Source organism: Eumetopias jubatus, unplaced genomic scaffold (genome assembly GCF_037043125.1).
Source record: "Eumetopias jubatus isolate StellerSeaLion01/CBP00866 unplaced genomic scaffold, mEumJub1_p1.0 scaffold_4, whole genome shotgun sequence".
Taxonomy (NCBI): Eukaryota; Metazoa; Chordata; class Mammalia; order Carnivora; family Otariidae; genus Eumetopias; species Eumetopias jubatus.
In genome coordinates, this window is record NW_028274810.1 from 49,363,663 (window position 1) to 49,488,916 (window position 125,254).

Genomic DNA, 125,254 nt, shown 5'->3' on the forward strand with positions numbered 1-125,254 from the left:
CCCTGTCCTTGGAATGTGGGTTCCACTTGTCTTTCCCACTTCCAGAGGTTGCTCCAAGGGTATAGCCTTGAGATAGTGATGTGGTATTGAGAACACCTACACAGTATATGTGACTAAACCCAGTTAAGTCTTCTATAAACTTTTAAGATTTGGTGGGTGTGTGCAGGGATCCAATCATCTTGCTGCCACCCAAGATAAGCCTCATATGTAAGTTCCCTTTGCTTATTAAAACTGCTACTACTAACCTATAGTGGTCTGCCTCTTTCTTCTGGTCTCTCCCTGTCCTCTGAGAATAGGGGCCAGTTTCAGATTACACCAGGGAAGCTTCCAAGAGGATTACAAACCAACACATCCCTACCCCTCTCCAGCCATACCAACTACATCTAGTTCCTTGAATATGCCAATGTCCTTTCATGATTATGGGTCTTTATACATATTGTTAACCTGGGACTTTCTTCCCCCTTCCTCACCAGATGAGCTAATTCATATAAATATCTCAGGTCAAACTTTTCCTCTTCTGGCAAAATCTATCTGAAGTTACTATCCCGAGTTAATTTCCTTCCCACAGACATGGGTTCCATACCAGTTCTTATTGATTTTAATTTAAATTGCTTGTTTATGGGGCACCTGGGTGGCTCAGACGTTAAGCGTCTGCCTTCGGCTCAGGTCATGATCCCGGGGTCCTGGGATCCAGCCCCGCGTTGGGCTCCCTGCTCAGCGGGAAGCCTGCTTCTCCCTCTCCCACTTCCCCTGCTTGTGTTCCTTCTCTCACTGTGTCTTTCTCTGTCAAATAAATAAAATCTTTTAAAAAAAAATAAAATAAATTGCTTGTTTATTTATTTTTTTAAAGATTTTATTTATTTATTTATCTACTTATTTATTTATTTGACAGAGAGAGAGAGAGCACAAGTGGGCAGAGTGGCAGGCAGAGGGAGAGGGAGTAGCAGGCTCCCGGCTGAGCAGGGAGCCCAATGCAGGGCTCGACTCCAGGACCCTGGGTTCATGACCTGAGCCAAAGGCAGATGCTTAACCAACTGAGCCACCCAGGCACCCTGAAATTGCTTGTTTAAATGTCTTTTGCTAAATTATATGTTCCTGGAAGGAAGGGAGCAATATTTTATCTTAGTATCACCAGCACCTATCTCTGTTTCTGGGATACAGAAATGCTTAATAAATATTTGTTAAATAACTAAATAAATACTAGGCAGTCGAGGGAATAGCAGCACTCAGTCTTTGTCCACAAAAAGTCTAAAAAGTAAATAGTGGAAGCACACCAGTATTGCCACACTACTTGCTATGTTTACTTGTTTTAAGTGAAGCTAACTTCTTTATAAAGGAACTTTGTTCCCAAATGAATTGTAAACAGCTGATTATAAGAAATCTTTAGATATATCCATAGATCTTTTGTTGTCTGTTGGAGTGATTTTTCTGAAGTACAAATATGGCCATAGAAAGAAATGAATATGGGTGAGGGACACAAGATGGCAGAAGAGTAGGGGACCTCATTTCATCTGGTCTCTTGAATTTAGCTAGGTAACTATCAAATCATCCTGAACACCCATGAATTCAACCTGAGATGTAAGAAAAGAATATCTGAAACTCTACAAGTAGAAAAGTGATCACTTTCTGCAAGGGAGGAGGTGCGGAGAAGTGAATCTGAGGGGAGCTATCAGAAGACAAAAGCCGGTGGTGGGGGGGTGGGCGAAGAGACTCCGCAAGCTGGCTACGGGAAAGTGATATAGCCCCGGATGACAAAATCAGAACCCTTAGAAATCTGCTCCAGTGAGAGACATCCCTGCCTGAAAGGTGCTCATGTGGTGAAAAGGTGCAAAATTCTAGGTGGGGCAGTGTGGTGTCTGGATCCCCAGAGTCACAGAAATAACGAGGGTAGAGTTCCCAAGCATTGGAACAGGGAAACTGGTTACAGTCAGTGAGCCTGGGAGGGGCCTCTCAGCTTGGTTCACCATAACTGCAAACCACAGCTCGATCCAGTGACCACTCTCCACATAGGGACCATACAAAGGACAGGAACATGGGCCCCTCTGCCTTCCCCTGGGAGGGGTAGAGCAGGTGCATGCACAACCATGGCAGCAACTGTCAGGGCAGGAGCTCCTAAAGGACAGTAATAGAGTGACCCAAAATCAATAAAAATAGATCAACACCCCAACATATAATAATGAAGCTTGGAAATTTCAGAGGTAAAGAGGAAATCCTGAAAGCAGCTTGAGACAAGAGGTTCCTAACCTACAGAGGTAGGAATATTAGACTTTTAGTCTAATATTAGACCTAACAATAGACATATCCACAGAGACTGGGCAGGCCAGAAAGGGCTGGCATCATATATTCATGGTACTAAATGAGAAAAACATGCAGCAAGAATACTTTATACAGTAAGGCTGTCATTCAGAATGAAAGGAGAGATAAAGAGCTTCCAGGACAGACAGAAACTGAAAGAATATGTGACCATCAAGCCAGCCCTGGAAGAAATATTAAGGGGGATCTTGTAAGCAAAGAGAGAGCCCAAGAGTAACATAAACCAGAAAGAAATAGAGACAATCTACAAAAACAGGGACTTTACAGGTAATACAATGGCACTTAATTCATATCTTTCAGTAGTTACTCTGAATGTAAATGGGCTAAATGCTTCAATCAAAAGACACAGGGTATCAGATTGGATAAAAAAGCAAGACCCATTCATCTGCTGTCTACAAGAGACTGACTTTCGACCTAAAGACACCTCCAGACTGAAAGTGAGGGGGTAGAGAAACATTTATCATGTTAATGGACCTCAAAAGAAAGTTGGAGTAGTAATCCTCATATCAGACAAATTAGATTTTAAACCAAAGATGTAGTAAGAGATGAAGAGGGACACTAAATCATTCTTAAAGGGTTTACCAAACAAGAGGATCTAACAATTATAAGTATTTATGCCCCTAATTTGAGAGCAGCCAATTATATCAACCAATTAATAACCAAATTAAAGAAACACATAATAACACAACAATAGTAGGGGACTTTAACACCCCACCCACAGCAATGGACAGATCATCTAAGCAGAAGATCAACAAGGAAACAAGGGCTATGAATGACACATTGGACCAGATGGACTTCACAGATATATACAGAGCATTCCATCCTAAAGCAACAGAATATACATTCTTCTCAACTGCATATGGAACTTTCTCCAGAATAGATCACATACTGGGTCACAAATCAGTTCTCAACTGATACCAAAAGACGGATTATTCCCTGCATATTTTCAGACCACAAGGCTGAATTGAACTCAATCACAAGAGGAAATTTGAAGGAACTCAAACACTTGGAAGTTAAAGAGCACCCTACTAAAGAATGAATACAAAAATTTCCTGATCGACCAGGAAATTAAAGAAGAATTTTAAAAATTCTTGGAAACTAATGAAAATGGAAACACAACTGTTCAAAACCTTTAGGCTACAGCAAAGGTCGTCCTAAGAGGGAAGTATATTGCAATACAAGCCTGTCCCCCCAAATTAGAAAAATCTCAAATACACTAGCTAACATCTAAAGGAGCTGGAGAAAAAACAGCAAATAAAGCTTAAACCAAGCAGAAGAAGAGAAATAATAAAGATTAGAGCAGAAATCAATGACATAGAAACCAAAAGAACAGTAGAACAGGTCAATAAAACTAGGAACTCGGGCGCCTGGGTGGCTCAGTCGTTAAGCGTCTGCCTTCGGCTCAGGTCATGATCCCAGGACCCTGGGATCGAGTCCCACATTGGGCTCCCTGCTCAGCGGGAAGCCTGCTTCTCCCTCTCCCACTCCCCCTGCTTGTGTTCCTGCTCTCGCTGTCTCTCTCTGTCAAATAAATAAATAAAATCTTTAATAAATAAATAAATTAATAAATAAATAAATAAAACTAGGAACTAGTTCTTTAAAAGAATTAATAAGATTGATAAACCCCTAGCCAGACTTATCAAAAAGAAGAGAGAAGACCCAAATTAATAAAATCACAAATGAAAGAGGAGAAATCATGACCAAAACCAAGGAAATACAAACAATTTTAAGAACATATTATGAACAACTATATGCCAACAAATTGGGCAATTTAGAAGAAATGGATGCATTCCTAGAAATTTGCAACTACCAAAACTGAAACAGGAAGAAATAGAAAATCTGAACAGACCCATAACCAGCAAGGAAATTGAAGCAGTAATCAAAAACCTCCCAAAAAACAGGTGTCCAGGAATGGATGGCTTCCCAGGGGAATTCTACCAAACAGTTAAAGAAGAAATAATACCTATTCTACTGAAGCTATTTCAAAAAATAGAAATGGAAGTAAAACTTCCAAACTCGTTCTGTGAGGCCATCATTACCTTGATCCCAAAACCAGACAAAGACCCCATCAAAAAGGAGAATTACACACCAATATCCCTGATGACCATGGATGCCAAAATTCTCGCCAAGACACTAGCCAATAGGATCCAACAGTACATTAAAAGGATTCTTCACCACAACCAAGTGGGATTTATCCCTGGGCTGCAAGGGTGGTTCAACAAAACAATCAATGTGATACATCACATTAATAGAAGAAAAGACAAAAATTATATGATCCTCTCGACTGATGTAGAAAAAGCATTTGACAAAATACAACATCCTTTCTTCAATGTGTAGGGATAGAGGGAACATACCACAATATCATAGAAGCCATCTAAGAAAAGCCCACAGCAAATATCATTCTCAGTGGGGAAAAACTGAGAGATTTTCCCCTAAGGTCAGGAACATGACAGGGATGTCCACTTTCACCACTGTTGTTCAACATCGTACTACAAGTCCTAGCCTCAGCAATCAGACAACAAAAAGAAATAAAAGGCATTCAAATTGGCAAAGAACAAGTCAAACTCTCACAAGTCAAACTCACAAATTCTTTGCAGATGACATGATACTTTATGTGGAAAACCCAAAAGACTCCACCCCAAAATTTCTAGAACTCATACAGCAATTCAGCAATGTGGCAGGATACAAAGTCAATGCACAGAAATCAGTTGCATTTCTACACAATGAGACTGAAGAAAGAGAATTAAGGAATTGATCCCATTTACAATTGCACCAAAAACCATGACACCTAGGAATAAATCTAACCAAAGAGGTAAAAGATCTGTACTCTAAAAACTACAGAAAACTTATGAAAGAAACTGAGGAAGACACAAAGAGATGGAAAAACATTCCATGCTCATGGATTAGAAGAATAAATACTGTTAAAATGTCTATGCTACCCAGAGAAATCTATACATTCAATGCAATCCCTATCAAAATACCACTGACATTTTTCACAGAGCTGGAACAAACAATCCTAAAATTTGCATCAAACCAGAGAAGACCCCGAATAGCCAGAGGAATGTTGAAAAAGAAAGCCAATGTTGGCAGCATCACAATGCCTGACTTCAAGCTACATTACAAAACTGTGATCATCAAGACAGCATGGTACTGGCACAGAAATAGACACATAGATCAATAGAATAGAAGAGAACCCAGATATGGACCCTCAACTCTATGGTCAACTAATCTTTGACAAAGTAGGAAAGAATATCCAATGGAAAAAGAACAATCCCTTCAATAAATGGTGCTGGGAAAATTGGACAGCCACATGCAGAAGAATGAAACTGGACCATTCTCTTACACCATACACAGATAAACTCAAAATGGATGAAAGACCTAAATGTGAGACAGGAGTCCATCAAAATCCTAGAGAAGAACACAGGCAGCAACCTTTTCATCAGAGTAGCTAAGTTTTGGAGATGCTCATAGGATGCAGAGATTTTCAGCTCATAATAATTGTGCTCATTGTAGATGGCTCTTTGTGGGCGGTAGTAGGAATCTTGCTCTTAAGGAGGCTGGATGTATAAAATAGTGGTTGAGTTACTGAGGTCTAGAATTAACATGTTTGGATTAAAATTCTAGTTCTACACCTTGATAGTTCTGTGAGGTTGGGGATATTACTGAATATCTCCAATTATAAAACACAAGCACTATTATTACTTATCTTGACACAATAGATGTTATAACAAAAGATTCTTACACATCGATTTAAAATAAAGAACCTGTCAAAGCCATAGGTTTTGCACAAAAGGAAACGGATAAATCCTAAACTCTTCTGTCTAAAAAACCAAGAGGATCAGTGTGTATTCTTTTCGAAATCAGAGATGTTCATCTGAATACTATTACTGGAAACAACCAGTTAACAAGTGAAATAGGCAATTCAATAAGCAAAGCTCTTTAGAGAATACAGGATACATTTCACATGATAAAAATAATCTTTGAAGCTCAGGTATGTTATATAACCTATTTTCCTTCTAATACCAAAAGGAAATTTTTATTTTATTTGTTTTTTTGAGAGAGAGTATGTATGCATGCCTGTGAAGAAGGGAGGAGGGGCAGAGGGAGAGGACAGAGAGAGAATCTTTCTCTTGGCAGTCTCCATGCCCAGTGCTGAGCCCAAAGCAGGGATTGATCTCATGACCCTGAGATCATGACCCTGAGATCATGACCCTGAGCTGAGATGAAGAAACAGCTGATTAACCAACTGAGCCACCCAGGCACCCCTCAAAAGGATATTTTTAAAGTACCCGAAAAGTGAAAGGACAGTTTTAAGTATAAATTCACAATTGCATCTATATATTAGGCAAAGAGAGGTATTCTTGAAAATGTTATCAACTTGCTGCCTTATTAGAATAGGCAGCTTAAACTAACTTCATTGTTCAGAATTCTGTCTAATCTCTGCAGCTTCTAAAAGAACAATTATCTCTTCTTTATCTCTATAAATTCCTTTCACTTATGGTTGTTCGTTAGGATGTCTTGCAATTTTAAAGGCCAAGTATAGGGATTATTTTTGTCGGCATTGAGTGAAAAGTATTAAAAAAAATCCCTAAAGCCCCTCTTTAAAATCGCAAAATGTACGCATTTTTAACAATTGGAATATGTGGCATGTAATACTCTGCTTCTACATCTAGTTGTTGTGAATATTAAATGAATTCATACAAGTAAAGTTTTTAGAACAGGAACTGGCACATAGTAAATGCTCAACAAATGTTATCTATTATAATCATGCATAATCTGTTTGCCAAAAAATGCACTACCTAAGAGGTAGAAAAATGCTAACAAGCCCATTCAAAGTGCTGTGAAGAAATCTCATGTGTTGATTCACTCTGATTTTTAAAACCAAATCAAAACAAAAATATTTATTGAGCACCTACTATATGCAGGCCCTATGCTTTGTCCTGTGTTTATGAATTATTAGTTTCATATTCTATCCCTGATTTCTCCACAGATCCTTAGGGAGATGTCCTAGAAAGATGTCCAAGAAATCATGCATTTTTTTTTTTAAATTAGCTTCTCAAAATTAACAACACAAGAAACAACAGGTGTCAGTGAGGATGCAGAGAAAGGGGAACCCTTTGCACTGTTGGGAATACAAACTGGGGCAGCCACTGTGGAGAACAGTTTGGAGGTTCCTCAAAAAGTTAAAAATAGGGGTGCCTGGGTGGCTCAGTCGTTAAGCGTCTGCCTTCAGCTCGGGTCATGATCCCAGGGTCCTGGGATAGAGCCCCACATTGGGCTCCCTGCTCAGCAGGAAGCCTGCTTCTCCCTCTCCCACTCCCTCTGCTTGTGTCCCCTCTCTTGCTGTGTCTCTGTCAAATAAATAAATAAAATCTTTAAAAAAAAGTTAAAAATAGAACTGCCCTACAATACAGTAGTGCACTACTAATTTTTTACCCAAAGGACAGAAAAATACAGATTCAAAGGGGTACATGCACCCCGATGTTTACAGCAGCATTATCAATAATAGCCAAACTATAGAGAGAGCCCAAATATCCATTGACTGATGAATGAATGAATGAAGAAGATATGGTGTATTTACACACACACACACACACACACACACACACACACACACACACACGGAATATTACTCAGCCATCAAAAAGAATGACATCTTGCCATTTGCAACGATTATGTGTATTATGCTAAGTGTATTATGTATTATGCTGAGTGTATTATGCTAAGTGAAATAAGTAAGTCAGAGAAAGACAAATACCATATGATCTCACTCATATGTGGAATTTAAGAAAGAAAACAGATGAACATATGGAAAGGGGAAAAAGAAAAAAGAGAGAGAGGGAAACAAGCCATAAGAGATTCTTAACGATAGAGAACAAACTGAGAGTTGATGAAGGGAGGTGGGTGGGGGGATGGGCTAGATGGGTGATGGGTATTAAAGAGGGCACTTGTGATGAGCACTGGGTGTTGTATGTAAGTGATAAGTCACTGAATTCTACTTCAGAAACCAATATTGCATGGTATGTTAACTTGCTAAAATTTAAATGGAAACACACCCACACACAAATAAAAAATTTAAAAAATTACCTCCTCAAATGCTTATCTCACCTTCCCCTCTTGCTATGCATCTTTTGCCTTTCTCTTTTGAATTTCAGTGAACTTCTATAAGAAAAATTGATAATAAAATTAAAAGATATAATTTAATTAAAATACATGACATCTGAAAATTTCTGATTTCTTTTGTTGAAAGGATTTAAAAAATTAAAAGAGTAGGGGCACCTGGCTGGTCCAATTAGTAGAGCATGCGACTCTTGATCTTGGGGTTGTGAGTTCAAGCCCCACATTGGTAGAGTTGACTTTAAAATAAAATAAAAGTAAAAAATGAAAAGAATAGGGTCCTGTCAATCTGATGCCCTGAATGACGTTTCTTGACTACCACTCCTAATTTCCATCCTTCTTTGCCAAATGGTGCCATACGACCTATAGGAAGCTAGAAGCAAGACAAGAGTCAACATCAGCCCCCATTGGGAGTGCCTGGTCCACCCGACCTTCAAATCCTGTGGCTGGGAGAGTATGGGGAGATAAGAAAACATAGAGGCAGGAATACCTCACCAAGGACTGGCAGATTACCACCAGTCCATGGAGAGAAAGATAGAATTGCCCTTGCCCACCTGCAGTACTCTATATCTCAGGCCACCATTACAACCAAACTTAAAACTCAAAGCTGACAAAGGAAAATGCAATTCATTCAAGGAACCGTGTGTGGTATGTCAGGTTCCCCTAGATTGCAGTTTCCCTGCAACTGTAAGATTTGTGTGCAGGGGATTTATTAGGGAGTGTTCTTGGGAACAACAGTTGTGATGGGTGAAGTAAAGAGAATTAGGCAGAAGGAAAAGATGAACTGCCATGCTGTTGCAACAGAGGCTCCAGGAGTAACTATGGGGCACTCAGCACCTGGAATGGCCTCTCAGCATTGTTCTGCCTTGAGGCAAGGGGGATGGACTTGCCCTCCCATGCACCAGTCACTGGATATGGGCTATCCTCCGGGAGGGGGTACATTGCTGGGTGAGGTGGCTCTCTTCAGCTAAGGGCAATTCCTAGAGAGAGTAGTGAGTCATCAGTCATCAATGTTCAAAGCAGCTGGGAGAATGAATGTGTCCTCTAGGGGGATCTGAATGGCATGCTACGGCATCCACCCAAGGCCTAGAGCTAAAGAAAGTGAGATCAATCTGGTCGAATAGGATAAACACTCAGTCAAAGAGGAACTAGACATCACCTTAAGTGATGGAGATATAACCATAAATGTAAGAGAGGCTAAAATAATTATAAGAGAATACTACTAGTAGCTATGGCAATAGATTTGACAAGTCAGAAGTGGATACTATCCTAGCAAAATAAGCATTACCAAAATTGACTTAAGAAAGAGGGAAATTTGAATAGATCATAGAACAGAGATGAGAAAAGTGAGGAAATTGCAACCATTGAAAAGTGATTACATGCAGCTCAGAGAATTTCATTTTTAAAAATTTTTTAAAGATTTATTTATTTATTTATTTATTTATTTATTTATTTGAGAGGGGAGAGGGGTAGAGGGAGAGACAGAACCTTAAGCAGACTCCCCACTGAGAGTGGAGGGAGCCAGTGGGCTCAATGCCGGGCTTGATCCCAGGACCCTGAGATCATGACCTGAGCCGCAATCAAGAGCTGGACATTCAACCAAGTGAGCCACGCAGGTGCCCCAATAGCTCAGAGAATTTCAACGTTAATGTTCATAGGAAACTCCTGAGGATCTAGTTAGTGTTAAATGTGGTCATTAATAAAGTAAATATAATGTTATGCCTATGATTATAAATTTCCAACAAGCTTCCTGTGATGCTAATACCGCTGGTCCATACCCCACACTTTGAGTAGCAAGGATTTTAACTAATGCAATCATAGCAAACAGTGGAAGTTTCTTTGGTTCATTTTAAATTATGCTAATGTAATTTTAATATGAAAACATGACAATGATAATATAAAAAGAAGGAAGGAAAGAAGGGAGAGAGGGAAAAAAATAAGGGGAAGGAAGGAGAAATAAAGCTACAAAACAATGTCACTTAATTGAAAATAGGCTCCAGCAACATATCTAAAGAAAGATATAATGACCAAGGGACGAGTGTGGTTTAAGATTAGGAAATCTAGCAACCTAATCCATTAAAACAGCAAATCAGAGGGAGAAAAATTCATATGATTATAACAACATGTGATAAAAATGCATTTGATAAAATACAGTCATTATTTTTAATAAAACCTCTAAGTAAAATTATAATACAAGGAAACCACTTAAATGTAATAAAAATTATACCCAAAACTATATTCAATTATCTTAAATGATTAAACCTTAAAATTGTCTTATTAAAATTTATCTTATTATCCTACACGGTTAATACCCTTAAAATCATTTTATTAAAATTTGTTTTGGTAGTTTTCATGAAATCAAGATAAGGAAACAAACAAAAAAAGAAAATTAAATAACTAACATAAACATCAAAAGAAAAAAAGCTAATGGTTTGATGGTATTCCTAAAAACACCTAAGACTGGTTAAAAACAAAAACAATCTTTTGGAATTAATAAGGTAATTTAACAAGATGGCCAAATAGAAGAAAATACACAAAAACCAATACCTTATTACTTACATAAGTACCTACTTTTGCAAATATTTTCTCTCAGTCTGCAGCTTGTCTTCTCATTGACATTGTGCTTCACAGAACAAAAGTTTTAAATTTCAGTGAAATCTAGCTTATCAATTATTTCTTTCATGGATCATGCCTTTGGTGTAGTATTTAAAAAGTCATTGCCATACCCAAGGTCATCTAAATTTTTTCTTATGTTATCTTCTAGGAGTTTTAAGATTTTGTGTTTTATGTTTAGGTCTATGATTTATTTTGAGTTAGTTTTTATAAAGATCTAGACTAATTTTTTTTTTTTGGCATGTGGATATTGGGTTGCCCCAGCACTATTTGTTGAAAAGATTGTCTTTGCTCCATTGCATTGTCTTCGTTCTTTTGTCAAAAATCAGTTGGCTACATTGATGGGGGTCTATTTATGGGCTCTCTATTCTGTTCCATTGATCTATTTGTTTATTCTTTTGTCAATACCACACTGACTTGATTATTGTAGCATTGTTGTAAGTCTTGAGGTCCAGCAGTGTCAGTACTCCAACTTTACTCTTCTCCTTTAATAATGTGTTATATGTTCTGGGTTTTTTGCCTCTGTATATAAAATTTAAAATCAATTCATCCATATCCACAAAATAACTTGCTGGAAGTTTGATTGGGATTGTATTAAATCTATAGATCAAATTGAAAGGAACCTATATCTTAACAATATTGAATCTTCCTATCCATTAACATGGACTATCTCTCCATTTATCTCATTCTTCCTTGATATCTTTCATCACAGTTTTATAGTTTTCCTTATACAGATCTTGTACATATTTTGTTAAATTATACCTAAGTATTTCATTTTGGGGAATGCTAACGTAAATGATGTTGTGTTTTCAATTTAAAATTCCATTTGTTCATTACTGGTATATAAGAAAGTGATTAGCTTTTATATGTGCACATACTTTTTAATAATTTGATGGTTTTTTTTCAAGGACCATGTCATCCTTAAATCTGTTTCTTAAAATTTTCTTTCTCAAATTAAAAAATTAAAGCTTATTAAACATTGAGTTTCATATAAATTCCAAATGTTCATCAATTTCTAGTCTAAAAAAGTCACAGTAGAGGTGGACTGCAGTTAGAAGGCAAGTTCAATTAGGGGTGCCTGGGTGGTGCAATTGGCTGGGTGGCTGACTCTTGGTTTCGGCTCAGGTGGTGATCTCAGAGTCCTGAAATCGAGCCCCCATTGAGCCCCACAACAAGCTCAGAGCTCTGCATGGAGTCTCCTTGGGATTCTCTCTCCTTCTCCCCCTGCCCCTCCCCCCAGTAGTCTCTCTCTCCCTCTAATAGGTAAATAATTAATTAATTAATTAATTAACTCAATTGTTCATCCTTGCTATCTCTAGCCCATGGACCTCAATGGCAAAAAAAAAGAAAAGGATAAATTTATCCTTCTTGAAACTTACTAGCATGAAAACATAGTGGGGAATTTCATATTTTTCAATGGAGAAATAATTTAGCCCATTGAAGAACATATTGTTCTTGCTAAATGAATCAGCAGAGATGAGTAGTTAATTTATTTGAGAAAAATGTGTGTTATCAATCTGGAAAAAGATGATGCTGGTGTTCTACTGAAATAGGTATAGTTTTTAAAAATACTGATAACAATAATAATAATTTTTAAAACCTATCCATTTGTATAGTATTTTCAATTTCCAAAAATATTCTCATACACAATATGTTATGTAATCCTTACACTTATCTTTTGAGGTTGGTATTATTTTGATCCCATTTTATAGATGGGATAGCTAAGGTTCAGAGCATTTAAAAAACTTGCTTGAATTTATACAACCAATATATAAATCAATGTGCCTAGACTCAAGCTTGGGTCTTCTCATTTTAAATTCTGATGTTTACCCACACCTGATTACCTACTACCTGTAAATATATATACCACATCATCTTTATCCACTCATCAGTGGATGGACACTTGAGCTGTTTCCATTATTTGGCTACTATAGATAAGGCTGCTATAAATACACCAGATTTATCTATGAAAATTATAGAAAAAAAAGAAAGGCTGAAGAAAAAAACATTGTAACTTGATATATAGGTGGAAAGTAGATATTTCCATCTTTTTTCTACCCTAGAAGAAGACATCAGAAGAGAATGGATGGGAGGAAGGAGCAAGAAAGTGATGGCTTAAAATATGTCTACAAATTATTTTATACTCCTGTCCTCAAGAGTTGGAGCCTAATTCTCATCTCCTTGAGTGTGGGCTAGATTTAATAACTCTCTTCTAATGAATAGAATGATGGTGTATTACTTCAGAAACTAAGTCATAGGAGTATTAAGTCTTCCTACTTGCTCTTCCTCTTGGATCTATCACTCTGAGAGAAACCAGCTACCACACTATGAGAATACTTTGGGATTCTAGGTAGAAGTCCACATGGTAAGGAACTTAGGTCCACAGCCAATAACTAACACTAATTTGCCAGAATCTTGGAAGGAAATCCTCCAGCCCAGTCAAGGCTTCAGATGATTCCAGACCCAGCCAACATCTTGACTGCTATGACATGAAAAACCCTGACCCAGAATGTCTTAGCTAAACTGCTCCCCAATTCTTGACCCACATAGTTTAAGCCACGAAGTTCAGGGACAATTTATTACACAATAGTAGATAATTAATACAAGAACTTTGGCATAAAAAATGTAAGTATAAACCAGGATGCCAAAGAATATTTAGAAAATCAGAGGGACCAGGGTAGGGTCTAGAGGCTGTGTATTAAGAAACTGATTCCTTAGTGTTTATCTCCTACTTGTTTGTACTAGGAGTTAGTAGGAAATTATACATGTTGAAAATCACATGTGAGTCAGTTTCATTAGTTACTGGAATAGCTGTTTACCTCATTCCTTTTTAGGTATATGTTGAGTGATTGCCCAACAGAAGCTGGCCTCTCTCCAGTCTGGAAACAGAGCTACAGACCAATGCTCCCTTTTTACTTTCTCATTTTCTCCAGCACTTTAGTCAGTAATCAGTGGTTGGCATAATACCTTTGACCCGTTTCCATCTTTATCCAAAGCATACTAGAATAAAGGACCACACTTTCAAAAAAGTGGCAGATCCTTGGACTAAACTGAACGAATGGTAAGACTTTCAGAGGTCCTTTGTGGTTATCTAGCGTAATTCATCAGGGGATTAGAATATAAAGAGGAATGATTGCTAATGGGTACAGGGTTTCTTTTTGGGGTGATAAAATATTCTAAAATTGATTTTGGTGATGGTAGCACATTTCTGTAAATATGCTAAAAAACATTGTGTGAACTGTATGGTATATGAATTATATCTCAATAAAGATGTTATTTTATTTTTTTGAAAGATTTTATTTATTTATTTGACAGAGAGAGACACAGCAAGAGAGGGAACACAAGCAGGGGGAGTGGGAGAGGGAGAGGCAGGCCTCCCGCTGAGCGGGGAGCCCTATGCGGGGCTCGATCCTAGGACCCTGGGATCACGACCCAAGACGAAGGCAGACGCTTAACGATTGAGCCACCCAGGTGTCCCTAAAGGTGTTATTTTAAAAAGAAGGGTGGAAAAAAAATAAAAAGAAGAATGGGACAGAGTTAAGAAGATACAACCTTGGCTTCCCAGTGATCAAAATCCAACTCTGACTTTGCAGTGACTTCAGTGTTGATCCTCCTTCAGTTATTAGGAGGCAGTTTTGAAAATATGATCTTAATTACTATAAAATAATGATCCAGCAAAATTTATTTATAGCCTTTAGAAACAAATGCTTAGAAATCTGAATCTTTATGCACTGTTTGAGCAAAGAAAGAAATTAACATTCATTCAGTGTCAGGTATTTTTCAGGCACTTCGACATATATTATTTGTTTAATTTTTGTAGAATTCTGTAGAATTATTCCTGCTTTAAAGTAACAAAGCAAGTGATAGAGTCTAGATTTAAACCTAAGTTGTCCAATTATAGGTCTAGTGTCCCTTCTATACTATCATAAAGGTACCATACAATTTGCTTAGCTGTCATATTTGGGTACCTTAAACAACCTTGTTAATTGTCTTTTTAATGTATATATTATCCATCCCTTAGTGTTTTAAGCACCTTATTGGCAGAAATAATTTTTTTTGATAGCTTTCATATCACCTTTTATTCCAAACATCTGGTCTAGTGCTGTGACCACATAAATGTTTATGATGATGAAAATGCTAGACCTGGGATGATAACAGTAATTTTGGAGTGATGATTAATTCAGGATATTTGGATTAATGCTATAACCTTATGTTTTGTATATGCCACTACAACCCTCACAATCTGCAATATTATGAAATAAAAATAACAACATTGGATTGAGGCAGACCACTCAAAACCTGTGCAATTCTATGGCCAAAATGATATTAAGAAAATAATTGGTACTTCAGAAGAAACTTTGGACAGCCTAGTCAGGCAGCTCAATATGTCTAGAAGCTACTTTAGGTAATAATAAATATGCCAAAAAGCAATAGAGTAGAAATGTCGGTGTGAAGACAATGAAAATGAAGAATTGCTTTGAACTAATAGGGTTGCTATTTCTCCAAGATGGAGAAAGACCCCCTAAAGGGGAAAACTTTGAAGGGCATCTCAATGGCTTTAAAAATGACACTTATCCTCAGTTGATAATTAGTATCGGAATTAGGGGTGGCGGTTTGCTATCCACTGAGTCAAAACTGGAATTTATTCCATAAGGTGTTGTCTTTGCTTACCAAATACTATCTAAGGTTGCAATAACCTTACCACATTCCTCCTTCCTTCCTGCACTGCCAAACTCCCTTCCCTCAAAAACCTACCAGTTGAGGTCACATGATTTGGGTTGTTGACGAATTGATTCTTGGTCAGGATATGGAATTTCATTGTATAGCTCAAGGGAACTCATACCTAATACTTGATTATTAGGCTGAAGCCCTTTTAAAAACAAATTTCCACATGTCACCATAATGGAACTTGCACGTATACATCTTTCATGCCAATTTTAGTTTTTTGCAAAATGTTTTTTTTTTTAGAAATTACAATAATTAACACTTACTGAGTAATGATTATGTTTAAGGCACTGTTCTAAGTGTTTCACATGTATTCACTCTTTAATCCTCATAATGACTATTGAGATGGAAACTGTTATAACTCTCATTTTATTTTTATTTTATTTTTTTAAAGATTTTATTTATTTATTTGACAGAGAGAGACACAGCGAGAGAGGGAACACAGCAGGGGGAGTGGGAGAGGGAGAAGCAGGCTTCCCGCGGAGCAGGGAGCCCGATGTGGGGCTCGATCCCAGGACCCTGGGATCATGACCTGAGCCGAAGGCAGATGCTTAACGACTGAGCCACCCAGGCGCCCCATAACTCTCATTTTATAGATAAGGAAATTGAGGCACAGAAAGATCAAATAACTTGCCTAAAGTAACTTATCTTGAGCCCAAGCAGACTGGCTCCAGGGTTCCTATTCATAATCAACAAACCACCTACTATCTGAGATGATGCCATGTGATATTACTGGATCTGATCTGATGCAAATATTGGTCACTTTGTAAGTCATATCAGAATCTTATTTATAATTCACTGAGTAGGGTCATCTAAAGTACTTCTAAAGGTTTTATTTATCAGAAGATGAGAGATTAACTTTTTAGTTAATTCTTATATTTGGGATAGTTGGTTATTTTATTATTGTGGAACACATTGTTGAATCCTTTTTGAAGTGCTTATTATATATGACCTCTGGTGCTAATCAACTACTGGATGCACTTTCTGTTGGCTAACCTGTATTACCAAAGGGATTGATTAGCCCATTCAATTCTGGCTCAGTACCTATTTTTTTCTGGAAGCATTTGGCTCACTTTGAGTTCTCTCTCTCTATATATATATATCTTGCTTATACAGAAAAAAGTACCTATTTATAGTTTTAGAAATATAGAAATTTAGAAATATTATAGAAAAAATTACCTATTTGTATTTTTACAGACACACACTTATGGAATTAACAAAATGCACCTATATATTAATGTCCCCTATTTATATTTAAATCACTAAAACTTGTACATCTATTACATTCATTCTTTTATATTGAAAATACCATTTTGCACATAGTATATTAACCTTTCTTTTTTCAATATCATAACCAAATTCATGGGCTTTTTATACTCAACTTGTTTTAGTTAGCAAAATAAAGATTCTGATGCTCCAATTGTTACAACCTGGTGGCTGGAAATCCCCTAATGATGGCACTTTGTCCTTAAATACTACCCCTGACATTCTTAAAATTCTCTTTTCTGTCTAATAATAATAGACAAATAAAAAACAGATTTTAAAACAATTTCTTTCAATATCCTACAGATGGGGGATGTTGACAATGGGGGAGGCTGTGCATGTGTGAGGCAGGAGTATATGGGAAATTTTTGTATCTTCCTCTTATTTTTGTGGTGAACCTAAAATTTCTCTTAAAAAAAAGTCCTTAAAAAAAAGAAAAAGAAATGATATAAAATTTCTGACTTTATGTAGAAAACAAAGATTGTTAGCCTTTGTTATATTTAGGACTTATACGGTTATTTGGTAATAGTGTTTAAAAACTACTGGGTCTTACTGCAATGGTGTATATTGCATAAGAATATAATTTATACTATGATAAGAAAGTAAGACAGGATTTATTACCAGGAACCACAAAGACCAATATTTGTTATTTTTTTACTGTGTTTTTTTTTTTGTTTTTAGTTTTTGTTTTTGTTCTAGATTTTATTTATTTATTTGACAGAGAGAGAGCATGAGAGAGCACAAGCAGGGGGAGCTGCAAAGGGAGAGGGAGAAGCAGGCTCCCCGCTGAGAACCCCGGAACCCCGGGATCATGACCTAAGCCTAAGGCAGCCGCTTAACTGACGGAGCCACCCAGGAGCACTTTTTTACTGTGTATGCAGCTATTTTATGTTGAAAAGACTGAAAGTTTAAACATCACAGCAAATAATCAATATGTATTTTTAAAGTTTTTATTTAAATTTCAGTTAGTTAACAACAGTGTAATCTTAGTTTCAAGTGTATAATATAGTGATACAACACTTCCGTACAATATCCAGTGCTCGTCATAGGTGCCCTCCTTATTACCCATCACCTATTTAACCCATCCCCCCACCCACCTCCCATCTAATAACCATCAGTTTGTTCTCTATGGTTAAGAATCCGTTTCTTGGTTTGCCTCTTTCTCTCTCTTTTATTTTTCCCCTTGCTCATTTGTTTTGTTTCTTATATTCCACATGATTGAAATCATATGGTATTTTTCTTTCTCTGACAGATATGTTTTGCTTAGCATAATACTCTCTAGCTCCACCCACATCCTAGCAAATGGAAAGATTTCATTCTTTTTGATGGCTGAGTAATATTCCATTAAAATTATATGTGTGTGTGTGTGTGTGTGTATAGAGGTTACATAAAGGATATATAAAGGAGATATATATATATACCTCTTCTTTATCCATTCATCAATGGGCATTTGGGTTCTTACCATAATTTGGCTATTGTTGATAACGCTGCTATAAACATCAGGGTGCATGTATCCTTTGAATTGGTGTTTTTGTATCCTTTGGGTAAATACCTAGTAGTTCAGTTGCTGGATCATAGGGTAGTTCTATTTTTAAGTTTTTGAGGAACATCCATACTGTTTTCCAGAGTGGCTGTACCAGTTTGCATCCCCACCAACAGTGTAAGAGGGTTCTTTTTCTCTACATCCTCACCTATACCAGTTGTTTTTTTCCTGTATTGTTAATTTTAGCCATTCTGACAGATGTGAGGCAATATCTCATTGTAGTTTTGATTTGTATTTTCCTGATGATGAGTGATGCTGAGCATCTTTTCATGTGTCTGTTGGCCATCTGGATGTTTTCTTTGGAAAAATGTCTATTCATGTCTTCTGTCCATTTGTTAACTGGATTATTTGTTTTTTGGGTGTCCAGTTTTATATGTTCTTTATATATTTTGGATACTAACCCTTTATCAGATATGTCATTTGAAAATATCTTCTCCCATTCCATAGGTTGCCTTTTAGTTCTGTTGATTATTTCCTTTGCTGTGCAGAAGCTTTTTATTTTGATGAAGTAAAAAATAAGTTCATTTTTGCTTTTGTTTCCTTTGCCTCAGGAGACATATCTAGAAAGAAGTTGCCAGCCAATGTCAAAGAGGTTGCTGCCTGTGTTCTCTTCTAGGATTTTGATGGTTTCAGGTCTCACATTTAGGTCTTTCATCCATTTTGAATTTATTTTTTATTTTTGTATATGGTGTAAGAAGGTGGTCCAGTCTCATTCTTCTGCATGTTGCTGTCCAGTTTTCCCGACACCATTTGTTAAATGTCTTTTTTTCCATTGGATATTCTTTCCTGCTTTGTTGAAGATTAGTTGACCATATAGTTGTGTGTTCATTTCTGGGTTTTATATTCTGTTCCATTGATCTATATGTCTGTTTTTGTGCCAGTACCTTACTGTTTTGATCACTGCAGCTTTGTAATATAACTTAAGGTCCAAAATTGTGATGCCTCCAGCTTTGCTTTCCTTTCTCAATGTTGTTTTGGCTATTTGTAGCCCTTTGTGATTCCACCCAGACCTTAGGATTGTTTGTTCTAGCTCTGTAAAAAATGCCGTTGATATTTTGATAAGGATTGCATTAAGTATGTAGATCACTTTAAGTAGTATAGACATTTTAATAATATTTGTTTTTCCAATCTAAGAGCATGGAATGTCTTTCCATTTCTTTGTGTCATCTTCAATTTCCTTCATTAGTGTATTATAGTTTTTAGAGTAGAGGTCTTTCACCTCTTTGGTTAGGTTTATTCCTAGCTATCTTCTGATTTTGAGTACAATTGTAAATGGGATTGATTCCTTGATTTCTCTTTCTGCTACTTCATTATTGGTGTATAGACATGCAACAGATTTCTATACATTGAATTTGTATCCTGAGACTTTACTTAGTTCATGTATCAGTTCTAGCGATTTTTTTTTTTAAAGATTTTATTTATTTATTTGACAGAGAGAGACAGTGAGAGCAGGAATACAAGCAGGGGGAGTGGGAGAGGGAGACGCAGGCTTCCCGCTGAGCAGGGAGCCCGATGTGGGACTCGATCCCAGGACCCTGGGATCATAACCTGAGCCAAAGGCAGATGCTTAACAACTAACTGAGCCACCCAGGCGTCCAGTTCTAGCGATTTTTTTGGTGAACTCTTTTGGGTTTTCTATGTAGAGTATCATGTCATCTGCAAATCGTGAAGGTTTGACTTCTTCCTTGCTGATTTTGGATGCCTTTTATTTCTTTTTGTTGTCTGATTGCTGAGGCTAAGACTTCCAATACTATATTAAATAACAGTGATGAGAGTGGACATCCCTGTTTTGTTTCTGACAGTAGAGGGAAAACTCTCAGTTTTTCCCCACTGAGGATGATATTAGCTGTTTTTTTTTCATACATGGGCTTTATTGTTATTATTATTATGGGTTTTATATCTAAACCCACTTTGTTGAGGGTCTTTATCATGAATGGATGTTGTGTTTTGTCAAATGTCTTTTCTCTATCCATTGAGAGGATCATATGGTTCTTATCCTTTCGTTTATTAATGTGGTGTTATCACATTGATTGACTCACCCTTGCAACCCAGGAATAAATCCCACTTGATCATGGTGAATGATTTTTTCAATGTATTTTTGGATTTAGTTTGCTAGTATTGTATTGAGAATTTTTGCATACATGTTCATCAAGGATATTGACCCATAAAGTTCTCTTTTTTAGTGGAGTCTTTATCTGGTTTTGGTAACACGGTAATGCTGGCCTCATTGAATGAATTTGGAATTTTTCCTTCCATTTCTATTTTTTGGAATAGCTTGAAAAGAATAGGTATATACTTAAATTTTTTGCCAACATTGAGATACTGTGTATATGGAATGACTCAGTTTTTAATAAGCAAATTTGTTATACCAATAAAAAAGATTATCGTAATTGTAGGACTGAACTATACCCAATCAAAAGATTTTAATTACAAAGTGGTGACTCAGAGAACATATGTACTTGATAAAATCTGCGAGTAAAGGATCTTGGAAAATAAAGAGATGCTTCAGTGAAGTAACTTATGTTACATAAGTAAATTATGTTATGAAATAACATAAATTGGACATTAAAAATATAGGTATAGAAAACAACATGTATGATAAATAACCATGGCATCAAACTGAAATTATATTCAAAATGAAATAATCTTTGTACAATGAACAGTAGAGCATTGAAAGGAACAAAAGCATATATCTAGGACTCGTTGAAAATACAGGAAACAGAATAATAGGAAATGCCTGCAGTATGAAAGGGCACTTGGAAAGATGATGTTTAAAAATTACATACTGATTTGTCAAAATGAAGCTGTGAATGTCATAATAAGTTTTGCTTAAAATTAATCTGAATGTGATTAATTCAGGCATTTTTATGGCAATAAAAATTAAAGGCATATAGAAATTAAAAAAGGCAAAGGGAGGGAGAGATTTTCAAGCAGACCCTGAACTGAGCTTGGAGCCCAACAGGGTGGTTGATCTTATGACCCTGGGATCATGACCTGAGCTGAAATCCAGAGGTCAGTGCTTGACCAACTGAGCCACTGAGGCACCCCTAACAAATACTTCAATTGGTTAATCACATTTGTTAGTAATTTTTCTAATTCCTACTTCCTGAGATGAAACATTACAAATATTTTGCTTTTTGGGGCGCCTGGGTGGTTCAGTCCGTTAAGCATCTGCCTTCAGCTCAGGTCATGATCCCAGGGTCCTGGGATCAAGCCCCACACCGGAATCCCTCCTCAGCCAGAAGCCTGCTTCTCCCTTGCCCTCTGCCTGCTGCTCTGCCTACTTGTCCTCTCTCTCTCTCTCTGTGTGTCAAATAAATAATCTTTAAAAAAAAATTTTTTTTGCTTTTTATTTTATATGTTATCAGTATATACACATGACAGTGAAAAGCCTCCCCAAAACATAAAAATAAGGGAAATAGTTATTTGATTTAAAATTAGAAATGATCACAGCATAATGTATAGACTTGTTGAATCACTTTGTTGTACAAGTAAACTAGTGCAACACTGTGTCAACTGTATTTCAATAAAAATAAGCAAACAAATAAATAATATATCATTAAAAGATATAATGAAATATAATTATATAAAGTAAAAAAAGTTGAAATCATCACATAAAATATTTGAGTGAAGATATGCAAAGTCATCTAGAGAAATATAATGGCTTCCTGGATCAGACTTGGTAATAATCACAGGGAATGTTTTTGTTTGTTTGTTTGTGTGTTTGTTTCTCTATTATAGTATAGTTCACACACAATGTTATATTAGTTTCAGGTGTACAACATAGTGATTTGACAACTCTAAACCTTATGTTATGCTACTGGTGTAGCTACCATCTATCACTATACAACGCTATTACAATACCATTGACTATATTCCCTGTGCTATACCTTTCATCCTGGTGATTTATTCATTCCATAATTAGAAACGTGTGTCTCCCACTCCCCTTCACCCATTTTGCTTATACCCTTGCCCCATCCCCTCTGACAACCACCAGTTTGTTCTCTGGTATTATGGGTCTGTTTCTGCTTTTTTTTGTTTGTTTGTTCATTTGTTTTGTTTTTTAGGTTCCATATATAAATGAAATCATATGGTATTTGTCTTTCTCTGACTTATTACACTTAATACCCTCTAGGTCCATTCATGTTGTTGCAAATGGCAAGATCTCACTCTTTTTTATGGCTGAATAATATCCCAGTATGTGTGTGTGTGTGTGTGTGTGTGTGTGTGTGTGTGTGTATCACATCTTTATCCATTCATTTATTGATGGACACAGGTTACTTCTATATCTTAGCTAATTAATGTTGTTTTCTTTGGATAAACAGTAGTGGAATTACTGGATTGTATGGTATTTCCTTTTTTAATTTTTTGAGGGATTTCCATCCTAGTCTCGACATGGCTGCACCAATTTATATCCCCTCAAATACTACACATGGATTTCTTTCTCTCCACATCCTCACCAAAGCTTATTTCTGATCTTTTTGACTCTCGCCATCCTGACAGGTGTAAGACGGTATCTCATTGTGGCTTTGATTTACATTTTCCTGATGATTAGTAATGTTTAGCATGTTTTCATGTATCTGTTGGCCATCTGTATGTCTTCTTTGGAAATATGTCTAATGTAGTTCTCTGCCCATTTTTTAGTCAGATTTTTTTTTTTTTTTTGGTTTTGAGTTGTATAAATTCTTAATTATTTTGGACATTAACCCTTTATTGGATATATCATTTGCAAATATCTTCTCCCATTTAGTAGGTTGCCTTTTGTTTTGTCAATGGTTTCCTTCACTGTACAAAAGCTTTTTATTTTGGTGTAGTCCCAATAGTTTAATTTTGCTTTTGTTTCCCTTGCCTTAGGAGATACAGCTAGAAATATGTTGCTAAGGCCGTGTCCAAGAGATTACTCCCTGTGTTTTCTTCTAGGAGTTTTATGGTTTGAGGTCTCATGGAATGTTTTAATATATCTAAAGAGTTTTTTAAAAGGAACAAGTAGATGCACATGAGATTAAGGGATGGAAGTGTTAGTCATCCAGGAATGCAAAGAAAAATGAGTCACAGAAGCACAAGTTGGCCCTGACCATCAGAAAGCGTCATGTGCTGGTGAGGAGTGGATTATTACTCCTCCAGTCTTGTGAGTCTCCATCTGCCTCACAGACAGAATTTCATTCTTGTGGAAGAGTGCACATCAGCCTCTCAAAATGCAATGCCATTAAACATTAGAATCAAATACCTGACTCCTCTTATTCTGATTCCATGCTCACCAAACAGCCTTCTGCTTATTAGGCTTTGTATGCAGTTTGTCTATAGCGGGATGTGCTGATGGATAATTCTAGTACACTCAATCATTAATTTTAGATTGGAATTCTGATATATTAGTCTTTTATCCTTGACTCTCTCAAATCATTCCTTGGAAAATGGACTCACTCTCAGGGAGCTGACAAAATTAGATTTCTTTACTTGTCATACTGATGACAAGCTCACAGACTATGGTGAATCCATCATAGTAAGTGCTACTAAAGAAAGCTCTTGACCGTCAGCCAACATTCTGCAAACAATAGCTCTTTGCATTCCCTGGGCCAAGTGTTCCTAACAGTCAAGGAACCAAAGTAGATTTAAATTTTAGCAATATGGGTCCTCAATAATTATATGATCGCTTGACTTATTTTTCTTATTTTTCTACTCTTGAAGAGTAGAGTCTAGAGGCAATACATAGGAGAAGTACCTATGTAGAGGAAGTACATAGGAGAAGTACCTAACCCAGATATAAACAATACTATTTTGGAAGTTGCAAAGGTAGAATGTGAGAATAAGAGTTACCTGAGTGCTGGAATTAGAGAGTTTGAGAAATGGAAATAAATAAAGAGGGTGCAGTTGGAGTAATGATGGCATCCTTATAATATCATACTTATGATACCAGTTTCACATACTTTCTACCATGTTCAACATGTTCTAGACTCAACTCTTCACTGGTATCCGTCTTTTCTTCTGTTAATGAAAATGAGGAAATGCTGAGGAGCAAACACTCTAAGAAACATCTTGAAATCAGGTAAATTTCTTTCTGCTATTTGGAGGAAGAGTGTTGTAAAATTAATAATGGTATCTAGAAAACTGATAAACAGGGGAGAAAAAGCTCAAGGAAGCAAACCCAAAGAAGTAAAGGAAAGTTTTATTCTTTTATTAAGGTAGAAATGCATTGATGTTTACTTATGGGGTTCAGAGTTGTTAGCAAATCACGATCTTTAGTTAGCAGCACATGGACTTTAAGGAAAATGAAGGAAAAGAATATACTGAGAAGAAAATACAGGTAACAATGAAATTTTCATTAGATTCCATAAATGCAAGTGCTAAGTACCAATGCATAATACCTACCATATAATGTCATAATGCCTACTATATTTATCAAATTTGAATTTATTGATATACAAAGCAATTTTGTGAAACTTAACATGTAAGGTTAAGTGTGGTTTGTGCAAGCTGAGGAACACTTGCTATGTATTTATTCTAAATAACAAAAGCAAGACCTAATTTAGGTGACAGGTGATGTTGAAACCAAACTTGCAGTATGAATGACAGAAGAGAACTTTATTCCAGGTAATGATTTCTAGTTTACACACTATGAGGTGGTAAGATTTATGATTTCACCTAGATATTGATTATAAAATAGGGTTCATGTTAAAAGTAAAATTATAAAATACTTCAAGAATGTTAAATAAACCAGCCCATCATTCATTAATCAATTCCCACAACAAATATTTATTGAGGGTCCATTGGTGTCAGGCACTGGGTGGGTGCCATAGATGTTACAGTGAATACAACTTAGTCTCTATACTTTTAGATTTTGTATTCTAATGGGAGACACAGACAAGTAAGTCAGCAATTACACTTGGTGAAAATAAATGTAAAGTGCTGAATTCCCTGGCAGTACATAGGAGAAATACCTAACCCAGATATAGATAAGGTGCCAGTGAAGTACTGACAGCTAATTTGAGATTTAAGGACAAGAGGGAAGAGTATGGATGACCTTTTGAGGAAGATTTTCAGGACAAACAGACTGTTGTGTACAAACTGAAAGTGCCAAGGTAAGAGAGGTGAATAGAGTCAATGAACCCATGATGATGTTTGTAATCCACGTTCAGCTCTTTGGACTTTATCTAGAGCTATTAAACATTTTAAAAATATTTATTATAAATATTTGACACACACAAAAAGCATAGTAATATAAAAATCTGTATGTACACCAATAAGCTTAAGAAAGGAAACATAAATACCCTTCAAAAGGGGGGGAAATAAAAGCAAAAATTAAAAATACATGTTTAATACAAATACAACTACGATGGAATTTCCTTATGGATACTTAACTGAAGGGACTTTCTTCCTTCATGCTCCATAGATACCACTATCCTGAATTTGGTGTTATTATTCTGATTCTTTTGGATTTGTACTTTAACTACATATACAACTCTAAATAACACAAACAAATGAGAGGTAAGTTTGCCAGATAAAATACAAGACAACCAGTTAAATTTGAGTTTCAGATAAAAATAAATAACCTTTTAGTATAAGTACGTTTCAAATATTATGGATATTTGCAATATTTCCCATGCAATATTTGGGACATACTTAAATCAAAAATCCCAACTTTGGCCAGTGGGATTGCTGATGGAAATAAGGTCTACATTGGACATGGTGAGTTGGATTTTCTCTTGAGGAATATTTAGGTTAATTGATACAGTATGTAGTTGGATGTATTCTAGGCAATAAAACAGAACCAGGAAGCCATAGACACAAACTTTATCCATCTATTCCATTTAATCTTTTACATACCTACTTATTTTATCTGAATCTCTTTCACTGAAAAACCCGCTCCTATCTCTATTCTCTTGTTACAAGCCTTTGTTGGTGATCTAAAAATAACTTCACTTATAAATGTTGCAATGTATCTTTTCACGTTCAGCTCATATTGACTTGTTTTCTCATTATGCTCTTGGCATCTTTCCTCTCTCCCCTGCATAAGTCTGTGTGTTTAATCTGTCTCGGAGGAATTCTTTCCTTCCTTCTGGAACTTCCACAGCTATTGGCTCTGGTTTCCTTGGCAACCTCTCCCTCTCTGATTTTTTTTTCCTGATTATTTAAGAGAAATATGACTAAATCACTAATAGTCGCTAGTCAGAAAGAGTAGAAAAAAAAGGAAAGTGCCCAACATTGCCTTGGAGAAAGGAAGTGGGAAGATTTAGAGGAAACAGGAAAATACTGAGACTTAGACAGATGTAAAATGTGTGAAGAAGGTATTGATCTACATGGTTCGTTATTTTCATTTTCAGTGCACTGTTAGGAATGTTGTTAGGGGATGCTCAAGACGATAACCTCATTAACCAGGCAGCTGTATCATCCACCCAACCAAAATTCTCCCAGAACTAGCTCAACCAATATGGAGTGTAGGAAATTATATTTTAGATTATTGTAAGAATATGAAATACAAGCCTTCAGGAAGGAGGGAAAAAAGATGTGGACGAAACTTGCTTTAATGTTTACATTAGAAATATATTAGTATACAGAGTAAGGAGGATTGAGTAAGATTAGTTAGCTACCAATTTTAGTTGTAGGTCTGTTGACGCCTTTATAAAATACAACCAGTGAGATTTTATTATTGTGTACAGGGCATTCTGTATTTCACACTGTGATATGATTGCTTTTATTAAATGAAGACGCCATGATGGGGATTAGGTGCTTTGTCTAAAGCTAATACAGATACATCCATTTCTGCTAAAATTCAGAAATATTCATTCTGAGAATAAGGCTTAATCCTCTAGTCATTGTTGGGTGTCAGTGAATTGACCAATATTCGGATTCTTAGCCACACCAGGAGGGAAATTAAGAAGAGGTAGTCTGTAGGACCAGAGTATTATCTAGTAAACTGGATAGTTGAGTTACAAATTCGAATTGTTGGATTGAATTCTATCTTGGTAACATTTGAACAAAAAGTAAATTTGTTGTTGAAGTTACTCATTACCTATTGATATTATTGATAATCACAACATATTTCATCATATTTTGTCCATGACACTGTGACAAGAGGCAAGTATTTTTTTTTTTTCCCGAGTAAAATCTCACTTTAAGTCTGAGTGTGGCACTTTTGCTGACTACTCTTCTTTGTCTCCTTATCATCTTTCCCACCTATTTCCCATTATGAAATAGTTTTTGCAGTTTGAGAGGGTTTATCCCCAACTTGCTGGGTTCAGAGATGAGTACTGATTGGGCAAAACTAATTAGGGTAACCATCTCCCCCAGAGGAATTTGTTTAGGTAACCCAGGCCTGAGCCAATCAACACTCTTCTGGATACAGGGATTAGCAAGGGTCCTTTTTTGAATGTCAAGGGCCAGATGTCTGTGGTTGTGGGCCCTCCCTCCAGACCTGAAGGAGGGAGCATGTGGCCCTTGTTACTGCGGGCAGGCATCTTGTCCTTGGGGGAAGCTGGCCTTTGGAGGACACTCCAAACAGGAAGAGGCACACTGAAAGTCACCTAAAAACTGACATGTGGTTTAGACTGGGCCACTCTTGAAGACATATCTCTGCCCCTTTCCGTTATGTAAGTCAATAAACCCATTTAGTTTAAGCCAGTTTCAAGTGAATTTACTGTTATTTGTAAATGAAAAAAAAAATCCAAAATGAAATATTTACTCTTGGGTCTTACATAAGAATTCAAGAGATTAGTAGTCAACTTCAGTGTTGTCAGATTGGGATTATTTATTTATTTAGCATCTCATCACTTAGTTTACAATTGTCGTGGTACATTGTAGATACTTTGCAGTTTTAGATTCTGACTGATTAATTCAACAGCTGTTTAATATTAATATTAACCATTCACTATTTAATTATCTGAAAGGCACTGTGCATACAACAGTGATAAACATAGTTTTAGTACTCAGAGAGCTCAGAGGACTGGTTGAGGAAGCAGACAAGATATATCCGAGAGGCATGCAAAAGTTAAAATGGGAAATCAGAAAGAAGGCAAAGGAGGGACTCCTAATTCAGAATGGTGGGGTATTGGATAGGAAAGGAGAGGGAAGGTGTCATTAAAGAGTCCTAAGAAGGAGTTACTTTTTAAAATTTTTTTTTATTATTGAAGTGTAGATGACATGCCATGTTATATTAACTTCAGGTATACAGCATAGTGATTCAACAGTTCTATACATTTACTGAGTGCTCACCATAATAAGTGTAGTAACCATTTGTCATACACTATTATAATGTTTTTGACTATATTCCCATGCTGTAATTTTCATCTCTGCGACTTATTTATTTTATAACTAGAAGTTTGCACTAACTTTTCTTTTTGTGCTATGGACCTCTTCATCAGTATGGTGAAGCATAGAGACCCATTTTCAGAATGATGTTTTTAAATGCATAAAATACTTCAGATTGCAAAAGAAATAGCTATTAAAATATTTTTAAAAACAGAAATTTGATATAGTAACTGTATGTGAATCTTTATTAACTCATTAAAGAATAAGATCCAGTAGTGGACATAATTATTAACATAAGTTTGAGGTAGCGATGAGTGCAAATGATATTTTGAGATATCTGTGGCAATTGTAATGTGATACAGAAATATCTGTTTTCTTGTAATTGCAAAGGCACAAGTACTGCTAATACTTTTGTGGTTTGTGACCTACATTCACAATAGAAAGGCATGCTAAATTTTATTTAGAGGTTTAGTTCGATGTAATTTCCTGGACCCCTGGATTCTATGCCAAGTTAAACAACAACAACAACAACAAAAACCTTGTGCTAAGAAGAGAGAAAATCTAACTTTTGACAGGCTGAAGGAGGTATCTAGGTGAATGAAATCGAAATGGGCTTGGGACATATGGAACATCGTGTGCACAGGCATGGAAACATGAGAGAGAATGAAGGACTGTCAGCAGATTGTTTTGGTTAGAATGAGGAATGAGTTTGGCAACGCGGTAGGAGGCAAAGCTGGAAAGTTTGGCAGAGTCTCCTATCTTTGGAATGTGGGTTGATTATACATTATGGTGATTAAATGTGATCCTGTATTTACTGTGTTTGAAATCCTTTACAAATTCATCACTGCCTAGTAAATATAGTCCAAATGTCTTACAATTGCTCTTTGTAATCCAGCCCCAGCTTTCCTTTCTAGTCTTATTTGCCACCATTCTTCTTGTCACATATTATGCTCCAGTGACTGTCAAATATAATGCTGCATTTATACATACTATTCTATTTACCTCTACTAATCAGCTGGATGATCATTTTCTGTGCCTCAGTTGCCTCATCTGTAAAATGGGGACAGTAAGTACCTCATAGAGTTGTTGTCAGATTAAATAAAATAGTTGTTGAAACTTGCTTGAAGAAATGCCTGACACATCATAAGCTCTCAGTAAATGATAGTTATTATTATTATAATTATTATTATTACCTCTCTTTTTCCCTGTGCCCAATTAGCCAACTTCATACATTCTTTCATTTCAGACAATTACTTCCTTCAGAAAGATTTCCTGATCACCTGACTTTCATTTCCTCCAGGGAGAATTAATAACTTCCTCTTCTGTGTCATGTCAGGATCTCATATAATTTCAATTCTTGTATTTTTCACGATGTGTTGTACTCTTATATTTCTATATCATTTTTCACTAATTATACTGTTGAACCCTTAAAAATAAGGGCTGAATATTATTTTTTGATGCAGTGTTTGATTTTACTAGGGGAACACTTAGAGCTTTCACATCTATCCACAGGTGGCAGCCACTAATAAGGTACTTTTAAATTCTGGATCCAGGGCGCCTGGGTGGCTCAGTTGGTTAAGCAACTGCCTTCGGCTCAGGTCATGATCCTGGAGTCCTGGGATCGAGTCCCACATTGGGCTCCCTGCTCAGCAGGAAGTCTGCTTTGCCCTCTGACCCTCTTCCCTCTTGTGCTCTCTATCTCTCATTCTCTCTCTCTCAAATAAATAAGTAAAATCTTTAAAAAAAAATTCTGGATCCAGTGATAAGACGCTTCTCAGATATAATGGTAGACTATTTGGTGTAGGTTTTAATAATAACAGGGTACTAGCCACTGTTTTTATACACATCCTTTATATGTTTGTGTTTTATTCTAAACTGGACCTTAATTTCTTACACTACACATTCTTCCTTGGGGAACTCAAAGACTTCTGTGGTATCCATTACTGTGTAATGATAATTCCTGAATTTTAACCCAGATATCTGCCTCCTAGGGTCATTTCAATATATTCAAAATGTATACCATCTAACTTCTTCTGGGTGAGCAACAAGAAGCTTCAATTCAATATGCCAAAACTGAACTAATTTTTTAAACTCTTACCTCCTCTAGCATCACTCTTACTAACTTGGTTCATGCTCTCCTAATTTCTCATCATCTGAATTACTGCATACTTCTTTAAAAAATAATTTTTTTCTGATTAATAAAAACAAATACTTCTCTGTAAAAAATTATTCAAGTAATGTAAGAAATATGTGATTTAGCAATCTCATCTTCCAAAGATAACCACTGTTCTCTCTGTGTGATGTATATATTCTGCCAGACTTTTACATGAATATACTAACACACTTATTTTTTGATTTATGCAGTGGTCTGTCAGTTTCCGTGCCTCCAGAATAGCCCCGCTGTAATTTATTCTTGATACATACTTTTTAAAGTATGGGAGAGTGAGTGACTTTTCTAAAAGGCAAATCTCATCATGCTATTTCCCTATTCAACATCGCCAAAAGGCTATCCATTTTTGTGCAATAAAGTCTAAATTTTTAAGAAGACATAAAAGTCCTGCATGACCTGGCCCTTTCCTACCTCTCTAGCTCTAGAATCAGGCTGGATTGTGCTACATACCAGTTTGAAGCATTGGGCTGGTTTTTCAACTGCCGAGGGAAGATTAAAAATAGTATCACATGGAGATAACAGCATATAAAGTGCCAAGCATACTGCTTGCCTTAGAGTTAATAAATATTGGCTGTTGTGGAAGAACAAAATGTTTTTGCATGTATGTGTTCAGTCTCTCTTGCTTTCTGAGTAGGATCCTTTGAGGTGCTGATTAGGTAATGCTTGAACATAATTGGAACAACCCTCACCCCCCCCACACACACACAAAAGAAAAAAGAAAAGAAAGAAGGGCAGAAATAGTTTGATTTGAATAGATTTGAGAGAAGATGGGAAGTGAAAATCTGAGTGGCAGGGAAGGATGAAGAGAGGCCAGTTGCCAGTTCCCACAAGTTTATTTATTTACTTGCGGGGGGGGGGGGTGGAGGTGGCAATAAAGTTTAAGAAAGAAGAGCTTTGACAGAAGCAACTGTCAGTGTAAGTAGGGCTTTGGAGAGAGAAATGGGTGAAAGAAGACCTTTAGGATATCTCGCTAACTCTCCTCCCTTCTAGTTCCCCACAGCTTTAGTTATTTGGTCCAGACTTTAGGGATGTTAGATTTAGGCTACTTTAGAATTTGACGATGGGTCCAGTTTGGCCAGGAACTAGCCCAGTGATATCCCAGTTACACAATTATTTGCCATCCTTTAATGTCCATACCCCTGCTTGAAACTCTGACACCTGCTTGAAATTCATTTATCTAACAAAACTTTGAGCGACCTCCCTTCTCCCCATTTGCTGAATAGCCTGTTTTCCACGGTCAGCCCCTAAACTACGGTGAGTTTTCTGACACCCCAACACTAAAATTTGTCCCTATTTTGTGTGTGTGTGTGTGTGTGTGCAGTCCAGCTCCCCACATTCGTCGCGCAGTTGAAATACTGTACACCCAATTGTCTTGCCTCCTCTGCTGAGCTCTTTGGAGCCAGGAGTGGCGTTCTATAAAATTCCTAGCTCAGTATATGGCACAGAGTAGATGCTTAGTAAAATGGTTAGTGAACGAGTGTCTTGTGCATCATCTCCCTGACATCATATCCTGTGTGCAGTGGCGTCAGTTTGCACTACTCTGCAGGAGGCCCAGAGGTCCGAAGGTTTAAGTCATCGTTTATAACGTGCATCGAGTATCTCAAACGCAGGTTAAAAGTTTCAGACTGCACAGAAAAAGCACGGCCACCGCGATTATCACGTCCTTAGCTTGGGGCGGAAACACGGTGCCTGGGAGGAGCCGGCTCTGGGTTGCTCTCTGTGAGTGGAAGGTGCAAGGGAGGGAGCAGGCAGCTCACTTATCGCGGTGTTTCCTCCGTCCTCCCGAGGCAGCTCTCGCGAGAGAAGTCAGGGTAAGATGGCTGTGCCCTGTTTTTCCGTGTGAGGCAGGCGGCTGCGGCAGCAGGGACAAGGATCCTGGTGTCGTGGGCACCTGAGCTCTAGCTCCCCCCAGCGAGCGCGCGTCCCTTAGTGCCTAGGCGAGAGCCGGCTCTTCTTTCTCCAGGAGATGCGTTTGTCCCGGCCTCGGGGGCGCTCTGAGAGTTCATGCTGCGCTGGAGGCGCCTGGCCACCGCTCTAATCGCCTTGCGCCGCTGCAGCGCCAGCTCCGTCGCGGGCGGTGACCCTCCCGGATCCCCTTTCTGCCCCTGGCGGCGATGACCGGGGAGAAGATCCGCTCACTGCGGAGAGACCACAAGCCCAGCAAAGAAGAGGGGGACCTGCTGGAGCCCGGGGATGAGGAAGCGGCGGCTACCCTCGGCGGCACCTTTACGGGAGGCAGGATTGGGACAGGCGGCAGCGGCAAGGGCGGCAAAGCCTGTCATAAGATCTTCAGTAACCATCACCACCGGCTGCAGCTGAAGACAGCTCCGGCCTCCTCCAATCCCCCTGGCGTCCCGGCCCTGCCGCTGCACAGTTCCTCCGTGACTACCACCTCCCAGTCCCCGGCTCTTCTAGCGGGCACCAACCCCATTGCTGTCGTCGCAGATGGAGGCAATTGCCCCGCACACTACCCAGTACACGAGTGCGTCTTCAAGGGGGATGTGAGGAGACTGTCTTCTCTCATCCGCACGCACAATATCGGACAGAAAGATAATCACGGTGAGGAGTGCTCGTCCCTCTCTCCACCTCTCCTTTCCCGAACCCAGCCTGTGCCTCCCCAGGCCAGTGGAATCCTAGGCTTCTCTCCAGCCGACCTTTCTTTCCTTTCCTTTGCCCATCATCCGGGCCAAATGCCTGTAAATCATGACCGTTTCAGTAATAGCATGCCAGTGGTCAGGGGATTGGTTCTTGTGGGTGCGAAGGAATGTTTCCTCCTTGCCCACTTCAGAGTTTCCTCTGAGAAGCTGTTTATCTTTGAGACAGGCCTTCAACGTTTTGATTTTTGACAAAGAAATTTTAAATTGCCTCTTATCCAACCTGGCCTTCTTCCTTTGTTTATGGAACTGTTTCTTTTCTTTCTTTCCCCCTCTCCCACCTTGGGATCTCGAATTTTGAACATATAAATGGCCCACCTCCCTTCATTACTCAGGTACAGATTCCAACTTGACTGCAACTGGTTGTGATTCCTACCTGCCATCGGGTTGTCTGTTTCTTTTTCTCTGCTTTCATGAAACTTAGTTTGATACAAAGTGTCTACACTATACTTTTGAGATGGAATATAGAATGCTTTGGTTTCTGAAAGCCACAAGGTAGAAATTTGTTGGCATTTGATACCTAGAGCAAGTAAGTGACTTGAGTAGCTAAAATTTTGTTGGAGTTTTGAGTGTTTTGCTTGTTTTACGTAATTGCTAATAATGTTTCATCTTGATGACTGACTAAAAATAGTACTATGATTTTTCATAGTAACTTCATCATAGCCTATATGACAAAATAGAGTATCATTTATTATTCAAGGACTGTATTTCTACTTTCTTCCTTGACTAATTAGCTGAATTTTTTGTTTCTTTAGTTTTAAAAACATAATGTGATTGAGTTGACATATAAGCAGCAGTACATTTATTAATGAAAACTAATGTAAACACATATTTTCAACATTTAATAAGCCATTTTAAATTGGGTAATTGACAGATATAGCTCTGCTTTTAACTGAACATGACTGTTGTATACATTCAATTAGAACACACTCAACTCTGTGTTCAAAATAATATATAACATTAATGAAATGCTCGCCTGAGGAATAAGCTCCCTTAATTCCATTGGACTCCAGGCTTCTTATCTAAAATTAGGGCAAAAATTGAGATAAAAAAATAAGATTTCTATTGGTTGTATAATTCTCTAACAGCTGCACTTGTATCTGAATTTACAATATTGTAATAATATCACTGGCATTTATCATAATTCAAATCCTCAAAAAAGTACCTGAAAGCTGCACCCAGTTTTTCATTCCTACACTTATTTAATCATTTTACTGTTGTTGCAACAAACATAATCTTGTTTGTTGATGGTAATTATATTCTAACCCTTTGGGAAACAGTTTGTATTAGGAGCTGTGTTGTAGTTTCAGGTTATTCGTTGTTTATTAGGAAGTTTTTCAGAGTTGGCCTTCATAGTGGGTGTATGTATATATGTAGGTATGTGTGTGTGTATATATATATATATATATATATATTTTCATAGGGTCATTACCTTTAAAATATTTACCTTGAAATATCCGTGAAAACAGATAAAAGTTTCTTTTTGAGAGTTAATTTCCTTTGAAAGAAGAGATAGATGAATATGACTGACAAGGTACAATAGGATAGTATTTTACAATTGATCCTCTTGGTTAATCACAGAAGGTACTGAATTATAGGATTATTGGGCTTCCATATTCTGTAATCCAACATTTTGGAGTTGGTTTATTAAAATACTCATTCTGTTCAAAGTAAATAGAATCCTAAATCTCTTCAACGCTTGTCCTTTATCCACTCAACTTCACTTTTTAAATTGCCTTGACATACCAAATGTTTGCATTTACTTAGCTGCCCTTGTACTGTTGATACCTCTGATGACTGTAACCAGTAGTTCACATACCTCTGGAAAGTGTCCTTGTTTTTTTCTCTGCCATATATTCTCACCTCATGCTGTGAAGTCCCCCAGCAAGAGTAGGTTGTATTTAATGTGCTACTTCTTTAGTCCCTTTTTTTCTGTAGCTGCATAATTTCCCCATTACGTTCCTTTATTTCCTGATATTTTCCTAACCTGGGTACTTTATTTAGATTTTACGAATATTTTTTCCTTCACATTACAAAAGATAAATGCCTTTTAAGTCACCAAACAAATTAAAGCTGTGTACTTGGATTGTTATGACAGGATAAGTGCATAGCAGATTCATACACTCATACAGGTGCATCGCAAGGCCATACAGTCATACCACATCATACCACATAGTTAGTTTTATATTCACCAGAGGGCGTACTTCTAGAACATGATGATGATGATGATGATACGATTTACTGAGTGTGTCAGCACCGTGTTAAATGTTACTTACATTATTACATTTAATTCTCACAATAACCTTGCAAAGCAGATTGTTTTATCCTTATTTTAAAGGTGAGGAAAGTGAAACCTAGAGATGTAAGGAAACTTTGCTAAAGTTGCATACTTGGTATAAATTGCAAAGCTGGAAACTGAACTAATAGCTGGGACTCAAGTCAGTGGTCAACCTCTGTAAATATTTCTATTGATTAGGACCCACTATACTGCACAGAAGTAAATTCTAATGTGTACTGTGGTAACTTACAACAAAGTTTTTTAATATATATTTTCCCATTTAGTCCTTATAGTAGCTTTTTTTTAAAGAGTTTATTTATTTATTTGACAGAGAGCAGAAGCAGGGAGAGCAGCAGGCAGATGGAGAGGGAGACCCATGCGGGGCTTGATCCCAAGACCCTGTAATCATGACCTGAGCCAAAGGCAGATGCTTAACTGACTGAGCCACCCAGGCGGCCCCTTGTAGTAGCCTTATGGAGAGATTTTGCCATTTACAACTTTTCAGAATTTTTCTGTAGAGTCCAAATCTCTGACTCTTCTTTGTTCTTTGGCAGTTTCTTTTTTTATGTAATGGCACAAATAAATGGGCTACCTCATCCACATGATAGCTCTTTAGATATTTGACAAGAGTTATCATGTACTTAACTTTAGGTTAAACATTCCTAACTTCTGTATCCATTCGTTGTACGACTTGGTTTATAAACTGCTTAGATGGCCCCTGAAATAGTAAAGACTATATAATTATGTTAAATAAGTAAATGAAAATTTTAATCATCTTCTTTCAATGAAACTCAGTTTGTTAATTCTTCCCTTTGAGGATGGTGCTCAAGACTAACCTTATAAGTAAAGACAAAAAGGAGACTCTATTGCTCTAAGCAATATACGTTTAGTAATTTATATTACTAAAAAGCACACACTAAATAATACAGTGCGAGAATATGTTAATTTTTTAATACTGCTTTTTCTCAAGTGATTGGCTATCTCTCCATTTTCTCTCTTCTTGCAGTTATTTTTTTAACCTAAAACAGGACTTTACATTTATTAAATTTTATCTTGTTAGTTTTGATCCTTTATTCTACCTAGCTGGAAAGCTTATTGAACCTTAATTTGGTCACTGTTTAGCTCACTATTCATTAGCTCTTTGAGTTTGCAGTGATCTCTGATTCGATAAACTTTTTTTGGAGTGCGTATGTAATGTATATTTACAAATTACTGACTTGAATAGGAGCAAGGATCAAGCTTTTTCTTTTGTGGTAAAATGTTGGTTGAGTATGATTTGCCTTTTCTGAGTCATCAGTTATTTTGAGGAATACTGTATTTGGATCCAAATGTATCTTTGAAATGTAAGTTAAATACAGTAATAGGTATAACGTCATGAATATACTATGTTCAGATATGCCAAATGATTATGACTCATTGTATATTTAGTAAAAGCATTTTTTTTGGGGGGGTGGGGGAAAAGATACATTAAATGTACACAAATTTTATTAAACTTTATATCTTTAGTGTATTTTTAGTTCTATATTATTTTTTTCTTTAGTATAGAATTAAAGTTTAAGTCTAAGCCTCTCTTCACATTGTAAAAATTTTTCTGAATCACTTTTTGCCATTGGTAGTTAAAGTATCATGGTGACATGCTGGGTTTTTTTTTTTTTTTTTAATAATTCCCATGGTAATGAGTTTTACTTCTTTAGCACCTTTAAAATTGAGAGTGCTTATGAAGCATATAGAACACTTTCTTGGTTTTGACTGCAATTCCTATTTGTTAAACTTGTAATTTTGTTTTTTCCCTTGAGTTAAATATCCTTAGACGTAAAGTACTTTGCCTTGGACATTCGTCAGAAACTTTTAGATACCAGAGTGATGAAAGTCCTTGATACATGAGTTGCTTAAACCAGCCTTTCCTAGATGTGAGAAATTTCTGATGTGTTCTGAGAGATTTGGCAGTTTCTACAGCCTTTAATTACATTGCCTGGCATGTGACAAGCCATCTTCTCCATACAGTTAATTTTTATTTTTACTGAGTTGTAGCATAATCTTTGTGTAGCTAATTTTTATTTTTACTGAGTTGTAGCATAATCTTTGTATAGCTATTTCACAAGGTGATTACAAATTTCAAATGTGAGTTAAATTTCAGTTGAGAATATTGCTGCCAATGTTGGTAACTCAAGGGAATGGTAATGAAATGGTTAATACGTATAGCCTCTCTGCCTGGTGGCTGGCAGATTTCTTCAGACAGGGATTTTAAAACATCTTAATTTCAGAATGATTAAAAATATATGTTTGAGAATTGAGGCATTAGGATAATCTGTTTGGTGCCTATGTGGTAGGTTTATTTTGGCTTATTCTATATACATCTTTAAATTTCCTTTTGATATTATTTTCTCTGCTTTGTGTTTGTTACTAAAATCTTTATGATGGGTGGTGCAAGAAAATAATGCATCTTACGTCTGTTTGAGAAGTGACTATAAAGTTAGACTTTACATGGCAAAAAAAAAAAAAAAAAAAAATTCTTGAATTAAGCCTTAGGTGAACAGTTTTGGCCAGGGAGGTTAAAATGATGGCACATCTTTTAAAAGAACAGTAATAGTTTTGTATTTTTCTCCTCTTTTTTTTTTTTTTTTTTTTTTGGTCTTTTCTGGACTTTGTTTTTGAAAGGCAGACCTCAGTTTGTCTTAGAAAAAAAGTGAAGTAGTTTCTGGAGGCTTAAGATAATCCATTAAAGTGTCCTGCACCTTCACTTAGTATGAGGGTGTTTTGGCAGTGAAATCTGTCACTTCACTGATCTATCAGGGTTGATTCAGTTGATCTTTATGACAATGTGAATATGACCTTCCTCTCATCTTTTCCTCCATGTGCCTCTCCTAACAGAGTAGGGCTGTCCTTGCGTTAAGTGGATATGTTTCCTGATGGCATTACTATAAGTATTAGAATGTTTCTTCACACTTAGAATTGTGATGTGAACACATCTGCAGAGCTACCTCAGAAGAGGGTGGGGGGGGAATCCTCTTCTCTCCTTTCTGTACTGAGCTATAATAGGAGCAGGAATTCTGACCTTTTAACTTTGGCAAAAAAGGAAGCAGAAATGAACAGTTATTGACCATGTTCTGTTTTTTGCATCCTCAATAAGGTAGGAGAATTCTGGAGAACTTGAATAACAGAATTCTAGGCAGTCTGTCCCAAGTTAATGTCATTCTTGAGTCATAGAGATCTAATGCATAGTACAGTGTAATAGGATGCTTTGGGTTCTAGAAAATGAGCATAGTTCCTCAAAACTTGAGTGGGGGCTGGGCAGACCAAACAGTGGGTTCCTGTTCACATACTATTTATTTCATTGGGGGATAGATGGAAGATCAGTTTTAGAGCAATACTGAAGCATGTAAAATGGGGTAGGGAAAAGAGAAAAGGTCTTTTTCCTGTCTGAAAATTATGAATGGTGTTTATCATCAGGATGTATGAGGTTTAACTGTGTGGCTTGGTTGAACTTCATCTATTCTTGAGCCTGTTACTCTTGTTGAAATTCCAAAGATTATCTGCCAAACTAGAAGGCTGTCTCTGTATTTGGACTTAGATCTAACTTTGAGACCATGCTTCTATACAAACTGGTTTTTATGAAATTATACTGTTTACTTAACTACTGAAATAAGTAGATATAATAATATCTACTTTGTGGGGCATTATAGTCTCAATTGGGAGACTGCAATTGAAACTATTTTAACTCCAAAGGCTAATATAATAGTAATATCCACAGATACCAGTATCGTACTCTCACTTGTGCTGTTAAGTACCTTTCAGCAGAAGACATTCTTGTTCTTGAGGTTTAGATAGTACTTCAGTTGCGGTTTTATCTGATACTTTAATTTATACTGCCTGTCAGTGTGCTAAAGGGTTAGGTTTATTTGACTCTCCTACAAGTCATCTTTAATCTACTGGTTTGACTTGGTTTAGAGTATTTGGATTCTTGGCTGTAGATATTTATCAGGCATGTTAATGCATGTGCTGTCTTACTCAGCACTATACTGAATTCTATAAAAGCACCTATGCTGTGTTGAATATCCTCTTAAGCATATATATCCTTTGGTTGGCTTTCATAGAGAATCATGTGGAGACCTGCCTTGGTCCGGGCTGGAATGCTTTTTGGAGAGTATAAACAGATTTTAACACTATTCTAATGGTTCTTTATAGTTATTTTTTTCTTTTCTTTGCTCATTCATTCCTTCATTTAACCGATACATACTGAACTAATATGTGACAAGTGTTTAGGATGCTGGGGTTACAGCAATGAACAAAGTGGCCAAAGTCCCTGCTCTCATGGAGCTTACATTCTAATGGGGGAAGATAAACTAATAAATAATGTGGTATGACTGATAATGATAAATATCATGGAGTGAAATAAAGCAGGGTAAGGAGAATAGAGAGGTCTGGGTGTACAGGGGGGGAGGAAGTAGTAAGTATTTCATTGAGGCCAGGGTCAGGGAAGACATCAGGGATAAGAGAAATTTAAAGTCACCTAAAGAAAATTAAGGAACAGCTATCTGGCAGAACAGAGTTTCAGACAGAGAATAACAAATGTAATGGTACCATGTTCAAGGGGTAGAAGGAAGGCCAAGTGTGGCTGGTCCAAGAGGAAGAGTGGTAGGAGATAGGAGATTTGAGAGGTAGCTGTGGGTATAAGGTTGTAGAACTTTTATAGACCGTTGTTGAGAATTTTGGCTTTTACTCTGAGCAAAATAGGAAGTGAGGATTTTGAGCAGAGGAGTAACACGATCTGATTTTAAAAGACTCAGTCTGGCTGCTATATGAAGCAGAAACTTGGATGGGCAAAGGTCAGTTTAACATGCTATTAAAAGTGGGGGTAGCTTTGAAAATAATGAGAAGATGGAGCTGGTTAGGAGTCTATGATGGATGTAATATTATATGTGTATGTGGGTTTTAGTAGTATAGTACTGTTTATGAGAGAAAATACAAAAATTCTCCCTTTTTTACCTCTTGCTTGGATGGGGCTTGAAGGTGTCTGTAGAAGCTGGAGCTATGTTGGTTCTAATACTTAGAATTTCCTGTTTTCTCCCTAGTTAGGGCACAGGTGAAATCAAAACTATTTCTATAATAATATAAAGTCATTGCTTGCCTTTTTCACTATGCTGACATTTTTGCCGATGGCACAAAAGCAGTGGTGGGTAAAGTTTTTGGAACCTGAGTACAAATCAAGGCACCGAAACTGCTAGTATTTATTGCGTATTCACTGCCACATACTTGTAGTTAAAAGAAAAAAAAAAGCCAATTTCACTTAATGTCTTTGATGAGGCTATAGAAATGATTAATTTTATTAAGTCTTAATCTCGAGTACTTATCTTTTTGATACTTTTTGTGACATAATGTAGATTTTGCATGATGTTCTTCTGCATAATGAAGGGAAAATAAGGGAAAACATTTGTATAGTTGTTTGAGTGGTAAGCCAAACTAGCAGCTTTTGTCATGGAACACCGTTTTTACTTGAAAGAAAGGCTTACAGACAAACTATGGTTATTCCAATTTGGATACTTGGCAGAAATTTTCTGGAAAAAGGAATGAAGTGAGCCTGTGACTTCACAGAAAATAATTGGTAGCATTTGTTGCCAATTGAAAAATTCAAGCTTTGAATCAAAAATTAGAATTTGGGAAATTCGTCTTTGTCACACTAAGGTTGATAGTTTCTCTCACTAAGTTTGACAGCTTCCCAGTATTTAAAGACTTCTCTGGTCAGATTGGTGATATTACCAAATGTGTTTTTTTTTTTTTTTGTATAAAGAAATGTGTTGACATTTGGAAGATCTGTATAACTCAGTCAACTTGCATTTTTCAGATGATCAGTGCATGATGTTTCAAAATCATGCATCAGTAAAAGATCCATTTAAAGTGCAAGAGAAACGAATGGATTTCAGTGTAACTCAATAGAAAAAGTTTATTGATATGGTTTTGGATTTAATATTGCAGCTAACCTTTAAGAAATCACCACTTACTGAGTTTTGGTGTAGTTGCAAAGAACATCTACAATTATTTAAAAAGGCTATTAAAATACTTTTTTTTTTTCAACTGTGTATCTTCTGAATCTAGATTTTCTTCATATACTTCAAACCAAAGCAAATTTCCACGATTCAGTGCAGAAATAATTATAAAAATCTAGCTGTGTATTAAGCCAGACATTAAAGAAATTTATTTTAATTTTTAAAGAGTTTAAAATAGCACACTCCTGTCATTTATTTTTGTTTTAGAGAAGTTTTTTTTTCATAAAAAAATTATATTGATATGTAATGGAGTTATTGTAAATGTAAAATTAATAAAGTTTTACAACATTTAATTACTAATATAGTAAATATCAACAGATTTGTCCATATAAATAATTAATCCATATAAAAGATCTTTAATAATTCTTAAGAGTATAAAAGGGGTGTTGAGACCAAAAAGTTTGAAAACTATTGGTCCAATAAAGATTTTAGAGTCATGACACACATTTCTAGATATATAATTTTAGGAAGTTACCTAGCTATTATTAGCTTTATTTTTCTTACCTGTGAAATAGGAATAGAATTTGTCTCACAGGGTGTCAGGGTAAGATAAGGTTTATAAAGTATATAGCATAGTGTAGGGCACATATGATAGATGTCCTGTAAATCTAGGCTTTTGGTTGATTTGCATACTTTAGCATTGCAGTGGTCTTAATGTTACTGGAATATTTTTTTATTCATTTGACAGAACAGAATTCAGTTTATTTACCAAATTAGAACCAAGGCATCTGATTTCAGATTTGTGGAAAGTTGGCAGAAGGTTATTTTAAGTTTTTAGTATCTTTTATGTAACAAATTAGCTGAAGCAGCAGGTTGAGGTCTTAGAAAATTGAGGGAATAGTAGAAGAGGATTAACTGGGACATTTGAGCACTTAGTTTCATGGTATTCTTGGCCAGTAAAGAAAATCCAGTGTTGGCTAGAGTGGGAGGGGGGTGAGGATGAAGAAAATAATGATGATTTGCATTTAAAATATTGAAATCAAAGCATGATATTTGGTATCCTTAATTATAATATGTATTTCTGATTATGTACTTACCTGTAAAATGAGAGGGATTGGATAGTTGAACACAAAATCATTTCTAGTTCATAAATCTTTTGAAAATGTGATTAATTTTGACTGGTTATAGTAATTTTAATTTGTTACTTCAGTAGGTACCGATGATTTTACCCTTTTTCCCCCCCAATTTTATTTTTTTAGAAGGGGGGAGGGGCAAAAAGAAGGAGAGAGAGAATCTGAAGCAGACTCCATGCTGAGCACAGAGCCTGACTTGGGGCTCGATCTCACAACTGTGAGGTCATGACCTGAGCTGAAATCAAGAGTTAGACAGTTAACTGACTGAGCCACCCAGGCACCCCACCCTTCCATCTATGTATTCCTTGAGGGTTTAAGAAAACAGTAATAATCTAGGTGTATAAAGGCCTGCTTTCTTTACCTAGGTGCTCTGTCTAGACTTTGGTGGATTCTCCTTAATTTGTGTAATTTTTTGAAAAGTTACTATATTCACATGCTACAAAGTTATAAAAAGATATGAAACATACATTATAAAAATAGTTTCCTTCCTGGGGTGCCTGGGTGGCTCAGTTGGTTAAGCTTCCCACTGTTGATCTCAGCTCAGGTCTTGATCTTAAGGTCCTGAGTTCTGGCCCCCGGTTGGGTTCCACGCTGGGTATGGACCCTACTTAAAAAAAAAAAAAAAAAAAAAGATTCCCTCCCATTCATCTTTACCCACTCAGTTATCCTTCTTGACAGCAACTGGTGTTATCAGTTCCTTGTTTTCTTCTTGTCACCGTTGTCAGCATTCAGAATATGGTCCTTTTTTCTTTTCTCCTGGAAAATAGAGAAGTGAAGAAAGGTAACTATTACTACCTTTTCTACTTTAGAGAAAAAAATGGGTATTCACAAATTTATGTGTTTGATTTAAATGTCTTTTTCTTTTTTTAAAAGATTTTATTTATTTATTTGACAAAGAGAGACACAGCGGGAGAGAGGGCACACAAGCAGGGGGAGTGGGAGAGGGAGAAGCAGGCTTCCCGCGGAGCAGGGAGCCCAATGTGGGGCTCAATCCCAGGACCCTGGGGCCATGACCTGAGCCAAAGGCAGAAGCTTAACGACTGAGCCACTCAGGTGCCCCAGATGTCTTTTTTTTTTTAAATGTCAGATTTATATCTCTAATCTAGACTTCTCCCTGAAGTTCGCAGATTCTGTAATCATCTCTGCTTGGGAATCTCAGATATTTCAAAATTTACTTGTTTAAAATGTTATTATTTTCTACCTTATCCCCTCCCATCTGTCCACCCAGTCATTTATTAAATCACATCATTAATTATCTGGTTGCTCAAGCCTCAGTCATTGGGGTCATTTTTCTCACCTCCTCCTCCTGGCATACATATCTAACAGGTTATTTTGAATCATCCTACTTTCCGTCTCCACTGATTGGGCTCCATCGCCACTTTGAGACCAATTTTTATTTTTTCTGTGGAATACTGCACCAACTCATATCTAATCTCTTAATGTCCCCTTCCATTCCATTCTCTATATGGTAACAAGGGTGATCTTGAAATGTAATTTGTATCACGTCATGTCCCTGTTCAAGATCCTTTAATGCCTCTCCACTTAAAAGTAAGTTCATATTTCTTTTTAAAAAAAAATATTTATTTGACAGACAGAGAGAGACAGCACAAGCAGGGGGAGCAGCAGGCAGAGGGAGAAGCTGGCTTCCTGCTGAGTAAGGAGCCTGATGCGGGGCTCCATCCCAGGACCCTGGGATCATGACCTGAGCTGAAGGCAGATGCTTTACCTACTGAGCTACCCAGGCATCCCTAAGTTCGTATTTCTTACCATAGTTATAGAGCACCGCATGATCTGGCCCCTGCCTGCTTCTCTGATATAATCTTGTACAAATCTCTTTTTTTTCTATGTTCTGGCCATACTTGTTTTCTTCCAGTTCCTTGAATCTGTTGGGTTATTTCTGGTCTCTGACTGTAATGCTTTTTTTCTCATTCTTTGAGTTCTTAGTTCCTACTCCTTTAAGAGCTCATTTTAAACATTATCTCATAGAGAGATTTTCCTGCCTGAAAAATCAGAAGGTTATGTCTTTCATTATTATTTTTGATCTTAACTTTTTGTTATCTTTCTGAACACCTATCACAATCTATTTTGTTTCATTTTGATTTTTTTTCTCTTTTGTGACTATAACCTCTGTGAGGACAAGAATTATTTCTAGCTTGTTAATGGTTGAATCTTTCATATCTAGCACTATGCCTAGAACATAGTAATGCTCAGTAAGTATTTATTAAGTGAGAGTGAATGGATTTTACTTCCAGGTAAAATTTTGGAAAGATAGCAGAACCTTTGAACTTCTCTTCGAATTTTACATTGAAACAAAACAGTGACTCTAGAATCAAGTAAACTAAATTATGAGAGATGTTAATAACAGCAATGTGTGATTATGTATAGCAATTATATTGACTGACAGGTGTTCTATCCTGGAAGCAATGCACTATGACATGAAACCCTTACTGATTATAGCAGGGGTCTACAAACATAATTAAAGGGAAAGATAGTTACAGAGTTGTTGAATCACTATGTTATACACCTGAAACTAATGCAACATTGTGTGTTAACTATACTTCAATTAAAAAAATTTTTTTTAAAAAGGGCAAGATAGTAAATATAGGCTTGCAGGTTGTACCATCTGTTGCATGAAAGTTGCCATCAACAATTGATAAACAATCAACACGTGGTTATGTTCTAGTAAAATTTTATTTATGTCATGTCTCTGAATTAGAGGATGAGAATGTGTCTAATATGGGAAACAGTTGGGTGCCTGGGTGGTTCAGTTGGTTGAGTGTCAGACTCTTGGTTTCAGCTTGGGTCGTGATCTTGGGGTGGTGGGATTGAGCCCCGCATCAGGCTCTGCGTTGGGCATGGAGCCTACTTGGGATTCTCTCTCTCCCTCTGCCTCTCCCTGCCCCTCTCACTCTCTCTCTTTCTGAAAGATATATATGGGAAACAGATGGCAGGAGCAAGTTTGTGCCCTACAGCAAGCCAGCTCCTTCCTTTTGCCTTCATTTACTGCTATCCTTAGGATTATAGCAGTAGCTAAATGAATAAATATAAATAAATAAATAAATAAATAAATAAATAAATAAATAAATAAAGCTATTTCTAAGACCTTATTGAATAGAAAAATTCATACCAAAGAAGCAAGTGGGCAAGAAAGCCTGTTTTAATCCATAGCTGGACTAACCTGGGTGATGATTTTTTTTAAGTTTATTTTTTAGTGATCTCTACACCCAGTGTGGGGCTTGAACTCACAACCCCGAGATCAAGAGTCATATGCTCTTCTGACTGAGCCAGCCAGGTGCCCCTACCTGGGTAATGATTATTAAGGCAAAATAAGATATCCAGTACAAAGGCTTTTATAAGGAAGAAATTATTAGGAACATGAATAAATATTTGCTGCAATTTTAGCAACTTTACTTATCCCCCACTTACCTTCTATTTATTTATTTTAAACAGCTTTATTGTGATATAATTCACATATCAAAAAACATTTGATCCATTTAAACTGTACAGTTAAATGGCTTTTGGTATATTCAAAGTTGTGTAGTCATCACCACAATTAAAAAGAAATCCTGTACCCTTTAGCTTTCACTTCCAGCCCAACTCCCCATTTCCCTCAGCCCTAGATAGCCACTAGTCTACTTTCTCTAGACATTCCATGTAAGTGGAATCAAACAGTATGTGGTCTTTATGACTGGCTTCTTTCACTTAGCACATTGTTTTCAAGGTTCATCCATGTTGTGACATATATCAGAATTTCGTTCCTTTCTATTGCCAAATAATATTCCATTGTACAGATGTACCTCATTTTATTTGTATAGTCATCAATTAATGGACGTTTGAGTTGTTTCTACTTTTTGACTATTATGAATAATGCTGCTGTGAACATTGGTATGTAAGTTTTTGTGTGGACATGTTTTCATTTTGTTGGGTATATACCTTTTGCTGGGTCATATGGTAACTCTATTTACCATTTTGAGGAACTGCCACACTGTTTTCCAAAGTGGCTACAGTATTTTACTTTGTATGAGGATTTATTTCGGTTTCTCTTCCTTGCCAACACTTTTTTTGTTTTTTTGTTTTGTTTTGTTTTGTTTTGTTTTAGACATCCTAGTGAGTATGAAGTAGTATCTCATTGTGGTTTTGACTTGTATTTCCTAATGGCTAATGATTTTGAGCATCTTTTCATGTACTTACTGGCCATTTGTATATCTTCTTTAGAGAAAAAGCTATTCAAATCCTTTCCTATTTTTAAATTGGGATTTTAAAGTATTTTGTTGTAAGAGTTCTTTATATATTCTGGATATTATCAAGCATATAATGTGTAAAATATTTTCCCCTCTGAGTTATCTTTTCACTTTCCTGATGTCATTCTTTGCAGCACATTTTAATTTTGATGAAGGCCAGTTTAGTTTTGCTTTTGTGCTTTTGTGCTGTGCTTTTGGTGTATCTGAGAAATTATTACCTATTCCAAGGTCACAAAGATTTCCTCTTTTTTGTCCAAAGAGTCTTATAGTTTTAATTCATATATTTAGGTCCATGATTTATTTTGAATTAATTTTTATGTGTAATGTGATTGATCCGTTGATATATAGGTCTGTCTTTACACAAGTACATACTGTGTTGATTACTGTGGTTTTGTAGTAAGTTTTGAAATGGGATGTGTAAATCTTCCAGCTTTGATGTTCTTTTTCAAGATTGTTTTAGATAGTCTTAAGTACTTTGTATTTTTATATGACTTTTAGGCTCAGCTTGTCAGTTTCTTCAAAAAAGCTAGTTGGGATTTTGATGGAGATCATTTTGAAATTATAGACCATTATGTCAACTTACCAATATTTAATCCTTGAACTCAGGATGTCTTTCCATTTATTCAGGTATTATTTAATTTCTTTCAACAACGTTTTGTAGTTTTAGGAGTATGTCTTGCACCATTTTCCTTTTCTTTGTTTCCCATGCAGCAGCTATCTCTCAACTATTTGATTCTCTTTGTTTTATCTAGAATATTAGAATAGAGTCTCACAGGAAAAAGCTTAAATATCAGCTTGTTCTTTTAGCTTCAGAGTTTAGAAGGGCCTTCTGCTGTTCATTTTTTGAATGAATTGAGAGGAGTGGGGGCAGTCTGATTGTCCTTTCCCATACTAGATTTGAATAAATCTTCATTTCAGGATGGATGAGCAGCAAAAAAGTCATTTGATAGTCTTTGAAAAATATTCATTATAAAAGAAGTGTCATTATAAGTATCCTGAAGATACTGTTAAATAAAGTCTTGACAGTATAGAAAATTGAATGAAAAATGTAAAAAATTCATTTGAGAAAAAGCCTAAAGGAAGAGGAGAAAAATTTGAAGAATGAGGGATAAGCTATAGTTCCAGCAGCAAAAGACAGTCTTCCCTACCAGTTCTGGTAAAAAAGAAGGAAAGAAAGAAAGAAAAGAAAAAAAATTGCAGAAAAGAACTTGACCCAGGTGGGAATTGTGCCCTTTCCTGAAAGAGTTTTCTAGTTGAGTATCAGACTGGTGAGGTTTGAGTCATGTGCTCTCCCTGGTTCATGTACTTAACATATGAGGTTTGTTATTGAGAGAAAGGAGTAGGGAAAAAGATTGCAAAAATAGTAACTGTGACGTCTGCTAAAAGAGAAGAAAAGGACTTTTATGAGACACATCTAAAGGAGATTGGGAAAAATTGAAAATTTGTTGTTGAGTTAATGATAAAAAAATACGAATGGCAAGATTCATTACTGATAAAATTGAACTTCAGGTAAGAATGATTTAAAAGCACTAAGAGAGTAATTATATTTCGATACAAGTTATGATCAATAGTGCTCATAAAATTATCTTTATGCAGTAACAGTACCAACGAAGAGAAGGCACAGAATTACAGATATGGAGAAAAGTTAAAAAGAACGAAGTAGAATTTCTGTCTGTAGTAATGATAGACTAGATTATTAGGACTAGTCTTCTTTAGAAGCAAATAAGAATAAAATATTCAACTTTAAGGGCATTGTAGATTTAATGAGGTAGGAAGGAATTACTGGGCCAAGATCTGGCAGAAGATGGAAATCCAAAAATTTGAGCCTCGCATTTTAAGTTATTTTGCCCCAGTAGCTTTTGCAAAGCCAAAAGAAGTAGTGGAGAGGCTGAGCAGCACTTTTGACAGCCTCACTGAGCTAAGAGGACAAAAGATGGAGGTCAGGGCCTACCAAGTGTGGGATATCTCTTAAACACTCTGCTGTTTGGGCTGGTAACTTAAAGAGCTACACCTTAGGAATAAGAGTGAACAAAAAGTAAATCAGCTCTGATGGAGGCTGGAGTACAGCTTTGAGTCATTTGTGAGGGTCAAAAAAATTGTCAGTCCCTGGATTAATGAAGTCTAGTACCCCCAGCCATATGTCAAAAGCAAATGAAAGTACCTGGAGGATTTGTTTCTTAGGCTTCAAAATTTTTATATAGAGAGCTCATTAAATACTATATCCAGTATATAATTAAAGATGACCAGCACTCTAAGGAAACTGAACAACATGAGTGAGAACCAGGGGTGGAAAAAAAAAAAATCAGAGCTTCATTTATTGTAATTACTATTAGAGGCTTTAAATAACAATGTTTATTTTGTTCTTGGGGGATAAGAGAAAAGTTTGAATATTTTAGTGGAGAACTGGAAATAATAAAAATTGAAATCATGTATTTGAAAATGAACCAAATAGAAATTCTCAAATGGAAAAATATAATAGCTGAAATTCAAAACTAAATAAATAGGTTTACTAACAGGTTTAGACCCTGAAGAAGACAGAATTCATGATCTTGGAAATAGGTTAGAAGAATATATCTATAATGAAAATGGAAAGGGAAAAAAATTTAAAAAAAATAGAAAGGGTGACAAGTTCTACTTTAATTGAACCCCAGGAGAGAAGAGAGGAAATGGAGCTAAGACAATATTTGGAAAGATACTTGCTGAGAGTTTTACAAAATTGTTGAAAGAACTGATTCGGAGATTCAAGAAGTCCAACCCAAGCAGAATAAAAAAAGGAATCCACGTTGGAGTGAAATGGCTGATAATTTAAACAAAACAAAACAAATGTAGCCAGACATGTCACATTACTTTCAAAGGAGGAGTAGAAAGTCCTATGGCTGGCTTCTCAGCAAAAAAAGGAGATCATAAGACCACATAGAGTGCACGGGAAAAATAATAGCCAATCAATAATTATATTGATAAAATATATCAATATTAGTAATATCAATAATTATATTGATAAAAAATAGTACGGTATTCTTCAAGATTGAAGTCGAATACACATTTACACACAAAAACCTGAGGGAATTCACTTAAACCTTCACAAAAGGTAATCTTGAAGGATTTGTTTTGGGTAGAAGAAAAATGATTCTGATGGAAGATTAGAAATGAAGGAAGGAATGAAGAGCAACAAAAATGGTTAAGTAAATATTTCTAAATGAATATTGACTCTATAAGATAAAAATATAAACTTGTAGGACTAGATAGCAGCATAAAAGAAGATACCTAGCTCCCTAAAGAGTCTGAAATATTTGGAGAATTGAAGTTTGACTTTTTGGAAAATAGTTTATACCAATAACTTGGCAACTAGTGAAGTTTACTTCAATCATAATGTGAGCAAAACCTCTTTTCTGGGGACATGCTTCAATGTATGATTATTAACAAAGTTTGCATATCTCAACTAGAATTCGTTATGAGGTATGAAAACTGGGGAGTATATGGCCTAGTCGCTAAGGGAAATCTTATTTCGGAAAAACATAATTATGAATTATGTCCCCAAATCTGTCTTCTTGTTGTTGTTGTTCCTAATAGTTAAGACAGAAAAATTTATTGTAGTCCAGGTTTTTTGTTTTGTAAAATTACTTACAGAGAAAATTTAAGTTTAATGAATTTATTAAGCTTCTAAATTTTGCACAAAATACTATCTTGCTGTATTTACAGCCAGCAATTCATATTCCATTGAGCTTTTATCAAGCAAAAGATTTTGTCTGTGTGTGTTAACCATTTTGGCAGTTTTGTCAAGTTAAGAGATTGGGGTCGATCATACATAAGGTTTTTTAAAAAAGTAGTCAAATCTTTTCTCTGTGACTCTCATGAATAAATAAATAAAAAAACATTTAAAAAAATCTTGTTTTATCCTGCATATGATTTTTTGATAAGTGTGCAGCTCATTTTATTGGCAAAAATTGTTTATGTGGTGCCTTCTGTAAAAATGCTAATATCTGAAAATTAGTATACATAAATTTATTCAGTAACTTTTTAAAAATTATAGGTTTGCTTTCTTTTATAATTGATGTTTTTAGGCTACTAGTGTGGCTTAGGGTATCATTTTGAAATTAAATTAATCATTATATAACTTCAATTAATAGGATATAGTCCAAACTTCATAGCATAGCCTATAATCATCATTAATTTATCTTTTGCTCATCTTGCCAATTTCATTATTTACTATTCTGTTTACCCCCACTAGTCATAAACATTTGTTTGTTTCCTAAATATAAACTGTTCTTGCATTTTAATGTAATTTGGGGGAATTGTTTTTAACATAGAATACTAGTCAGTGTTGCTTTGTTTGCCTATAAATTTCTAACCCTTTCTTCAAGACTCATTTCAATCTGATCCCTCTTCATTAGTTAATTCTGTTTGCACAGGCAAAATTAGGAGCTCTGTTTTGTGTTCCATTATCATGTTATACTCTCTTTTATTCTAATAAATAACAATAGCAATTCTTTATTTTTATATCAGTCTCTAACAGAAGACTTCTGAACAACTTGAGGACTGGGATTGGGTGTTTTTGATATCTGTCCCCAAAGATGAGTATATAATAGGTATTTGAATTGTTTGCTGAATGAACAAAGAATGATATGATAAAGAAATTAGTAGCAAAGGAGTCTGTGAAATTAATTGGAAGAAGGTATCTTGAAAGCAAACTGGTATCCTTTATTTGGTGGGCGTTGAAGGGTGGGGAGTAGAAGTGTTTAGAAACCATGGCATCCTCTGACTTTGAATTTGCCATATTAGCAAGATAATTTTGCAGTCACATTATTTTTGCTTAAAATCTGTCAGTGAAATTTCTGAAGGAAATAAAACCACTTTTAAATAAAATTTCCTATGTTTTTATACTAATTTATTTATTTATTTTTTTAATTTTAGGAAACACTCCTTTACATCTTGCTGTGATGTTAGGAAATAAAGGTTAGTAAATATTTCGTTTCTTATGTTTAACTTTACTTATGTAATTTCAAATTTAGTTAAAAATTTTTAAAATGAATATTTTTTGAGTTTTTCAAAATTTACATGATTATTTTATTTGCTAATTGAGTTAGGATTCAGTATATTAAAAATAATATTTTCTTGGGCGCCTGGGTGGCTCAGACAGTTGGGCGTCTGCCTTTGGCTCAGGTCGTGATCCCGGGTCCTGGGATCCAGCCCCACATTGGGCTCCCTGCTGAGTGGGGAGCCTGCTTCTCCCTCTGCCTCTGCCTGCCGCTCCCTGTGCTTGTGCTCTCTCTCTCTCTCAAAAAAAAAAAAAAAATCTTTAAAAATAATATTTTCTCATTTTCCATAGTTCATCTTAAGACTTAAGGGAAATCCTATACTAATTTTATGCTTTTTTTTTTTTTTTTTTAAAGCATCTTGTCTTAGCTTGGACTGCTTTTTTTTTTTTTAAAGAATTTTATTTATTCATTTGAGACACAGAGATAGAGAGAGAGAAGAGAAAGCATGAGCAGGGAGAGAGGCAGAGGGAGAGGGAGAAGTAGGCTCCCCGCCAAGCCAGGAGCCCGATGTGGGGCTCGATCCCAGGACCCTGGGATCACGACCTGAGCTGAAGGCAGACGCTCAACCATCTGAGCTACCCAGGCACCCCTAATTTTATGCTTTTTGAAACTGTTTATGGGCACCTGGGTGGCTCAGTCGTTAAGCATCTGCCTTCAGCTCAGGTCATGATCCCAGAGTCCTGGGATCGAGTCCCACATCGGGCTTCCTCCTCAGCGGGAAGCCTGCTTCTCCCTCTCCCACTCCTGCTGCTTGTGTTCCTGCTCTCGCTGTCTCTGTCTCCGTCTCTCTCAAATAAATAAATAAAATCTTTAAAAAAAAAAAAAAGAAACTGTTTATTATTTTGTTATTTTATCAAGTATTTATAAACTTGTTAATTATTATAATCCCTTTAATATTCAAAGAGTTTATAAGATTCTTTAATAGGGATTGTTTTGTATATCTAAACTCAGAAGGCTAACCTTTTGTGTATTAGATGATTGTGAGAACTTGTTTATTCTTTAATTAAAAAACCATCATAGGTGATTTAAAAGATTTACTTTTTTTTCAATAATTTTTATTGTTATGTTAATCACCATACATTACATCATTAGTTCTTGATGTAGTGTTCCATGATTCATTGTTTGTGCATAACACCCAGTGCTCCATGCAGTACGTGCCCTCTTTAATACCCATCACCAGGCTAACCCATCCCCCCACCCCCCTCCTCTCTAGAACCCTCAGTTTGTTTTTCAGAGTCCATCATCTCTCATGGTTCGTCTCCCCCTCCGACTTACTCCCCTTCATTAAAAGATTTACTTTTTAAAAAATGATTTTATTTATTTATTTGAGAGAGAGAGAGAGAGTGCGCGCACGTGCACGAGCATGAGCAGGGGGAGGGGCGGAGGCAAAGGGAGAGGGAGAAGCAAACCCACTGAGCAGGGAGCCCGGATGCGGGCCTGATCCCAGGACCCTGAGATGGTTAATTGTCTGAGCCACCCAGGTGCCCCTAAGAGATTTACTTTTTAAGGCTATTGATAGAAGTAAAAAAATCTTCCCACTAATCCTGAAAAGTGAGGATTTCAGATAGAGAATTGGCAACATTTTGATGCTGGATTTTAAAATTTTAGATGTGTTTAATAAAAATCTTTTAAAAACATACAGTCTTAAATTTTTAAACAGGGTAATGAATTTTTGTTAACACTTTTCTTTCTGGTGATCTAGAAGTAATATTCTGGAACATCTGTTATTGATACACAGTATAATACAGTTGGTATAAACATCTGATCTGAATATATGCAGATCCCGGGGGTGTTACCAGAACTTGCTTTGTTGAGAAACAAAATTCTTTCGTTAGTTTGGTTTTTAGTTTATACGCTTAAGCATATGATCTGCAGACTAATTTAATTTTGATTTTAATTTTGTATAAATTGGTGGCTTAAATATTTTTTAGTTCTTTTTTTTATTTAGTTATGCTTTTTTTTTAATACTTTCTTGCAAGGAATACTCACTTGAGTAACTTCTTTTTATTTTGATGTTGAAATTTTTTCTTTTTTTTAAATTTTATTATGTTATGTTAATCACCATACATTACATCAGTAGTTTTTTTTTAAAAGGTTTTTTTTAAGATTTTATTTATTTATTTATTTTAGATTTTTTATTTATTTGAGAGGGAGAGAATGAGAGATAGAGAGCACGAGAGGGAAGAGGGTCAGAGGGAGAAGCAGACTCCCCGCTGAGCAGGGAGCCCGATGTGGGACTCGATCCCGGGACTCCAGGACCATGACCTGAGCCGAAGGCAGTCGCTTGACCAACTGAGCCACCCAGGCGCCCCACATCAGTAGTTTTTGATGTAGAGTTCCATGATTCATTGTTTGCATATAACACCCAGTGCTCCATTCAATACGTGCCCTCTTTAATACCCATCACCAGGCTAACCCATCCCCCCCACCCCCCTCCCCTCTAGAACCCTCAATTTGTTTCTCAGAGTCCATAGTCTCTCATGGTTCATCTCCCCCTCCAATTTCCCCCCCTTCATTTTACCATTCCTACTATCTTCTTTTTTTAAAAAAATGTAATGTATTATTTGTTTCAGAGGTATTGGTCTGTGATTCAACAGTCTTACACAATTCACAATGCTCACCATAGCACATACCCTCCCCAATGTCCATCACCCAGCCACCCCATCCCTCCCACCCCCCACCACTCCAGCATCCCTCAGTTTGTTTCCTGAGATTAAGAATTCCTCATATCAGTGAGTAACTTCTAAGTAAAGAGAGATTTATTAAGAGGCTACATATTATAGAAACTCAAGAAATGAGTACTAGCTATATCTCAGGAAGAGAAATAACCAAGACTATATGAGTAATCAGCCATTCTCCCCCACCTCCCCCACTGCTGTCTCTTTCTGCCTACCCGCTTACCTACATCTGTCTATCTCTTATGGCGTGTCTGCTGTTCTTTATATATATCATAAATTACATCTATTATATATAACAGTAAGAGGAAGACAAAGCAAATGTGACAAAATGTTAACAACTATTGAACCTCGGTATAGAGTATTTGAATGTTCATTGTGATCATCTTTCTGTTTTTCTGTATATTTGAAATTTTTTATAATACAGTATTGAAAGAAAAACAAATGGTACTGTTATGCTTTATCATAGATTTACATTAGCCTGTCTAGATTATGTTTCACAGAACATAAGTTTTATGGCATACTGATAAATGTTGAGAGGAAAATAGTATTTCCAGGTCAAATCAATTTGGAAAATAGTGGGTTAATAAGTATTAAGCAGTTTTTTTACTGTGGACTTTCTTAGAACTTTAATATGGTAATATGCATTGTGAACTTCTAAGTTGGGGCAGGTGTTGGATATAGTTGTTGTTCCCCATAGTTATTTGATTTGCTTTTTTCCACATCTATCTTGAGAGACTAGAGTTCTGTGGAATGTATTTTTGGGAAACAGTTGGTTAGATGATTCAGGATCTGCAAATAATACCAATATTCGATTTTTCTGAGTCCTTTCCATGTAGAATAGGTACAACAGTTAATGTACTGATCCATTTACTTTTTTTTAGCTACATACTCTTTTTTGCTTTTTTCTTTATGGCCTTTTCATATTTTTGAGATTTGGTTACACAGGAGCAATATTGAAATGTGTAGTGGAAGATGAAACGTCTATCTTATTAATCCTGTAAATTAATTTTGCATTCTTCTGTCTTGCATTTTCCACTCTTCTGTCTATGGCACTCCATCCTCCTTTATCTTCTTCCTTAGATAAATATACCTTTATTGATTTCATTTTTGAAGGAAAACTTGCTATTTGTATACTTGTTTGTAAACACAGTAAAAATACCCAGGGAGCTCAAATAATACTTGTTGATTGACTTAAAAAGGGATATCCTAGGACTTTTACACTATTATTTACTTTTCTCATTCATCTTAATAACCTTATTTTTTCACCATTAAAGTCTGATTTTTTCTTGAATTTCTGGGTGTGTTGAGCATGTTGGCCTTCTAGACTGGGAACTTACTGAATTATGGATTTGAGTTGAAATGGAAAGAACATTATACTTTAAGAAGAATTCAGGAATCTTTAGAAGATGAAATAGAAAAGTAATCTTTACTTCTTATCCTTTTGGTTGGATATCAGAGAAAGATTCATGAAACCAGTTGCTGCACCTTTTAATTCATTCTTCTGGATCTGCAGTTTCTGTATAATTTTTTCCCTGAAACACCTCTAGAGTTAGTATGATTTCTTACTCTCATGAGTCTCTCCCCGGATGTTCTTTTGTCTTTGCACTGTCCTAATTATCCTGTTCTCTCTCTATTTTATTATATTTATAGCTCTTGCTTATTTGTATATGGTTTCTGTTCCTCATAATTTCATTTTATCCAGACTCCTCAAGTCCTAACTTCTTTGTGGCACATTTATGCATTTTTTTTAAGCCTTAGTGCCTGGTTGTTAACTACCTTGTTTTTTTATTACTCATTGTTAAAATTACTAGGAGAGGCATTTGATTGATCCTGCTTTTTTTTTTTTAATGTATCAATATGTCATAGGTGACTGGCGTATTTATGATTATCCAACTTTTTTTTAGTTGCTTATTTCTGTATCAGTTGAATGGTGACAGGTGAGTGAAGGGCAGCCATTCAGCAGGGTTTATGGCATATCAGAAAACATAACTGACATGTCTAGCATATATATACATATATGTACATATATATGTATGTATTATACTAATATTATCCCTTAGTTTACACAACTGGGATATTGCTTTAAATTGTTGTCCATCTTGCTTTTTAATAATTTTAAGTTAAAAATTTTAAATGATTTTAGGCCATTACTATATACTTATTGAAACAATTGAAATAATACAGTACAAAGACATAAAAAAGTATCATCTCTTCTACTTTTTTTTCCTGATGTAATTAATATTAATAGCCTAGTGGGTATCCTTGCACCCCTTTCTCTTTATTTATATAACTCAGGGGCTTAGTTTGTTTTTACTGAAGTTGAATCACCATACATAGTACTTTGCTATATTTTTCTTTTCCCTCAGAAGTTTATCATGAAATAGTTCCATAAGTCTGTAGATATCTATCCATGTTTATGTTCCCCTAACTTCTATATACCTATACACATACACACTTGCATAAAACCCCATGATGGTAGGTTTCTTGGAGAATCCATTTTATTTATTTTAAAAAATTCTTTTTAGCTGGGCTGTCATCCTCTTTCCTTGTTAACCTCCTTCTTTTTTTTTTAAGTTTTTATTTAAATTCCAGTTAGTTAACATACAGAGTAATATTAGTTTTAGTTGTAGAATTTATTTATTTATTTATTTATTAAGATTTTATTTATTTATTTGACAGAGAGAGACACAGTGAGAGAGGGAACACAAGCAGGGGGAGTGGGAGAGGGAGAAGCAGGCTTCCCACAGAGCAGGGAGCCCGATGCGGGGCTCGATCCCAGGACCCTGGGACCATGACCTGAGCCGAAGGCAGACGCTCAATGACTGAGCCACCCAGGTGCCCCAGTTGTAGGATTTAGTGATTGATCACTTACATACAACACCTTGTACTCATTACAAGTGCCCTCCTTAATACCCACCACCCATTTAAACCATCCCACTGCCCACCTCCCTTCCAATAACCCTCAGGTTATTCTCTATAGTAGAGTCTCTTATCTGCTTTGCCTCACCCCGCCAACCCCCCATGTTTATCTCTTTTCCTTCTGAAATTCCACCTGAGTGAAATCATATGGTACTTGTCTTTCTCTGACTTATTTCTCTGAGCATACTCTCTAGCTCCATCCATGTCATTGCAAAATGGCAAGATTTCATTCTTTTTGATGGCTGAGTAATATTCCGTTGTACATTTTTATCCATTCATCAGCCAGTGGGCATTTGGGCTCTTTATAATTTGGCTATTGTTGGTAATGCTGCTATAAACATCAGGATGCATGTACTCCTTTGAATCAGTATTTTTGTATCCTTGGGTAAATACCTAGTAGTTTAATTGCTGGGTCATAGGGTAGTTCTATTTTTTAAATTTTTGAGGAACCTCCATACTGTTTTCCAGAGTGGCTGTACCAGTTTGTATTCCCACCAACAGTGTAAGAGGGTTCCCTTTTCTCCACATCCTCGCCAATACCTTTTGTTTCTTGTGTTGTTAATTTTAGCCATTCTGACAGGTGTGAAGTGATATGTCATTGTAGTTTTGATTTGTATCTCCCTGATGATGAGTGATGTTGAGCATCTTTTCATGTGTCTGTTGGCCATCTGGATGTCTTCTTTGGAAAAATGTCTATTCACATCTTCTGCCCATTTTTTTACTGGATTATTTATTTTTTGGCTGTTGAATTTCATACATTCCTTATATATATTGGATACCAACCCTTTATCAGATATGTCATTTGCAAATATCTTCTCCCATTCCGTAAGTTGCCTTTGAATTTTGTTGATTGTTTCCTTTGCTGTATAAAGGTTTTTATTTTGATGAAGTCCCAATAGTTCATGCTTTGCCTCAGGAGACATTATCTAGAAAGAAGTTGCCAGCTGATGTCAAGGAGGTTGCTGCCTGTGTTCTCCTCTAGGATTTTGATGGTTTCAGGTCTCACATTTAGGTCTTTCATCCATTTTGAATTTATTTTTTATTTTTGTATATGGTGTAAGAAGGTGGTCCAGTCTCATTCTTCTGCATGTTGCTGTCCAGTTTTCCCAACAACATTTGTTAAATGTGTTTTTTTTCATTGGATATTCTTTCCTGCTTTGTTGAAGATTAGTTGACCATAAAGTTGTGGGTCCATTTCTGGGTTTTGTATTCTGTTCCATTGATCTATGTGTCTGTTTTTGTGACAGTACCATACTGTTTTGATGACTGCAGCTTTGTAATATAACTTGAAGTCCAGAATTGTGATGCCTCAGCTTTGCTTTTCTTTTTCAGTGTTGCTTTGGCTATTTGGGGTCTTTTGTGGTTCCATACAGATTTTAGGATTGTTCTAGCTCTGGGAGCAGAGCTAGATACCAACTCTGCTGTTGGTATTTTGATAGGGGTTGCATTAAATGTGTAGATTGCTTTGGGCAGTATAGACATTTTAACAATATGTGTTCTTTCCATCCATGAGCATGGAATATCTTTATATTTCTTTGTGTCATCTTCAGTTTTTAGGATTGTTTGTTCTAGCTCTGTGAACAGAGCGAGATACCAACTCTGCTGTTGGTATTTTGAAAGGGATTGCATTAAATGTGTAGATTGCTTTGGGCAGTATAGACATTTTAGCAATATGTGTTCTTCCCATCCATGAGCATGGAATATCTTTATATTTCTTTGTGTCATCTTCAGTTTCTTTCATAAGTGTTTTATAGTGTTCAGAGTATAGATCTTTTACCTCTTCGGTAGATTTATTCCTAGGTATCATATGATTTTTGGTGCATTGATAAATGGGATTGATGCCTCTTTTTTGTTGATTTCTCTTTTTTGTTGCTTCATTATTGGTGTATAGAAATGCAACAGATTTCTGTACATTGAATTTGTATCCCAGGCTTTACTGAATTTGTGTATCAGTTCTAGCAGTTTTTTGGTGGAGTCTTTTGGGTTTTCTGTATAGAGTACCATATCATCTGCAAATAGTGAAAGTTTGACTTCTTCCTTGCTGATTTTGGATGCCTTTTATTCCTTTTTGTTGTCTTATTGCTGAGGCTAAGACTTCCAGTACTGTGTTAAATAACAGTAGTGAGAGACATCCCTACCTTGTTCCTGACAGTAGAGGGAAAGCTCTCAGTTTTTCCCCATTGAAGATAATATTGGCTGTGGTTTTTTCATATATGGCCTTTATTATGTTAAGGTATGTGCCCTCTATCCCTACTCTGTTGAGGGTTTTTATCATGAATGGATGTTGTACTTTGTCAAATGTCTTTTCTGTATCTATTGAGAGGATCATATGATTCTTATCCTTTCTTTTATTAATGTGGTGTATCACATTGATAGATTTGTGAATATTGAACCACTCTTGCAGCCCAGGAATAAATCCCACTTGATCATGGTGAACAATCCTTTTAATGTACTGTTGGATTTGATTTACTAGTATTGTGTTGAGGATTTTTGCATCCATGTTCATCAGGGATATTAGCCTGTAGTTCTCTTTTTTAATGGAGTCTTTATCTGGTTTTGGAACTGGGATAAGGCTGGCCTCATAGAATGAGTTTGAAAGTTTTTCTTCCATTTCTATTTTTTGGAGTAGTTTGAGAAGAATAGGTATTAACCGTTCTTTAAATGTTCAGTAGAACTCCCCTGGGAAGCCATCTGGTCCTAGACTTTTGATTACTGATTCAGTTTCTTTGCTGGTGATTGGTCTGTTCAAGTTTTCTGTTTCTTATTGCTTTAGTTTTGGTAGTTTATATGTTTCTAGGAATTTATTTCTTCCAGGTTGTCTGATTTGTTGGCATATAATTTTTCATAGTGTTCTGTTATAATTGCTTGTATTTCTGTGGTGTTGGTTGTTATATTTCCTTTCTCATTTGTGATTTTATTTATTTGGGTCCTCTCTCTTTTCTTTTTGCTAAGTCTGGCTAGGTATTTATCAATTTTATTAATTTTTTCAGAGAACCAGCTCCTGGTTTCATTGATCAGTTCTATGTTTTTAGTTTCTATATCATTTTTCTGCTCTAATCTTTATTATTTCCCTTCCTCTTCTGGCTTTAGGCTTTGTTTGTTGTTCTTTTTCTAGCTCCTTTTGGTATAAGGTTAGGTTGTTTATTTGAGATTTTTCTTGCCTCTTTAGGTTAGGCCTGTATTGCTATATACTTCCCTCTTATGACTACATTTGCTCTATCCCAGTGTTTTGGACCATTGTGTTTTCAGTTTTATTTGTTTCCTTGTATTTTTTTTTTCTCCTTTAATTTTCTGGTTGACCCATTCATTCTGTAGTAGCACATTCTTTAACCTCCGTGTATTTGTGGTCTTTCCAAATTTTTACTTGTGGTGGACTTGAAGTTTCATAGCGTTGTAGTCAGAAAAGATGCATGGTATGATCTCAATCTTATTTATTGAAGCCTGATTTGTGACCTAGTATGTGATCTCTTCTGGAGAATGTACCATGTACACTTGAACATAATATTTTGCTACTTTAGAATGAAATGTTCTGAATATGTATCTGTTAAGTCTGTCTGGTCCAGTGTGTCATTCAAAGCCAGTGTTTCCCTGTTGATTTTCTACTTAGATGATCTGTCCCTTGATGTAAGTGGGGCGTTAAAAGTCCCCTACTATTATTACATTATTATCAATGAATTCTTTTTTTAAAAGATTTTACGTATTTATTTGACAGAGAGAAACACAGTGAGAGAGGGAACACAAGCAGGGGGAGTGGGGGAGAAGCAGGCTTCCTGCTGAGCAGGGAGCCCAGTGCGGGGCTCGATCCTAGGACCCTGGGATCATGACCTGAGCCAGAGGCAGAGCTTGATGACTGAGCCACCCAGTGCCCCTCAATGAGTTCTTTTATGTTTGTTATTGTTTTATATATTTGGATGCTCCTACATTAGAGGCATTAATATTTACAGTTGTTAGGTCTTCTTGTTGGATAGTCCCCTTTATTATGATATAGTGCCCTTCTTCATCTCTTGTTACAGTCTTTGGCTTAAAATCTAGTTTGATGTAAGTATTGTTACTCTGGCTTTCTTTTGATGTCCATTTGCATGATAAATGTTTCTCTATCCTTTCACTTCCAATCTGCTGGTGTCTTTGGTCCAAAATGAGTCTCTTGTAGGCAGCATATAGATAGATCTTGTTTTTTAATCCATTCTGACACCCTGTGTCTTTTGATTGGAGCATTTAGTACAATTACATTCAGAATAATTATTGGTACATATTAGTGCCATTTTATTACTTGTTTTGTCATTTGTTCCTGGAGATTTTCTCTGTTCCTTTCTAGTCTGTCATTTTGGTCTTTCCTTCCCACTCAGAGAGTCCCCTTTAATATTTTTTGCAGGGTTGGTTTAGTGTTTGCAAAGTCCTTTAGCATTTGTTCATCTGGGGAATGCTTTATGTCTCCTATTCTGAATGATAACCTTGCTGGATAGAGTATTTGCTGCACATTTTTCCCATTCAGCATGTTGAATATATCATGCCACTGGCTTCTGGCTTCTCAGGTTTCTGTGGAGAGATCTGCTGCTAACTTATGGGCCTTCCCTTGTAGTTAGGGACTTCCTTTGTCTTGATGCTTTTAGGATTTTTTCTTTATCATTATATTTTGCAAATTTAATTGCAGTATGTCTTGGTGTTGGCCTGCTTTTGTTGATTTTGTTGGGAGTTCTGTGTGCCTCCTGAATTTGGATATCTTTTTTCCCTCAGGTTAGAGAAGTTTTCAGCTCTTATCTCCTCAAATAAACCTGCTCCCTTTTTTCTCTCTTCTTCTGAGTCTCCTATGATACAAGTGTTACTACATTTGATGGAATTACTGAGTTCCCTAAGTCTACTCTCATGTTCCTTTGCTCTTTCTTTTTGTTCAACTTCATTATTTTTCATAATTCCTTTTTTTTTTTTTTAGATTTTATTTATTTGAGAGAGAGAGTGAGCAAGAGAGAGCACAAGCCAGTGGAGGGGCATAGGGAGTGGGAGGAGCAGACTCCCCACTGAGCAGAGAGCCCCATGTGGGACTCAATCTCAGGACCCTGGGATCATGACCTGAGCTAAAGGCAGATGCTTTTTTTTTTTTTAAAAGATTTTATTTATTTATTTGACAGAGAGAGAGAGCACGAGAGCAGGAACACAAGTAGGGGGAGTGGAAGAGGGAGAAGCAGGCTTCCCGCCGAGCAGGGAGCCCGATATGGGACTCGATCCCAGGACCCTGGGATCATGACCTGAGCTGAAGGCAGACGCTTAACAACTGAGCCGCCCAGGCACCCTAAAAGCAGATGCTTAACCAACTGAGCCATCCAGGTGCCCTATTTTCCATAATTCTGTCTTCTGTTTCACTTATTCATTCCTCTGCTTCTTCCATCCTTGTCATCATTACATCCAGTCACTTTTGAATTTCAGATATTACATTTTTCTTTTCTGCCTGATTGTTTTTTAGTTCTTTTTATTTCTATGGTAAGGGTCTTCCTGATGTTTTCTATGTTTTTCTCAAGCCCGGCGAGTATTCTTATAATTGTTGCTTTAAATTCTGTATCAGGCCTATTACTTATATTTGTTTCGATTAGATCTCTGGCTGTGACCTTTTCCTGTTTTTTCTTTTGGGATGAATTCCTCCATCTTGGCATTTTGTATAGGTTTCTGTGTTCCTCTCTGTGTTAGAAAATCCTTTTATGTTTCCTGCTCCCGTGAGTAATGGCTTTATGAAGAAGAGGTCATATAATGTCCAGGGTCTGGTGCTTCAGGAAGTGCCTCTGGTGTGTGCTGCCTGCACTCTGCTGCTGCGTTTTCTCTGCCCTTTCCCTCAGGTCAGTCCTCTGGAGAGGCTCTCCTTGCCTGCAGTGGACAGTGTTTGGACCTTGGCCAGAGTGTGGCAGGTTTTAACTGGGCATGCTCTGGTCTGCTTGTTAAATGAGACCTGATGCTATTTCCAGTAGAGTTGAAGCTTTGCAGAACTCTATGGTCAGTAGACGTGGTGTGTGTGTGTGGGTTTGTGCTGGCCTTCTGTGGGGAGGGGCCTGCTGTGCTGGTCATTAGGCACACTTGCCTGAGAAAAGCAGCACCAGCAGAGCGTGGTGGGGCAAGATCTGGTGTAAGCAGGTTAGGCAGCCAATCTTGGCACTGTGCTGTTTACTGAAGTTGGTTTCTGCTGAGGGGCAGGGGAGGGAAATGGCTCCAGCCAACTCCTTTGTCCCCGGAGAGGGGAGTCCATGTCTGCTGCTCTCAGGGAAGCCCTTCCAAAAAAGCAAATAATTTACCTTCATGTGTCCTAGGCATTTTTGAGATCCCTGTTTTCACACTGTCTGTCTCCAGGTTGCTTGCCTGCCTGGAGCAGCACTATGCACTTTGGGCTCTATCACAGCCAAGCCTGCTTACTTTTAAGATTTTATTTTTATTATTTATTTATTTATTTATTTATTTATTTAGAGAGTGTGCACACATGAGTGTGGGGAGGGGCAGAGGGGATGGAGAGGTAGAGAGTCTCAAGGAAACTCTCACTGAGTATAAACCTGATGCAGGGCTCAATCTCAGGACCCAGAGATCATGACCTGAGCCGAAACCACGAGTTGGATGCTTAACCACCTGAGCCACCCAGGTGCCCCCAGGCCTGGTTACTTTTAAAATTTCAAACTTTAGGGACCTGGTGTGGCGGGGACCTGTGCTGGTCTTCTGCATAAGGGTCTTTGCTGCCCTGGAACCAATGCAGGTTTGACCTAGAAGGGCAGTGGTGCCAGCATTCAGGGGTGTGGTATTTGGAGCAAAGCAGGCTAAACAGCCACTGTCCAGTGTCCGAGTTAGCTGCCCTCAGCAGGTGCGTCTGCACTTACACTGAGGGGCGGGGGAATGAAATGGTGCCCGTGGGCTCCTTCGTCCACGGAGAGGCAGTGCTGTCACAGATGTGCTCCAGGAAGAGTGAAGTTTCCCCCCACATGCCCTAGGTGATCCTCAGATTGTGCCGTCTTCCCAGGGGTTGCTTGCCCGCCTTCTCTCCAGTAGTAGGGCAGTACCCTCAGGTCTCTCTGCCAGCCAAGGTCAGGGACCTCCAAAACTCATCTTTGAGCCCTGCTGAGTGCAAAACCTCATGAGAATCAGCCCCTCTCATTTTCCCAGCCAATGGCTTTGGGAAAGTAGTCTCCTTGTGCTTATCCCTGTGTGCTCCACTCTCTCACCTTTCTCTGTAACCAGGGCTCTCTTCCCTCCCAAGCATCCATGATCCTTTTCTCTCTCAAACGACTTCTCTGCCCTTCCCACCTTCCTTGATGTGGCCTTTTCTCTCCCTCTAGTTGTGTAGTTTGTTCTGTCAGTCCTCAGGTCAAGTTCTTTGGTATTGAGAATGATTTGATGATCACAATGAACATTCTGTTACTCTCTCCCTAGGTTCAGTAGTTGTTAACATTTTATCATATTTGCTTTGTTTTTCTCTTAGTGTTGTATATATTATTTTTGCTGTATCATTTGGAAGTTCATTGTAGACATCATGACATTTTACCACCAAATACCTTAGCTTGCATCTCTAAGAATAAGGACAGTCTCTTTCATAACCACAATATCATTATCACACTTTTTTTTAAAAAAGATTTTATTTGTTTGACAGAGAGAGGGAGAGAGCACAAGCAGGGTGGAGCGGCAGACAGAGGGAGAGGGAGAGGGAGAAACAGACTCCCTGCTAAGCAGAGAGCCCAACATGGGGCTCGATCCGGGACCCTGGGATCATGACCTGAACTGAAGGCAGATGCTTAACCGACTGAGCCACCCAGGCAGCCCTATCATTATCACACTTAAGAAAATTAATAATATTGTTATAATCTCTAATATCTAATTATATTTTAATTTTTCCAGTTGTTCCAAAAATTTCTTTTATTTGTGCTTTATATTGAATCAAGAACCAGTTAAGATTTACTCATTGCATTTGGTTGTTATGTCACTTTATTTTAATCTAGAAAAGTTTTCCTGCTTGTTTTTCTTCCTTTGTATTTCACTTTTTGAATAGCGTGCCCAATCAATTTGTAGAATGTCTCCCATCTCAGATTTGCCCGATTATTTTCTCATGATGTAATTTAACTTGTTCCTTATCATGTATCTTTTCTGCAAATTGAAAATTAGGTATCAAGGCTTGATTTGATTCAAGTTAAATATTTCTGGAAAGAATACTGCATAGGTGATGTTATGAACTTTATGTTACATCACATTAGAAACATGTAGTGTCAAGTTATGACACTACTAATGCCACCACGTTTAGTCATTTGTTTAGGCTGATGATCTCCAGTTATCTTCACTAGAGAGGAACATTTTTCTCTTTATAATTAGTAAGTGATCTTGGGATCTTACTTTGGTATCATGTGAATATCCTGTTTTCCAGCACCATAGCATTTTACATAGTGGCTTTAGCATTCATTGAGGACATTTGCCTAAATCAGTTATCACTTTGGTGTTGTAATATACTGATTTTCAAATTCTACCATTTCTTCTACATTTATTAGCTGGCATTTTTCTGTAATTGATTGTTTTTACTTTAATGTGTTATAACTAATCATTATTCTTTTTGATGCTCAGTTTCCCAAATTTGGCCAGTAGCTGCCCATTCGGCTTGGTTCCTATGTCCTTTGGATATGACACTATTCTTAAAAAATGGCTGGCTATTACTCGAGTGGTATAGATTCATTCTATTAGTCAGTCATTCTCCCATGATGGATATTCATTTAGTTTCCAGTATGTTTGCTATTATAAACTGCTAGAATATACATTCTTATATATATATTCTCTTTCCCTCTTTTTTTTAGGGGGGTGGAGAGGGAAAGAAGGTTGGGGGGAAGGGCAGAGGGAGAGAGAATCTTAAGCAGACCACACCAGCACAGAGCCCTATGCAGGGCTTGATCTCACGAAATCAGGAGTTAGACGCTTAACCGACTGAGCCACCCAGGAGCCCCTCTTGTGTACCTATATTGTTATATACTACTGTAGACTTTCTTAAGCACCTTTGTGAAATTTCTATATTTATTTTACTTTATTCTAATAAAACTTAGTATAGTTATTCCTAGTGCTATATGCTGGTATAGTTACTCCTTCTATAACTAGAATTACATTCTTCTTCCACCTGTGCTCAAGTACGTGACACTGTCATAACACCCTTATTTCCTTCAAAGCACTTATCATTATCTTTTTTTTTTACTTATTAGTTTACTTATTTTCTTCTAACAAAGGATGTAAGCTCTCTGATAGCAAGATGTGTCTTTCTTCTCACTGCTTATATCAAGGACTTAGTGCTTAGAAATGGCATATAATAGGCACTTGGTAAATATTTGCTGAATGATTGATTGAATGAACCATTCATTTAGGAAATTTAGAATGGCTAAACATCCTAAATTTCCATGAGCCTCAGTTTTGATTTTTTTTTGTCTACTAATATACTTTTTATTTCTAATTTTTAAGAAGAGTAACCTCAACCTGTAGAAGAGTCTATACCGTAGACTTCTTTTGATTACCAGAAAGACTGTCCAGATTTGTCCTTGGAATCATAAACAGATTTTTTCCTCTTTTGGGTGTTTTCCTGAAGTAAAAGAATTGTAACATTTGAAAAATAAGGGTTTATGGAAAAATTACTGGTCCTTTTTTAAAGCACATTTTTTTTTCTGAAATAAATTAGGAACCTTCCATTTGATATTACATACATACAAATCCTCTTTTGAGTTTTATTAGTAGAATTTTGATGTAAATTACTCGAGGGGATCCTGCATTGGTGGAAATATTCTCAAAATACTCTTAGGAACAGTTATTAAGGAACATAGTACTTCTTTGGAGAGACACAATTTATTTTTAAGCAATAGAATGGATACTTCTTGAATCTTAGGAACTGAAATAACCTTGTTTAGATATATAGGGCTTTTAAAAATTTTTCTTTATGGTACAGTGTTTATATTATAGATCTATTTATATTACATTGGTTTCTTAAATTTCTAAATGATTTTTATATTTAGAGATTCTAAAAATTGCATGATGTTTGATATTATTACCACTTTATGTTTCAGAATGTGCCCATTTACTTTTGGCTCACAATGCTCCAGTAAAGGTGAAAAATGCTCAGGGATGGAGCCCGCTGGCGGAAGCCATCAGCTATGGAGATAGACAGATGAGTAAGCAATATAAATTATTGTTTTTCATATAAACTCTAAAAATATAAAATGTATTTGATATAATTATCATTTAGTGTAACTTTCCATAGTATGAAATATTTGTAGTTATTTATAAACTTATATGTGAATTATTCATGACTTAGGAACTTAGATATTGGGTAGTACACAAAAAGAATTGAGGAATCTTGTTTAAAAGTATATTGTTTGTAATTTTTTTTCTTTTACAGTATTCTGCTCTACTGATATTCTTCCATTGTTTTATTTATTCAATATGAAGGATTTTTAAAAGCACTGGGGGAGGGGGGTGGGGGAATGGGTTAGCCTGGTGTTGGGTATTAAAAAGGGCATGTACTGAATGGAGCATGGGATGCTATACGCAAACAATGCATCATGGAACACTACATCAAAAACTAATGATGTAATGTATGGTTATTAACATAACATAAAAAAAAAAAGCACTGAGACCTGATTGTGCTTTCTGGCAGCTACTTAATTATATGGAACATTGATTGGAACTGAAAATAATCACGGTGTGTTATAACAATTATCTTTTTGCTTTAATTGGTGGGAATAGGCTTTGCTGAAAGAGAGAAGCAAGTCTCTTTGTTTTTGTCTTTCAGAATTTCAAAAAAAGTCACATGTTTTCTCACAGTATACAAAGTGTTCAGTTACTCTACCTTCCCTCCTCCTATTCCTAAGTTTTCTTTTTTTTTTTTCAACTTCATATACAGATTTTATTTTTGTCAAGCACATCTCAATAGTTGAAAATTTTATAAAATTTAAATCTGGATGAATGAGAATATTATCTTTCTGGTAATATCTTTTTACAATTTGAGGTTGAAAATAATTAAATCTCGACTTGTGGAAGGAACAGTAAAAATTGGGCAGTTTTATTAAAGAAATGCATTAAGATTGAACACTCTTAGGATGTTACATGGATTTAGTTCTATTTCATGCCGCAATTTGGGCTCTTATGTTTTAGCTTTATATGTAATACACACACTACATCTTTGTGGACTTTCTGCACATTTTGGGCAGCTTTTAGTGGTGAAGTTACATTGGGCTTAGGATTTAATGAGATAAAATTACAATGATTTAACAATTATATGAGTGTGTGTGTATATATATATTTGTATATATTTATTTGTATATATATTTGCATATATATATACAAATATATATATATTTGTGTATACATATATATATATATATATACACACACAGACACACACAAATACAGTTATTCATTGACAGTTGTCCTTTTTGGGCAAAATCAAGAGACTCTGAGGGTAAGAAACCATACTAATCCTAGAATTATGTCAGGGAAGAGACAAAAAAATGTACAGATCTAACAAACAGAATAAAAGTTGCAGCAACCAGTCTAAAGGAACTTTCTCTGATGTTTCTAACCTATTAGCAGAATGGAGAGGAAACCAGATGGACTCCTGGGTTTCTGACTTACATTGAGACTTATGTAGCTTTCACTTAACTTTTATTTAGAGTCAGTGAATATTTATTGAGTTCTTACTATAAAGCATGTATGTATAGTAAGATGTGGAGAATGAAGACATGGTCTCTGCTCTTTAGGAACTTATAATCTATTGGGAAGGCCAAGAAACAGTTTTCTTGGAAAATCAGTTAGTGGATTTTAATGTAAAAGATTGAGGTTCATAGTAGTTGAGATCTGCTTTTAAAGTGATTTTCTTCTATAGAGTGATGTCTTAGATACACATTCTGAATAGTATTCCATGGCCAATCATTGTATCATTATATATCCATAATTATTCAGTGCTTTTTAAAAATTATTTCCCATCACATGAAATGGAAATATTTAACTGCTAACTTAAAGAATAGTAAATGTAACAACTCTTAAGCTACATATTTAGAAATATATGGATATATTTATAATGGTATTAAATGGGTCTGAAAATTACATTATTTGAAAAATCAGAGATAATCTAATACAATTATTACTGAAATATTATCTAATTAGCAAAATATAATCTGATATTATAAATTATTAGCAAAAACTGTGACCTTTTTATTTTTTGGTCTGATTTCTGCTGATGTTTTTGTGCTACAGAACAGTGAGATGATACTATATTTTTCAGAGACTATTTAGAATTATTTCACTTGGTGTGGGGTCAGCCTGGTTGGCTTAGTCGGAAACGCATGTAACTCTTGATCTCAGGGTCATTAGTTCGAGCCCCAAGTTGTGTGTAGAAATTACTAAAAATGAACCTTAAAAAAAAAAAGAATTATTTCACTTTAGAGTTAATAAAATTTCAAGATTATGTTGCTTTTCTGCCTTATGATGGTTACGTGGTGAACAGTGATCATCAGCCCAGGTCAATATCAGAGAGGTATCAGTCTGGGATTTAATTAATTTGATGTTAGATTTGTTGAGTTTGAATTATTTATGGTATGTCCACAGAACCATCTCAGTAAAAAGTGGGAAATAATTATTCTGAAGCATAGAAGGAAGTGGAAGGCAGAAAATACAGATTTAAGTGATTCTTGGAGCAGGAGGGATAGTTCCAAAGGTTTTAGGCGCAACTAACTGAATAGTTTAAAAAAAGTACTTTGTTGGGCGCCTGGGTGGCTCAGTCGTTAAGTATCTGCCTTCAGCTCAGGTCATGATTCCAGGGGGCCTGGGTGGCTCAGTCATTAAGCGTCTGCCTTCGGCTCAGGTCATGATCCCAGGGTTCTGGGATTGAGCCCCACATCGGGCTCCCTGCTCAGCGGGCAGCCTGCTTCTCCCTCTACCACTCCCTCTGCTTGTGTTCCTGTTCTCGCTATCTCTCTCTGTCAAATAAATAAATAAAATCTTTAAAAAAAAAGTACTTTGTATGGGAAAAGAAAGAAAGAAAGTTAAATAAGTTGTGGTTTATTGGAGTTCTTCATTTGAGTCTTTGTATGAATTCTAATACCATCCAAATCCTGCAAAGCTAATTTTATCCTTATTATCAGTCATTGTTATGTGTTTCTTAACAGTATGGGAGTACAAATCCTGATTCCACAAAAACATATTGATGATTTTGTATAATTGCATTCTGAATGTTTGTTTCTGTTTCTGTAAGAAAATTTGAGTTGACATTTTTTAATGTAATGTAAATCTCTTTGTCACTATCTTTTTATAAGGTTTGGCCATTCTAATGTAATTGTTATTTACTGCATGTGTTCAATTTCAGTATATGTACCTGGTGAAAAATATGACTTCTGCTTTTCATTAAGATATCTTTTCTATTTATGAATTGAAATCTTTTCATTCCTTACATTCACAGAGGTTTGTTTGAATTTGAAGGCAAATTGCCTTCCTTGAAGGCAAGGAAGATTTATTAAAATACTTGAGCGTATAGTGGAGAAGAATTATAAAAAGAATTCTACTACATTTGGGTAATATAGCTTTGATATTAAGTTAAGTTATAACAAACATGAGGTTAGCCAGATTCATGTAAATTTGAATCTGGAAAGAACTTTAATGATTATCCAGGTCATTAGTTCTCAGACTATTTGGATTTCACAGACCAGAAAAAAATTGTATTTGAGGATTGATGTAGAGTAGCTAACGTTTCATTTTAGCACGTAAAAACTTTAAAAAAGTTAATTACTTTCTTCTGCGAACACCATTTCATTAAAAGAAGACATTTTGAAACCAAAATACCAGAAAGAATAGTCCTTAATTGAAAAAAGTATATAATTTACAAATAAAAAAGAAACCCCAACCTGGTTCCCAATTTTTTCATTTTACTGCATATCACTGGGAACTTGAACAGTTGGGCGCTGAAATGTAGACTTGTATTTGGAAACTATTGACCTAGGTCATAAAGCTAGTTGTAGGACTGTATGATGAGATGAGGTCCTACACCTTGGCTTCTAGGTCTCATCTCAGCCTCTTCTGTTGTTCCAGAAGACCATGAGTAATTTAAATTTGCTCTTTGATTTTTTTACTTTTTGAGATACAGTTATGGTTATGGTTAGAACTGTGGTTCAAAGTAAGAATAGATTCCACTGTTTTTCAGTTTATTCTCTGGGTTTTTCTTAATTTGGCCATTGTACACAAAACAGATCTGGTCCAAGCTTTCACTGCTGTCTTCTTTTTCTTTTTTTACCTTTTGCTTCTTATTCCACATAAGGCTTTAAGTAGTTTATAAGAATGCATATTATAAAATAGTAAAAATAATAGTATTAGTATTTTAATGTATATGAATATATATATATATATACATACACACATAAGTATGTATGTATGTGAAAAATATGTCAGGACTAGGAGGAAGTCAGCATGTAGTGATGTACATATTTTTCCCCCAGTGCATATTTTCTGTCTTCTTATCTTTTGTTGGGCTTATTTCATTTGAGTCTAATATTTTCCCTTATTTCAATAAATGTTAGGGACTGATTTTTGGTAGTCAATTTTAGACCTTTATTCTAATAGGTAAAAATTATATTAATTGCAGGCACAGTAGTAAGCAATTTATATTGAGTCTTTACAGAAATTCCATATAGATTTTACTTTATTTTTACCTGACAAATGAAAAAAAGAAACAAATTTAGGGAAATTAAGTAACTTGTCCATTTACATGTAGCTAGTAATTAGTAAAGCTGTGGTTTGCACTTAGGCAATATGTCTAAATCTCAGTCTGAATATTGAGAAAGCACTATGGAGGGCTTCGGATTTTATTAGATTCAGAAGTTCTTTTCATGGGTAAAAGAGGATTTGTTTTTGTATTTTTTCTGCTATGTGGTGGTCTTTGAGAGGGAGAAAAGAACAGATACACCCAGTAACAATTACAAATAATTACATTTTTATAAAAGTAATATCCAATGGGATTTTTGAGATCTGTCTTTGAGATCTTTTAGATCAGTGTTACAACAGGACATTGAATCATCTGACTGAGATTGGTTAATCTTGGCTCACTCAGGTACATCCTCACTGATAATTAAAAACTTGGAAAACTAGTGTGAATATAAGTTCATGTTGAGATATCTCTTCTCAATTTTCCTTGGAGTTCATAACAGTTTTATTAAACTTATTAACTTATTTATAATGTTTATATCGATATATGTCTTTGTATAATAAACTAGTGGTGTTTTCTAACATGGCAAAAAAGGGTTTTTTTTGTATAAATTTTTTAAATTGAGCTATAATTGACAATCTAGCATGGTGAAATTTATTAAATTTTTTTTTTTAATTTAAACTTCAGTTATGGCTCTTTTAAGGAAGCTTAAGCAGCAGTCCAGGGAAAGTGTTGAAGAAAAACGACCTCGATTATTAAAAGCCCTAAAAGAGGTAGGCCTTATCTCTTTGCCAGTCTTGTACCTAAAGAGTAATTATAAGTTTACTTTTAAGCATTTTTTTTTTCATTTTACTTGTTAATGTTAATGTTAAAATAATACCTTAAAAGTTTGTGGGGTTATTTCAGTGTGCCCAGATATTATTTTTTGGTCCCCTGTAATAACAAACCAATTTGTCAGACAATAAATATTTCAAAAAGTATGTAATCTTATTTCTAATCATCTTATTCTTTTTTTTAAATTTTATTTTATTATGTTATGTTAATCACCATACATTACATCAGTAGTTTTTGATGTAGTGTGCCATGATTCACTGTTTGCGTATAACACCCAGTGCTCCATTCAGTACATGCCCTCTTTAATATCCATCACCAGGCTAACCCATCCCCCCATCACCCTCCCCTCTAGAACCCTCAGTTTGTTTCTCAGAGTGCATAGTCTCCCATGGTTCGTCTGCCCCTCCGATTTTCCCTCCTTCATTTTTCCCTTCCTACTATCTTCTTTTTTTTTTTTTTTTTTAACATACAATGTTTTGTTTCAGAGGTACAGGTCTGTGATTCATCAGTCTTACACAATTCATAGCCCTCACCATAGCACATACCCTCCCCAATGTCTATCACCCAGTCACCCCATCCCTCCCACCCCCTACCACTCCAGCAACCCTCAGTTTGTTTCCTGAGATTAAGAATTCCTCATATTAGTGAGATCACATGATACATGTCTTTCTCTGATTGACTTATTTCGCTTAGCATAATACCCTCTAGTTCCATCCACATCGTTACAAATGGCAAGATTTTTTTTTGATGGCTGCATAATATTCCATTGTGTGTATATATATATATATATATATATATATATATATATATATATATATGCCACATCTTCTTTATCCATTCGTCTGTTGATGGACATATTGGCTCTTTCCATAGTTTGGCTGTTGTGGACATTGCAGCTATAAATATTGGGGTGCACGTACCCCCTTCAGATCACTACATTTGTATCTTTGGGGTAAATACCCAGTAGTACAATTGCTGGGTCGTACGGTGGCTCTATGTTCAACTTTTTGAGGAACCTCCATACTGTTTTCCAGAGTGGCTGCACCAGTTTGCATTCCCACCAACAGTGTAGGAGGGTTCCCCTTTCTTTGCATCCTCACCAACATCTGTCGTTTCCTGACTCGTTAATTTTAGCATTTTTTAAGTGTAGTCTAATCGCTTGATTATTAAGTCGAGAAATGGTAAAAATCCTGTTTGAATTAAGCAATAATGATAAAACAAAATACCCTGATTATAATAGATAAATTTAGTCCTATGGAAGCACCATTTACTTTGAACTAGGAAAGCAGATAAAGAATTACTGTTTTCAATCAATAAGATAAGAGCTCTAAGAGAAAAGGAGGTAGATCGTAACTAAAGGCAATACTTTTCCTTTGTACTTTGGATTGGAAGATTCCCTAAGAGCTGAAGCCACTATCTGCTCCAGGAACAGCATTTTTTTTATATAACAAAACTCTTTTTGTCTATCCTACATCATGGTGGTAAGAGCTGGGTGTGCTGACACAGAAAGGAAGAGAGCTTTGTTTTCTCTTATTTTTGTCCAGTGTATTTTTGATGTTTGAAAGAACTGTGGAACATAGACCTATACCTGTCATGTTAACTGTGTCTCCTCTGAAGTATGCTTTTTTGGTTTTATATCTCAAGAGATAAAGTTTTTTTTTAGAATATTTGATCACAGTAGTTTCCTTAACAGTTATAGGCTTTGCTGTCTAGCTTCTAATTTGTGAAATACAAACTTACATCTCTTATGATGCAATTTCATATTTCAGATTTGTTATCACTTTATAGAAAAAAGTTTCTATTTCAGAGTGTCATTTTCTTAGTCCATTATGAGGCTTCACAAATAGTCATTTTGGAAGTTAAATTTTATAACACACCTAAAGTTATTAGGTATTTTTACAGTTATAATTATTATTGTTATTTTGGTTATGCTGAGAAATGAACTATTTATTGATACCAGTTTAAATGCCTGTCAGTTTCAGGTATGTTTCAATGTGGTTAAAATAGCTTTGTAAAATCTACAGTTGGTGCATATTTTCCTTTGTAGATAAGTATAATAATGTGTGCTGTTGTAATGTTTTATTTTAAGTAATTTAACCATATTTTTTCCCTCCCGTTCCAAAAATTGAAACTACTTTTTCTTGTCTATAGACTTTTAGTGATAATAGATTTTTTTTAAAAAGCAAAATATTCAACAGATATAAGAGCTGTTAAACTAAGGTGCATTCAGTAATTTGTATTTTGTTTCTCAGCTAGGTGACTTTTATCTGGAACTTCACTGGGATTTTCAAAGCTGGGGTAAGAGTGTGCTATGTTTTACTGTAAAATATGTACACATGCACAAATGCCAGTCAAAAATAGCTATTATATTGAAATGTTAGCAAATTTGATACTTGCTGTAAGGAAAATTAAATATATTTCATCACATTGAATGTAATGGTAATAAAGCCAACCTAATTAGTACTTTCAAAAGTCTTATTTTTAAGATTGAAAATTATTTTTTTTTAGCAAAATGAAGGCTTGAATATTGTAATAAATACAAGGAATTCTCAAAGGGAAGAGAATAATTATAGGGTTATTAGATTACTGAATTTAAGGAGGTTCAAATATAATACTTAGATCCCTGAATGACAAGAATTCAGTTAACATTATTTGATTTTGCATATTTTGTCATCTTTCAATCATTTTTGCCACTTTTATTATATACTATATAGCTACTTCTTAACATACTGTTTGGTTGCACACTGTTTCAATTATTTATAAAACCTTAATCCCTAGATATTTTGCAGTCATTTAATGATTTATCTCAACAAGGTAAGTTTCCCTGCTCCCTATTTTAAACCTCAGTCCATTTAGGGAGAAAACCTTCATGTCTAGATAGGAGTTTGATCCTAGTTACCTTTACTAATTAAGCAACTACTAAAACAACTAAATTTGGATTTTTTTTGAAGACTTAAAAACAATGTAGTCTATATATAGGCTTGGATATGATGAGCTTACATGCGTTTTTTAAAGCATCTGAATTAATTTCTGTGATATAAAGATATTTGAATGCTCAGTGATATTTATCCCCAAAATAATCATCAAACTAATCAGATATTGACAACTATAAAAATCACTGTTACTGTTCATGTGGATGCTTTCAAACCCTTTTCAAAGTTTATACAAGTGTTATGCGTGTATATACACACAGATACATATATGTGTATATATCCTCAGAATTATTTTTTAATGGGTTCATGCCATTATATCATCATGCAGTTTGTCATTTTTGCATAATGTATCATGGGCATCTTTCCATATTAGTTCATGAGGAAGTACTTTATTTTAACAATTACATAATAATGTATAGCATGAACGAATAAGATTTTTGTAGTGTGTTTAATCTCAAATGTAAAGTTTTGATTTCTAATGTAATCAGTTTTTTCCAACATTGTTACAACACTAGCTTGTTAGGTTAGTTTTGGCTCCATCAAAATCACACATGATTTTTTTACTCTGTAGGCCTACCTTGCCTTTATGCTTTATATATCATTGAGTCCAGGTGTTTTAGAACACTGAGAGAAAAAGAGGTTTGTGATATCTTTGTAAAATAAAAAAACTCCAAGTCAGATTGGTGTAAAGCCTAATACTATTTTTTTTACCTATTTTTCTTTTTTTCCATCTGTAAAAACCCCAGGCCTGCTTGGCAATCTTATATTCAAGGTCGTCCCTTGAGTATATTGGCTCTAACTGATTCTCAAGAAATTGTTAGTGGTTTAAATTCTAAAATAGTCAATTTATCTTGCTGAGCAAATGTTTTAAAGTATTTTAAAAGTAACATTTCAATTATATGAAGAAACAAAAATGGATGTAATCACAGCTGAAATTGTACATATATCTGTAGTTATAAACATTATAAATGTTGCATAATCAAATTCATGACATAACCACGTGGTATTTGTTGAAAATATTGCTTCTTTGGGAACTTGACTTTGATGCAGAAAAGTTAGCACATCTGTTTCATTCTTGATAAAGGATTTTACTGATTTCATGTCAAAACTACTAGCACCTAATGGTAGATGCCATGTGTTATTCTAAAAACTAAGCTCATTGACTAGATTTAATTTAGACACTTTGGATTAAAAAAACACAGGATAATCCCTGTTGTTGGATTTGATTAGTAAGCTTTTTTCTAGAGTTAGGCATGTTTCTTTCCATTGTCAAAACCCCTAATATTGGGAAACCTGGCTGGCTCAGTCGGTAGAACATACGACTCTTGATCTCAGGGTTGTGAGTTTAAGTCCCATGATGGGCATTGGAGCCTACTTCAAAAATAAAAAAAAGAAGGAAGAATTTATAAATTCCCTTTGCAAACATAAAATGCTAAATAAACATGACACTTTGTTTAAAAAATGACCCTGATATTAAAAAATTAAAGGGCAACCCAGAAATAAGGGGAAGTTAGGAAATACTGAGACCCAGGATTAGGTTTAATTAGAGGTAGTGGAGCATGCACATTCTTTCTCATAGTGTTATATTTAGTGCTTGGCTGAAAATAGCCTCAGACTTGGTTAATAGCAAGTAAACGAAACTATTCCAGCTTAGGTTTTTAGATACAGAAAAGCTTTAAATTGGAATTAAAAGTACTGGCTCCTATATGATGTGGCAAATCAGATATCTTTCCTGAGCCTCAGTGTCTTCCTTTTTAAATGGGGATAATAACTGCCCCAATTATTGCAAGCTTTTGTTTTGATGTGGATGAAATGAAACTATGTTTTTGAAGGAAGCCCTTTATATCCTTACTGCGAAAGCATTAATTTATAATATCATAATAATCACGACTTCAAATTTAGCTTTGTGTATATAGCACATTTAAACAGAAAAACTAATAGTCTTTTAAAGTTTCTTTATCTCATAATCTACAGAATATCCATTCTGTATTTGAGACTATTATTTGTGTATTGTGGATGGAAAACTTTAGGTTTAGAAACTGTTCTTAAGATCAAGGTGTAAATGACAGCAAAACCAAAATTAAAATATAGAGACTCTTCTTTTTTCAGTTCAGGGAATTATGCTACTTTTGTAGTGGTGTGTTAAACTCTCAGATTATCCTGAGATAACTTAAGATATAGAGAACCTGATTGTTCAGTTTATATGAGGGAGGAAAAAAATCATCACAGAATTGGGAAAATGCAAATTGCTCCATTTTTGGAATGTATTAAAATCTAGAAGAAAGCTTTTTTTTTTGTCTATGATACTCCTTTTTTCCTTTTTATTAGCTTTTGCTTCTCAATCTCTGTATCTCTCTCTTCCTGCATGTCTGATTTTTGATAAGTATTGATATATAATTCTAAATTTTGTTATTGCAGGTTACCATACTACTTCAAAAGATGCAATAAATTAAGTTAAATTAACAAATTAGAGTGTTGTCTTTTAATTATCTTTTTCATGCTCTACTAAATACTTAAGGACAGGAAAACTAGATCTTGATTAAAGAGCATTAAAGAAGTGCTTTGATCATTTATATAAGATAAATGCTGTTACTGCTGTTCTCAACTTCTGTTGTTTCATATAAGGAAAAATTTTTATCAGATAATAGTTACTGAGCCATCAGAAAGAATGAAACCTTGGCATCTTCAACGACGTGGATGGAAAGACAAATACTGTATGATTTCACTCATATGTGGAATTTAAGAAACAAAACAGATGAACATAGGGGAAGGGAAGGAAAAATAAGATGAAAATTGAGAGGGAGGCAAATTATAAGAGATAGTGAACTCTAGGAAAGAAATTGAGGGTTGCTGGAGGGGAGTTGGGTATGGGGAAGGGATAATTCGGTGATGGGCATTAGGGAAGGCACTTGATGTAATGAGCATTGTATATATGCAGCTGATAAATGGACTGAATTCTACCTCTGAAAATAATTTAAAAAAAAAGAAAATGACTTCTTATATTTTTTGACTAGGGTAACTGTTAGTTGATATTCCCTTTGGGCAGTAACTTTTCTTATTTTTGTACAATAAAATGTCTAGAAAACTGTCTTTAATGCTGAAAATCATTTTGGATTATATGACCTCTAAGAATTTAAAAAAGACATTGATATATTAATATACCTTTTATGTTAATTAGGGAATATTGATGCTTTTTAAAAAGTTAACTAAAAAACTAGCCTTTAATTTCTCTGAAGTTTTTGTTTCTTTCTAATCAAGGTTGACTTATCACTCCTTTTTATAACACTGAGTTTTGTAAAATATGCATGTAGTATATCTTATACACACACACATTCTTATATACATATGTATATGTGATGTGATCTTGATTTCAAGTATTTTGGGCTTCACATTTTTTCTTTTTCTTCTTTTGTATGTGGTAGCTTTTTGTAGCCTGTATGCAGATTTATTCATCAGTAGAATAACTTGTATTTCCCAAAACATAGCAGATAATAAATCATAAAAAATTTCAGAATATGCTTGTGTTATGAATGTGGACAACACTGGATGTAGAAATCTGTAGGTAAATGGTGTGATTCCATTTCACAGATTTTGAAACTGAGGTAGAGTGAGTTTAACCAAGGTCACATATTTGGAATTCAAACTCAAATTAGACTATTAGCTCTAAAAATGTTTTTTTTTAATACGCATTACTTTCCTGCTATTTAATGAGGTTATATTTAAAGGATCAGAAAGGATCCAGGTTCATCGGGTTACCCATTCAGGATGGTTTAGTTGTCATAAGGCACTTTTTTCCTCTATAATAATGTACTACAGTATGTACCCAAGAGTGGCACTCTATTGACTCTGCTATTCATGTGTGTGTTTGTGGGTGGGTGGGTGGGCAGAGTGGTGAACTATATAGCAATTACAGTTAAATAGTAGATATTTAAAGTTGCTCAGAATTGCTTTAGATATCATTTTTAAGTGGAAAAATACTATTTTAAAGGAAATTATTAAAATTAATAAAATGTTTAAGTTACTCTTTTTCTAATTAAGAAATTTGTAATATCTCAGAACTTTAGGTAGTTATTTTTTATCTTTTCTTTTAAAAAATACAGTGCCTTTACTTTCCCGAATTCTGCCTTCTGATGCATGTAAAATATACAAACAAGGTATCAATATCAGGTAAGGTGATTTGATTTTTTTCTGAGTAACAGAAAATTGAGATATAGAGGAAGCTTTTCTTTCTATATTAATAGGTTACATTTAGATGTATTATTTTATAACTTAAACATGCTATAATATATTCACAATATTTTATCTTATTTGAGACATCCTATAGAGAAGGAACCAAAGATAAAATCTTGACTAAATCAAAGGTATTAATTCTTATTCAACTGCAGACTAGAAGGCAAACAGAGTGAAGATCACAAAGGTCTTAAAATGAGAGGATTTAAGATGATTATCTCTCTGATCCTGACTTTTTAAGGAATAGGGAGACACATAAGGAAGACCCAATTCTTGTCCTTTTTTCTCCATCCCTCTCATATGCCTCCCTCCATTGTCTATCCATGCATCTATCTAATCATCTGTTCCGTCTAGTGAACACTCTAAGGCTAATTTTAATTTAATTTTTGTTTTGTTTTGTTTTAATTTTGTTTTTTTTCTTTTTAAAATTAAGATTGATTTTTGGATCTGATGGGTATTTACTCATTTCAGAATTTTACTTTTATCATTCTTTATATCTTAAACTTTATATTAATATAGGTGTATTTATAAATTATGCATATGTAAGATGTATATAATATTAGTGAATATGCCACCTTTTATATGTATATTAGTGTATTTATAAATTATATATATATCAATAATTTTATAAATCTATATCTCCCCATATCTCCAGGATATTAATTTGGACATGTAAGGGTCTAGAACTGGAAATATCTTGAGATGATTTCGTAAAATCTCTTTGTTTTATAGATGAGAAAATTTAGAGAGGTAAAGTGATTTTTGTAAGAGCATATTGTGAATTAATGGCTGGGCCAGGACCTCTGATTTCCTGTTTGTTCTCACCATGTCACAAAGCGGAAATTTTAGAAAGTCAGCTCTGAGATTTATTATGAGTTATGTTGAGTTATAGTGAAGAGGTAATCTTTAGTTGAAAGTAAGTTCTAGGGTAATTGTTCTCAAGCAGTAGAATTTGATTAAGGTAGAAGTTTCTGGTTTTTGTTTTTAAAAAATAACCTCTTCACATGTTTCTAATTATGGAAGTGCTTATGTATATTAAATTCATGGTTAGATTCATTATAGAAACCTTGCAAAATACAGAAAAATATAGAAGAAAAACTAGGAAAGGATTTGATAATGATGTAGATTTATTTCTGCAGCCTATTAACATTATATTATGATTTCATAAAAAATTATTCATCAGTTTAACAACGTTTAGGTGCTTGCCAAGGGTAGTGGATAACTTGGGAGAATATTATTATTTTCCGTATCTACTTTAAAAAAAAGGTTAGTTTTAGTTCTGTTTGAGTCTTAGGTTTAGGAAAAGAAGAAGCTTCTTTTAAAAAATTATTTCACATTTATATATGACTTTAAAAGTAAATGATATGAATATTACATAATAAATATAGATAATAAAACCACAAAATGGTTAAAATAGAGACATAAGAATAAGAACCTGAGGGAGAATAATTGTGTCCGAGAATATAGAGTAAGGGGAAGCTACTATAATTTAGCAAGACACTCAGACCTGGGACTTACAAGCAGCTGAGGATAGAGGAGAAATGTGATAGGTTCTAAAGCTCTCGTTACCAAAGTTTACCAGATTAATGGAGAGGCTGGGTTTTAGGATGTATGGCAAAGGGTTTTTTTGCATAGATGAGAAGAATCTAATGAAAAAAAAAATCCATTAACATTAAATAACTTTCAAGTGTAAATATCATGAGACAATTAGTTTTTTTAAAACATCACTTCAAATGAAACTGATTTTTAAAATATGTTCAAAGAAATCTTTAAAGTTTACTTTTATTTCATGACAGCCATGTGATCATTTAAAATATCTTCTCTGGTGTCAAGGAGAAATGAATAGTTTAGTGGAAATGGAGACAGGAGGAGATTGTTCTGTTTCATTCCCTCTTTTATGTGGGGTGTGGAGTTCCCTGGTAGCTGAAGCTTGAAGTCCAAATAGACCACTTACATAAAATGATCTGTTCCTTTTTGATACTATCAGTAGCCTACATCTTACAGAGCGTAGGGGATGAGCCTCTTTTGCTGGCATTATTTTCTCTTATTCCACATATACAGGTTTAGTAGTACAGGCACTGGTAGTACAGTAGCAGACCCCTGGAGGTGGACCAGGAGTTAGAATTCAGCTATAAAGCAGCAGGCAGGATTCACCCCTACAGGAGTTGGTGACTTGCTTTTTTTAGGGCTTCTTGATTTCATTCTGTGGGGGTGTATACATTTTATATGGCTCAGAAAGGAGGCCCTTGTACATAAGGTAACCTTACTTCCCTGTTTGCTCTTGGTTCCTCCCTGTTGTCCTGGCAAAATTTTAATGGTATTACCTTCTCTTTTAAAAGGTACTAGTTTTGTTGATAAATTGTATGTAACCCCAGTTATTCTTTTGATGCAGCATATAAAATATATTCCAGTTCTCAGATTTTTCTATGTAGGGAAACCAAGAATGCTCATTTCCTTTGCCTAGTCTGGGATGAGAATTGAATAACTTAATGAAGTAATGAATTCTTAAAAACTCAGTAGCTAGGGTTTGTGGTCAGCAGCTCTTAACAGCTGTGTTAACCCATTTTTTAAATTAAGTACTGTGTTTTGAGCAGCCAGTAAGAGAGATCCTAATGTGATCTCCTGTAAAGCCTAGTGAAAGATTGAAGCACTTTGGGGTGCTTGTGAAGTTTTCCATTCTACTATGTCCCTAGATTCAGCAAGCAGTGGTTTGTGGAATTTAGTTGAGACCAATCCACTGGGCTAGACCATGCCAGGCCTTGGTTACCAAAGAGTACCTTAAACACACAAGTGTGTGAGTCCATGAATCTTTGGCACATGAATGATCCATAAAGTTTTTAGGCTATGGAGATGATGGGAAAGAGACTGCTAATCTGAACCTGGGAAGTCAAACAGAAGGGACAAGAATTTGGAGTAAGTTAAATGATTTATCTAGTTGAAGGATGAAGCAAGGTTTGGTATCTGTTGGCTAGGCCTAAGGCATAGATGTAGATCAAAAGAGCAAGACTGGACACACAGTCTTTCATCTGAGAATGTGGTCCATCCATTGCTGTATCCTCCTTATATACTCTGCTGAGCTAGCAACATGGTCTTACTGGGATCAAAGAATGTTAGACAAGTCTGGTTTCCTTTAATGCCCTGCACAGTTGAAGTAACTTTTATGGAGTCACTGCAGCAAGGGCAATGGTAGGGAACCAAAGTATAGTTAGGGAAATATTTGAACAATGTGGAAACAATCTTTTCCTTGTTGGATTAATTAAGTATATATTCAGGAAATGGAATATAGGAAAAGTGGAATATACATTTAAATATTCTTTCAGTATTTTTAAATAAAATACTTTAGCTTTTACTATAAGTTTGACTTTGAAATATGGTGTTAGCATCTTGGTTTGAATTTAGAAGCAACAAATCTTGTTAAGTATTTAATTGTGGAGTTTTATCAAAATTTTATTTGTCAGGATTTCTTATCTACCCATCTTTCACAGGCTTGACACTACTCTCATAGACTTTACTGACATGAAGTGCCAGCGAGGGGATTTAAGCTTCATTTTCAATGGGGATGCGGCACCCTCTGAATCTTTTGTAGTATTAGACAATGAACAAAAAGTTTATCAGCGAATACACCATGAGGTGAGCATGTCGTCTTATCAGTATTTCTCTAAATGGTTTTTTAAAAAATGTCTATGTATGTAACCAAGCCTCAGTGTAATTGTTTGAAAAGGCATAAAGTATAGGTGAGCTGGTTCATTCCCAGTGCTTTCATTTCTTTACTTCCAGCTTTAAGTTGTTGTTGTTGTTGTTGTTGTTGTTTTAATATTCTGGTCTTTATCCTGAGCATTCCATTTAGACCGTTTGCTCATAATTCACTGATGATCTCCTAGTTAACTCCAACTTCTTTTAGTTCTCATTTGTAATTCTGATTTGTTGAACTGTGCTGGCCCTTTTACCATTTATTATTTTGCTGCCTTAGCTTCTTTTAATGTTGGCTGACCATCTCCATCTCCTTAATAGCAACATCTCTTTTGGCTGTCTGTACTCTTTTTTTGTACTCTTTTACTGTCCTTAACTCTTTGGCTACTTTTCTCTATCTTTTCCCTCTTAGAATACAAAAGTATCTTCCTTCTGTCACATCATATCTCCCTGTTGGTATTGCCTCTACAGCCACCATTGAAAAATCATTTATCCTTTGTTCCATGAATGTCCCTTTCCCTGCTATAAACCAAAGAAAAAGTTTTCCCTGTATCTGTATATCATTGATAGCCTTAGAAATGTTTTTAAATCAACATTTTATTTTGCCACTGTTGCTTTTCTTTTTTCTTCTCTTCATTCCCTTCCCTTCCCTTTCCTCTTCCCTCTTCCCTCCCCTCCCCTCCCCTTCCTTCTTCCCTCCCCTCCCCTGCCTCCCCTCCCTCCCTTCCCCTTCCCTCCCCTTCCCTCCCCTCCCCTCTTCTCTTCTCTTCTCTCCTCTTCTCTTCTCTTCTGTCCTGGTGCCCAACACGGGGCTTGAGCTCATGACCATGAGATTGAGACCTGAGCTGAGATCGAGATGCTTAACTGAATCACCCAGGCACCCTGCTTTTCTTTTGTTTTTATTTTTCATCACTTCATTTCCCTACATAGTCATTCACCACATCTTGTGGCTCATTCCTTAATATCTCTCAGTTTAGAACTTCCTACTACCATGCCTATTGATGAGACCTTAATTATGTTCTATGTGTACTATTAAATAGTTTCCTAACTGGCAGTGAGCAGTGAAGATTTAGATTAGAAGAGGGGAAGCAAAAGAAGGTATTCCTTGGGGAGGAAACAGGATGAATAAAGTCAGGGAAGTACAAATGAGAATGGTCTGTTTGAGAGACAGAAAAGAGATCTGACTGTGGTGAAGGTTTCTGTTATTGAGCGTGGGAATGTGGTTTATGGAAGGCTTTAAAAGTCAGATAAGATAACAGGATCTTCTGTAGTTGGCAACAGAGAATCATAGATTCTTAAATAAGGTAATGATTTGATCCACAAGTAATTTAAGTGCTTCACAGCTTTTCTCATTAAATCTTTAAAATAATCTGTCAGAGCAAATAGTTTTGTTACCTCCATTTTACAGATTAGAAAATTGAGGCTTATGGATGTTAAATGCCATCTCCAAGATCACACAACTAGTATGTAAGATGGACTGGGAAAAGGGAGAGATTAGAGGCAGGGAACTTTATAGTTCTAAAGTGGAGAAGTGATAAGGCTCTTGACTAGGCTGGTACAATGAATACCTAAAGAAACTATGACTTACATTTCCAAGAATGAGAGATTGTGATTTGCTAATAGTTTGAGTGTAGTGAATTAAGAATTAGAAAGATTTAAGGCTAAATGTAGTGCTTCTGCCTTGGAGAGTGGAATGATGGTGGTGCCAATGATAGAAGATCTGGAAATGTATAGGTTTGGGCTTTTAGATGATGTTAGTTTTGAGTCATTTGCTAAAATCAGTGTACTTGCTTCAACCCTGTCTTTATCAGACTTCTTGGTCTATTATTGGTAACTCAGTTCTTAAAATTTCCATTTCCTTAGGATTTGACTTTGGTCAATTGTTCTTTTCCCTTCTCTTCTTATCCTTCTTTGCCTGTTCCTTTTTCTCTGCCATCTCTTGAATATTGATGTACCCTCAATGTGGTTCTCATTTTTACAAACTGTCAGAATAATCTCTTCCATTTCTACATCTCGAACTACCTACTATAGGTTGATGATTCACAAGTATATATTTCTATCCTAGATAGATCTCTGAATGGAGACCTATATACTTAAGTTCCTAATGGATATCATGTTTGTCTCCCAGGTACCTCAGAATTCAGCTCATCTAAAACTTAATTCTTTTTTTTCCCCCTCCAAACTCCAAACCTTCCCTCTCTCCCATTGCCCTTCCTTTGGTGAATGACATCATCCTCTATTGAGCCAGAAAACTGTGAGTTATTTTTGAAATATTTTCTTGTATTCCATGTTTCCTAATTAGAGGACAGGTGTGGTCCTTTCTGTCTCCCTAATGCCTTATAATTATCTCTTTATAATCTTACCATTTCTGCCACAATTCAGATGTTCATAATCTCTCAACTGGACTGTTGTGAAAGTCTCATAAATGATCATCCTGGTCCCCTTCTTGTCTGCTTCTAAGTTATCCCACATATCAGAGATAGACTGAACATTGAAAGGAAATTCATGAAACCTGCCTTCCTTAAAGATACTTTAAAAGATCCCTATTTCCTAAAGAATGAAATCCAGATTCCTTAACATTATGTGGAACCTTCTGTGACCTGGCTTTTGCTCACTTTTCCAGCCTGTTTTCACCTTACTTTGTGAGATACCCTCATACTGAGCTCTTTACAGTTTTTCAGATGTACCATGCTATTTAGTGCTTCACTCCTTTGTTCACATTGTTTCTACTTCCTGGAATGCTCTTCTTGCACTTCCATACTTCTGGGGCACCTACTTAGTGTTACTTCCTCCTTTGCCAGGTGACCATTATTTTGTTTATGCTCCCGCTAAATCTGGTACTATAGAGCTTCTAATGCTATATTCATTTATATGGCTTTCTTCCTCTGCTCCCCGTAGTTCCTTTAGTTGTGTTTTCTGGTACCTAATATAGCATATCAGTACATTCCAGGCTAGAGTTTGGCAAACTCTTTCTGTAAAGGCAGAAATAGTAAATATTTTAGGTATTTAGATATATTTTTGGGCTAGATGGTCTCTGTCACAACTACTCAGCTCTGCTTTTAGTAATAAAAATAGGTATAGACAGTATTTAAATGAATGAGTGTGGCTTTACTCTAATAAAATTTTATTTATAAACACAGGTGGTATACTGGATTTGGCCCACTGGCCATAGTTTGCCAGCCTTTATTGTAAACTCTCAGATAATTTATTAAATAATTTGACCTCTTGCATATTAAAGACAACAGGATAGCTAACTAGACAACAAGTGAGCTAGAAGCATGGTATTGAAATAGAAGCCAGAGATTAAGGCTACTAGTGTAAGTATTAGCTAATGTTAAAGTATCAGTGAGATCACCAAAGGATTGGTATTTAACGTATATGTGTGTGTATTTAATGCCTAAAAAATTATAGAAAAGGTAGATTTTGAACATTAATCCTCAAGGCAGGGAATAGTTGTTGTTTATCCTAATATACATACATAAATAATAACTTCAATAAATGTTTGTGGAATAAATGTAATTAACAATTGATCTTTTTCAATGACGTGGTTAGGAGATGGTCAGTCTATGATTTATAGAAGACTTCTGTTCCAAAAGTTTATTTGAAAAGAGGATTTTTGAAACTTAAGGCAAATTTTTTCATAAACAGTGTTGTATATAGTATTGTTCCATGAAATCCGATTTATAGTATATTTGAAACTAATGCTTAACAGTTCTATACCTATGCCAGCCAAAGTTTTTCTTTAGAAAATTGTGTTCAGAATTAGTTTGGTTACCGGGACTACATTTTCACCTCTTATAGCTTTAGCATTAATGTCAAGATTTTTCATTCTTCACTTGTAAGGGTGAAGGAAATGGCACTGTCCCAATCCCAAGGTATTACTGTTTTTTTCTGTAGACTCATAGATTCATAAATGGACTATATCTGGGTGAAATTTGGTGGTGAAGAATAGAAAATGGGCCTCTTGGGAAGCTAGAAATCAGGAGGTATGGGAAATAGAGCCTCTAGTCATCCTAAAACCCTATGGACAATTCTTATTCCCCAGTCACCTCTCTAGTTTCTGCCTTTTTTCTCCTTTTTTTCCCCTTGGGACCCTGTTGTCCTAAGTGTCAGAGATTCTCTTCTTGGCCTATTATAGAATAGAACCTCATTTTATACCTACTCATTCACCCTTCTGTGCCTGCTCATTTAGTCTTCTGTCCCTGAACCAAGCACAAACCTTTTTTTTTTCCTCATTTAAAAAAAAAAATTATATACCAGCAGTGGGGAATATGGAGAGGATAAACCTGAGACAAGACTAATTATTAAGTTTTGAAACCATGGGTTGATATTTTTGGATTCCCTATCTTTCTAATAAGGAATATAGATAGGGTCTCTTTTCTTCCTTCTCTCCTCTCCTTCCCTCCCTTTCTCCTTCCCTTCCTTTCACAAACAGCTATTGGGAAAGAAAGGCTCAAATGATAGTGATGGGTCTTTGGAGGAAGAAGAATTAAAGTAAGATTGATCTATATTTAAAGAAAACTTTGTTTTGTCTCAGACCTCCCAACTTAATTCTTAATCTTTTAAAATTGCTCTACATACTCTATATTGCTGTAATCGGTAATCCAGTATTGCTTCCATGACCTATCTCTAACAATGTAAGAGTACTATATTTCATGTGCCTTGTATTTATAGATTTATAATTAGTCATAATACTAACTCATTTAGAGATATGGAGTTAAAACTTCTGTAATTGGTTTTTAAAATAAGTAGCACTTCACATTTTTTAGAATCTGTCCTTTTTGGTTTTTGAAATCTGTAATATTTTAATTGTTGATATTTTCATATGTAGTATGAATAACCTTTGAAAACCTAGATTCTTGTATTTAACTTTTATCCCCACTGTAGGAATCAGAGATGGAAACGGAAGAAGAGGTTGACATTTTAATGAGTAGTGACATTTACTCTGCAACTTTATCAACCAAATCAATTTCTTTCACGCGTGCCCAAACAGGATGGCTCTTTCGGGAAGATAAAACAGTATGTATAAATCTTGATTTTTCAACTTGAAAAATTGTTCAAAATTGTTGCCAAGATAATGTGGTGGAAATGCAGGAAGAAGTAGCTTACTGAATTGTCTTCCAGTGGTTTATTCCCTCCTCCTGAATCCAGATAGGGAATTATAATGGTTGTTTACAGAGTTGGAAGATATTCTTACAGAAGCCAGGAGAGAAAGTTTAGCTCATTTGAATTTTGTTGAGAAAGATTCTTGCTGTCACCTGCTTTGTTATTTACAGGGAACAGTGTCTTCACATGGTTCCATTACATTTCTAATGCTTTTATTCCTTAAGACCACAAAGAGGAATACACTTTTGAATTCGTTTCCCTGGATCTTTTTTTTCTTTCTACTTTTAGCCTTCTAAACTATTTACTCACTCAATATCCGTTTCTCAGTATCCCTTATATATGACTAAAATAAGCTCACATTCCTAAAAAAAAAAATTAAATAAACTTTCGTTTCTATAACACTGTCATTAAATTAAATTTCCATGGATGTTCCCTCATTAGTGAATTGTAAATTCTTTCCATAATTCCTATTTCATCTGTCAGTAAGAGGTTATATAAGACTATTCAAAATATATTTTATAATTTTTAATTAGACATAAGAAGCATTTTATAAAGTTTTAAATAAAATTAAGAATAAGTCATCACATGGGGCGCCTGGGTGGCTCAGTCATTAAGCGTCTGCCTTCAGCTCAGGTCATGATCCCAGGGTCCTGGGATTGAGCCCCTCGTCGGGCTCCCTGCTCCATGGGAGGCCTGCTTCTCCCTCTCCCGCTCTCCCTGCTTGTGTTCCCTCTCTTGCTATTTCTCTGTCAAATAAATAAATAAAATCTTAAAAAAAAAAAAAGAAGAAGTCATCACAGAGGTGACTGGCTGGCTCTGTCAGTGGAGCATGCAACTCTTGATCTCGGGCTTGTGAGTTCGAGTCCCACATTGGGTGTAGAGATTACTTAAAAATAAAATCTTAAAAAAAAAAGAAGAAGAAATCATCACATAGGTGAGGGCCAAGATTTACTGCTTTTAACAATTAGGTTTTAAAAATTATGTTTTATTACACAATAGAAATGAATATATTCTTACTGGAAAAACAAAAACAAGTTGTATTGGGGTTCTCTGAGGGGGAAAATCAGTACGAGATCTCTCTTTCTGTATCTCTGTATATCTACATGTAGATACATGTATATCTATATATAAAGATATGGACATAGAGAAGGAGGGAGGGGTGTGGGAGAGATTGAATTTATTTAAAGGAATTGGCTTATATGAATATAGGTGCTGGCCAGTCTGAAATCTTTAGAGCAGTCTACCAGTTTGGAAATTGAGGGAAGAGTTGATGTGGTCTTGAGTATAAAATCTGTAGCCTGGAATCTCAGGCAGGGTTTCTATGTTGCAGCCTTGAGGCAGAATTGCTTTTCCTTTGGGAAATTTGAGTCTTTGCCCTAAGACCTGCATTTGTTGGATGAAGCCTACCCACATTATGGAGCGTAATCTGCTTTATTCCAAATCTACTGATTTAACTGTTAATTACATCTAAAAAAATACCTCCACAGCAACATCTAGGCAGGTGTTAGACAAGACAGCTAGGCACCATAGTCTAGCCAGGTTGACACAAAATTAGCCACCACACAACCTTATAAATAAACCTGAAAAGTACCCCATTATTACTACTCAACCCCCAAAGTACTTTGTAGAGGATTATGCAGAGAATAAAAAAAGATCTAGAGGATATACAAATGCATAATCCTCTACAAAGTATTATGTAACTTTAGTTGTTGATATTTATTTTTTCTAGTGTTACATTGTGTCTCTTGTTCTGCAGCTTCCCCCCCCACTCTTTAGTATGTTTAGAAAGTTTTTTTCTTATCAGTAGTACCACTTAATTCTTTTTAGCAACTGCATAGTATTCCATAGGATGGATATATTGTAGTTTATTTATCTAGTCTCTTATTTGTAGACATTTTGAAGAATGACACAAATTTGTGTGCAGTTTTCTACTATTACAAATGATGTTGAGTTTACCATCCATTTACATGCCCTTGGATTGTCTGTTACAGATAACAAAAAATGGAATGGCTGGATTATGAAGAATATATACTTAAAATTTTTATTGATATTGGATTTACTTTTAATAAATGCTTTTTCATTATAAGATTTCAAAAACTGAGAATTATCTCCTGAGTATTTCTCAACCACAGATAAATTCTATTAGATGTAGGCTATCAACTTTATTTTCTAAGCCTATCTGGCAACAAATAGTATTATAGGATTCCCAGTTGTGAGCTCCCACTCTGCAATCCATTTGTTGGCTTGAAGTCTTACTTGTTTGTACTCTGTTCTTCTGGACAGCATTAGAAGGATCACCTCAAGAGAAGATAAAAATTGAAGCTGCTATTCATCTAGTGCTACCGCTAAGCAGCTCAAAGCTCTTGAACAGAGTCTAGGTGATCTTCTTAAATCTTTGACAGGTAAGGAGGGAGTCAGTAATACTTATGGTTCCCATTTTGTAGATAGAAACAGGTGCAGAATGCTTTACTTTTTGGTGACTGGTAACAAGGCCACCAGAAGCAAGGTGGACATGGAAACAACTCTACGTAGTTTTGGAATGCCAGAAGACATCAGTAAAATAGAGACCAAGTGATCTGCATGCAGGTAGAAATGGGAAGCTTGTTTTCAGTAAGTTACTGATCATGGTTTTTGTAGTAAGGTGTTTGAAACTGACAACCCATGGGTCAGAAAAAGGTGAAGGTTAATGTTGAAGGAGGTCTTAATTGAAAGGAAATAACAACGCTTTCCTTGATATCATTTATATCACTTGAGTTTCCTTATCCCGAATCCATAATGTAAACACTTAATTGTAATTGTATTGGTGAGCAAGACTATTCTGTCGTTCTCTTTTCTTTATTGAAAGCAGCAAGCGGGGCACCTGGGTGGCTCAGTCGTTAAGCGTCTGCCTTCAGCTCAGGTCATGATCCCAGGGTCCTGGGATCGAGCCCCGCATTGGGCTCCCTGCTCGGCGGGAGACCTGCTTCTCCCTCTCCCACTCCCCCTGCTTGTGTTCCCTCTCTTGCTGTGTCTCTCTGTCAAATAAATAAAAAATCTTAAAAAAAAAAAAAAACGGCAAGCAACTGTAACTTGAAGATAGATCTTATTAGAGAATAGAGTATTGGAGCAGGTAATTAATTCTAGTTGTGCTAGAGATTCCTATGTGAATTAGAATATTCCTTTTTATTCCACTTTTTTTTCTATCTATAAAATGGGAACAGCAGTTATCCCTGACCCTTCCTTGTTACTCACGATGTTTGACTATCAGCTAAATAAAGTTTTCAGATAGCTTTGTGCTACTTGGGAGTAGATTCTAAAGGAATACTATTTGGTATTTTTATTTAGATTTAATTCATTTGTGTGTTTTAAATTTTCTTTTACAAATGTGAAATGTGTAATTTATTTTTCAATTTAGTAGAATGTGTAAGATAATTTGATAAGCTCAGTTACCAAAGGACATTTATTTTCACCTAAATGTTAACATGTTTATGGAAAAACATATATTACTTTGAAACTTTATTTTTAATCTAAGATAAAGTTAATTTATTATTTTGAAATATTTGAATATTTTATTATTTTGATTATTTAATTTCGTTTTAGGAAAGAGTAGGAAACTTTTTGGCAGACTTTTATCTGGTGAATGGACTTGTTTTAGAATCAAGAAAAAGAAGAGAACATCTTAGTGAAGAAGATATTCTTCGAAATAAGGCCATTATGGAGAGTTTGAGTAAAGGTGGAAACATAATGGAACAGAATTTTGAGGTATAATATTTACTTCTAATTTATAACGTTCTAAGGAGAGAGAGGGTAGACTTCATTCCTGGCACTCATTAAGTTTATATAAGTACACTAAATACACTTATAGATTTTTTTTTTTAATTTATTTTATTTTTTATTTTTTTTTTTTTACTATACATCACCTTTTATTTTGCTTTGATAGGGTCTTTGGTGATTTTTTGTGAATGTATTCTTGGTCTTTGAGACTTCATTAATAGATTAAAATCATTTTATAAGTATGAAATCCAGTGTTAATTTTTAATCTGTAATCCAGTGTTAATTTTTAATTTGTGTCCCTTTGCATATCTTCTTTTTCCTACTTCACCAACTGAAATCTTGTGTTGCTTTGAAGGCCCAGCTAAAGATTTACCTCCACTATGAAGTCATTTCTAATCTCTATCTTCCCATAAGTTTTATTTAGGATGTTGTATATTGAGAGTGTGCTATATGTAAAGAATTGTGTGACAGTAGGGAAATTGGAGGGAAAGTTAGGAAATACAAAGGTATATGAGACATCATTGCCTCTGTAATCTTATTCCCTAATAAGATGAATTGGATGGGGTCTTAAATTTATTTTTTATTTTGAAAATTTTAGATTTACAAAAAAGTACAAAGAAAATAGTACAAAGAATTCCTCAATACTTTTCATCAAGATTCCCCAAATGTTAACATTTAACTACAGTTGTATAGCAGTGTTTTTCAAATTGAAGGTGGCATAGGGACCCCTTAGTAGGTTATGAAATTAATTTAGTGGGCTTTGACCACCCTTTTTAAAAGAGAAAAAAATTAGGGGCGCCTGGGTGGCTCAGTTGGTTAAGCGACTGCCTTCAGCTCGGGTCGTGATCCCAGGGTCCTGGGATCGAGCCCCGCATCGGGCTCCCTGCTCGGCGGGAGGCCTGCTTCTCCCTCTCCCACTCCACCTGCTTGTGTCCCCTCTCTCACTGTCTCTCTCTCTCTCTCTCTGTCAATTAAATAAGTAAAATCTTAAAAAAAAAAGAGAGAAAAAAATTAGAACCTAAATAAAGATGTTAGAGTAAAACCAGAACACATGACATGTAGTGTGAGTCATTACTTTATGCAATAATAGTTTCAGGGATGTATGTGTTGTATAAATACGCATATGTGTGAGTGCTGGTTTGAAGTGTCAAGTGTGAGTCAACAGTAGTAAAAAGAGTAAAGGTTACTATGGGGAGGCTTGAATCCCTTGAATGTTTAGTTTCTCCTATGGTATTGTGCCAGATTATGTTTAGGGATAGATAAACTTTGCAGAACAGTACGCCAGGTTCCAGCTAATTCATGGTAATGCTGTACGTGCCAGAAAAATATTTCAGTGTTTCAAAAATTCCTGTGTTTAGTGAATCAGCTATAGTGTAGTTAAATAAGTACAGGATATAAAATGTCTAAGACTCCTCATTAAATGTTGAAGTTGTGATTATGCCAGTGTAGTGTGAGCCTGTCCCCTCCTTCCAGATCCTCTTTGTACAGCTTTTTCTTTTGTCCATGGGATAGAGCCTCACAGGACTTCATTTTCTGGAAGTCTTCTGGTATTTACTGATCTCTTGATCAGTAGGAGATATAGGACATGATATACTCAGGAAATAGAAATGCAGATGAACTGAGAGAGGGAATGCTGAGCTCAGTCTTTGACAAAGCTGCTGCCCTCTCCCATTATTAACCAGACAAAAGCCCATTTCTTTGGACTTGCATTGTGATTTAAATTTTATTGGACTTGTTTTTTAAAAAATGATTTTGTTGTGGTGGGAGTTATTGCTACCTTTGTTTAAGTTTGGCAATAAACTATTTTAGGATGAATGTATAGAAACAAAACTTTATAGAACAGAGTTTCGTGGGCCATTTGCCATTTGTCTTCAGTTGTCTGATTTATCTACATTTAAGCTAACAGTACACAACATGATTTTCTTTAGGGCAGAGATTATAACCTGATGCACCTGAATTGTTAAAGGGGCCTTTAAATGGCATTTTAATCAGCAGTAGTTTTGAACTTTGAACTTAAAACATAGTTTAATTCCAAATGGGTATATAATGGAGCAAAATAATATGAAATAAATTAACTAATTAAGCTTTTCACTTCTCAGAAATCAAAGGAAACATTTCCTGTGTGAAGCATAGCCCCTTGAACTGTATAGTTCTTGATGAATATTTAAAATCAACTCATCGATTTCTACAAAAGATAAAAACCTTGGTGGGATTTTGATTAGAAGGATGTTGAATATATAGATCAATCAATTTTTACATAAAGGTCTGCTTTATTTTTCTGAATTCAACCTTTTATTTTGAGATAATTATAGGTTCACATACATAGTTGTAAGAAGTAATATGGAGAGATTCTATATACACCTCACACAGTTTCCTCAAATGGTAACATCTTGCAAAACAGTAATATAGTATCATAACCAGGGTATTTGCATTTATAGTCAAGATATAGAACATGTCCATCACCACAAGATTTCTCCTATTCCCCTTGTATAGGCACACCTTTTGCCTTTTTGTGCCTTCCCTGTCCTTTATCCCTGGCAACCATTAATCTGTTTCTCCATTTTTAAAATTTTGTCATTTCAAGAGTATTGTATAGAACCTTTTGAGATTGGCTTTTTCCGCCCCCTCCCCCCAGCTTAATTCCCTGGTAATTTTTCCCAGTTGTAAATCAATAGTTTGTTGCTTTTACTGCTGAGTAGTAGTCCATGGTCTGAATGTACCATAGTTTGCTTAACTATTACCTGTTGAAGGACATTTGGGTTGTTCCTAGGTTTTGGCCATTATGAATAAAGCTGCCATAAACATTCACATATAGGTTTTTGTGTGAACATAATAAGTCTTTATTTCTCTGAGATAAATGCTGTCTTTGGGAATGCGTGAAGCTGGCTGCTTGTGTGTGCGCTTGAGGGGTAAATGGGCAAAGGGATCCTTGGGGAGTAGGCTGTAGGACCCTGTGTGCCCCACTACCCTGGTAGCTCTAGAGGACAGTTAATACCAGTTGTCTGATTTGTCTACACTGTGTACTGTTCATACTTTAACCAGGGCCCAAGCGAGAGCACCTGGTTCTGGGGGTTCCCAAACGGACCAGGTTGAGCCAGCCACTTGCCACTGACAAGATCCAAAGGCAGATAGACAAGTGATGAAATAAGAAAGGACTTTATTTTGGTGAGTCCAACACCAGGAAGACAGCTAACTGATGTCTCAAAGACTATCCAAAGTGCTGAAAATACTACTGGGTTTATGTAAGGAAAATGTGGGACAAAGGTACATGGGTATGTGCTGCTGGACAGTAAAAGTCAGGTTGATCATTGCCTTTGGGTCAGTCATGCAGGGTCTTGCTGGTGTCAGGGCAGTTCTTACTGCTTGAAGGAGTAGTTTAGGTTTCTATCAAGGGATCCTTTGCCTGTAGGGTTTTTTTGCCTGAGTTAAAAGATAACTGGAAAGAGCAACTCAATTAGAAAGTACAGACTGAGGTCAAATGGAGGTAGTTGAAGTCCTTTTTCAACACTCATCTATAGAATGCCCAGATCCTGTCTTTGCTCTGTTCATTCAGAACTCCCTCCACAGTGAAGAGTTCACATCCCTCCCTTCTGGAAAAAAAAAAAAAAAAAAAAAAAAATTCTGTACTCAGGTCCAAGTGCAATCAAGAGTACAGTTGCTGTGTTGTATGGTAGTTAAATGTTCAGTTTTGTGAGAAACTTCCAAGATGTTTTCCATTTTCCATTCTTGTAAGCAGCTATGAATGTTTCTTTGCAGCCTTTCCGGCATTTGATATTGTCACAATTTTTATTTTACCCATTCTTTTTTTGTTCTTTTTTTATTTTATTATTATTTTTTATTATTTATTTTGCCCATTCTGCTAGTGTCTTCCTTAGCTCATGATGCATAACAAAATACCATAGACTGGATGGCTTAAACCATAAGAATTTATTTTTCACAGTTCTGGAGGCTGGGAAGACCAAAATCATGGTGCTGGCCTATTTGCTTCTCAGATAAGGGTTTTCTTACTGACTTACAGATGGCTGACTTCTTGCTGTGTTTTTAGGTGGGGGAGAGCACTCTGGTCCCTCCTTATCTTACAAGAATAGTAATCCCATCATGTGGGTCGCACTGTTATGACCTCATCTAAATCAATTTCTTCCCATAAAAATAGACTCAAAATGGATGAAAGACCTAAATGTGAGACAGGAATCCATCAAAACCCTAGGGGAGAATACAGCAACCTCTGTGATGTCGGCTGCACAACTTCTTGCTAGACACGTCTCCAAAGGCAAGGGAAGCAAGGGCAAAAATGAACTATCAGGACTTCATAAAGATAAAAAGCTTCTGCACAGCAAAGGAAACAGTTGACAAAACCAAAAGATAACTGACAGAATGGGAGAAGCTATTTGCAAATGACATATCAGATAAAGGCCTAGTATCCAAAACCTATAAAGAACTTACCAAACTCAACACCTAAAAAACAAAGAATCCAGTCAAGAAATAGGCAGAAGACATGAACAGAAATTTCTCCAAAGACATCCAAAAATGGCCAACAGACACATGAAAAAATGCTCCACGTCACTTGGCATCAGGGAAATACAAATCAAAACCAGAGTGAGATACCACTTCATACCAGTCAGAATGGCTAAAATTAACAAGTCATGAAATGACAGACATTGGTGAGGATGTGGAGACAGAGGAACCCTCTTAACACTGTTGGTGGAAATGCAAGCTGGTGCAGCCATTCTGGAAAACAGTATGGAGGATCCTCAAAAAGTTGAAAATAGAGCTACCTTGCGACCTAGCAATTGCACTACTAGGGATTTACCCCAAAGATACAAATGTAGTGATCCGAAGGGGTACCTGCACCCCAATGTTCATAGCAGCAATGTCCACAATAGCCAAACTATGGAAAGAGCCCAGATGTCCATCAAGAGATGAATCGATAAAGAAGATGTGGTGTGTGTGTGTGTGTGTGTGTGTGTAAATATATAATAGAATACTACTCAGTCATCAAAAAGATGAAATCTTGCCATTTGCAGCGACGTGGATGGCACTAGAGGGTATTATGTTAAGTGAAATCAATCAGAGAAAGACATGTATCATTTGATCTCACTGATATGTGGAATTTAAGAAAGAAAACAGGATCATAGGGGAAGGGAGGGAAAAATAAGACGATGAAATTAGAGAGGGAGATAAACCATAAGAGACTTTTAATCATAGGAATCAAACAGAGTTGCTGGAGGGGTGGAGGGTGGGAGTAACTGGGTGATGGACATGAAGGAGGATTTGTGATATAATGAGCAATGGGTATTATATAAGACTGATAAATCACTGAACTCTACCTCTGAAACTAATAATACATTATATGTTAATTAATTGAATTTAAATTTAAAAAAAGTTTGCTGGAAGAGTAGTTGGGAAGTCCTGCAGTGAGAATGTTGAGGATAGCCCTTGGCACCTTGTAGGAGCTGCTTTTGCTGCTCATCTGTGTTGGTCAGCTCTCTTGAATTCCTTAGGACCAACAAGATTTTGCTTGGTTTGTTTTGTTTCCTTTTGCTTTGTTTTACTTTGAAGCCCTGTGCAGGGTAGGTGTTGTGATCTTGGAGAAATGTGGCTTAGGAAATTGGATGATACTAGTCCACAAGCATACACTTGGCAGAGGAGGTGGCAGAATAGCTCAGTGGCCCAGAGGAGGCCCCTCTGCAGAGCATTTTATTCTTTTTACTACCTTAGAGGCTGATAGCCAAAGGAGGGCCTTGGTGCTTGTTTATAATTTATGCCTATCTAATTTCTGTGAGGTGAGGAGACCTATAATGAAGATCACATTTAGAGAGATATTTGAAAAATAAAAAAGGAAAACTAGAAGCAGTGCTGAGGAATAAGCAGAAAGTGCAGGGGCTGTGACACAAGGTGATTGTCACAACTGAGCATTACATTTAGTTCTAAATTTCCTCCTAGCTAATGAAAAACTGGAAATACAGAGAATAATATAGTGTGCATTGCATGAATGGAAGAAATACAACTGTCCTTCAGAGATACATAGTTTCTGTGACTGGATGGAGGTGTTAGCTAATGCTGTGGTGGCAATCATTTTGCAGTATATAAATGTATCAAATCAGCATGCTGTACACCATAAACTCAATGTTATATGTCAATTATATCTCAATAAAACTGAAGTAAAATATAAAAATATATATATATAATTACCTCCCTAAGCCCCCACCTCAAATACCATCACATTAGTGGTTAAAGTTTTAACACATGAATTTTGGAGGGATATAAATATTCAGTGCATATTAGATAGTGAATAGTGCTGTCTCATTGTGGTTTTATTGCATTTCCCTAATGGCTAATGATATTTCAGTGTTCACCTTTTCATGTGCTCATTTGCCATAAAATATACAGATTTATATCCTCTCTGATAAAATGTCTCTTCATGTCTTTTGCCCATTGTCTAATTGGATTGTTTCTTTACTGTTGAGTTTTTAAAGTTCTTTATATATTCTAGATACTAGTTTATTGTTAGATGTATGTGCAGATATTTTTTTCCCTACTCTGTAGCTTAGTTTTTTCATCCTATTAAACAGGTCTTTTGAAGAGGGAAAGTCTTTCATTTTGATGAGGTCCAGTTTATCAATTTTTGTTTTATGACTTCCACCAAGTCTAAAAACTCTATGCTTAGCTCCAAGTCCCTTAGATTTTCTCCTATATGTTTTTGCTCAAAGTCTTATTATATTTCTACATTTTACATTTAAGTCCATGAATTAATTTTGTATAAGGTGTGATATACAGTCAAGGTTTATTTTTTTTGCTTTGGATGTCTATTTGATTTAGCACCATTAAAAAAAAAAAGAAAAAAGGCCTATCCTTCCTCCATTCAATAACCTGGAATTTTTATTGGAGTAGTGTTGAATTTGTAAACTAAAGTGAGGGGACTTGATACCTTAAAAATACTGAATCTTCTGTTTCATGAACATGGTATATCTCTCCATTTATTTAGATCATCTATAGTTTATCTCAGAAGTGTTTTGTAGTTTTTAGTATACAAGTCTTACACATATTTTACTGTATTTATTTCTCAAGCATTTAGTATTTTTTAGTGCTTCCATAAATGGTAATGTTTTTAGATTTCATTTTCCAGTCATTCCGTGATAGTAGATTGAAATACATATGATTTGTCTGTATTGCTAAATTAATAGATTAGGTATATAGTTTTTGTAGATTCCTTAGGATTTTCTACAGATATTCATGTCAGGTAATAAAGGTCTACTTTTTCCTTGCCAGTCTTTTAGCCTTTCATTGTTTTTCTTACCTTATTGTACTGGGAAGTAACACCGAATAATGTTGAATGAAAGTATTGAGAGCAGGTGACATGCCTTTTTCCTGACCTTAGAAGGAATTTTTTTTATATGTGTGAATCTTAAAAAATCATTATACTAATTTTCAATCTGGCATAAATAATTTCTTAAGGATTACTAAAAGCCATGGCTATATTTTTATTTGTTAACTCTATAATCCTTGTAAGATTACATTTTTGTTGTTTTAGAATAAAGAAAATATGTATCTCATTATATATTGTTTGGACTTTTGATAGGGAAGAACTGAAGAATTACATTTGAGAATCTTTTTGGAGTTCAATTATAAATATTTAGAAGAAATTTAAAGAAAATAGTAATTCTGTCAGATACTCATCTATACGTATAATTTGATTTGGTTGAATCAGGTAAGGTGCAGGATGAAAGAACATCAAAATAGAATTGATAAATGTAATTATAAAAAAGATACAAATAAGCTGTGTGGTATTTTTGTGTGTGTGTGTTTTGTTTTCTTTTTTCCCCTGGACACAATTTGATAACACATGGAAAGCAAAATGAAACTGATAGCAGTTTAATTATATTCAATAATGGGCATTAAAGGAGAAGAAAAATATTTGAATGCATTTTGTAGATAATTTTAGGAATGTAGTTCTTTTAAACCTACATAAGCTTTTTAGGAAAGGTATATATAAATTAACATGCAAAGTTTAAAAATTGGTGTCAAAAAGAGCAAAGGGAGGGATCTTTTGAATTCAAGAAACATTTAATGATGAACTATGTTTAAAATTTTAACAGAGTTTAAAAAAAAATACCAGTATTGAAATTAGTGGCTGCTAAGTCATATTTGGTAATACAAAAACAAATCAATATATGCTTTATTAACTTTAAAGTCAGGGTGAAATATAGATTAGTTATTCAAATGTATGTCTTTTAATTAGTGACCATTATATACAAAGTGTTACGTTATATTGGAGAATAACAAAGGAACAAAGGATTCTACAGTGGCCTAATTTGAATGGAGTACTATAAACCTAAATTCAGTTTCTACAGTAAAAAACTGAATCCATAGTCACCTCAACAGGTTTTTCTTTCTTATTTGTGTTGGCTTAAAACATTGGAGTTGTTTTTAGCATGGGCATTATATTATTTCATATATCATTTCATTTATTATAATGGCCTAATGAGACAAGTATCATTGCCCCATTTTATAGAAAGGAAATTGAGGTTTAAAGAAATTAATCTATATGGAGTCGTAAAACTAGAAGTTTGTTAGGTTTTGATTTTAGGACCCTTACCCCAAGCTGTTTTTGCTCTAAGTATATTCCTTTCCAGCCTGCCTTTGTTATAATTGCTTCTTCCTGTATATTCACATGTTTAACCTGTCTTAGTAATTCTTTCAAAATATGGGGAAGTTGAAGTTGGAAAAGGAGTGGGGGAGCCTTAAGATATAATTCTGGGAAAGATGCTATCAGTAAATGTAGTAAAAAATCAGTATTGTGATGTTTTTAAAATTATGTGCATAGAACATATATTACTGAAGAAAATATTTTTGGCTTTGGAGCATTATTGAAAATTTCAAGAACCTAGAAAATACATATTTGAAGCCACATTTTAATAGAATTTCAGTTCTTAAAAATGTCTAATTCTTTTCAGAATGAATTTATATTCTTTATTGTAAATGAATAGCTTTGAGTGTCTTTTTTTTTTTTAGGCAAATATTTGTTCTAATTTCCATAAGAAATAGCTTATAGATAGTATTTAGGAGGAATTATTTGCCATTTAACTAGTTTTGCCATGCCTCCTCTTCCTCTGCCTCCTTTCCAGACATGTTTTTAATATTTACTACATATTTTTGACAATATTTTTTATAATAAAATTTAAGTGCTCAGAAATTCTTAAGTCACTGATACTTGCTCTTAAATTTTTGGTGTTCTTTTTCCTCTTTGTTCTAACCAATTATTGTTAGAGCAGGAACCAGTGCCCCATTTATACCTTAGACATAGAGTCATTGATAAAAGCATTTATTGTGTGCCAACTATATATATAGAATACTGAGTTAAGGTCTATTAATGCTTATGTATTTTTTTAAATATATAAAATCTAAGTAGGAATACATATATACAAAATACATGAATGTCTTAAACTTCCAGAAACTTTTGCCATATAATAGAATAGGAGCAAACCTAACAATACATTAAAATATGTATATGTTTTATATACTTCAAGAAAAACAGGCATTAGAATTTTTGCACTTAAATTTGAAGAAAGGTTTGATGACATTTCAGTTGCAGAACCTGTTGACCTGGGCAAATAACATTAGAAAGTCATCTGGTGTCCTGCAGTAGCCTTCATGTCTTCCTGTTTTATTAGACAGCTATGGTAGCAGTGTAGAAGGAACACTGATGGATTTAGCTACAAATGTCAGTACATAACAAAGGGTCCATGAGAATAAACTAGGAAAGACTTTATTAAAATATAGTAATTGATACCATGATAAGTACTCAATAAAAGAAATTATAAATTAGATTCATTATAGTCTTTTTATAAGATGGGTAATGTATAATGTACAGTTTAGAAAGAATTCTACTAGAAACAGAACTGCTTAGAGAAGTTTATTACCTGAAAAAATAAACTTAAGTGACATACCACATCATGCCTGGCAAATGAGTCTTATATGTATGTATGAAATTATGCATGTATACATATATACATATGTGTATATGTACATTTATATATAATGTATAAAACCAGTTATAGCCAAATGTATGAAAATATTAACTAGACTGGAAGCAAGAATAGACAAATTTTAAGCAGTGTTCTGAAAGAGAAATTGACTGTGGCCTACTTAGAGATTTGGATGGAGGTGAGATTAGCCTTTGCTCTTGTTCTGGGTTGGAGCAGCAGTCTTAAATTTTTCCAGCCTCTTCCCTTAGAATTACAGGTTCTGTTAGCATGTATCCGTTTCCCTTTTGCAGTATCACAAGATACTGTTTTACCTAATATCTTGTTGCAATATTTATGAGGGTCACTGACTACCTTTGAAGCCTGCTTGTCATTCTACTAAGCCATTGCCACATGCCATGGTATTATGGGTAGTATCCCATTATATATATATTAAACTGATATTGATTACTTTTTTCTCATATAAAAATCTGAGTTTTTGTGGTTTCTCTGCTCTATGGGTTAATCTCAGACCTAGTCTTTTTTGTCTTACTTCTCTGTTCTTAGATGTGACTCTCATCCACATGGTATAAGATAGTTTATTACCTGTTTATAGTATTCCAGCTAGCAGGAATAGTAATTCCTAATAGTGATTTGGAAGGAGAGGGCTTGCCTGTTTTGTTTGAGAACCCACACTTCACTCTGCTCACATCCCACTAGTTAGAACTTAGTAACATGGTAACACTTAGCTAGCTTCAGGGATGGCTAAAAATAAGTCTTTAGTCTAGGAAGTCATATGTCCAGACAAAAATTTGAATGGGAGGCTTTTTTTTTTTTAACAATAAAGAATGGGAGAATAGACACTGGGTGGACAGCTAGTAGTCTCTAATGTCTCATTGATTAGATACATATCTGATGTTGTTTCTATTACCATGTAAATACTGGTAACTCTCACCCAAAAATACGTTTTCAATTGTGACTTCTCCTAATCATCAGATCTGTAGTGCTTTCATCTACTCCACTTGGATAAACATCTAAAGTTTAGTATGTTTAGGGGCTCCTGGGTGGCTCAGTTGGTTAAGCATCTGATTATTATTTTTTATTAACATATAATGTATTCTTTGTTTCAGGGTACAGGTCTGTGATTCATCAGTCTTACACAATTCACAGCCCTCACCATAGCACATACCCTCCCCAGTGTCCATCACCCAGCCACCCCATACCTCCCACCCCCCTCTACTCCAGCAACCCTCAGTTTGTTTCCTGAGATTAAGAGTCTCTTATGGTTTGTCTCCCTCTCTGGTTTCATCTTGTTTCATTTTTTCCCTCCCTTCCCCTATGATCCTCTGTCTTGTTTCTCAAATTCCTCATATCAGTGAGATCCTATGATAATCATCTTTCTCTGATTGACTTATTTCGCTTAGCATAATACCCTCTAGTTCTATCCATGTTGTTGCAAATGGCAAGATTTCATTTTTTGATGGCTGCATAATATTCCATTGTGTGTGTGTGTGTGTGTGTGTGTGTGTGTGTGTGTGCCACATCTTCTTTATCCATTCATCTGTTGATGGACATCTAGTAATTCTAGATGTCCGTCTAATTCTTTATCTCAACTCAGGTCTTGATCTCAGGCTTGGGACTTCAAGCCCCACGTTGGGCTAAATGCTAGGCATGGAGCCTACTTAAAGTAAGTAAATAAAAATAAAAATAAAATTTAGTATGTTTAAATCTGATCAATTTTATTCCTCCTTCCTATGTTCTCTGTCTTGAGTGGTGGAACCATTATCTACTACCATTATCCAAGCTAGCAACCTGAAATTTGTCCTTAGACTTCTTAGCCTTTCCTTACCCTATGTCTGGTCAGTAACAAAATCTTGAAGATTTCTTGAATCTCTTTTTCTCCTTCCATTTTGAAACAGCATGCCATTATCATTTCTCATTTGGATTACTGAGATAAGTTTGTAACTTACACACTGCTCTCAGTGATCTGCCTGAAATAGATTGAGCTGTGTAATGCCTGTGCTAAAATGTATAGAGTAATTACTACTTGTCAGGCACCATTTTAAATTAAGTACTTTATATTTAACAAATCTTTTATGTGTGTGTGTGAGAAAGAGAGAGAGAGCACAAAAGCAGGGGGAGTGGTAGGCAGAGGGAGAAGCAGGCAGAAAGGAGAAGCAGGCTCCCTGCTAAGCAAAGAGCCCGATGTGGGACTTGATCCCAGTAACAAATCATTTTTATCTTCACAAACCCTGTGAGGTTATATAGTTGACTAAACTGAGACAAAGAGGTTGAATAATTTGTCCAAAGTCAGTTAGTAATTGGTGAAGACAGGGTTCGATCAGTCTGGCTCCAAAATTTGTGTTTTAAAAAATACATTATATTGCTCAAAATATTTGTCCATTGCTTCCTGAGTAAAATACAATCTACTTGATGCACAAAACCCATCCAAACTACTTTTTCTCATTTCTGTCTTACTTACTTACCCCTGTATCTTACTACTTTCTCTTCATGTATTCTACTCATACTGAGTAGATACAGTACACTTGGAGTTTTCCAGTACACCACATGACTTTTCACACTATTGTGCTTTCCTCAGTCTCCTTCAACTGGTTATTTTGTTCTCTTTCTTTTAGACTCAGGTTCCTCTGTTCAGCAACCATGATTGCTGGCACTTATCTTTGGCTACCTCAATCTGGGTCAGAAACCCCTTCTCTGTGATTTTATGTCATCCTTTAGATCCCTTAATCATAGCCCCCATCACTCTGGATTACAACCCAATTTCTGTGTGTCTCTTTGTAAACTTTTCAAGAATGGAATTGTTTTCTTTCATACTGCCTGATGTTCAGATATTGTTAGGTCCGTTTTTTCCCCCAGATCTTTCTGATGCTATTCAAAGATCTCAATCATTTCTAACCAAGAAAATGTATGGCCCTTTTTGAGGCTTCTTTCTCTTTAAAGTCTTTGTATTGTGATATATATAACAGTCTTTTGGCTTCCATGCCAACTTGATGCTCTGGTTTTTCTTTTTTCCTTATATATTAATAACTGGCTCCTTTCTGTCCTTTTTTCTCCCCCTAATGCATGTTATTTTTAGGACTTAGTGATCAACCCTCTGATTTCTCTTTTTTTTTTTTTTTTCAATCTAGTCAGAGAATTCCCCTATCTTTAACTCTGACTTCTTCCCTTTTCTTTTTGTTAATGCCCTCTGGGAACTTCACAGTATGTAATCGTGACTGTTATTTACTGAATACTTTATTCTGTGCCAGGCATTATGCTCTTTCTATACGTTATTGCCTTGAATTCTTAACTATGAGATTAGGTGGTCATACATTTTGCAGGTGAGCTAAATTGACATAAGAAAATGTAATGCCCAAATTCCCACAACTATCAGGTAGTGGAGCTGGGACTCCAGCTCAGTTTGTTGTCTTCAAAATCCTTGATTTTTAACAGCTCTAACATCTTATAATATCCAAAACTACTATGAATGGGACCCTCTCCCAGTGTTAACTGTTTATCTTGTTATTTATGTCAGTCTTTCATTTATTGCACTTTTGTTCCATGAATTTGTCTTGGTAATTTTCCTTAGCAGTTTTTAATTTCTACTGCCACTCCTTTAGTTCCTTATTGCCAGTTCATCCTGTGGTGATACAAATTCATATTGAACAAAGACAACATGTAAGTTTTAAAATCTCACATGACCTTTATCACTATTGTTGATCTCCCTTTTGAACTTTGCTCTCCACTTCACATAAATTAGTCTACTTGTGCTTTTCACCATTAATTCTCCTTGTCTAAAATATTCTTTTTATTTTTTCATTTAAATCCGAGTCCCAATCCCTAGTCTCAATTTATTGTCCATAGAAGATTGCTTTTTTCCCTGAACTTCTGTACTACTCAGCTTTTTGTAAGCTCATTTGGCCTTTAATCATATAATACTTTATATTTCTGACTAACTGTTACATCTGTATGGTTTTTTGTTTTTTGGTTTTTTTTCTTTTTCTTCTTTCCAACTCTGAACTGTAAATTCCTTGAAGTCAGGGTTAGTTTTTATACTTCTCTTTAATTCCCATGTTGAACATCTGGCATAACACCAGGAACATCTTAGATGATTAAACCATTGAATTAATGGATTTTTTTACTTTGATACTTGTCTGATTTGAGATTTAGAAAAAAATTGATAATCTTACCGATAGAGCTTAAATCACCATGGAATTATCTCGGAAGCAATTCCTTAAAGCATTATATTGAAGAGATTTAATTTAAGTACATTAGTAATTTACATAGTTTATTGCATGCTTTTATATCTTTAAAAATATGTCATTTTCCTTTTTTTCTCCCTCTCTTTTGCTCTTTGTTTTTTTATTTTTTGGCAGCCGGTTCGAAGACAGTCCCTTACCCCTCCTCCTCAGAACACTATTACCTGGGAAGAATATATATCTGCTGAAAATGGAAAGTAAGTTTTTTTGTTTTATTTTGGAAAGTAGGGTTTTTTTGTTGCTGTTTTTTTTTTTTTTGTTCACTGGTTTTTAGAAAGAACGCTTTGTAAAAATGTGAATATTTAGGTGTAAAATTTTTTTAGAAAGAATTTTTAGTATAGTTTTGTCTGAAGTAATTCTTTTATCTTGTAATATATGGATTAAGTTTGATAGGGAGAGAAGCAACCCCAGTTACATTTGAATAAGTTGTGGAACCTTCTTTTTACATGCTTGCTGCCATTTTATACAACCCAAAAAACTTAACAGCACATTATTCTAAGAAAATACAATGTGAGGAATTTCCCACTGCAGTTGCTGGAGTTTTTCTATTATATGTGAACTTTTATATTTTGTTATTATCCTCAGTCTTTAGCATGGCGGGTAAAGCTGTTCACTATTTTTCTACTCTTTGCCTTCCTAAGCTCATCCCCTGTCACTGTCTGTTTCAGCCTGTGCCAGACCTCTTCTCATCATCCTTACATAGACCTTGCTTAATGTTATATGTATGACTGATCCTTACTAGAGTATCTATTACATTACATGGTTTGTATGTAGTAAATACTTATTGAATAAAAGGATGATGAGTGAACAAATGGTTTATTTTGAATGAATAAATAGATTTTTTTCTAGCCAGCCCTGGGTGGCTCAGTCGTTAAGCGTCTGCCTTCAGCTCAGGTCATGACCCCAGGGCCCTGGGATCGAGTCCCACATCGGGCTCCCTGCTCCGCGGGGAGCCTGCTTCTCCCTCTCCCACTCCCCCTGCTTGTGTTCCTGCTCTCGCTATCTCTCTCTCTCGGTCAAATAAATAAATAAAATCTTTAAAAAAAAAAAGGTACAGTTGTTTATAGAAATCTTTTTTCCTTTTGGTGGAGAATAAAATATTATCTACTTCCATGATTAGGAAGAAGTTGTCATGACTTTTTTTTTTTAATATTTAAGGATTATTATTACACTTTTCCAACTTCTCCCAAATATTTCCAGCTTATAATAGTCTATAGTTTATATAGAATTTTTTATTCTTTACTTCTTACTGGTCAGTGCTAAGAAATATAGACAGTAAAAGAGATTGAATTGAATAAGTGATTTTAGAGATACACAATATTTTTCAAGTTTACTTTTTCTAGAAATTTGCTTTATTCCTAAAAAGTGATTATTAAAATTATATTTAATATGAAATTTGTTGACTTTGATCATTTTTTCTGAACTTTTAGCTTATGTTATTTTCTTTTTTTGTTACCCCATCTTGTTTCTTACACGTCTTAAGTCCTTTTAGCATAATTTAAATTTATTTCTATACAGAGTAAGGAAAATTAATTTATTAATGATGTTATTAGAAGAGGACAGTTTCTTCATAGGAAGATGGTAGCATGTAGAAAAGGTTTCCTAATTTTTTGTTTTTTTCCCCATTTTAGAGCTCCTCATCTGGGAAGAGAACTGGTGTGCAAAGAGAGCAAGAAAACATTTAAAGCCACGATAGCCATGAGCCAGGAATTTCCCTTGGGAATAGAGTCGTAAGTTTGTTATTCACTATACGAGTCTATGAAAGAAACTAAGAAACCCTAAAGGCTGTAATAATATTTGCATCTGAGTGTTGCATTTGAGTCCTTTGAAATGAAAAAGCAAATAGCCATTGATTTGATAGTTCATGCACCCTTCTAGATAATTTCTATTTCACAGATTACTAGCATTTTTACTCTTTTAACCAGATAAATTTTTGAATAGTTTTTTAAAATTATAAAAGTAGTAAATAAATCCATGCTTATTATAAAAAAATCTAACAGCATGGAAGTTTATAGAATAAAAATGAGTTTACTTTTACCTCACTAATAGTTAATAGGTGAATAAGTGGGGTATTTTGGTCTAGATTTTTCTGTGTTTGCCTTTCTTTTTTTAATTAATTAAAAAAAATATTTTATTTATTTGACAGAGAGACACAGCGAGAGAGGGAACACAAGCAGGGGGAGTGGGAGAGGCAGAAGCAGGCTTCCCGCTGAGCAGGGAGCCCGTTGCGGGGCTCGATCCCAGGACCCTGGGATCATGACCTGAGCTGAAGGCAGATGCTTAACGACTGAGCCACCCAGGCGCCCCGGCTTTTTTTTTTTTTTTAATAAGATTGAGGAATAGTTTACATTTTGTTCTGTGAGTTTCATTTTTTCTTTTAAAAATGAGTGTATCTTGGAGTTCTCACAATAATTACATTCTTATCTCTTTTTCTTCTTTCCTTGGTGTTTTGTAGTATTGATGTACTGTCCTTTATTTTATCATCCCCCTACTGATAAACATTTTGATTGTAGTTTGTCACCATTGTAAACAGTACTGAACATCTTGAATATATCCTTTCAAACCTGTACTCATCAGATGTTCATTTAAAAAAGTCCAATTTGTGGGGCACCTGCATTGGCTCAGTTGGTTAAGTTGGTTAAGCATCCGCTCTTGATTTCAGCTCAGGTCATGATCTTAGGATCATGAGAATGAGCCCCTCATTGTGTCAGACTCTGCGCTGGGTGTGGAACCTGCTTAAAATTTTCTCCCTCCCTTTCTGTCTGCCTCTCCCTCTGAAAAAAAAAATCCAATTTGGAGAGATGGGTGGAATGGGAGTGGTGGGTAGGGGCAGCTGACTGACAGAACTATAACTTCAGGCTCTCTCTAAAGTAGGGGATAAATTGAAGCACCAGGCTATTTTTCCTTCTTAGTTCCTTCCCCTTCTAATCTAGCCTAGTATATTAAAAATTAATTATCATGGAAGAAAGAAGGACTCATATTTTCTACAAAAGATATACATGTCTCATACTCCTCAGTAACCAGAATTTAGAAAAATGGGTAGAATGAGCTATACATCTCTCAATCCGTAGATTAGAGAGGAAGATTGATAGTTGTAAGAAGATGTGGGAAAGGCATTTAGCCATACCTACAAATCTGCATAATTCATCCTATCTTGGATCCAACTGACTCAAGAATCACCAGTTTTATGTTCTAATAAAGAAGAAAAATGTGGCTAATTGTAAGATGCTATCAATTTTATGAGTTATCCCAATTTCACAGTTAATATGTGAAAAAAATGGGTACATTAGAGTTTATAAAATGTGGCCTTTATAACATTCCTTCTGGAAAAAAACAAGAAACATAGTGTGTAAGAGCCAGACAAAATATTCATTCTAGAATAAAATATAGGTCAAAAACAGAAGAAAATTCCTTGTAAATGCTATGGAAAAACGTAAGAAGTGTGAAATCAGTAAACTAGGTCATTCTAGATGAGATGATAAGATAATAGAATGAAATGAAAAGATTATAAAGCTAAGGAAATAAGCACTAAATAACACTGTTGCAGAACAAATAAATTAGAAACAACAATGAACACAAAAGATGTGGCTGAAAAATAAAATTTGATAGCTCATAGTGAATTTAATGAAAAAAGTTTAAAGGAATTAGAGAAGCAGTATTTATGGAGGACAAAGAGGGTTCAACATAAGGATCATTGGTGATCTACTTATATAGAAAGCCTCCAAAATGTAACCAAAATAGTATTCAAAGTAGGGTAAAAATTTCTCTGTAAGGAAAAACTGAATCTGTAGCATAACATTAGGTTCTAAGAAAAATCTTAAGAATGATTAGTAACAATAAAATTATCCTGATTAAGTTATTGGACTTTGATTGTTAATAAAGAAATCCAAAGGCATTCAGGCAAAAAAGAGGTAAAAACCTGGCTTTACATTTTTTCACATCTTTACATTTCTGAGACAAAGAAAATGTGATCAGGTAGTATATCTGGCTAAGATGTCATTTAGATATCAAGGCAATTGAAGAAAACATAGAAGCATTCAAAAATATAGCAGCCATATGGGTCCATTTTGAAAGAAAAATACTACTACTTGAAAATGAAATCCATTCAACTAAGAGATGAAAGAAGTTACAGGCTAATGTAATACTGAATTCTGGCAGACATTATGAAGTTATAATTCAGAAGGAAAGAAGCATAAACAAATTTTATGCCAGCCAAATTTCCCTTTAAATATGCAAAAAAGAAACACTCATTTATGGAATCTGTAAGAAATCAAGGAATACAAAGAATGTAAGAGCCCTTCACACATATAAAATTGACCATGAAATTCAGCCACCCAGTGAGACTAATTAAAGAAGTCAGGAGTGTGTAGACTTCAGGAAGAACATGGGTATAAACCTTTTCATTTAAATACAAACCTAAAATCAAACAACTGTGGAAATTATGGCTTTACAATCAAATGTAAATGTTGTAAACTTTAACACAGTAAACACAGTAATAAAACAAAAAATCAGGAGGAAGGAGGTGACATTTCCTCATCCTTAACGTCTAGAAGTCAATACTACTGGGTTTGACGCATGTAGTTATAAAACAACATAAGGATATAAAGAAATCAGTTTGAAAAATGATAACTTTTTTGTTCTCCTTCCATTTTTCAGATTATTGAATGTTTTGGAAGTAATAGCTCCCTTCAAGCACTTTAACAAGCTTAGAGAATTTGTTCAGATGAAGCTTCCTCCAGGCTTTCCTGTAAAACTAGGTAAGAGAAAATTTACATGTAATTTCAGTGTCTATTAGAAATATGGAGCTATTTACTAACAATAAGCAATGTGTTTTGAAGGAAAATGATTTTCTAGTTGCTTAGATTTTTATAAAGTTTTTCTGTGATTACATGGATCAAGATTCATGTTTTACCAAATATGTAAAGTGCCCAGTGGGAGTTCTAATTCTACTGGATTTAAGTTAAATGTAAGGGATATGCAAATATTTCATATGAGAGGATATGGATGAACTCATAATGCACTATGATAATGTTTTCTAATGTCAAATAGGGAGACTGGATTTTAGCCCAAATTTTTAGCAGATTTTTGAGTTTCTGAACAGTGGGGATGTTTCTGGGATCAGCAGTCACTATTCATAGGTAAAGTAATACTCATATATTTTATTTTTCAGTCTTAAATGTTTAAACTTAACTTCATCTTAAGCAATGATCTTTAAGAACTTACTAGTAAGCTCCCATTTTTGTGCATATTTATCTAAGTAGATCAGAAAACTGGGAACAAGAGACTATTAAAAGATTCTTTAGGAGTTTAGGCTTAGATTTAGCATTAAGCTTGAGGAGAGCCTTTACTACCACCCATACTCTATTTGGATGGTATTAAATATGTCACCAAATATTTAATCAGTGCTTGCTGTCTGCCAGATGCTTTTCTAGCAGTGAGACAGTAAAAGTGTCTGCCCTCTTAGTGTTTACATTCCAGTGGGAGAGAAAAATAAATATATAGTAAATTTATTAACCTTTATTTAATCTCAGATGGATTTTATTTTTTAGTCAATATTACTGAAACCACATTTCAGAATAATTAGGCAGAATGCTTTTCTCACAGAAATAATGCTTTCATTGCTAAAAAGTAAACATGACCTTTTCAACTTTACAAACTTGGCAATAAGCATTTTGTGGGTTAAAGTGAATTTTAAAACATTTCAGAATGTCACTGTAGATTCCCTTTGTGATGAAAAAGTACTGGAAACCCGGTGTCTACTTGAAGAAAATCAGCATGGATATACAATTATCTTTACAACACCAGAAATGATTTGAAAACTAAGGAATCAAGAGATGTGTGTTTGAGTTATGGGTCGGGATCATTATGTTATCATTTCTGCAGAAGCTAAAATCCCAGTGTAATTTTCTATAACCAGAAAATAGTTGAAGCATTGGACTCTCTTCTAGGTACTGTATTTAAAGTGCCAAACTAAAATAGTGGGCAGGGATTGAATATATGAGAGTTTCAAACTATCCCAGCATTCATATCTGTTTAAGTCCCAAAATATCTATTTAAGTCCTAAACCCCAGTCAAACCCCACAATACAATATAGATTTGTATGCAAAAGAAATATTTTGATTATGTGAAAAGGAAAGAGAAAGTCTACAATACTTCTTTGCAGGCATTTCTCTAATGTAGAACCACATTCTTAACAAGGGATTGATAATCTTTTGCTTGCATACTAAAGTTATTGGGAATTTATCTTTCTTTTGTCTTTTTGTCCTTCTTTTGAATTAACCCTGTAAAACTCTAGCCCTGGGTCTGTTTAATCATCCACCATTTCTGTTTCTGTGTTTAGGCTTAAAAATACAATTGAAGGGAAAATTATAAAAATTTAGAAACTGTTGTTAAGATAATTATGTTTTCATAATCAGCCAGAGCTTTAAATGCTAATTATGAATAATCTTTTCTCTTTTTGCTTCTCCTTCCATTCTACTCAAAGGCTAAATTTGAACCTCTTTTACCAGTCCCCAGCTTCTCCCACTACTTCCTTCCACAGTCTAAGCAGATGATTTTTGCTTCCTTAGTTACAAAAAAAGACAATCAGAAATGAGACCTCCCTATTACTCCCAAGCCCCCACAGAGACTTTTTTGTCCCAAGTCCCATCTTTTCCTTTATCTTTCCTATCTCAGTGGAAGTGGTACCCCTCTTCTTAGCTTGAATAATCTCTTCATTTGTACTATGGATCTGTTCTTGTATCTCTTTTAAGAACCTTGCTCTTTAAGTCTCCCCATATTTTTCTTTTATCTTCAAACTCCCTTCTCTACTGCTTTTTCTCTCTTAGCTATTGGGCTTTGTTCAGGTCTTTCTCCTTTTGAAATTCAACCAACTAAATAAAATAACCCTTTTAACTCTTCCCTACCCAGCACTTGCCTTTAATCTTTGTTTTTCATAGCTAGGCTACTTGAAAGTCTAGTTTTATATTTCCATTGTTACTTTCTGTGTGCAATTTTTTTGTAAAGGAGAGAAGATGAAGAGACATAAAGGGAGACAGAGTTTTTCTACTTCACTTGAACTTCTAAAATGACACTAGAAGACTATGATAAATTTTTTATGTGCGCGTGCGCACACACACACACACACACACACACACACACATATATATAATATATAGCTAAAGAAGCTATACAAAGAGGTATATTCAAAAACACTAGATAAATGAAATGAAAATGAAATTCTAAAATAGTCAAGTAACTTACAGGAAGGTAAGAAAAGAAAACAAAGAAATGAAAAACAGAGACATTTAAAAAAATAAAATGTCAGACTTAAGTCTTAATATGTAAATAATTCCATTAAATGTAAGTAGTCTAAATAGACTATTTAAAAGGTAGAAATAGGCAAAACAGATTAAAAAACATGACCGAACTATATATTCTCTCCAAGAAACTTCCTTCAAATATGATATTGAAAGCAAAAGGATGGAAAAGGATGTTTCATTTAAACATTAATCAAGGATAACAGGACTAGCTCTCTTAATGTTAGATAAAGTAGATTTCAGAGCAAAAAAATTACCAGAGACAGCTAGGGATATTATATAATGATAAAAGGATCAATTCATGAAGAATAGCAATTCTAAATGTATATGCACCAAACAAAAGAGCTACAAGACAGGTAAAACAAAAACAAAGAAATGAAAGAAAAATCTACAATTATAATTGGAGACAGTTGATATAACAACTAGACAGAAAATCAGCATGGATATACAATATCTTTACAACACCATAAACTAAAGCACCTAATTTGCATTTACCCAACATTAGCTAAATACACATTCTTTTCAAGTGCCTGTGGAAGATATACCAAGATAGGCCATATCCTGGTCCATAAAACAAACCTCAATAGTTCTAAAAGAGTAAAAAAATCAACCATAATAGAATCATACTAGACAACAGTAGGAAAAGAAGAGCAAAATAAACCTAAAACCAACAGAAAGAACAAAATAATAGAGTAGAAAGAAATCAGGGAAAGACAAAACAATTCTAGAACGTCAATGAAGCAAAGAGCTGGTTCTTTGAAAAGATTGATAAAATCAACAAATTTGCAGCAAGAGTGATAAAAAGGGAGAAAACACAAATTATTAATATAAAAAATGAAATGGGCTAGCACTACGGGCCCTGCAGAAATCAAAAGGATAATAAGTACAATAAGGAATGAAAGGGGGGAGAAAAAGGCATTCAGAGCAGAAAGAAAGAAAGCCTTTGTTTGCAAGAGACATGATTCTATAAGTAGAAATCCCAACGATTTTACCAAAAACTAGATTTAATGAGTTCTGCAAGATGGCAGGATACAAATTAAACATATAAGAATCAATAGTATATTTCTGTGTACTAGCATTGAACACATAGATACCAAAATTTAAATATTAAGTACTTTTACAATTGCTAAAAAAAAATACTTAGGCATAATTTTAACTAAACATGTACAATATTTGTATGTTGAAAATTGTATAACACTAATGAAAGAAATGAAAAGAAGATCTAAACAAATGGAGAGATATACCATGCTCATTGATTGGAAAATTCAACATAGGAAAGATGTTAATTCTCCCCAAATTACTATACAGGTTTAACACAGTTCTTGTCATAATCCCAGTAATATTTTTTTTGTAGATATAGACAAGATTATTTTAAAATTTACTTGGGAAGGCAAAGAATCTAGAATATCTGTGTTAGTTTTATGGGAATGCCATAACAGAATACCACAAACTGAGTGGCTTAAACAACAGAAATTTATTTTCTCATTAGAAATCTGAGCTCTTTCTCACAGCCTTCTGAGGCTATCCATGCCTCTCCCATAGATTCTGACGATTTTCCTTGGCTTATAGAAGAATCACCCCAGTCTTTGCCTTCATCTTCACATGATGTTCTTGCTGTGTGTCTCCAAATTCCCCCCCTTTTGTAAGGACACTGGCCATTGGATTAGGGACCACTATAATGACTTTTAACTTGATTACTTCTGCAAATTGCAGACCCTATCCGCAAAAAAGGTCACATTCTGAGGTACTAGAAGTTAGGACTAGAACATATATTTCTTGGAAGGGAAAGAATTCAACCCACAACAATAGCCAAAACAATTTTGAAAATGAAGAATAAAATGTGAGTAGTCTACTCAATTTCAATATTTATTATATAGGTATGGTAATCAGGAATGTGTGGTATAGGCTGAGGGATGAACATATAAATCAAAATAACAGAACAGAGAATCCAGAGATAGACCCTCATAAATATGCACAACTGATTTTTTATGAAGATGCAATAACTGTTCAGTGGAGGAAAGATAGCCTTTTCAACAAATGATGCTGGAGCAATTGGACATCCAAAGGCATCCAAAGGCAAAACAAGGAACCTCTACCTAAGTCCTGCAGTTTATATAGAAATTAATTGAAAATGGAACAGAGACTTGAATTTAAATGTAAAATGTAAAACTATAACATAGGAAATAAACAGAAAAAGCCTTAGGGATATGGGTTTAAGCAAAGACTTCTTAGACTTCACACCATAAGCATGATCTATAAAAAGAAAAATCAACGAATTGGACTTCATCAAAAGTGAAGACTGTTTGCTCTGTGAAAGACCAATTAAAAGAAAGAAAACATAACTTTTAAAACTCATCAATAACAGAACAAACAGGCCCATTAGAAAAGAGCAAAAGACACAGACATTTTACCAAAGAGGATATATAAATGGAAAATAAGCACATGAACAATGTTCAGTATTATTACCATTAGGGAAATGCAAATTAAAACCACAGTATCACTTTATACACCTAACAAAATGGCTAAAATAAAACTTGTGACAATACCAAATGTTTGTGCAGATGTGGGAAAACTGGATCACTCATTATGGGTCAAATTGATTTGTAATAGCCCCAAACTAGAAACAACCCAGCTGCTCATTGCACATTCTCTTTATCGCTTCCACTCTTACTATGTTTATTATTGGTATTCATATTGTTAAATCTACTGGATACTTTTCTGTTACCAAGATTTGACTCTGTTTTTGTAGAGTCCTTGTCCCAGCGAATGATAGTTTTTCTTCAGATTTCCTCTGACTTCTTTGATAAGAGTTCTCTCTTGATTTTTTCCTGCCGGTCTTGCTGCTCCTTCTGGAGCACATCTGTTTTAACTCTTGTCAGCCCACATTGTACTCTCATTACATCGGCTAAAACTTAAGCCAAAGCATGTTACTACTCTGCTCACAGCCTTCCATTGGTTTTCCATTTCATCCAGAGAAATAAATAGCCAAAGACGTTTTGATCTAAACCCCACGTGATCTGAGGGTCTCTCTCTCCCCTGACCCCTTCTCCTGTTCATCTTCCCTTCACTTGGCTGTTAGCCACACTGGTCTCTTAACTGTTCCCAGTATACACCAGACACTTTCTTTTTTAGGGCATTTGTACTTGTTCCCTCTACTTGGGATTTTTTTGCTCTAGACAGCTGTATGGTGCATACCTCCTGTCTTTGCTGAAAGGTCACTTTATTGAGGTTTTCTTAACGACCACCCAGTTAAGAGCTCTTACCCCAACACTGACAACTCCTTTCACTCTACCATGCTTTACTTCTGTCTGTATACTTAGTCACATATACTTTTTACTTCTTTACTAGGTCTCCCAACCAGAATATAATCTCCATAAATGCATGATTTTTTTCCTCTTGTTCACTTGTTTTGTTCCCTTGTTTCCAATGCCTAAAATGGGTCATTAACTTTCTGAAGGATAGTAAATATTTTAGGCTTTGCGGGCCATATGGTTTCTGTCACAACTACTTAATTCTTGTTGGAAAACTAAAGCAGCCATAGACAATAAGTAAATGAATAGCATCCTGTGTTCGAATAAACTTTACTTAGGGACACTGGAGTTTGAACTTCATGTAATTTTAGCCACATGAAATACTATTTTGTGTGTGTGTTTTTTTAGCCATTAAAAAATGTTAAGATCTTTTGTTAGCTCATAGACCTTACAAAAACAGGCCAGGCAATGGGCCTTACTTTCCTGACCCCTGAATTAGAACAGCATTTGTTACTAATATGCACAAATGGATGATTCCCGCCCCCCTCCGAAATAACTGGGAACTCTGTAATCTTTATGTAGATTTTGTGTGTGTGTGTGTGTGTGTTTTCAGAAGAATATTACTTTCTGCAGTAAAATACTAGCCGTGTAAAAATTAATTTACTCTTTACTGCTATTCTAGACACTCACCTTAGCTTCCATAGAATCATTTCAGGGTTTTAAAGGAAGCTTTACAGTTGTTTATTTTGTAGGTGAAATCCCTGAGAACCATGAATTAAATGATTTATAGGAATCAGAATCCAAGTTTTCTGATTTGTGCTCTTTCTAAAAACTCATATTAGGGATAAAACTAAGGAGTGATTAAAGTGGCCATTTTTAATGTCAGATTTCACTATAATTTCAGTAAGAAATGTATTTTATGTAAAAAAAATGTTAGGCTGTGTTGGCATGATATTACTCCAATTCTGATGAGACTTTTTATCGCATATATTTAAGTGATGGATTGTATTTAGTATTATAAAACAAAAGGGATTGATGTATTTCTCTTGCTTTAGAATGAAAATAAATCAGCTCAGAGTCAGAATAGTATATATGCTATAATATGAATAGAAACGATGTCAGAATGCAAAAAGTACAAATGTATGTGTCTCTTTGGCCCAAGAAAAACAAAAAAGACTGGTGGAATCTGGCATTATAATTTTAAGATTGGGAAGCAATGGGAACTTGTTTTTTTGATGTGATTCTTGATGTCTTGGTGTCTTTCTCTCTTCACCAATAAAAAACCCTTCTCCAAAATAGACACACTCACTATTGGACATATATTAGGATTTGTCAGGTCCTTGAATAATGCTTTTTTACACTTTAAGGAATATGGATATCTCTAATAGTATTTATGGTCTGTAAATAGATAAGCATTTTGTTTTACAATGTTATCATTGATTGTTCTCTAGATATTCCTGTGTTTCCTACGATCACAGCCACTGTGACTTTTCAGGAGTTTCGATATGATGAATTTGATGGCTCCATCTTTACTATACCTGATGACTATAAGGAAGACCCGAGCCGTTTTCCTGATCTTTAACTGACATGGAAAATGATCTCATCTAACCAAGGAAAGCAAGAGAATACAGAGACCCCAGTTGTAAATCCAAATAGAAGGGACAAATGTTCTGAGAAGAAAAGGGAATTACATTGAATCGACACATCAGTAATATGATATAATGAAATGGGCCTTTAAAAAGAACTTCAGCAAGTTTCCTGATGTGCCATTTTCAGTCTTTTTAAAAATATACATATTATAAGTGTAATAGTTTGACACCTTAATGCCCTGAGTACTTCTTATGTAAAACAGCTGTAAGTGCTGTGATTTGTTTTTAAAAATTTTTACACTTCTTGTTGAAATATATATGCATATAAATATATCTATATCTATAACACTCCTGGACCATTAACATAAATTAAATGTCTTAAGAGATATGAAGCCCTTTTAAACTTGTCATCTTATATTCAAGGTGACATTTATAAATATTCCTTCAAGCTTTGTTTTCATAAAATGTAAACTATGTAACATTATGTATAGTTCAGTAATTTGAATGTTTGTTCAATATAATGAACTAGAAGGAATGCAGTTTTCTGTAGATGAATGAACCAAATGGTAACCATTAAACAATTGCATTTATATGTTGCAATACATTTCAGAGGGAGCGTTCACTCTGCAGGGAATAAGGTACCTCCTTTAGCACCTTAGTGCAATTCATTGTGGTGCTATTTGTTTTTACCTGAATTCTTTCTTCAATGGAAAATGTTTGTTACTAATCTTCCTTTCATAGAACCTCTATTTTTTTTTTCTAAACTTAAGTTCAAAAGTCCTTTTTGTGTTCATGATAAGGTATGGTTAGCATGCTTAAAGATATTCCTCTTCCAAATCTCAGCACTTTAAAAAACTCCAAATTTTTAAACTTGCTTCCTAGTAAGTGCACATCATTCTGATTATTTTGTTTGTTTTTAATGGAATATGGATGCATTCATGTCAGTTTTAAAAAAGCAACCCACATATTTTGGACATCCCTACATATTTAATGCTTTCAAAGTAAGGTAAAAACATTTTATATGCTAACAGAATATATTTGTTACAAGCTAAATTCCAGAAATGTACACAGGATTGACAGTTCCTACTGTTTATTTTTTTAAGTCACAAAAAAATATTTATTGATTTTAATCTCCAAAGTGAAATCATGCATTACTCATTTTTGCATTTAAAATCTTTCATATTTATTCCAAGATGGTTTGAAGGTCCAAGACTGAAAATAGGGAGAATAATGTATAACAGTCACAAAATGTTATGTTGTATTAAAGAGCTTAGCTAAAGAACTGTTTTTTTTAAATGTATCCTGATAAATGTGTCAAAATGCATCTGTCAAATTTTGTAGAATGACCAATAGTTTAAACTTTTTCCAGAATTTTAAATAATTTGAATTTAGAGACTTTTATTGAAGAGATGATTTATTTAAAAATCCAAAGCATCAACCATAAGAAAATTTTATAATAAACATCTTTAAAGCTGCATCTTCCATGCTGAAACATACTACATTGCATATGTTGGCATTTTATTAAATACATTTTATAATGAAGTAATCATAGTTAAAAATTCAAAGACCAATTACTACCGTATGTGGGTCTGTTGAATTTTGTGGAAGAGTTGGTAAACCCAGATTAGGTTTATTGAATAGAAGTTGATCCCTATTATTTTGGGAATGCTTGTTGATCATGTGACTTGGAGATTGAATTATCCTGTCGCTGATTATTTGAGGTGTGAGACGCTGAACGGCGGTGATCACTGTTGCTCGTAGGCTCCCTTACTTTATGGGAATATGGTATACTTCCCAGGAATACACTGCAGATTTTTTTCACACGTACAGACAACTTAGTGGAGAAAACATGGTAAATTGCAGCTTGGGATTTGTCAGTTTCCTTAAAGCTGTGACTATTTTGCTGGGGTACACTGGAGGTAGGAAGACTACTGAAAACTTTTGCACTTGGGATTGTTTTTAACTCTTATCTTTTTCTTTCGTAAAGAATAGATTATCCATTCCAAAATGTCTTTTATCTGATCAAAAAGGACAAGCAAATGTATCTCTTATGATGGTGAAAACAAGGAGTTAATTAATGCAAATAAACTTTTCACAGTATTAGACTTTTCAAAATGTGCCTTTTAATCCAACCGATGAATGAAGCTCTGTGTATGCTGTGTTTCACATAAGGAGATCAAAACACCACATATCTTGATAATCTCATGAGAACTTAGATTTTGCCTAAGTCCATAAATTTTATATACTTTCCATTTGTGATTGAAGAAACTGTTCAGACTTGGGAGACTGTACAATGGTCACCTTCAGTGGCCCTTCAGAAGTGCTCAATATTCCTGCCACTAGTACCGTATCAGTAGAAGATAAGATTCTTATCTTCAAGAAAATTCTTCCCTGCAGACAATTTGCCTCTGTCTGTAGTCATTCATTAACAGCGAACTGTCAAATTTCATAAAAGGGGAGCAAAAAGCAGATGCTGTGATTAAGTACAGGTACATATGATGGTCTGGAAATTAACACATTTCAGAGAAGCTGATAGGCGACAGAAGCTGAAAAACTACGTACAGCTGACCCTTGAACAACGTAGGGGTTAGGGGTGCCAACCTCCCCCCACCCCACCCCACCCAAGAATCCATGTTAACTTTTGATTTCTGCCAAACTCAACAGCCTACTGTTGACTGGAAGCCTTACTGATAAAGTTGATGAACACATATTTTGTACATTATATGTATTATATATTCTTACAATAGAGATGAATGTTAAGAGACTCGTTGAGAAAATACATTTACAGTACTGTAGTGTATTGAAAAAAATCTGCATGTAAGTGGAGATGCACAGTTCAAATCCATGTTGTTCAAGCGTCGGCTATAATTTCTTTTGCTTAGGACTGGTGTTGAGACTCACTGACACAAAAATGGGTTTTCCTAGTGTTATTCATGTACAATTGTTTATTCACACCTGGGGGGGTGATGGTAAATGATTATTTAGTGAGCCTTCTCCCCAGTTTTCACTAATTCTACGGCAGACAAAGATCCTGTTTTGAGTCCGCAAAAGGGGAGTAAATATTTTCAGGATATACTGAGTTAAGGAGTGCTTCCTGCTGCTCATTTGTTTTTATTTGCAAACATTTGAGAAAAATTTGTAGTAGAAAACTAGGTGAATAAGTCCTGCTACTAGCATTCTAGTCTTTAAAATTGAGTGACAATTATTGATTAGCATGGAGCACAATATGTCTCTACTGTTAACTCTAGCAAAAGGTACCTTAACCATGTTTTGCAAAATTAGCAAAATATGCATCCTTACCAAAATTGCTATACTTGAAATTATGGGATGTTTCAAAGATGACTGACAGTGAAACTCGCCTGAGATAATTGCACGGGAAGTGTAAATCACCTTGTAAAGACAGCAAAATTAAATTTGCTAAAAAGCCCATCATTTGTATACTACGAATTAGCAAAAACTACCCTTGTGCAAAGCATTTTCTGTCAGAAGTCTGGGGCAATAGGTGTCCTTGGCCACCATCTCACGCATTAACATTAACATTTTTCAGATCATGTGACCATCCTTAATAGTACCCAGTGATGAACTTTTAAAACGTTTATAGCTCAGTTTAGAATAGTACTTCCAGCCACAATGGCACCTAAGGTACAGAGAATTAGAATTTCACATTTGCCACAGCACCTAATAAATACCAAAGCAAAATCTCCTAAGGGTTTTAAAGGAAGGCACTTGACACTCATTCCTGAATTTGTGTTTTGCAGGTGAAAATGAGTAGGAGAAACTTTGTGTAATATAAAAACAAAAAAATAAACCCACCACTTACATGATCTGTACCTCCCACAGAGTTCTTAGTCACCAAGGGTGCCCAATAATGACTGGCTGAGGTGTCTGAAATAATGAATGTGGGTGGTGTAGGAATTTTGGAGGGCAGAAGGGAAGCGGAAATTTTGTAGTTTATACACACTGTGGCTGGCGTCTGGCTTCTTTGCAGGCCCCTTTGGGATGATGAGGCAGTAGCAGGGCCTACAACTGCCTCACCTTCCCCTAGATCCTCCCTCAGCTTCTCAGACTAATGGGCCAGTGTGTCTTTACCTTCACGACGAAGGGTCCTGGCTTCCTTAGGACACCCCTGCCACCCAGCTCAGAAGAAAACAAGACCTGACTCAAGTTTCAGTCCATCCATGTGGGCTCTGACTCTTGTTTGTGGTTCCATCTTATTCTTACTCTTTCATCTACCCATCTTCCCTTGTAGACTGCTTGTGGGCTTTAATCTCCAGCATCAGATACAAAGACAACAGAGTACTTAGCCAGCCCTCACAATTAAGGTCAAACCTCTGTAATACAGGTTGTTTCTAGTGATTCTGCTCCTTTGAACACTTTTAAGAAATTCTTAACCTACATGATACTTGTCTTCCAAAACTTGATATTTAAGCAAATTTTAACTTTTTCACAGTAAATGAAGAGGCAGTTTTTACATTTGGTATATCGATAAAATTGTATCTTGAGGTAACTGAAAAGTGATTATTAAGCATCATTTGGAACATTCCAAATATGACCCTAGACCTTTAATTTCTATGCACAAATCATACATTAGCTAACTAGCTTTTTTAAAAAAAGACATCATGATACTCATTTTAGCAACAGTGCACTGGGGGGGGAAAACCCTTACATGGTGATACTTTTGAAAAGAACAGGAACATGTCACTTCCCTGATTTCTGTAAGGACATCATTAGAAATGAATTAGTTCTGTCAGATTTCTCTGTGAATTCTTTGATTACCAGTTACATCTACTATAACACTTTGTATATTCTTACGAATATTCCCACTGGTAAATTAGCATGGTTCAGACCTGAGTTATTTTGCTAAAGAATGTCTGAATGCATTGCACAGACTTTGACATTATAAAATGAAAATGGCAACAAAAATTAAACTAAAGCAGACTCAAAAATCTACAACTCCAGATTAGTCTCATTTAGAAAGCTGCTTCTGATAACAAAGCCTTAATAACAAACATTCTGGATGCTCTTGAAAGTACCAGTAGCATTTCTACCACATCCATATTTAGCTAAAATAAATACAAGTAATTGATTGATTACAGGGAAGTATTTTATATAGAACAGGGATGAGATTCATTAGCTTAGAGACAAAAGCAACGTAATTTCAATTCCCGTTTGAGAGATGTCTACCAATCTTCAAACAGCATGGCCCCCTAAGTATAAATCCGATGCCCAACTGGAGAAATTGGTAGTTTTGCTAGAGAAGTTGGTGTGTCCTGCTGATACCAACAGAACCTTACTCAATTCTAAGATGCAACACCAAGGCTAAAGAAAATTTTTACTGTTCTGGTGGAAGTCCAGTTTGATTCTCTTTCCCCCAAGCATGTAACCTTTTTCTATGTTCCATATAATATATAATCACTAGCAGGAAGCTTACCCAAAATCCACCTTCACAAAAAGGAAAACATACCTTCTCAAAGCCGTATCTGCACACAATTTTAGAGCTTCTGCTAAAACATTTCCCCAAATATAGTTTTGAAAAGCTCCATAATCAAATGACAGGTACCATTTACTGAGCCAGGCATACAGGGCTACTTTATTATTTTTTTCTAACTACCAAAACACATGGCAAGGTAGATACTACTCCCATTTTAGACAGGAAAATGAAGGTAAGAAACAGGACTCCCACCTGGAAATGAAGCCAAAATTCATGATCAGACTCTCATACAGCCTACTACTTCTCATTTACTGAATAATTTAAGTAAATAAATAGGACAA

The 125,254-nt window shown here is 35.4% G+C and overlaps 1 protein-coding gene across 1 annotated transcript; it reads left to right on the plus strand.

Annotated features, from left to right (window-relative positions):
- The first annotated feature begins 32,809 nt into the window (after positions 1-32,809).
- ANKRD13C (ankyrin repeat domain 13C) lies at positions 32,810-121,585 on the plus strand. The gene is made up of 13 exons (XM_028102572.2): positions 32,810-33,545; positions 52,188-52,229; positions 67,953-68,057; positions 73,265-73,350; positions 75,664-75,709; positions 80,445-80,511; positions 84,060-84,204; positions 89,152-89,283; positions 92,950-93,111; positions 107,462-107,541; positions 108,976-109,074; positions 112,001-112,101; positions 119,345-121,585. Exons 1-13 carry the CDS (start codon positions 33,101-33,103, stop codon positions 119,473-119,475), a joined length of 1,641 nt encoding a protein of 546 aa, XP_027958373.1. The 5' UTR covers positions 32,810-33,100; the 3' UTR covers positions 119,476-121,585.
- The last annotated feature ends 3,669 nt before the right edge of the window (positions 121,586-125,254 follow it).

Coding starts and splice junctions, on each gene's coding strand:
- ANKRD13C (XM_028102572.2), top strand. CDS start 33,101: ATGACCGGGGAGAAGATCCGCTCACTGCGGAGAGACCACAAGCCCAGC. Junction 75,710..80,444: donor CTGGGATTTTCAAAGCTGGG/GTAAGAGTGTGC, acceptor TAAAAAATACAG/TGCCTTTACTTTCCCGAATT. Junction 109,075..112,000: donor TTTCCCTTGGGAATAGAGTC/GTAAGTTTGTTA, acceptor TCCATTTTTCAG/ATTATTGAATGTTTTGGAAG.